General features: G+C 43.3%; 2 protein-coding genes across 3 annotated transcripts; one reads left to right on the top strand and one right to left on the bottom strand.

The window, feature by feature from the left end:
- Positions 1-8,111: 8,111 nt before the first annotated feature.
- Positions 8,112-21,262, bottom strand: LOC140212223 (dual specificity protein phosphatase 13A-like). Its single transcript, XM_072282947.1, has 3 exons — positions 21,063-21,262; positions 12,171-12,388; positions 8,112-8,681 (listed from the first exon to the last, which is right to left on the bottom strand). Exons 1-3 carry the CDS (start codon positions 21,206-21,208, stop codon positions 8,482-8,484), a joined length of 564 nt encoding a protein of 187 aa, XP_072139048.1. The 5' UTR covers positions 21,209-21,262; the 3' UTR covers positions 8,112-8,481.
- Positions 21,263-23,845: 2,583 nt separating this feature from the next.
- samd8 (sterile alpha motif domain containing 8) lies at positions 23,846-102,164 on the top strand. 2 transcript variants are annotated; one of them, XM_072282940.1, is made up of 6 exons: positions 23,846-23,960; positions 56,477-57,058; positions 82,517-82,612; positions 90,508-90,625; positions 92,199-92,349; positions 96,984-102,164. In XM_072282940.1, the coding sequence occupies exons 2-6, from the start codon at positions 56,484-56,486 to the stop codon at positions 97,286-97,288; spliced, it is 1,245 nt and encodes a 414-aa protein (XP_072139041.1). In that variant the 5' UTR covers positions 23,846-23,960; positions 56,477-56,483; the 3' UTR covers positions 97,289-102,164. The 2 variants fall into 2 exon arrangements, with proteins under 2 accessions (XP_072139041.1, XP_072139042.1); XM_072282941.1 differs by lacking the exons at positions 23,846-23,960; positions 56,477-57,058; positions 82,517-82,612 and adding an exon at positions 83,199-85,455.
- Positions 102,165-106,596: the final 4,432 nt, after the last annotated feature.

Below are 106,596 nucleotides of genomic sequence, written 5' to 3'. Positions count from 1 at the left end.
TACATAATCTAGCAGAGAAAAAAAACAATAATAATAATAAACAAGTAAATCAATTACGTATATTGAATAGATTTTTAAAATGTGCAAAAACAGAAATACTGTATATTAGAAAAAAGTGAGGTAGTGTCCAAAGATTCAATGTCCATTTAGGAATCAGATGGCAGAGGGGAAGAAGCTGTTCCTGAATCGCTGAGTGTGTGCCTTCAAGCTTCTGTACCTCCTACCTGATGGTAACAGTGAGAAAAGGGCATGCCCTGGGTGCTGGAGGTCCTTAATAATAGATGCTGCCTTTCTGAGACACCGCTCCCTAAAGATGTCCTGGGTACTTTGTAGGCTAGTACCCAAGATGGAGCCGACTAAACTCTGCAGCTTCTTTCGGTCCTGTGCAGTAGCCCCCCATCCCCCATACCGGACAGTGATGCAGCCTGTCAGAATGGTCTCCATGGTGCAACTATAGAAGTTTCTGAGCGTATTTGTTGACATACCAAATGTCTTCAAACTCTTAATGAAGTATAGACACTGTCTTGCCTTCTTTATAACGACATGGATATGTTGGGACCGGGTTAGATCCTCAGAGATCTTGACACCCAGGAACTTGAAGCTGCTCACTCTCTCCACTTCTGATCCCTCTGTGAGGATTGGTATGTGTTCCTTTGTCTTACCCTCCCTGAAGTTCACAATCAGCTCTTTCGTTTCACTGGTGATTAGTTCCAGGTTGTTACTGCTGCACCACTCCACTAGTGGGCATATCTCACTCCTGTATGCCCTTTCGTCACCACCTGAGATTCTACCAACAATGGTGGTATCGTCAGCAAATTTATAGATGGTATTTGAGCTGTGCCAAGCCACACAGTCATGTGTATATAGAAAGTAGAGCAGTGGGCTAAACACACAACCCTGAGGGGCACCAGTGTTGATCGTCTGTGAGGAGGATATATTATCACCAATCCACACAGATTGTGGTCTTCCAGTTAGGAAGTTGAGGATCCAATTGCAGAGGCCCAGGTTCTGCAACTTCTCAATCAGATTGTTGGAATGATGTTATTAAATGCTGAGCTAAAGTCAATGACATAGATGTTTCTGTTGTCCAGGTGGCCTAAGCCATGTGGAGAGCCATTGAGATTGTGTCTGCCATTGAGTACTGTGACGACAGGCAAGTTGCAATGGGTCTAGGTCCTTGCTGAGGCAGGAGGTCAGTCTAGTCATGACCAACCTCTCAATTCAACCCGGCCGTATTTACCTTGGCTGAACTCAGCCCAAGGGTATTCACCGTAGGTGTATTAATACTGGGTCTATTCACCTCAGGCGGAATCACCCCTATTGTATTTACCCCGGGTGTATTCACACTGAGCATATTCACCTTGGCTGGACTCACCCTGGGTGTATTCACCTTGGCTGGACTCACCCTGGGTGTATTCACCCCAGATATATCATTCCAGGTGTACTCACTCCTGTTGTGTTCACTCCCGGTATACTCACTCCAGGAGAACTCACCCCAGTTGTATTCACTGCTGGTATATTCACTCCTGGTGTATTCACTCTTGGTGTGTTCACTCTTGGTGAATTCCCCCTGGTATATTCATCTCTGGTATATTCACTCCTGGTATATTCACCCCTGGTATATTCACCCTGGTGTAGTCACTCCTGGTATATTCACTCTTGGTATATTCACCCTGGTATATTCACTCCTGGTGTATTCACCCCTGGTATATTCACTCCTGGTATATTCACCCCTGGTATATTCACCCTGGTATATTTACTCCTGGTGTATTCAGTCCTGGTATATTCACCCCTGGTATATTCACCCCTGGTATATTCACCCTGGTGTATTCACTCCTGGTATATTCACCCTGGTATATTCACCCTGGTGTATTCACTCCTGGTATATTCACTCCTGGTGTATTCACTCCTGGTGTGTTCACTCCTGGTGAATTCACTCCTGGTGTGTTCACTCCTGGTGAATTCACTCCTGGTGTGTTCACACCTGGTGAATTCCCCCTGGTATATTCATCTCTGGTATATTCACTCCTGGTATATTCACCCCTGGTATATTCACTCCTGGTATATTCATCCTGGTGTATTCACTCCTGGTGTATTCAGCCCTGGTATATTCACTCCTGGTATATTCACCCCTGGTATATTCACACCTGGTATATTCACCCCTGGTATATTCACTCCTGGTGTATTCACCCCTGGTATATTCACCCCTGGTATATTCACCCTGGTATATTCACACCTGGTGTATTCACCCTGGTATATTCACTCTTGGTATATTCACCCTGGTATATTCACCCTGGTGTATTCACTCCTGGTATATTCACTCCTGGTGTATTCACTCCTGGTGTGTTCACTCCTGGTGAATTCACTCCTGGTGTGTTCACTCCTGGTGAATTCCCCCTGGTATATTCATCTCTGGTATATTCACTCCTGGTATATTCACCCCTGGTATATTCACCCTGGTATATTCACCCCTGGTGTATTCACTCCTGGTATATTCACCCTGGTATATTCACCCTGGTATATTCACCCTGGTGTATTCACTCCTGGTATACTCACTCCTGGTGTATTCACTCCTGGTGTGTTCACTCCTGGTGAATTCACTCCTGGTGTGTTCACTCCTGGTGTATTCACCCCTGGTACATTCACACCTGGTATATTCACTCCTGGTATATTCACCCCTGGTATGTTCATGCTGGTATATTCATCCTGGTGTATTCACTCCTGGTATATTCACCCCTGGTATATTGACCCTGGTATATTCACACCTGGTATATTCACTCCTGGTGTATTCAGCCCTGGTATATTCACTCCTGGTGTATTCAGCCCTGGTATATTCACTCCTGGTATATTCACCCCTGGTATATTCATCCTGGTATATTCACCCTGGTATATTCACTCCTGGTGTATACACCCCTGGTATATTCATCCTGGAATATTCACCCTGGTATATTCACCCTGGTGTATTCACTCCTGGTATACTCACTCCTGGTGTATTCACTCCTGGTGTGTTCACTCCTGGTGAATTCACTCCTGGTATATTCACTCCTGGTGTATTCACCCCTGGTATATTCACCCCTGGTATATTCACACCTGGTATATTCACCCCTGGTATATTCACTCCTGGTATATTCACCCTGGTGTATTCACTCCTGGTATATTCACTCCTGGTATATTCACCCCTGGTATATTCACTCCTGGTGTATTCACCCCTGGTATATTCACCCTGGTATATTCACACCTGGTATATTCACTCCTGGTGTATTCAGCCCTGGTGTATTCACCCCTGGTATATTCACTACTGGTGTATTCACTCCTGGTGTATTCACTCCTGGTATATTCACACCTGGTATATTCACCCCTGGTATATTCACTCCTGGTATATTCACCCTGGTGTATTCACCCTGGTATATTCACTCCTGGTATATTCACACCTAGTATATTCACTCCTGGTGTACTCACTCCTGGTATATTCACTCCTGGTATATTCACCCTTTGGTATATTCACCCTGGTACATTCACACCTGGTATATTCACTCCCGGTGTATTCACTCCCGGTATATTCACACCTGGTATATTCACTCCTGGTGTATTCACTCCTGGTATATTCACCCCTGGTATATTCACTCCTGGTATATACACCCTGGTGTATTCACTCCTGGTATATTCATCCTGGTATATTCACTCTGGTGTATTCACTCCTGGTGTATTCACCCCTGGTATATTCACCCTGGTATATTCACCCTGGTATATTCACACCTGCTATATTCACTCCTGGTATATTCACCCCTGGTATATTCATCCTGGTATATTGACCCTGGTGTATTCACTCCTGGTATATTCACTCCTGGTGTATTCACTCCTGGTGTGTTCACTCCTGGTGAATTCCCCCTGGTATATTCATCTCCGGTATATTCACCTCTGGTATATTCACCCCTGGTATATTCACCCCTGGTATATTCACTCCTGGTATATTCACCCCGGTATATTCACCCCTGGTATATTCACCCTGGTATATTCACACCTGGTATATTCACTCCTGGTGTATTCACTCCTGGTATATTCACTCCTGGTATATTCACCCCTGGTATATTCACCCCTGGTATATTCACACCTGGTATATTCACCCCTGGTATATTCACTCCTGGTGTATTCACCCCTGGTATACTCACACCTGGTATATTCACCCCTGGTATATTCACTCCTGGTATATTCACCCTGGTGTATTCACCCTGGTATATTCACACCTGGTATAGTCACACCTGGTTTATTCACCCCTGGTATATTCACTCCTTGTATATTCACCCTGGTGTATTCACCCCTGGTATATTCACTCCTGGTGTATTCACTCCTGGTGTATTCACTCCTGGTATATTCACACCTGGTATATTCACACCTGGTATATTCACCCCTGGTATATTCACTCCTGGTATATTCACCCTGGTGTATTCACCCTGGTATATTCACACCTGGTATATTCACTCCTGGTGTATTCAGCCCTGGTGTATTCACACCTAGTATATTCACTCCTGGTGTATTCACTCCTGGTATATTCACCCTGGTGTATTCACCCCTGGTATATTCACTCCTGGTGTATTCACTCCTGGTGTATTCACTCCTGGTATATTCACACCTGGTATATTCACACCTGGTATATTCACCCCTGGTATATTCACTCCTGGTATATTCACCCTGGTGTATTCACCCTGGTATATTCACACCTGGTATATTCACTCCTGGTGTATTCAGCCCTGGTGTATTCACACCTAGTATATTCACTCCTGGTGTATTCACTCCTGGTATATTCACTCCTGGTATATTCACTCCTGGTATATTCACCCTGGTGTATTCACCCTGGTATATTCACACCTGGTATATTCACTCCTGGTGTATTCAACCCTGGTGTATTCACACCTAGTATATTCACTCCTGGTGTATTCACTCCTGGTATATTCACCCCTGGTATATTCACTCCTGGTATATTCACCCTGGTATATTCACACCTGGTATATTCACCCCTGGTATATTCACTCCTGGTATATTCACCCTGGTGTATTCACCCCTGGTATATTCACTCCTGGTGTATTCATTCCTGGTGTATTCACACCTGGTATATTCACCCCTGGTATATTCACTCCTGGTATATTCACCCTGGTGTATTCACCCTGGTATATTCACACCTGGTATATTCACACCTGGTATATTCACTCCTGGTGTATTCAGCCCTGGTATATTCACTCCTGGTATATTCACTCCTGGTATATTCACACCTAGTATATTCACTCCTGGTGTATTTATTCCTGGTATATTCACTCCTGGTATATTCACCCCTGGTATATTCACTCCTGGTATATTCACTCCTGGTATATTCACCCTTTGTTATATTCACCATGGTATATTCACCCAAGTATATTCACACCTGGTATATTCACTCCCGGTGTATTCACTCCCGGTATATTCACTCCCGGTATATTCACACCTGGTATATTCACTACTGGTGTATTCACTCCTGGTATATTCACCCCTGGTATATTCATCCTGGTATATTCACCCTGGTGTATTCACCCCTGGTATATTCACTCCTGGTATATTCACCCTGGTGTATTCACTCCTGGTATATTCACCCCTGATATATTCACCTCTGGTATATTCACACCTGGTGTATTCACTCCTGGTATATTCACTCCCGGTGTTTTTACTCCTCGTATACTCACTCCTGTATATTAATCCGTGATATATTCACTGCTGGTGTATTCACCCACAGAGCCATAGAACCATAGAACATTACTGCACAGAAACAGGCCTTTTGGCCCTTCTTGGCTGTGCCGAACCATTTTTCTGCCTCGTGCCATTTACCTTCTCCTGGACCATATCCCTCCATATACCTCTCATCCATGTACCTGTCCAGTGTACACCCATCTACTCCCCAAATTCTATACTCTGGGTGTAACCACCTGCTCAAAAGTCATATCAATCAATTGCTCTGCCTCCCAGATGATTCTAAGTTCATCCCACTCCAGTTCCCGGTCGTTAATGTGGTCTTTCATGGCTGGAGTTGGCTGCACTTCCCGCAGATGTAGTCATCAGGGAGACTATCAGGTTCCATGAATTCCCACATCCTACAGATGCCATCCTGCTGGCACTGTACAATGGGCAACCAAGACCAAATTTTCTAACCTGTATCTTTGGCCTCAGCCTCTTCTTGTCGAAGCCCCTTCAGTCAAAGCCTGATGTTTCTACTCTCACCACTGGCCTTCTCCCAATAATGGCCACCCCGCTTGCACCTTCTGTACTTTCATTTAGTTCAAAGTGTTGTGGTCCTGACACTGTTTGGGCCTCCGGAATGTCCCAACACCTGCAAAGCTCTTCTTTTCTACAAGCTTTGCTGACCTGCGTGTAACCTCTTTGAAGTGTCTGCACCCGACGCTGCTTGGGCCAAGAATCAATCTTATCAACTTCATGTACTGCATCCTGTACTGTGCTGTTTTTGTTCAGTGTTTGGAGTGCAATAAATGAGTTGTTATGGTTTTTCCTTAAATGCCTCACATCATTTGATTTGTGAAAACCTACAAAAACACCGAGGGATATTGTAATCTATTACCTTTCGAAAGGCTTTCCATTTTACACCACATGGAAGATTACTGCACAAAGTGTCATTGTGTGGAAGGAGATGTAGAGAACTACTTCACCAGAGGGTGCACATTAATGGACAATTGTAGATCAGAAAAGTGTAATGAGCAAACGTCATCACAGCTAGGTTCTAGGACTTTGACCATTTAGAGTGATGGTGCAGACATCGACAAAGGAACCTGGGTTGTCCATCAAAGTTTGCTGAGAATATGAAGATGGAGTTTAGAAGAACGAGGGGAGACCTCATAGAAACATTTCGAATGTTGAAAGGCATGGACAGAGTGGATGTGGCAAAGTTGTTTCCCATGATGGGGGAGTCTAGTACGAGAGGGCATGACTTAAGGATTGAAGGGCACCCTCTCAGAACAGAGATGCGAAGAAATTTTTTTAGTCAGAGGGTGGTGAATCTATGGAGTTTGTTGCCACGGGCAGCAGTGGAGGCCAAGTCATTGGGTGTATTTAAGGCAGAGATTGATAGGTATCTGAGTAGCCAGGGCATCAAAGGTTATGGTGAGAAGGCAGGGGAGTGGGACTAAATAGGAGAAAATGGATCAGTTCATGATAAAATGGCAGAGCAGACTCGATGGGCCGAATGACCTACTTCTGCTCCTTTGTCTTATGGTCTTATGGAATAGTACTAAGTTCAGAGCTGATCAAAACGAGTCTACAAAGGGATCTTGAGAGGTTGTGTGAGTGTGTAAAAAAGCGGCAGATGATTGTAACATGGAAAAATTTGAGGTAATCAATTTGGTAGAAAAGATTGAAAAGCAGATTAGTACCTTCCAATTTTGTGAGCTTAGTGAACATTGGGTGTCCTTGTGAAAAGCACATGAGTATAACAAGTAATTAGGAAGGAGAATGGAATAATGGTCCTTGTTCTGGGAGAGATGGAACAAAAGGGGTTCAACCCAAGAGACTGTAGATATTAGAAATGGAGCAATGCACAAGATGCTCAGGGAATCCAGCAGCTCAGGTGAGGGGTCTCCACCTGAAATGCCAACTGTCCATTTTCCTTCAGAGATGCTGCCAGACCTTCTAAGTTCCTCCAGCATCTTGTGTGATAGCACATCTGGAACTCTGTTGGTTTAGTCTCACTTTGCTTGGGATGCAGTATATGAAGTTGATGAGATTGATTCTTGGAGTGAATCAGCAGAATGAACCCATGGAGATTAAACAACTAACACAGCCCGGGTTTCTGAGAGGACCAGAAGGAGCAGATGTTTTCCCATTGGGTCTTGGTCTCAGAGTAAGAGTTTGAAAAAGGGGACATTTTAAATTGTTGGAATTTCGTAACTCCAGAGAAGTGTGTAAACTGTCAAATCTGTTTGCAGTCAGGAGCTTATTCAGATTGAATAGATTGTTCACCAGGTCAGAGCAAAGTTCCACATGAGTCTTAAATATAATCTTTTATTAGAAACAACTTTCTCCAGATAATTATAATTCTGTACAAATAGAGAAGCATTTCAACAAACAACTGACTCCTTAACCTGTGGATGGTATTCTTCTGGATGGAACATTGCAGTTTGTGTGAGATCTTGAATATTTATTCAAAATGAAACTGCAACTGAAACTGAATCAGACACGGTGCCAGGTCTGTCTGGTCACTGAGCGCAGAGAATCTTCAATGTCTGATCAATGTTCTTGGACTGGTGTCAGTGTAGCTACAACGGTGAAATACTGGCAGATGTATTTACCAATGGGATTTACTAAAATAATCATGGAAATGAACTCCATCTTTGCTAACAGGCTCCTCAGTTATTTTACCACAAGGATCACGTAGTGAACATTGATGCTTCTGCAGACAGAATTATTGAGTATTCACTAGTAAAGGTCGGTCATCTGGAGATGAACAAGTCAGACCTCTGTTCCAAGTTGTAATTTCAAGTCCAGGGCGCGTAACTGTTTTAAAAACCCTCGATTGGGGAAGATTCGCCTGTGTTGAGCCACTGTGTTGACAGCGTCCAGCAGTGTAAGATGATGATGAATCATTAGGTAGGCCAAGACCAGGGTAGCTGACCTGCTGTATCCAAAGGCACAGTGAACCAACACCTTCCCTGTGGTAAGGCAGGACACAGTGGACTTCAAACCACCTTCTTTTCCATATAATTTGAAGCACAGACTGACAGTACATTTAATAGTAATTATACATCAGGTGGGTCTAAAGTAATCTCATGAATCAACCTGGAATGGAGAACTTTGAATGGGAAAGCTTTGGCCACCCAGTTTCCTTTCAAAAGGAAAGACGTGGTTAAACTGGAGAGAGTGCAGAGAACATTGGTGAGGATGTTACCAGGACGAGAAGACCGGGATTATAGAGAGAGGGTGCCCAAGCTGTGTCACCATCCCTGTCTCTGGCCCCTACACACCTCCCGGTCTCTGTCACCCCCTCCAGCCACTACACTCCTCCTTGTCCCTGTAACCCCCTCCTGCCTCTACACCCTTCCCTGTCTCCGTAACTCCCTCCTGCCCCTACACCCTTCACTGTCTCCGTAACTCCCTCCTGCCCCTACACCCTTCACTGTCTCCGTAACCCCCTCCTGCCCCTACACCCTTCACTGTCTCCGTAACCCCCTCCTGCCCCTACACCCTTCACTGTCTCCGTAACCCCCCTCGTGCCCCTACACCCTTCATTGTCTCCGTGACCCCCTCCTGCCCCTACACCCTTCACTGTCTCCGTAACCCCCCTCGTGCCCCTACACCCTTCACTGTCTCCGTAACCCCCTCCTGCCTCTACACTGTCTCCGTAACCCCCTCCTGCCCCTACACTGTCTCCGTAACCCCCTCCTGCCTCTACACCCTTCCCTGTCTCCGTAACTCCCTCCTGCCCCTACACCCTTCACTGTCTCCGTAACACCCTCCTGCCCCTACACCCTTCACTGTCTCCATAACCCCCTCCTGCACCTACACCCTTCCCTGTCTCCGTAACGCCCTCCTGCCCTGACACCCTTCCCTGTCTCCGTAACCTCCTCCTGCCCTGACACCCTTCTCTGTCTCCGTAACACCCTCCTGCCCCTACACACTTCCCTGTCTCCGTACCCGCTCCGGCCCCCACACCCTTCCCTGTCTCCGTAACCCCTTCCTGCCCCTACACCCTTCACTGCCTCTGTAACCCCCCTCCTGCCCCTACACTCTACGTCCCTGTAACGCCCTCCCGCCCCTACACCCTTCACTGTCTCCATAACACCCTCCTGCCCCTACACCCTTCACTGTCTCTGTAACCCCCTCCTGCCCCTACACCCTTCAATGTCTCCATACCCCCTCCTGCCCTGACACTCTCCCCTGTCCCTATAATCCCCTCCTGCCCTGACACCCTTCACTGTCTCTGTAACCCCCTCCTGCCCCTACACTCTCCCCAGTCCCTGTAACCCCCTCCTGTCCTGACACCCTTCACTGTCTCCGTAACCCCCTCCGGCCCCTACACCCTTCACTGTCTCCATAACCCCCTCCTGCCCCTACACCCTTCCCGGTCTCCGTAACCCCCTCCAGCCCCTACACCCCTCCCTGTCTCTGTAACCCCCTCCTGCCCCTACACCCTTCTGTCTCCGTAACCCCCTCCTGCCCCTACACCCTTCCCTGTCTCAGTAACCCCCTTCTGCCCTTACACCCTTCACTGTCTCCGTAACCCCCTCCGGCCCCTACACCCTTCACTGTCTCCATAACCCCCTCCTGCCCCTACACCCTTCCCGGTCTCCGTAACCCCCTCCAGCCCCTACACCCCTCCCTGTCTCTGTAACCCCCTCCTGCCCCTACACCCTTCTGTCTCCGTAACCCCCTCCTGCCCCTACACCCTTCCCTGTCTCAGTAACCCCCTTCTGCCCTTACACCCTTCACTGTCTCCGTAACCCCCTCCTGCCCCTACACCCTTCACTGTCTCCGTAACCCCCTCCTGCCCCTACACCCTTCATTGTCTCCGTAACACCCTCCTGCCCTTACACTCTTCACTGTCTCAGTAACCCCCTTCTGCCCCTACACCCTTCCCTGTCTCCAGAACCCCCTCCAGCCCCTACACCCCTCCCTGTCTCTGTAACCCCCTCCAGCCCCTACACCCCTCCCTGTCTCTGTAACCCCCTCCTGCCCCTACACCCTTCTGTCTCCGTAACCCCCTCCTGCCCCTACACCCTTCCCTGTCTCAGTAACCCCCTTCTGCCCTTACACCCTTCACTGTCTCCGTAACCCCCTCCTGCCCCTACACCCTTCACTGTCTCCGTAACCCCCTCCTGCCCCTACACCCTTCATTGTCTCCGTAACACCCTCCTGCCCTTACACTCTTCACTGTCTCAGTAACCCCCTTCTGCCCCTACACCCTTCCCTGTCTCCAGAACCCCCTACTGCCCCTACACCCTTCCCTGTCTCTGTAACCCCCTACTGCCCCTACACCCTTCCCTGTCTCCGTAATCCCCTCCTGCCCCTATACCCTCCCCTGTCCCTGTAACCCCCTCCTGCCCCTACACCCTCCCCTGTCCCTGTAACCCCCTCCTGCCCCTACACCCTTCACTGTATCCGTAACCCCCTCCTGCCCCTACACCCTTCCCTGTCTCTGTAACCCCCTCCTGCCCCTACACCCTTCCCTGTCTCCGTAACCCCCTCCTGCCCCTACACCCTTCCCTGTCTCCGTAACCCCCTCCTGCCCCTACACCCTTTACTGTCCCTGTAACCCCCTCGTGCCCCTACACCCTTCACTGTCTCGGCAACCCGCTCCTGCCCCTACACCCTTCACTGTCTCTGTAATCCCCTCCTGCCCCTACACCCTTCACTGTCTCCGCAACACCCTCCTGCTCCTACACCCTTTGTAACCCCCTCCGGCCCCTACACCACTTCCTGTCTCTGTAACGCCCTCTGGCCCCTACACCACTCCCTGTCTCTGTAATCCCCTCCGGCCCCTACACCCTTCCCTGTCTCTGTAATCCCCTCCGGCCCCTACACCCTTCCTTGTCTCCATAACCCCCTCCTGCCCCTACACCCTTCCTTGTCTCCATAACCCCCTCCGGCCCCAACACCACTCCCTGTCTCTGTAACCTCCTCTGGCTCCTTCACCCTTCCCTGTCTTTTTTGCTCATTAATGCCGCGACATCCTTCCCCATCTTTGCAACTCCCAGTCTCGGTAGCTTCTCCAGATCTACATGCCTCCCAGTCTCTGTGATTCCCTCCGGCCCCTACACCCCTCCCTGTCTCTAGTCTCTCTGACCCATATACCCCTCCTTGTCTCTGTAGCCCCTCCTGCCCCTAAACCCCTCCTTGTCTCTGTAATCTCTCTAGCCCCTGCACCTGTCCCTATATCCATAATTCCATCCAGTCCCTACACACAAGAGATTCTGCAGATGTTGGAAATCCAAAGGAACACACACAAAATGCTGGAGGAACTCAATAGGTCAGGCAGCTTCTATAGAGAGGAAAAAGGAGTCAGCATTTAGGGCCAAGATCCTTGATCAAGACCAGAAAGGAAGTGGGTAGAAGATGGAGGGAGGTGGGAAATGATAGGTGAGACCAGTTGATGGGGAAGGTGGGTGGGTGGAGGAGGGGAGGATGTAGGAATGGATTCTTACCTCCCAGTATATCGAGGGATTGATGTATATAGTCACTTGCAGAGTGGAAATAGGCAGAAATGTCAAAGCTTGGTAGGTCAGAGGCTGTGATGCCGTAATAATCCATAGCAGTGCCGTAGAGATCCTGGCAGCCGCTGGACGCCAGCTGCTTATGTGCAGCGTTTAACACGTGAGTAATCCCCAACTTCCACAGCTGAAATCTATCATGGGCCACTGTCCTAAAAGCCATGAGATTAGAAAATGTTACTGTTAGCCAACCAAATTTACCATGCTGTGAGTAGGTGACCTGAGAAAACCTGCTTGTTTTACCCAAACTATACCCTTCTATTAGAAGACCATAAGACGGTAAGACACAGGAGCAGAGTTAGGCCATTCAGCCCATCGAGTTCACTCCACCATTCCATCATGGCTGATCCTGGATCCCTTTCAACCCTCTACACCTGCCCTCTCACCATAATCAGGAATCTATCAACTTCTGTTTTAAATATACCTATGAACTTGGCCTCCACCACACCACAGCCTGTGCAGAGCATTCCACAGATTCACCGCTCTTTGGCTAAAAAAAAATCTTCCTTACCTCTGTTCTAAAAGGTCACCCCTCAATTTTGAGGCTGTGTCCTCTAGTTCTGGATACCCCCACCAGAGGAAACATACTCCCCACACCCACCTTATCTAGTCCTTTCAACATTCGATAGATTTCAATGAGATCCCCCCCACACACTCTTCTAGATTCCAGTGAGTACAGGCCCAAAGCTGCCAAACACTTCTCATATGTTAACCCCTTCATTCCCAAAATCATCCTCGTGGACGTCCTCTGGACTCTCTCCAATGACAACATATCCTTTCTGAGATAAGGGGCCCAAAGCTGTTGACAATACTCCAAGTGCAGCCTGATTAGTGTCTCAGTATTATCTCCTTGCTTTTATATTCTAATCCCCTTGAAATAAATGCTAACATTGCATTTGCCTTCTTTACCACAGACTCAACCTGTAAATTAACCTTCTGGGAGTCTTGCACAAGGACTCCTAAGTCCCTCTGCGCCTCTGATGTTTGAACCTTCTCCCCATTTAGATAATAGTCCGCACTATTGTTCATTTCTGTTCCATCTGTCACTTTAAGTCCTGCTGCAATCACATTGCTTCCTCAGCACTACCTCCCCCTCCACCTACCTTCCACAAATTTTTCCACAAAGCCATCAATTCCACTATTTAAATCATTGACAAACAATGTGGAAAGAAGTGGTCCCAATACTGAACCCTGAGGAACACCACTAGTCACAGGCAGCAAACCAGAAGCCCCCTTTATTCCCACTCACTGCCTCCTGCCTGTCAGCCATTCCTCTATCCATGCCAGTAGCCTTCCTGTAACACCATAGGATTTTATCTTGTTAAGCAGCCTCATGTGTCTCATTAGTCTCTAAGTACCCTGAAAATTCATCCTTAATGAGGCCAGTGATGTTGTGGGGATGGAACTGGACTCTCTCATGGTGGTGTCTGAAAAGAGGATGCTGTCCAAGTTGCATGCCTTCTTGGTCAATGTCTCCCATCCACTACATAATGTACTGGGTGGGCACAGGAGTACATTCAGCCAGAGACTCATTCCTCCAAGATGCAGCACAGAGCGTCATAGGAAGTCATTCCTGCCTGTGGCCATCAAACTTTACAACTCCTCCCTTGGAGGGTCAGACACCCTGAGCCAATAGGCTGGTCCTGGGCGTATTTCCTGGCATAATTTACATATTACTATTTAATTATTTATGGTTTTATATTGATATATTTATACTTCATTCTTGGTTGTGGCAACTGTAACGAAAATCAATTTCCCTCGGGATCAATAAAATATGACTACGACTATGACTATGACTAATAATGGACTTCAACACCTTCCCAACCACTGAGGTAGGCTAACTGACCTATAATTTCCTCTCCATTTGTCTTCAAATCTATCAAATTTCCCCTCACTTTCCTAGCTCTATGGAATTAATATTGTGTAACTTCAAGAAACTAAGTGTAGGGTAATGACGTTCATTGGGAACTTAACTATAGTGGAATGTGACCAGCTTCAATCATGACAACGTTTTGAGGGAGCAGAGATGGTGGTAACAGGATGATTGAACTAATGGGAGAGTATCAAATGAAGGGACAGGGTTACAGAATAAGAGGCAATTATTGAAAACTAAGGTGTGTTGAACTTCAAGCGCAATGCCTGTAACTCTCAGCCTCAGAATGTTGTGGAGGCTGGATTGTTGGAGATACTTGAGGAGGAAGTAGAGAGATCTTTGAAAGGTCCATAGGGATCTGGCATAGCAGAGGCTAAGAGGCTGGGCAGGAGCATATTAAATGATGAGATGGGCTTTAGGGCTGAGTGTTTATTTGGGCCTGAATATTTTGGTCATTCAAAGTGCTATCGCTCTACGCACGGAGTATAAGAAATAAGGCGAATAACCATGACTGACAAGGAAAGTCAAAGCTAGTGAAAAAGCAAAAAAGAGGACATACAACAAAGCAAGAATTAGTGGGAAGACTGAGGATTGGGAAGCTTTTAAAACCCTACAGAGAGCAACTAAAAGAATCATTAGGAGGAACAAGATGAAATATGAAAGCAAGCTTCATAAATGCGAGGGTATTCACTTTGGAGGGAAAAATGAAAGAGCAGATTATTATTTAAATGGTAAAAAACTGTACCATGCTACTGTGCAGAGGGACTTGGGGGTGCTTGTGCATGAATCACAAAAGGTTGGTTTGCAGGAGCAGCAGGCTATCAAGAAGGCAAATGGGATGTTGGCCTTCGTTGCTAGAGAGATTGAATTTAAGAGCACGGAGGTTATGCTGCAACTGTGCAGGGTTGTGGTGAGGCCGCACCTGGAGTACTGCGTGTAGTCTGGTCTCCTTACTTGAGGAAGGATAAACTGGCTTTGGAGCAGAGGACGTTCACCAAGTTGATTCCAGAGATGAGGGGGTTAGACTAGGAGGAGAGACTAAGTCGCCGGTGACTGCACTCGCTGGAATTCAGAAGAATGAGAGGAGGTCTTATAAAAACATAAAATTATGAAAGGGATAGATAAGATAGAGGCAGGAAAATTGTTTCCACTGTTGGGTGAGACTAGAACTAGGGGACATAGCCTCAAGATTCATGGGAGTAGATTTAGGATGGAGATGTGGAAGAACTGCTTTTCCCAGAGAATGGTGAATCTGTGGAATTCTCTACCAATGAAGCAGTGAAGGCTACCTCAGTAAAAATATTTAAGACAAGGTTAGATAGATTTTTGCATAGTAGGGGAATTATGGGTTGGGGAAAAGGCAGGGAGGTAGAGATGAGTCCCTGGTCAGATCAGCCATGATCTTATTGAAGGGCAGAGCAGGCTCGACAGGCCAGATGGCCGACTCCTGCTCCTATTTCTAATGTCAGCTAGCAAATAATATCAAAGTGGAAAGTAAAAGCTTTTTCAAGTATGTAAAAAATAAAAGAGATATGAGGGTGGATTTAGGACTGCTAGAAAATGAAGGCAGAGAAATAATAACAGGGGCCAATGAGATGGCTGACAAACTAAATGAGTATTTTGTATTAGTCTTCACTGTAGAAGACACTAGCAGTATACCAGATGCTGAAGGGTGTGAGAGAAGAGAAGCGAGTGCAGTTACTATTACAAAGTGCTCAAAAAGCTGAAAGATCTAAGGGTACATAAGTCACCTGGACCAGATGAACTGCACCCTTGGGTTCTGAAAAAGGTTGTGGTAGAGATTGTGGAGACATTAGTAATGATCTTTCAAAAATCATTGGACTCTGGCATGGTGCCTGAGGACTGGAATATTGCAAATGTCACTCCACTCTTTAAAAAGGAGGAAGGCAGCAAAAAGGAAATTATAGACCAGTTAGCTTGACCTCAGTGGTTGGGAAGATATTGGAGTTAATTGTTAAGGATGAGATTATGGAGTACTTGGAGACACAGGGCAAGGTAAGACAAAGTAAGCATGGTTTTCTTCAGGGAAAATTTTGCCTGATGAACCTGTTGGAATTCTTTGAGGAGATTACATGTAGGATAGATAAAGGGGATGCAGTGGATGTTGTATATTTGGACCTTCAGAAGGCCTTTGACAAGGTGCCATGCATGAGGCTGCTTACCAAGTTAAGAGTCCATGGTATTACAGGAAAGTTACTGGTGTGGTTAGAGCATTAGCTGATTGGTAGGAGGCAGCGAGTGGGAATAAAAAGATCCTTTTCTGATTGGCTGCCAGTGACTAGCAGTGGTACGCAGGGCTCGGTGTTGGGACCACGTTTTTTTATGCTGTACATCAATGATGTAGATGATGGAATAGATGGCCTTGTTGCCAAGTTTGCAGATGATATGAAGATTGGTGGAGGGACAGGTAGTGTTGAGGAAACAGGTAGGCTGCAGAAGGACTTAGATTAGGTGAATAAGCAAGAGAGTGGCAAATGAAATACAATGTTGGAAAACGCATCGACATGCGCTTTGGTAGCAGAAATAAATGTGCAGACTATTTTTTAAACGGGGAGAAAATCCAAAAATCTGAGATGCAAAGGGCGTTGGGAACCCTTGTGTTGAACACCATTAAGGTTAACTTTTAGGTCGAGTCAGTAGTATTCATTTCAAGAGGTCTAAAATACAAAAGCAGGGATGTGATGCTGAGGCTTTATATGGTACCGGTGAGGACTCACCTTGAGTATTGTGAACAGTTTTGTTCTCCTCATCTAAGAAAAGATGAGCTGGCATTGGAGAGGGTTCAGAGGAGGTTCACAAGGATGTTCTGGGAATGAAAGGGTTATCATATGAGGAACGTTTGATAGCTCTGGGTCTGTACTCGCTGGAATTCAGAAGGCTGAGGGAGGATCTCATTGAAACCTTTTGAATGTTAAAAGGCTTAGACAGAGTAGATGTGGAAAAGGTGCTTCCCATGGTGGGGGAGCCTAGGACAAGAGGGCACAGCCTCAGGATAGAGGGATGTTCATTTAAAACAGAGATGCTGAGGAATTTCTTTAGCCAGAGGTGGTGAATTTGCGAAACTTGTTACCACAGACAGCTGTGGAGGCCAGGTCATTGGGTGTATTTAAGGCAGCGATCGATATAGTCCGTGAGCCAGGACCTCAAATTTAGGCCACCGGTACCATCTTGGGGGGAATAATTCTTATAGTGATTTTTGGCAAGGTATACACCCCTAGTGCTAGAAAATATGTGATAGCATTGCAGCGGTGGTAGCTTGCATGGTAACTCCATGCTATAATAACTATGACCCCATGGTGCTTTGCCTATGATAAGATGAATTATGCCAGGTACCTGTCCCCTTACTTTGCTCAGATGATGAACCTCCCAGAGGAGAATCCTTCTGTCTTTGAGGCCTTCACGACAGGCCAATTCTCAGTGCAGCTGTCAAGTAACAACCCCTTTGGGCAGATCCCTGTGGACCAGGCTATTGAAGCCACAGTGAACAAAGACACACAGACTCCTGGAGGCACATCACGGTTCAGCCTGAATGCTGGAGCTATCAAGCGTTACTACATAACAGCTGAGCACCGCAGTGCATTCCTGGGACAGTTAAGGGAGATGGTGCAAGGCAACAAATCAGAGCTTTGTCATGCGGAGCTGCAGCGGCCAAGAATCCAGAAAGATGAGAAAGCAGTTTCAGCAGAGGTTAGCCTCATACATGAATTGGTCAACCCATTTGCAGAGAAGCGGGACCTCATTAGCATCTCTATGGCAAAGGCAGCCCCCAAGGACATTGCCTCCGACCTGATGAAGGCATATGAGATTGGTGAGCAATGCTATGCAACCTTCAAGGATGAGAGACTAGAGGAAGACCCACCAGCAAAGAAATTCCATGACCCAATGAAAACCAACAAGCTGAAAACATTCAATGATATGTGTAAGAAGAGAGAAGCGAAATCAAATGGGAGGGCGATCATCTTGAAAGCAGACAGTTCTTTGTTTGGACACATCATAGCGCATTCTACGTATGGAGCATATCCTTTCTCATTCCCTTGGACCATTTCCCTGGGCCCTGTCCACACCAGAAGGATTGCTGAGAAAGACAAACAAAGCTACTTTAGCCACAACCTTGCAGAAAAATGTAGCAGTAGAAGAGCAACTCCCAGGAAACTCTGCTACAGCGGTTGATGGAATGAACTTGGTCCAAAGAGTGAAAGGTGATAAAGTTACTTTCAGAGATGTTGCCACAACAATTCTGGCTCTGAGGGAAGGCAGTCAGAGTAGCAGAATAGATGTTGTGTTCAACACATACAAGGAGAACTCTATCAAAAACAGTGAAAGATCTCTATGGGGTGAAGAGACTGGTCATGAGTTGCAAGGTATCACAGGCACACAGGCAGTGGAGGAGCTTCCTGACCAAAGTCAGAAACAAAAATAGTCTCATTAGATTCATAGTCCATGAATGGAGGAAGGCGGAGTACAGAGCAAAGCTACAGGAGAAGATTCTGTATGCAACTGTGAATGACAAATGTTACAGAATCACATCTCAAGACAGTGAGGAGGTGTCAGCTCTTCAGTGTCAACAAGAAGAAGCAGATGGCCACCTACTTCTCCATGCTGCCCATCCCACAAGAGAGGGATACCAATCTGCTCAGAAGACACAGATGTCTTTATCATGCCTTTAGCATTTTGTTACAAGATTGAGGCCCCATTGTTCCAGAAGTGTGGCACTAGAACCCGTAAAGGCTTGTAGGCATCAGGAAGGTTGCTGCCACTGTTGGCATAGAGGTTTGTAGGGCTCTCATCGGGCTGCACGCAAATACAGGGTGTGACATTGTAAGCGTTTTTGCAGGCAAAGGGAAGACAAGTGCCCTAAAACTTCTGACCAGCAACAGGGAAACTCAGGACACATTCTTAGAGTTGGATCAGGAAAGGGACCTCTCTCCAGAACTGATGGACAAACTGGAGGCATTTACATGTCTCCTGTATGCCCCAAAAGCATCGACCACCAAGGTCAATGAGCTCAGGTATCGCCTTTTCTGTGCCAAAAATGGTGAAATCAAAAGTCATCAACTCCCACCATGCAAGGACTGCTTAACAAAACATGCACAGCGAGCCAACTACCAGGCTGGTATATGGAGAAGATGTTTGGAGAAGGACCCACAAGTGCCAAGCCCTGTTGGCAGAGGATGGAAGATGGAGAGAGAAGAGGAAGCTGAACAGTTGGTGGTGCACTAGATAGAAGGCCAGCCAGCACCCAATGCTGTCCTGGATCTACTGGCCTGTAACTGTCCAAAAAAATGTTCACTCCCAAGATGTATGTGTGTTGCAAATGGCCTCAGGTGTACTGACATGTGTAGACTGGCAGGCTGTGAGAACCAGGCATCCACCTCAGAGAGTGTGGAAAGTTCAGATGAAGATTTGGAAGATGTGGAAGACTTGGAAAATTATTATGATTATTAATAGGTTATGAAAGTATGCAAAACTAAGTATGGAAAGCAGTCTTTGATATATTCATTTTTCAACCAAATAGGACCTAGGTTATGGCCGGGTGGAATCCCAGATTTGAATTATTGTACTGTAATTCTATATGCTATGACAAAAGTTTAAGATTGTTTTGATTTGATACAACAATATGGAAAATATCATGACATTGATAAAACTCCAGAAATCTCTCCAACTGAGGTTTCTTTTTACCTTTTTGGGGGGTGGAGTAACATTTTCATTAACATCTGCTGTACTGATGTTAATGTGGAATATATGTGTTGGCGCGTGGCCAAGTGGTTAAGGCGTTCGTCTAGTGATTCAAAGGTCGCTAGTTCGAGCCTTGGCAGAGGCAGCGTGTGTGTCCTTGAGCAAGGCACTTAATCACACAGTGCTCTGCGACGACACTGGTGTCAAGCTGTATGAGTCCTAATGCCCTTCCCTTGGACAACATCGGTGGCGTGGAGAGGGGAGACTTGCAGCATGGGCAACTGCTGGTCTTCCATACAACCTTGCCCAGGCCTGTGCCCTGGAAACCTTCCAAGGCGCAAATCCATGGTCTCTTGATACTAATGAATGCCTATTATACAAAAAGTGATTATTTATTTGAATTCCTGAATAAATTCTCTACAAATCCATGTGATTATATGTGTCCTAGGGTTTTTATTGACTTTTCCAAAATAAACAACAGACCAATATTTTTCTAAAAATGAAATGATTCACTCTACTGAAATCGAGCACTGTACTGCTAGTGCCACCAATGACATAGTTTTCAATGTAGAATTTTATAACAACATTTGATGAAAAGTGCTTGAACTCAGCTATCACTGTGACAAATATCAATGTTGAGGGATCACTGATAACAAAATACCACTAGTTTGAATATATATGTTGTACTTTATATTGGCTACTTTTCAGAAACACTTATTTTAGGGTAGTGTTATAAAATGAATGATAGCACACATGAAGCTACCACTGGTGCAATGCTATCACATATTTTCTGACTCTAGAGATGTATACCTTGCCAAAAATCACTGAGCATTATTCCCCCCAGATGGTACCAACCAACCCTACTGGCTCAGGGACTAACAGGTTTTTGATTGGACATGGTCAGTGGTTACGGGGAGAGTGATGGGGAGCGTAGCTAAGGGATCAGCCAGGATTGAATGGGGGAGCAGACTCGATGGTCCAAATGCCCTAATTGCTCCTCTGTCTAATCGAGATAATGCGACGGTGTGAAAATGAGTTCTTTCAGCCCGATGAATGTAAATAAGTCCTGAATCATGACACAGACTCAGCTCGGGCAGGCTACTCAATGACAGGGCCGTGAAGTTCAGAAAGAGCTCCAACAATCTACACTGGGGTTTCCGTAACTTCCGTCAATCCACTACCCGTTCCAGACTCTGGGTTCCTTACTTGCCCACAAATTTCAGAACGTACCCACTGCCAGCCAGCCTCATACTTACATGTCTCCAATGTACAGGTTTGGCCAGACCTGATCAATCCGACTGAGTGGAACTCTGTTACTGCGCAAGATGCCCTCCAGCTCTATCACCGTGGGGGTGCGGGTTTCTCGCCTGGGGCCACTGGATCGCATTACTTCCCCTGACATGACGATGATCTGGGTTCCTTTCGCTATGCCGGCGGCCGGCCGCTCGACCTGCCCTTCACCCCTCCTCACCCGATGGGTCCGCACAGATGCACCTGTGCATCCTGCGTCAACAAGTTTACCAGCCAGCACGCTGCTCTGGCAGCCAACTTTAAAAACTAATTCTAACACAAATCTGATGTTGTAGTTCAAAATCTACAGGAAACTCTATCGTGGAAAAAAGGAGTCTGCTTTCTGCGGGGACTGATTGCTGGAACGCCCCAGGACAAAATGAATTATCTCCAACAGCAAACGGGTTACAGCTTTTTGATAAGTGCCACAATACTAATTAAATGTGTATCTCCAAATAAATAGATAGATACGTAGATAAATAAGATTGACTAATGATAAAACAGTATTACATTTACAGGAACGTTCATTAATTTAACACATAAAATCATCACCCTGACACGGTGGTGTCAAGAAAACAACCAGTCCCTCAACGTCGCAAAAACAAGGGAGCTGGTTGTAGATGACAGGAGGAATGGAGATGGGCTAACCCCTATAGATATCAATGGATCCGGGGTTGAGAGGGTGAACAGCTTTAAGTTCCTTGGTACACACATCACCGAGGATCTCACGTGGTCTGTAGGTACCAGCTGTGTAGTTCAAAAGCACAACAGCGCTTCTTTCACCTCAGACGGTTGAAGAAGTTTGACATGAGTCCCCAAATCCTAAGGACTTTCTACAGGGGCACAATTGAGAGCATCCTGACTGGCTGCATCACTACCTGGTATGGGAACTGTACCTCCCTCAATCACAGGACTGAGAGTGGTGTGGACAGCCCAGCACATCTGTAGATGTGAACTTCCCACTGTTCAGGACACTTACAAGGACAGGTATGTAAAAAGGGCCCGAAGGATCATTGGGGACCCAAGTCACCCCAACCACAAACTGTTTCAGCTGCTACCATCCAGGAAATGATATCGCAGCATAAAAGCGAGGACCAACAGGCTCTGGGACAGCTTCTTCTGCCGGGCCATCAGGCTGATTAATTCATGCTGACACAACTGTATTTCTATGTTATATTGACAGTCCTGTTTAACATACTATTTATTATAAATGACTATAAATTGCAGATTGCACACTTACAGACATAATGTAAAGATTTTTACTCCTTACGTATGTGAAAGATGGAAGTTAATAAAGTCAATTCAATTCAATTCTTTTCCAGGGTATTTATAGTCTCATGCCCAAACAAACAACTGGCTGGCAGCTGGCTGAGGCGCCACAGTGTTTGAAATCTCCACCCTAGTACCTTTCCACCTTCAAGAAGCTGAGGAAAAGGGAACCAGTTGACCCCTAGTCGAGGAAGCTGACTGGCCACTTAAACAACCCAGAGAGGCCAAGATTCTCATGCTTATCCCGGTGTTAGTGTTTCCTGGTGATGAGGTGAATCGCTTTGAAATGCTTGCTTTGACAGGGAGAATAAAACTAGTTATGAGGATCCCTGCAGCACCCGCTGACCTTGTGATCTCTGTCTCAAAGGCTGACATCAGGCTGTCTTTCAAGAGGGTGAATCCTCACAAGGCTCCGATGGAGTACCTAGTAAGGCCCTGAAAACCTTGCCAACCAACTGCTAGGAGTATATAAAGACATTTTCAATCTCTCACTTCTACAGTCAGAAGTTTCCACCTGCTTCAAAAGGGCAACAATTGTCCCAGTGCCCAAGAAGAGCCTTAACAACTACCATCCAGGAGCACTCACATCTACAGTGATGAAATGTTTTGAGAAGTTGGTCTTGGCTAGAATCAACTACTGCCTCAGCAAGGATCTGGACCCACTGCAATTTACCTATTGCCACAATAGGTTTATGACGGGCACGATGTCATTGACTCTCCATGCGGTCTTGGAACACCTGGACAATACAAATACTGTACCTGTGTCAGGATACTGTTCATTGACTATAGCTCAGCGTTTAATACAATCATTCCTACAGTTCTGATTGAAAAGATCCAGAACCTGGGCCTCTGTACCTCCCTCTGCAACTAATCCTCTTCTTCCTAACTGGAAGCCCATAATCTGTGTGAATTGGAAATAGCATCTCCATATCCTCACAGTCAACATGGTGCACCTCAGATGCCACAAAGTTAACAAATATCATGACATATGCCTGTGATATTAAACCTGATTCTGATTCTGAATACTGGTCTGTAGAATGGGGCAAAACTTGTGGAGCAGATTGTCCCAAAGGCTTCACACCTTTAGCCGGTTTTCATAAAGGTAATTAATTCACTGACAAAACCACCTCAGGTCAACCACTCTGATAGCTCTGGAAAAGTGGGCCTGCCTACCGACCGACCTAATCTCAAAATAATGTGGGAATGTTTACACCCTTCTCTTAATTTCTCCTCTGACTCCGTCGGGCACTGTGCCTTGTGGTCGGGCTGACACTGTACCTCCGGGGATCATAGGCGCTGCGGCCGGAGGTCGGGCGAGCGCGCCGGTTAGGATACTGTACCTCCAGGGCTGTAGAGGCGCTGTGCCCTCAGGTCGGTCTGACGCACTGGTAAGGACACTGTGCCTCCAGAGCTGTAGGGGCGCTGTAGCCGGAGGTCGGTCTGACGCGCCGGACGCTCGTGCTGGTAGAGAGAAGGATGAGGCGGAGGCGGAGGCGGGGTCGGGATTGGGATTGGGATCCAGATCCAGGCGGTCCGGGCGTGAGGAGCGTCAGATCCGGTACTGGGTTCCCGGCTCCCTCGCATCTCGCTGTGGGGTAAGTGACAGGCTCTCGGGCTGGCGTGGCGTCCATCTGAGGGATGGGGTTGGCCAGGGCGAGAGGGGCGAAGTGCTAGGGTGGGCAGGACGGTGAGGGAGTGGGACAGGTTGATGGGCTGGAATTGAGGGGAGGGAGACGGGGACGGGGATGAAGGGTGGGAGTGATGGACTGGAGAAGAGGGAGGGGACTGGGGGGGATGGCATTTCCCTCGCTGGACGCTGTGCCTGGTATTTATTACTTGATACCGGCCAGACGGGGTACCTGGCTGTATATTCAAGACCTGTGCTGATCAACTGTCTGAAGTGTTCACCGTGTCTTCAACCTCTCGCTTCGGCAGTCTGAGACCCACTTGTTTCAAGCAGCCTTCAATTTACAGGTGCTTAGAACGCGGTAACCAGCCTTAATGCTTATCGTCCCGTAGCAGCAGTGATGAAGTGTTTTGAAAGGTTGGTGATGAAACATGTCAACTCCTGCTTGAAAGTGACTTGGATCCGCCCCAATTTGCCTACCAGCACAACAGGTCAACAGCAGATGCCATCTCATTGGCTTTTTACTCAATCCTGGAACATCTGGATAACAAAGATACATACATCAGGATGCTCTTTATCGACTACGTCCCCTCAAAACTAATCAATAAGCTTCAAGACCATGGCCTCAGTACCTCCTTGTGTACTTGGATCCGTGATTTCCTCACAGACCCCAGTCAGTTCGGATTGGCAACAACATCTCCTCCATAATCTTCATCAGCATAGGGCACCACAGGGCTGTGTGCTTAGTCCCCTGCTCTACTCGCTTTACGCTAATAAATGTGTGGCTAAACACAGCTCCAACTCCATATTTAAGTTTGCTGACAACACCATTGTCATAGGCCAGATCAAGGTGCTGATAAAGCAGGTGGGAGAGTGAAAATCTGGCTGAGTGGTGCCTCAACAACAACTCCTTACTCACTGTCAGCAAGATCAAGGAGCTGACTATTGACTTCTGGAGAAGGAAACTGCAGGCCCATGAGCCAGTCCTCAATGGGGGATCAGAGGTGGAGGGGCTCAGCAGCTTCAAATCTCTCAGTGCTATTGTTTCAGAGGACCTGTCCTGGGCCCAGCACGAAGTGCAATTACGAAAAAAGCACGTCAGTACCTCAGCTTCCTTAGGAGTTTGCAAAGATTCAGCAGGAAACATAGAAAACTACACCACATTACAGGGCCCTTCAGTCCACAATGTTGTGCCAACCATGTAACGTACTCTAGAAACTGCTTAGAATTTCCCTACCACATAGCCCTCTATTTTTCAAAGAAATGGCATATAAAACTTTGACGGACTTCTGTAGATATGTGGTGAAGTGTATATTGACTGGCTGTATGACAGCCTGGCATGGAAACACCAATGCACTTGAATGGAAAATCCAGCAGAAAGTACTGGGTACAGCTCAGTCCATCACGGGTAAAGCCCTCCCCATCGTTGAGCAAATCTGTGCGCAATGTATTTATTGCATAGTTATTTATTCATTTATTATAATTATTATTTTTTAAACTACTTTTGCATTTGCACAGTGTTGTCTTTTGCACACTCTGTACTTTTGGTGCGGTCTTTTATTGATTCTATTATGGGTGTTGGATTTATTGAATATGCTGACAAAAAAATGACTCCCGGCTGTACAGTAAGAAAATGGTGACATATATATACTTTAATAATAAATTTACTTTGAACTTGTGTATCACAGATCTGATTTGTCAAGACATTCACAGTCCTTTGCCAAACTAAATTATTCAGAAAGCTCCCTGTTTCATGGGAGGTGGATCGGCTGCAAAATTGCCCTGATTTAAATCATGGTATTAGCTGACAAATACTATATTGAAAGACAAACAAATTTGGGGAGCTGTTGCAGAAACTTAAGATATTGGAAAAAAAGGCTCAGCCTGTCAGGCAACATTTGTGGAATGATAAACAGTCAACTTCTCAGGCCATTGTCAGAACGTGCAACCATTTACTGATGTAATAAATGTACATTATAAATACTCCAACAATGCTGTGTTGTTAGAGCTTTCCGAAAAGAAAATACTGCAGGTACTGGAAATGTTAATACAAATCAAAAAACCCTGGCGTCTCTTGGTAGGGTAAAGAGCAAGTATTAATGTTCCAGTGCAGTGATACTTCGTATAAGCATGTAAAATTGGTTTATTTTTTTACTGGCAGTAAAATGTATTTGTTAATTTGAAAATTGTTTAAGCACTGAGCTTAGTAATCAGAATTTTATAAAATCAGATGCAGGTCAGCATCTAGCCAGATTGGGTAGAGGTCTGCCTTGGGCCGGTTTAATAATCAGACATTTGTAAAATTAGATGCTCTGATTGACATAGGTCAGCAGCTAGCCATCTTGGATTGGACTAGACAGAGGGTGAACTATCTGAATTAAGTTTCAAAACATAATCTTGTGAATTATTTTCTGGTGTGGTAGATGTTGATTTCATTTGAGAAGCCTGTCTATCAAAATCATGTATGCCTCATTAAGGAATCGGTAGTAAGAGGTGCTGCTTACTGGACTGAAACATTTGGAGCTCCTGTAAAGATTTAAAATGAAAATTCATGATTCCTTTGTAGCCTTAATGGATAAAATAACATAAAAATGGTAAACCTTTGACATTTCTGTAAGCAGGTACTAAACCCTGGGTTTTAATCTCGAGAATAGTTCTGTGTTTTTTTTTGTATGCATACGTTGCTCTTGAGAAAACATTGTGAGTTGCAAGCTTGGATGTATTTGTTGCAGTATTCCCACAGCTCTGTTGGGGTTTTCAGTGTTGGGTAGGAAATAACAATATATTTCCAAGTCAGGATTGAGTTGAACTTCATTGTTATAGGTGCACACAGGGTATAAATGTCACACAGGACACACATACACTGTTTATACGAGTAGCATAGTACGTTAAACATGACAAATAAAGTTAACATAAATAATATGGCACTTCCGTGGCATGCCACTCTCAGTAGCCACTTGCATTCCTGTGCATTGGAGTTCCCATAATGCAGTCAGAATGCTTTCAACTATATGTCTGTGGAAGTTTGTTAGAATCTTCGATGACATGCCAAATTTCCAAGAGAGTAGACCTATTAATGTGCCTTCTTCATGGTTGCATCAATGTGTTGGGTCCAGTTTAGGTCCTTTGAGATTTTGACAGGCAGAAACTTGAAGTTGCTTACCCTTACCACCTCTGTCATCTCAATGTGTTTTCCCAACTTTCCCTTCCTGAAGTCCACGTTCCTTGGTGTTGCTGACATTGAGTGTAAGGTTGGTTTCACAACATCACTCTATCAGATGACCTATCTCACCATCTGTTATTCTGCCAACAGTGCTGAATTTGTAAATGGAATTGAGCGACACTTATCTACCCATTCATAGGTATAGAGAGAGTAGAACAGAGGCTGAGATGTTCATTTGTTTATGGTCAGTGGGAAGGAGATTAATTTTTTGATCTGATCGTGAACTCTAATTGAGGAAGTTGAGGATCCACTTGAAGAGAGAAGTGTAGAGCCTTGGGCCTTGGAGCCTGACGATATGTTTTGAGGGAATGACAGTGTGAAATCCAAGCTGAAATTAATTAACAACAGTCTGATGTGCATTCTCGTCATCCTGGTTCTCCACAGCAGAATGGAGGGCCAGTGCGATAGTGTCTGCTGTAGACCTATGGTGGTGACTGGTGAAATGAAATGGGTCCAGGTCCTTACTGAGGCAGGAGTTGCTTCAATCCATAACTAACTCTCAAAGTCTTCGTTGTGATAGATGTAATTGCTGCTAGATGGTAATAATTGAGTTGGGCCACCCTGATCTTCTTGGGCACTGGTACAATTGATGCCATCTTGAAGCAGGTTGAAGATGTCCCTGAACACTCCAGCCAGTTGGTCAGCACAGGTTTCTAGCACTTGACCAGGGGCCTGTCGGGGCCTGATGCCTTGCTAAGGGTTCACCCTCCTTAAGGGTGATCTGACTTCAGCCTGCAAGACTGAGATCACAGGGTTGTCGGGTGTTGTGGGGAGGAACAGTCTTGTCATGACAGATGAGTAATGGTTCCTGTTTATATCAGCTGACTCAGTGTTGGGAGCTCATCATTCTCAAGTTGTGAAATAGGCTGTGGATTAGGCAGGAGAGGAACCTGCCAGGATTGTTGTATGTGGCCGTGCTCTTTGCTGTATCAGGTAGTTGTAAGTTATTGAGAGGGGAATAGGTACATTGAGTAAACCTGCATAAGTAACTGCATTGCGTCCTCGATTCATAATACAGAAATGGTGTGCAGGTGATTGTCAAGTACAGTGGATTCCAGTTAATTGGGACACACTGGGAGCTGTACATTTGGGCCCAGTTAAGCTGTTATAGAAGTTTCATGGAAATAGTTAAAAAGGCATAAAAAAAAGACACACTACTGTTTAACTGAGTAACAAATTATATATTATATAACAAATACAGAACAAATTGGAGCAGTATCAATATTACTACAGTACCATAAAACTATGTACTGGTTATCAATGGAGTGTACATGCCATGTTATAAATGAACAAAATCAGTGCAGACACCCATGGACTGCCTTCATACAATGCTTTCAATTATTCTATCCTCCACATCTTCATTTTCATTGTAACATTCAAGATTATCTCATGGAGCTTAGAAAAATAGAGGGCTATGGGTAACCCTAGGTAATTTCTAAAGTGAGTACATGTTCGGCACAGCAATGTGGGCTGAAGGGCCTGTATTGTGCTGAAGATTTTCTATGTTTCTATTATTGTTGATATCTTAATTTTTTGTGGTTTCTAACTTGTTGAAGTAATGAAATTGTTTCCTGTTCACTCCTGGCTGTTTCTTGCATCTCCAAAGCCTGAATACTTGAAATCGCAGTGAGCAGAACTGTTCTGAATTGTCATACTGTTTATTTCTCACCAACTGACAGTGACAAAAATCACTGCTTTTTGTACACAAAGCGCAAACACATGCGACTGATACCTCTCAAAAACTATTCACTCTCAGTGCAGTTTTGTGTCTAATGGCCACAGAAGTGCACATGACTGATGCTAAAGAGAAACTCTCTCCTGCCCTAATTAAGAGGCATAGTGTCCCAAATAAGTGAAAGGGATCCCAGCTATTTTTTCAGTTTTTTTGTTCTTTTAAGAGTTGTGGCAAATAAGTGGTTGCCCCGTTTAACTGATGAACCAATTAACCAAAATTCACTGTTTTGTCTTGGATGTGTTGAGCTGGTATGTTATGGTCCTTTTACTTATGCAGGCAATTCATCCAATAGTGAACCATTGCCTTGTAGATAAAGGAATCATTTGGGAGAGTTGCTACCTCCACAACACTCCCCAACTTACAGACACACTGGTCAACTTTCATCTTTTATTGCTGCTGTTTCACATATTTATATGACTGCTTGTTTTATTATAATAGTGACAGTAACATTATATTGCCATGCACCTCACACTTTATGTCAACCTGTCACTCTTTAGGCCATGTCTCTCAGGGGCTAGTGCTAATACTATTTTGTGATTGTATGTCCTGGTTTGTAACTATAATGGGTGCTTGTGAGAGTATAGATAGATAGATATACTTTATTGATCCTGAGGGAAATTGGGTTTTGTTACAGCTGCCCAACCAAGAATAGAGCATAAATATAGCAATACAAAAACCACAAACAATCAAACAACAAAATGCAAACTATGCCAGATGGAAATAAGTCCAGGACCAGCCTATTGGCTCAGGGTGTCTGACCCTCCACGGGAGGAGCTGCAAAGTTCGATGGCCACAGGCAGGAACAACCTCCCATGACGCCCAGTGTTGTATCTTGGTGGAATACGGCCGGAGTCCAACAGCAAAAAGTTCAATATCCGGTCTACAAACACGTTCCTCGATCGTAATATGACCTGGATTGCACCATCCGTTGTTAACCAGAACAGCAAGCCCCCAACTCCTTTATGTTTACCACTTTCAGTGCACTTCCAGTCAGCCCGAACAGTCTGGAAGCCGTATGTACTATGTTTTGCACCTTGGCCCCAGAGGATCAATATTTCATTTAGCAATATACAATGAATGATAATTAAACTTCAACATGATATCGCACTTTTAACTTGCTCAGTTAGGCACAGTAGGTACCTTATTAAACCACCTAGATAGTGCTGCATCTTTCTCCCTCCCCCCTCCTCTCCTTACCACCCTCCTCTCCCTACCCCGCCCCCAAGCCACTGTGCTGTTGATAATGTCAATGAATATTATGCGTACGTGTTTGAACTCTCACTGTGTATGTGGCTCGGATTTGACCTGTATTTTATCAGTACCTAGCTGATCCAGGGAACTGCATGATATTGAACTTTGCAACAGTGATCATGGCTATGTGAGTTTGTCTTGGAGGGAATAGCTTATAAGACCATAAGACATAGGAGCGGAATTAGGCCATCTGGTCCATCGAGTCTGCTCCGTCATTTAGTGTCAAGGCTGATCCTATTTTTACGGCCTTCTCCCTGTAACCTTTGATGCCATGTCCAATCAAGAACCTATCAATCTCTGCCTTAAATACACCCAACGACCTGGCCTCCACAGCTGCATGTGGCAATAAATTCCACATATTCAGTACTCTTTGGCTAAAGAAATTTCTCCACATCTCTGTTTTGAAAGGGCATCCCAATATCCTGAGGCTGTGTCCTCTTGTCCTCGACTCTCCCACCGTGGGAAACATCCTTTCCACATCTACTCTGTCTAGGCCTTTCAACATTCGAAAGTTTCAATGAGATTCCCTGTTGTCCTTCTGAATCCCAGTGAATACAGACCCAGAACCATCAAACATTCCTCTTATGATAACCCTTTCATTCCTGGAATCATCCTTGTGAACCTCCCCTCCTCAGTAGGAGGGGGGTTGTTACTTATGCTGTGTCGTCCATGGGCAGGAAGTCCTGTGGCAGCAACTTCGAAGTGACTCTTTTTCTTTATCCTCCATAGGGTTATCGGCTGTGGTGAATTTTCTCTGTATTCCATTCAAATTACAGGTAATTTTCTGTTCAGTGCTGAGAGTAATAATCAGTGCAAATTAGTTTGCAGAAGTGGGAGTGTAACCTTGAATGAGAGCTAAGTTATAATTTGCCACAAAGAGCAATTATCATTGATATTTTTTAAAAGGTACAGCTTTAATAAACCAGTTCCCTGGCTTATAACTTTCTGATATAAATTGCTGGTTTTAGCTTTATGCTGAAATGTGCTTTGCAATGTTTCCAATGAATGATTATGTATCCTATCCCATAAAATTACTTGTGTTTATAATTTGGGATTCGGACATCAGACGCAAGGCCAACATTTATTGCAGGTCTGTTAATTATGCTTAAGCAGACGGGAGGAGGCCGTGAGCATTCCTGGTGAGGCTGCCCTCACATTGCTGAGATCTGGAGAGTCCTGAAATATAGATCCAGTGATTATCAAAGAACAGTGATGTACTTTGAAGTCAGGATGGGGAAATAAGCTGTGAGTACCCTGCTCTTGAAGTCTTGATGTTATTGGTAGAGATCACTGTGTGTAGGTGGAGGTAGCCGCGTGGGCAGAAGTGTTGTCAGAATAGCCGAGGTGAGCAAGGACACTAGCTGGTAGTGGAGGATGAGAAACCACTACTACTACTACTGCGTCGACTCAGGCCTAGGGGGCCGGCGTCGGGCACGATGACGGACTCTCCACTTCTCCCTCTCCTTCATCAGTGTGTTCAGTTCATCTACATTAGCCACGCCATAGTCTTGAGAGGATGCCCAGGGTTTATCCTCCCATGCTTGGGCTCCCATATGATGACTAGGCTGGCAGGTAGCTCGGGGTGGCGTAGACAGTGCCCCGCGAGTTGCAGTCTTCTCGCCTGATTTACTGTCAGGTCAGGGCCTTGCCTTGCTACTGGTATCATGTAGCCCAGTACTACCTGTCTCGGGTCGAGTTGTTGGCGACTCAGCCGGCACACCGCCGGTGCACTTCGGTTAACCAGGGAGGGTGTGTAGGCACCCAGCAGGACTAAAAACAAAACCTGTCAAAGGGTGGATGAACTCTTCGTGAGTCAACGGCCACCCACTGTCTGTGTGAGGAGTGGTGCGCCACACAGTCTTTCGTTTCGCGGCTTGTTAGGCATTATGATGAGAAACCAGTCAAGGAAATTGCTTTGTCCTGCATAATATCAAACTTCTTGAGAGTTGTTGGAGTTGCAGTTAGGCCATGTATACAGTGAAACGACTGAGTTTCAGGAGGTAAGTCACTCACTGTAGAATATTGAACCTCTGGCTTGTTCCTGTTGTCTTTGTTGTCTTTTGCATTGCCCAGTTGGTGCAGTGTTTCATTAGGATTATTATTCTATTATAGATTTATTGAGTATGTCCATAAGAAAATTAATCTCAGGGTGTATATGGTGACATATGTACTTTGATAATAGATTTACTTTGAACTTTCAAGAGATTATTTATGTGGCATGTCAAATTAAGTTTTTGATTAAAAGTGAACCCCACCTCATGCCATTGTTGATGGGGGAACTCTATGATGGTATTGCCAGGGCTGTTAAAGATAAGTGGTTACACATGCTTGTTGGAGATGGCCATAAGACATAGGAGCAGAATTAGGCCATTCAGCCCATCGAGTCTGCTCCGCCATTCCGTTATGGCTGAACGCTGAACCCTGATCCCACTCAACCCCATAGACCTGCCTTCTCGCCAGAACTTTTGATGCCCTGACCAATCAGGAAACTCTCAGTTTTCGCTTTAAATATACCCATGGTCTTGGTCTCCACAGCTGTCTGTGGCAGAGCATTCGATAGATTCATTACTCTCTGGCTGAAAAAATCTTCCTTACCTCTGTTCTAAGGGGTCGCCTCTCAATTTTGAGGCTGTCCCTCCAGTTCTGGACGCTCCTACCATGGGAAACATCCTCTCCACATTGACCCTATCTAGTCCTTTACACATTTGGTAGGTTTCAGTTAGATCCACCCCCCATGCCCCACCCCCGGGCATTCTTCTAAATTCCAGTGAGTCCAGTAAGTACAGACCCATAGCTGCCAAACGTTCCTCATATGTTAACCCCTTCATTTCTGGAATTATCCTCATGAATCTCCTCTGGACTCCCTCCAATGACAACACATCTTTTCTGAGATATGGGACCCAAAATTTTTGACAATACTCCAAGTGAGGCCTGATTAGTGTCTTATACAGCCTCAGCATTATCTCCTTGATTTAATACACTATTCCCCTTGAACTGAATGCCAACATTGCATTTGCCTTCTTTACCACAGACTCAGCACAACATAAGAAATAGGAGCAGGAGTAGGCCATCTGGCCCGATGAGCCTGCTCCAACAATCAATAAGCTCACAGCTGATCTGGCCATGGACTCATCTCCACCTACCAGCATTTTCCCCATAACCCTTACTTCCCCTACTGTGCAAAAATCTATCTAACCTTCTCTTAAATATATTTACTGAGGTAGTCTCCACTGCTTCATTGAGCAGAGAATTCCACAGATTCACCACTCTCTGGGAAAAGCAGTTCTTCCACATCTCCATCCTAAATCTATTCCCATGAATCTTGAGGCTATGTCCCCTAGTTCTAGTCTCACCCAACAGTGGAAACAACTTTCCTGCCTCTATCTTATCTATCCCTTTCATAATTTTAAATGTTTCTATAAGATCTCCTTTCATTCTTCTGAATTCCAGCGCGTGCAGTCATGGGCGACTCAGTCTCTCCTCCTAGTCTAACCCCCTCATCTCTAGAATCAACTTGGTGAACGTCCTCTGCTCCAAAGCCAGTTTATCCTTCCTCAAGTAAGGAGACCAGACTACACGCAGTACTCCAGGTGCGGCCTCACCACAACCCTGCACAGTTGCAGCATAACCTCCGTGCTCTTAAATTCAATCTCTCTAGCAACGAAGGCCAATATCCCATTTGCCTTCTTGATAGCCTGCTGCTCCTGCAAACCAACCTTTTGTGATTCATGCACAAGCACCCCCAAGTCCCTCTGCACAGTAGCATGGTACAGTTTTTTACCTCCCAAATTGGATGACCTCTTATTTACCAACATTGTACTCCACCTGCCAGACCTTTGCCCACTCACTTAGCCTATCTATACCTCTCTGCAGGCTTTCCGTATTTTCTGCACAATTTGCTTTTGAACTCAATTTGGTATCGTCAGCAAACTTAGATACACTACACTCGGTCCCCTCTTCCGGATTGTTATTGTATATTGTGAACAGTTGCGGGCCCAGCACTGACCCCTGTGGCACACCGCTCCCCACTGATTGCCAACCAGATATACACCCGTGTATCCCAACTCTCTGCTTTCTACTAGTTAACCAATCCTCTATCCATGCTAATATATCAGCCCCAACTCTTGCATCCTTATCTTATGGATAAGTCTTTAACGTAGCACCTTATTGAACACCTTCTGGAAATCCAAGTAAGTAACATCCATCTGTTCCCCTCTATCCACTGCACTGGTTATATCCGCAAAGAGCTCCAGTAAGTTTGTCAAACAGGACCTGTCTTTGCTGAATCCATGCTGGGTCTGCCTGATGGATCCATTTCTTTCCAGATGCCTTGCTATTTCTTCTTTAATGATAGCTTTAAGCATTTTCCCGGCAACAGATGTTAAACTAACTGGCCTATAGTTACCTGCCTTTTGCCAACATCCTTTTTTGAATAGTGGCGTGACATTCGCCCATCTTCCAATCTGCTGGAACCTGCCCAGAATCCAGAGAATTTTGATAAATCATCACCAAAGCCTCTACTATGACTTGTGCCATTTCTTTCAGTACCCTGGGATGCATTCCATCAGGACCAGGGCATTTATACATCTTCAGGCCACAAGTTTGCTCAACAATACCTCTTTAGTGTTAGCTTTTGTGTCAAGGTCCTCGCCTGCCATCGCATCTATGACATTTTTCTTTAGCATGTTAGATGTGTCCTCCACCTTGAAGACCAACACAAAGTACTCATTCAAGCCTCAGCCACTTACTAATTGCCCAATATCAATTTCCCCTTCTCATCCTCCAAAGGACCTACATTCACTTCAGCCATTCTTTTCCACTTTATATAATTATAAAAACTTTTACTATCTGTTTTTATATTCTTGCTAGTTTATTTCAGTGGTACTTCGTTGATTTTTAAAGTTTTCTCAATCTTCTAGTTTCCCACTACTCTTGGCGACTCTGTATGCATGAGCTTTTAATCTGATGCTTCCCCTTATTTCCTTAGTTATTTAAAGCTGGCTCTCCCCACCCTTGCATCCTTGCTTTTAACTGGAATATACTTTTGTTAAGCACAGTGAAAAATCTCTTTGAAAGTGTTCCACTTCCTCAACTGTTCCACCGTATAACCTGCTTCCCAGTCTACACTAGCCAAATCCTCCCTCATCCCATTGTAGTCTCCATTGTTTAGGCATAATACATTGGTTTTAGATTGAACTATTGCACCCTCCAGTTGTGTGAGAAATTCAATCATACTGTGATCACTCTTCCCAAGAGGATCCCTAACTACAAGATCCCTCACTAATTTTACCTGTCCCATTGCACAGGACCAGATCTAAGATAGCACATTCCTTTGTAGGTTTAGTAACATGCTGTTCAAGAAAGCCATCATGGATGCATTCTATGAAGTCCTCTTCAAGACTGCCTTGACCGACTTGATTCACCCAGTCTATGTACAAGTTAAAGTCCTCCATGATAGCTGCTGTTCAGATGTCTCAGATATTTCTCTGTTTATTGTCTGTGCCACTGTAATGACATTATCCGGTGGCTGATAGACAAGTCCCACCAGTGATTTTTTTCCCGTTACTATTCCTACCCAGATGGATTCAACATCCTGCTCCTTAGATCTTATATCGTCTCTCACTATCGCCCTGCTCTCATCCTTAATTAAGAGTGCTAACCTGTAAATTAACCTTCTGGAAGTCCTGCATGAGGACTCCTAAGACCCCTTGCACCTCTGATATTTGAGTTTTCTCCCCATTTAGAAAATAGTCTGCATTTTTATTCCTTTTACTAAAATGCATTGTCATACATTTCCCAAAACTGTATTCCATCTCAAACAAGAGAAACTCTGCAGATGCAGGAAACCTGAGCAACACACGCAAAATGCTGGAGGAACTCAGCAGGCCAGGCAGCATCTAAGAAAAGAGTACAGTTGACGTTTCCGCAGGAAGTGTGTTGCACTGTATTCCATCTACCACTTTTTTGGCCATTTTTCCAATTTGTCTAAGTCCTTCTGTAATCACTTTACTTCCTCAGCACTACCTACCCCTCCACCTATCTTCGTATCATCTGCAAACTTTGCCACAAAGCCATCAATTCCATTATCTAAGTCATTGACATTGTTTTCTGAATGTTTTACCAATGTACCTGCTGTGTAAATGTTTATGCAATCAGATACTACACTCGTCTCTTTTCTAGAAACCCTTATCAGATATTGACATTTGTTGTTTGTTTCACATAGTTTATTTATAAGACCATAAGATATAGGAGCAGATGTAGGCTATTCAGCCCATCGAGTCACTGCCATTCAATTATGGGCTGATCCAATTCTTCCAGCCATCCCCGCTCCCTTGCTTTCTCCCTATACCATTTGATGCCCTGGCTAATCAAGAGCCTATCTGTATCTGCCTTAAATGCACCCAATGACATAGCCTCCACAGCCACTCTTGGCAACAGATTTCACAGATTTACCACCCTCTGACCAAAGTAATTTCTCGGCATCTCTGTTTTAAATGGACGTTCTTCAATCCTGAAGTCGTGCCCTCTTGTCTTAGAATCCCCTACCATGAGAAATAACTTTGCCATACCTAATCTGTTCAGAGCTTTTAACATTTGGAATGTTTCTATGAGATCCCTGGTCATTCTCCTGAACTCCAGGGAATACAGCCCAAGAGCTGCCGGACACTCCCTTTCATTCCTGGAATCATCCTCGTGAATCTTCTCTGAACTCTCTCCAATATCAGTATATCCTTTCTAAAATAAGGAGCACTAAACAGCACACGATACTCCCAGGTGTGGTCTCACAAGTGCCTTATGGAGCCTCAACATCACATCCCTGCTCTTATATTCTACACCTCTAGAAATGAATGCCAACATTGCATTCGCCTTCTGCACCACCGACTCAACCTGGAGGTTAACCTTTAGGGTATCCTGCACAAGGACTCCCTAGACCCTTTGCATCTCTGCATTTTGAATTCTCTCCCCATCTAGATAATAGTCAGCCCGTTTATTTCTTCCGCCAAAGTGCATGACCATACAAAAAGCTGAAAGACCTAAGGATGCATAGGTCACCCAGACCAGATGAACTGTACCCTAGCGGTAGAGATTGTGGAGGCATTAGTAATGATCTTTCAAAAATAATTGGACTCTGGCATGGTGCCAGAGGACTGGAAAATTGCAGATGTCACTTCACTCTTTAAGAAAGGAGGCAGGCAGCAGAAAGGAAATTATCGACCCATTAGCTTGACCTCAGTGGTTGGGAAGATGTTGGAGTCAATTGTTGAGGAGGTTATGCAGTAGTTGGAGACACAGGACAAGATTGGACAAAGTCAGCATGGTTTCCTTCAGGGAAAATCTTGCCTGATGAACCTGTTGGAATTCTTTGAGGAGATTACACGTAGGATAGGTAAAGGGGGTCCAATGGATGTTGGATATTTGGCGTTTCAGAAGGCCTTTGACAAGGCAGTGCTGCTTACCAAGTTAAGAGCTCATGGTATTACAGGAAAGTTACTGGCATGGTTAGAGCATTGGCTGATTGGTAGGAGGCAGTGAGTGGGAATAAAAGGATCTTTTTCTAGTTGGCTGGCAGTGATTATTGGTGTTTTGCAGGGGTTGGTGTTGGGACCGTTTCTTTTCATGCTGTATTATCAATGATTTAGATAATGGAATAGATGGATTTGTTGCCAGGTTTGCAGATGATACGGAGATTGGTGGAGGAGCAGTTAGTGTTGAGGAAACAGGTAGTCTGCAGAGGATTTAGACAGATTAGGGGATTGGACAAATGAAATACAATGTTAGAATATGCATGATCATGCACTTTGGTAGTAGAAATACGTTTGTAAGTGAGCAGACTATTTTCTAAGTGGGGAGCAAACCCAAAAATCTAAGATGCAAAGGGACTTGGGAGTCCTTGTGCAGAACAACCTAAAGTTTAACTTGCAGGTAGAGTTGGTGGTGAGGAAGGAAAATGCAATGTTAGCATTTATTTAAAGAATCTAGAATACAAGAGCAGGGATGTGATGCTGAGGCTTTTAAGTCACTGGTGAGGCCTCACCTTGAGTATTGTGAACAGTTTTGGGCTCCTCATCTAAGAAATATTGTGCTGGCATTGGGGACGGTTCAGAGGAGGCTCACAAGGATGATTTCGGGAATGAAAGGATTATCGTATGAGGAACATCTGATGACTCTGGGTCTGTACTCGCTGGAATTTAGGAGGATGAGGGGGGATCTCATTGAAACCTTTTGATTGTTGAAAGGGCTAGACAGAGTAAATTTGGAAAGGATGTTTCCCATGGTGGGGGAGTCTAGGACACGAGGGCACAGCCTCAGGATAGAGGGGCGTCCATTTAAAACAGAAATGCAGAGAAATTTCTTTAGCCAAATGGTGAATCTGTGAAGTTCTTTACCACAGGCAGATGTAGAGGCCAGGTTGTTGAATTGAAATGAATTGGCTTTATTACTTCCATCCTTCACTTACGTGAGTAAAAATCTAAATGTGCAGTGTGCAATTTATAGTAATTTAAGGTGTATTTAAGGCAGAGCTTGAGTGGTTCTTGATTGGACACAGCATCAAAGGTGACATGGAGAGGGGAAAAGGGATCAGCCACGATTGAATGGCGGAGCAGACTCGACAGGCTAAGTGGACTAATTCTGCTCCTATGTCTAATGGTGTTAAGGTCCAACCTGAGTGTGGCCTCATCACAACGGTAGAGGACGCCATGGACTGACATGTCGGAATAGGAATGGGGAGTGGAATTACAATGGGTGGCTACTGGGAGATCCAGGTTTTTTTGACAGACGGAGAGTTGGTGCTTGGCAAAGTGGTATCACTGATAAACTGGAAGTCACACCGGGAGCATTGGATACAACCCCAACAGACTCACGGGTGAAGTGTCGCCTCACCTGGAAGGACTGTTTGGGGCCCTTAATGGTAGTCAGGGAGGAGGTGTAGGGGCAGGTGTAGCACTTCTTTTGCCTGCAAGGATAAGTACCAGGAGGGAGATCATGGGGAGAGATGAATAGACAAGGGAATTGCTTAGGGAGTGATCATTATGGATAGCAAAAAGTGACAGGAAGGAAAGATGTGGTTGATGGTGGTGGGATCCCAAAGGAGATGCCGGGTGTTCTGGAGAATTATGTGCCAGACGCAGAGGCTGGTGGGGTGGTAGGTGAGGACAAGAGGAACCCTGTTGCTGGTGAGGTGGTGGGAGGGCAGATGTGCATGAAATTGAAGAGATGTGGTTGAGGGCAGTGTTGATGGTGGAGGAAGGGAAGCCCCTTTCTTTGAAGAATGAGGACATTTCCTTAGTTCTGGAATTAAAAAGTCTCATCCTGAGAGCAAAGACGGAGGAACTAAAGGGGACGGCATTTTTACAAGTAACAGGGTGGGAAAGGTATAGTCCAGGTAGCTGTGAGATTCAGTGGGTTCATAATAGACATCAGTAGATAAGCTGTCTCCAGAGATAGAAATAGAGATATCGAGAAAAGAATGGCCTGGTGCTTCTTGGTGGGGTCCCGTTTGAAGGGTAAGTAAGAGGAAGTGACTGATAGTTGTTGCTGAGCCTCTGCAAGGTAGAGGTTAGTCCACTAAGCTACTCCAGCACTCCCCTTATCTCCGCAAACACGAGGAAATCTACAGATGCTGGAAATTCAAGCAACACACACAAAATGCTGGTGTAACACAGCAGGCCAGACAGCATCCATAGGAAGAATCACAGTTGACGTTTCGGGCCAAGACCCTTCATCAGGACTAACTGAAAGGAGAGATAGTAAGAGATTTGAAAGTGGGAGAGGGAGATACGAAATGATAGGAGAAGACAGGAGGGGGAGGGATGAAGCTAAGAGCTGGACAGGTGATTGGCAAAAGGGATACAAGGCTGGAGAAGGGAGAGGATCATGGAACAGGAGGCCTAGGGAGAAAGAAAGGGGGAGGGGAGCGCCAGAGGAAGATGAGAGCAGGCAAGGAGTTGTTGTGAGAGGGACAGAGAGAGAAAAAGGAGAGAGAGAGAGAAAAAAGGAAAAAAAAATAAGGGATAGGGTAAGAACGGGAGAAGGGGCATTAATGGAAGTTAGAGAAGTCAACGTTCATGCCGTCAGGTTGGAGGCTACCCAGACGGAATATAAGGTGTTGTTCCTCCAACCTGAGTGTGGCTTCATTTTGACAGTAGAGGAGGCCATGGATAGACATATCAGAATGGGAATGGGACGTGGAATTAAAATGTGTGGCCACTGGGAGATCCTGCCAAAACGTCGACTGTGCTTCTTCCAATGGATGCTGTCTGCCCTGCTGTGTTCCACCAGCATTTTGTGTGTGTTACTCCCCTTATCTGCGGGTTTGATGGTGAGGTTAGGATTAGTGTGGAGAAAGTAGAGAACAGTGCATTCGGAAGGAGTTCTCAATCATTGCAGATCCAGGAACAACATCTGCATCTTCGAACTGTTGAAATCCCTCAGAGAAAACAGAGACCTTTTCTCGCTGAGAAAACTGGCACATCTGATATCAGGGGCGGCCTACTAGTGTGGAGCTGGCAGATTTGATGTCGGGGGTAGCCTACTGGTGTGAAGCTGGTGAACTGAAAATATGGAGAAATTAGAAGATCCTCCTTGGTTTGTCTGACTGTGTCCATTTGGGTACAATAGGGGTCGGTGCTCGGTCTCCAGCTACAGACTATCCCTGGGTTACAAATACCAAACCTATGAACACTCCGAAATATGATTGACCCTATAATATAATGGACGATATCAATGAATGACGTCGATTACAACGTGGCACATTGTGTACAGGGTGGAAGAATAAGGCAATTTGTTCCAAAGTCCCAAGGTTCCTTCATGAGCAGAATAGCTGAAGTTGCTGATAAGTGTTTTGTGCTATTAAAAGTGTATCTTTTGTCCTTTGCTCAGTTAGATTGTTGAAGGGAGAAGTCATTGTTGCACAGATGAGAACAGTGTGTGTCCAGGGAACTTTGGAACAAGTTGCTGATACTGTGCTACATTAGTGTGTGCTTTAATAATCTAATTAGGGATGGAGTGGTACTGACCTCTATTTTTGATCCTAGTTGAGTGGAACTTCCACCACTTGAAAGCTGATCGCAGCTTCATGAGACGTTTGTTTGGGGAGCAGGTGAGAGATGTGACCTAGGGCGGGAGGGTGATATTTGTGGGTGTTCATTTCACGTTTGTCGGTGGTAGGGTCTGATATTTTAGTAAGGGAGTGAGTGGGGTGTTTCCTGGGAATTCGATTCAAGTTTTCTTGACGATTAGGATGGTCTACCCACCAGAACCAGACTTGTGTGTTTTATTTAGCCAGGTTTGGCTCAGTGATAAGTTCGATGGTTGGTGTAAGAGAATGCTAGTGAGAGTTTGACCAGAGTTTTGTTTCTGTGGACACCTGTTTCAAGTTTGCCTCAGTGCCATATTCCGATGGTGATATAAACCACATTGAGACCCTGGAATGTTGACTGTCTATTCCTCTCCACGGATACTGCCTGACCTGCAGCGTTTTGTGTGTCCCCCCACCTGCAGCGTCTGTACAGTAAACATGAAAGCTTACTCAAAATTGGGCAATGTTTTCCCACGTTTGCCTCAGACAAACATGTGGAGTTATTTGCATATGGGATAGATGAGAACCTTAAACTTTTTGGACAAATTTTGGAATGTTAACACCAAGCCTAGAGTCCTGCATGTACCTTAGTTAGTACTCAGGCTTAGGTTGGATTTGTATTGGTCATGATTACATCAGGTTCCAGATCATCCAGACCCCTACTTTACCTGTAGTCACTGTTTAACATACTCTGTACAGATTGAATTTGCTGAAATGTTTGCTTTACCTTAAAAAAAACAAGCTGGAGGTTCAGTCCTGGTGGAGTTTGGATCTTGTGTATGTGAGTCTGAGGATAATGTAATGTGCTAAATATAAAATATAAAATCTGTACACCAGTGTCAGTTTGGTGCATGTGAATTGCATTTGACAATTCCCCATTGGCGAATATTCTGACTTTATTGAGTTGCCAAGGAGGAAATTGGAATGGTGGGAGCTGTGACTTTGAGGTACATTTTGATTCTGTGGCAGCAAGTTTAGTCGACCATCTGTTGTAAATAGTAAATATGTTTACCAAGTTAAGGATACAGGGAATGAGAAAAATATCTTGTTTGAATTGAGTCTAGGCAAGGAAAAGAGTTTGTAACAAGTTGAGACATATTTTACTGAAGCCATTATATCAAGTGAGACAGTGATGAATTTAAGATTCCATCACAGATTTCATGCTGGAGCCCATCTGACCTTGTGCTTCTCTTGTAGCTTGCAGTGTTTGAGTAAAGTGTGGCTGCAGCATGAGTGATGTTTGCCCTAAAACAACAATTTGTAATTGTATTTTGTCATTGGTCTAAAGTAAATTATTCCATCCTGTGTAAGACTCGCATTGTTAGCTGACAGCGAATGCGAACTGCAAATTATGCTGAATAAAGTGAATAAGAAAAGCCTTGAATACGGACTAAAAATCAACCCTAAGAAAACAAAATCGATGGTGGTAAGCAAAACAAACACTGAAGACTCATTCATGATGGTATCATAACAAGTGAATGTACAAGACATTGTAAACACAAAATCATACAAAATACTCTGCAGATGCTGGGGTCAAAGCAACACTCACAACACGCTGGAGGAACTCAGCAGGTCGGGCAGCATCCGTGGAAACTATGAGTCGACGTTTCGGGCCGGAACCCTTCGTCAGGACTGTAGAGGGAAGGGGCAGAGGCCCTATAAAGAAGGTGGGGGGGGGGTGGGAAGGAGAAGGCTGGTAGGTGCCAGGTAAAAAACCAGTAAGAGGAAAGATAAAGGGGTGGGGGAGGGGAAGCGGGGAGGTGATAGGCAGGAAAGGTGAAGGAATGGGGAAAACACAATGGGAAGTAGAAGGAGGCGGAACCATGAAGGAGGTGATAGGCAGCTGGGGGAGGGGGCAGAGTGACATAGGGATAGGGGAAGGGAGGGGGAGGGAATTACCGAAAGTTGGAGAATTCTATGTTCATACCAAGGGGCTGGAGACTACCTAGACGGTATATGAGGTGTATCTCCTCCAACCTGAGTTTAGCCTCATCATGGCAGTAGAGGAGGCCATGTATGGACATATCTGAATGGGAGTGGGAAGCAGAGTTGAAGTGGGTGGCTACTGGGAGATCCTGTCTGTTGTGGCGGATGGAGCAGAGGTGCTCGGCGAAGCGGTTCCCCAATCTGTGTCATTGAACAAGACATTGAACAGATGCGAAAGTTTGACTATCTTGGCAGTTGTCTGACAGATGATGGGAGATATGAGTTGAGATCAGAAGGAGAATAGGTATGGCTAAGACCCAGTTCATGAAGCTAAAAGATCTATGCAATCGGAAGGTAGACATCCAAAGTAGAATCCGCTTCCTTGAGTGTTACGTATAGTCAGTGCTGAGGTATGGATCAGAAACATTGACCCTGAAGAAGGATGACATGAAACTAATTAATGCTTTTGAAATGTGGTGCTATCAACGAATGTTGAAGATCAGCTGGGGCAAGAAAGTTTCAAATGAGAGGGTTTTGTCCGAAGTTGATAGACCACGGATACTGCTGGAGAAGATTATGAAGTTAAAAGTTGCTTATTGTGGACATGTTACGTGGAGATAACATTTTGTTGGACTTGCTATATGGAAAGATGGAGGGAAAGAAAGGAAGAGGGAGGCAAAGAACAACGCGGCTGGACAAGACTAGGGATGTTGTGGACAAGTGTCGGGACAGAGCGGAATGGAGGGAAATCGTACGCCAACTGGAAATTCCAGATGCGACCTAACGACGATGTGAGACACTTGGTGATGAGTGATCAAATTTGAGGATAACACACTTGTTGCAAGGTGCCACAATAGTGTAGCAGTTAGCAAGATGATATTACAGCTCGGAGCATCGGAGTTCAGAGTTCATTTATAAATTGTCCCATGATTGGGCTGGAGTTAAATTGGGTTGCTGGGCAATGTGCTTCAGTGGGCTGAAAGAGCCTATTCCGTGCTGTATCTCTAAATAAAATAAAATACTTAACAACGAGAACACAGATACTGAACTCCCCAATTCCAGGTGTATAGTCAATTGGTGCAGCTAATTTGAGATGAGGGATTAAGCCACTGACCAATACTTACATCCCTTGTACAATGTTTCCCATTGTCCTCTCATCAAGTATATAATTCTTTGGCCCTCTTGCACACTGTTCCTGAATCTACATGTTCCTCCCCCCCCCCATCTTTTCTTAAAAATCTCTTATCCTCATAAATAGAAACTGTGTGCTGCAGTGTTCCACTTTCTCATTGTGGGTCACGCACTCTCGCTTTCAATTTAACTGTCTCATATTTAGTGCTAGGTTAGCCCATTATGTTAAATCCTACATTTTGATGCAGTTTTGTTACTGATATTTATGTTCTTCTCTTTATGACCTAATCTGGGTTAGGATCACCAGGTGAGGGGGGGGGGGAGAGGTAAGTAGATTTCTAGGGAGAGTGGTTAAGTAATGTCACACTTTGTGAATTATATTCTGCTTGAGAAAGATAGGAGTATATGAATATGTGTGGCCACTTGTCCTGTGTAACGTGCCTTTTTGCCAAGCAGTTTGTGTGATGACCTTCACTTCTCATGTCTAGTTACAGTATGACGTTGTATACAAGAGGTGCAATTGGAAATACTAAACCAGCAAGTTAATCTGTTATCTCAATTAAGCTACTTGAATTTCAAGACCTCCAATCTATTTATTTTCCTTGGACATGAGTCCCAATGATAATGCTCACATATCAATTCTCTCATTGTCAATCTGCTACAGACATTGATATGGTTAAAGTTTGTACCCGTAGCTTCTATAGTGGCAAGAAAAAGTTTGTGAATCCTTTGCCAGGTTTACTGCATTAATTACTTATAAAATATGGTCTGATCTTCATCTAAGTCACAAAAATAGACAAAAACAATATGCCTAAAATAATAACACACAAGTATTTGTATGTTTCATGTCTTTATTGAACACATTGTTTAATCGTTCACAGTCCAGGCTGGAAAAAGTATGTGAGCAGATTGGGAGGCAGATTTTGGAAAGCTGCAAAAATAACAGGGTTGTTATCATGGGTGACTTTAACTTCCCTAATATTGATTGGCATGTGATTCGTTCCAATGGTTTAGTCAGGGCAGAGTTTGTTAAGTGTGTCCAGGACGGATTCCTGTCACAGTATGTTGACAGGCCAACTAGGGGGAATGCCATACTAGATCTAGTATTAGGAAAGGAACCGGGTCAGGTCACAGATCTCTCAGTGGGTGAGCATCTGGGGGACAGTGACTACCGCTCCCTGGCCTTTAACACTATCATGGAAAAGGATAGAATCAGAGAGCACAGGAAAATTTTTAATTGGGGAAAGGCAAATTATGAGGCTATAAGGCTAGAACTTGCTGGTGTGAATTGGGATGATGTTTTTGCAGGGAAATGTACTATGGACATGTGGTCGATGTTTAGAGATCTCTTGCGGGATGTTAGTGATAAATTTGTCCCGGTGAGGAAGATAAAGAATGGTAGGGTGAAGGAACCATGGGTGACAAGTGAGGTGGAGAATCTAGTCAGGTGGAAGAAGGCAGCATACATGAGGTTTAGGAAGCAAGGATCAGATGGGTCTATTGAGGAATATAGGGTAGCAAGAAAGGAGCTTAAGAAGGGGCTGAGGAGAGCAAGAAGGGGGTATGAGAAGGCCTTGGTGAGTAGGGTAAAGGAAAACCCCAAGGCATTCTTCAATTATGTAAAGAACAAAAGGATGACAGGATTGAAGATAGGACCAATTAGAGATAAAGGTGGGAAGATGTGCCTGGATGCGGTGGAAGTGAGCGAGGTCCTCAGTGAATACTTCTCTTCAGTATTCACCAATGAGAGGGAGCTTGATGATGGTGAGGACAATATGAGTGAGGTTGATGTTCTGGAGCATGTTGATATTAAGGGAGAGGATGTGTTGGGGTTGTTAAAATACATTAGGATGGATAAGTCCCCAGGGCCTGACGGAATATTCCCCAGGCTGCTCCACGAGGCGAGGGAAGAGATTGCTGAGCCTCTGGCTAGGATCTTTATGTCCTCGTTGTCTATGGGAATGGAACCGGAGGACTGGAGGGAGGCGAATGTTGTCCCCTTGTTCGAAAAAGGTAGTAGGGATAGTCTGGGTAATTATAGACCAGTGAGCCTTACGTCTGTGGTGGGAAAGCTGCTGGAAAAGATTCTTAGAGATGGGATCTGTGGGCATTTGGAGAATCATGGTCTGATCAGAGACAGTCAGCAAGGCTTTGTGAAGGGCAGATCGTGTCTGACAAGCCTGATAGAGTTCTTTGAGGAGGTGACCAGGCATATAGATGAGGGTAGTGCAGTGGATGTGATCTATATGGATTTTAGTAAGGCATTTGACAAGGTTCCACACAGTAGGCTTATTCAGAAAGTTAGAAGGCATGGGATCCAGGGAAGTTTGGCCAGGTGGATTCAGAATTGGCTTGCCTGCAGAAGGCAGAGGGTCATGGTGGAGGGAGTACATTCCGATTGGAGGGTTGTAACTAGTGGTGTCCCACAAGGATCTGTTCTGGGACCTCTACTTTTCGTGATTTTTATTAACGACCTGGATGTGGGGGTAGAAGGGTGGGTAGGCAAGTTTGCAGATGACACAAAAGTTGGTGGTGTTGTGGATAGTTTAGAGGATTGTTGCAGATTGCAGAGAGACATTGATAAGTTGCAGAAGTGGGCTGAGAAGTGGCAGATGGAGTTCAACCTGGAGAAGTGTGAGTTGGTACACTTGGGAAGGACAAACTCCAAGGCAGAGTACAAAGTGAATGGCAGGATACTTGGAAGTGTGGAGGAACAGAGGGATCTGGGGGTACATATCCACAGATCCCTAAAAGTTGCCTCAGGTAGACAGGGTAGTTAAGAAAGCTTATGGGGTGTTGGATTTCATAAGTCGAGGGATAGAGTTTAAGAGTCGTGGGGTAATGATGCAGCTCTATAAAACTCTGGTTAGGCCACACTTGGAGTACTGTGTCCAGTTCTGGTGGCCTCACTATAGGAAGGATGTGGAAGCATTGGAAAGGGTACAGAAGAGTTTTAGCAGGATGCTGCCTGGTTTAGAGAGTATGCATTACAATCAGAGATTAATGGAGCTAGGGCTTTACTCTCTGGAGAGAAGGAGGATAAGAGGAGATATGATAGAGGTATACAAGGATAGAATCAGAGAGGACAGGAAAATTTTTAATTGGGGAAAGGCAAAACATGAGGCAATAAGGCTAGAACTTGCGGGTGTGAATTGGGATGACGTTTTTGCAGGGAAATGTACTATGGACATGTGGTCGATGTTTAGAGATCTCTTGTGGGATGTTAGGGATAAATTTGTCTTGGTGAGGAAGATAAAGAATGGTAGGGTGAAAGAACCATGGGTGACAAGTGAGGTGGAAAATCTAGTCAGGTGGAAGAAGGCAGCATACATGAGGTTTAGGAAGCAAGGATCAGATGGGTCTATTGAGGAATATAGGGAAGCAAGAAAGGAGCTTAGGAAGGGGCTGAGAAGAGCAAGAAGGGGGCATGAGAAGGCCTTGGTGAGTAGGGTAAAGGAAAACCCCAAGGCATTCTTCAATTATGTGAAGGAAAAAAGGATGACAGGAGTGAAGGTAGGACCGATTAGAGATAAAGGTGGGAAGATGTGCCTGGAGGCTGTGGAAGTGAGCGAGGTCCTCAATGAATACTTCTCTTTGGTATTCACCAATGAGAGGGAACTTGATGATGGTGAGGACAATATGAGTGAGGTTGATGTTCTGGAGCATGTTGATATTAAGGGAGAGGAGGTGTTGGAGTTGTTATAATACATTAGGACAGATAAGTCCCTAGGGCCTGATGGAATATTCCCCAGGCTGCTCCACGAAGCGAGAGAAGAGATTGCTGAGCCTCTGGCTAGGATCTTTATGTCCTCGTTGTCCACGGGAATGGTACCGGAGGATTGGAGGGAGGCGAATGTTGTCCCCTTGTTCAAAAATGGTAGTAGGGATAGTCCGGGTAATTATAGACCAGTGAGCCTTACATCTGTGGTGGGAAAGCTGTTGGAAAAGATTCTTGGAGATAGGATCTATAGGCATTTAGAGAATCATGGTCTGATCAGGGACAGTCAGCATGGCATTGTGAAGGGAAGATCGTGTCTAACAAGCCTGATAGAGTTCTTTGAGGAGGTGACCAGGCATATAGGTGCGGGTAGTGCAGTGGATGTGATCTATATGGATTTTAGTAAGGCATTTGACACGGTTCCACACAGTAGGCTTATTCAGAAAGTTAGAAGGCATGGGATCCAGGGAAGTTTGGCCAGGTGGATTCAGAATTGGCTTGCCTGCAGGAGTACATTCAGATTAGAGGATTGTGACTAGTGGTGTCCCACAAGGATCAGTTCTGGGACCTCTACTTTTCGTGATTTTTATTAACGACCTGGATGTGGGGGTAGAAGGGTGGGTTGGCAAGTTTGCAGACGACACAAAGATTGGTGGTGTTGTAGATAGTGTAGAGGATTGTCAAAGATTGCAGAGAGACATTGATAGGATGCAGAAGTGGGCTGAGAAGTGGCAGATGGAGTTCAACCCGGAGAAGTGTGAGGTGGTACACTTTGGAAGGACAAACTCCAAGGCAGAGTACAAAGTAAATGGCAGTATACTTGGTAGTGTGGAGGAGCAGAGGGATCTGGGGGTACATGTCCACAGATCCCTGAAAGTTGCCTCACAGGTGGATAGGGTTGTTAAGAAAGCTTATGGGGTGTTAGCTTTCATAATTCGAGGGATAGAGTTTAAGAGTCGCGATGTAATGATGCAGCTCTATAAAACTCTGGTTAGGCCACACTTGGAGTACTGTGTCCAGTTCTGGTGGCCTCACTATAGGAAGGATGTAGAAGCATTGGAAAGAGTACAGAGGAGATTTACCAGGATGCTGCCTGGTTTAGAAAGTATGCATTATGATCAGAGATTAAGGGAGCTAGGGCTTTACTCTTTGGAGAGAAGGAGAACGAGAGGAGACATGATAGAGGTGTACAAGATAATAAGAGGAATGGATAGAGTGGATAGCCAGCGCCTCTTCCCCAGGGCACCACTGTTCAATACAAGAGGACATGGCTTTAAGGTAAGGGGTGGGAATTTCAAGGGGGATATTAGAGGAAGGTTTTTTACTCAGAGAGTGGTTGGTGCCTGGAATGCACTGCCTGAGTCAGTGGTGGAGGCAGATACACTAGTGAAGTTTAAGAGACTACTAGACAGGTACATGGAGGAATTTAAGGTGGGGGCTTATATGGGAGGCAGGGTTTGAGGGTCGGCACAACATTGTGGGCCGAAGGGCCTGTACTGTGCTATACTATTCTATGTTCTATGTTCTGTATTAAGAGGAATATATATAGTGGAGAGCCAGTGCCTCTTCCCCCGGGCACCACTGCTCAATACAAGAGGACATGGCTTTAAGGTAAGGGGTGGAAAGTTCAAGGGGGATATTAGAGGAAGTTTTTTTACTCAGAGAGTGGTTGGTGCGTGGAATACACTGCCTGAGTCAGTGGTGGAGGCAGATACACTAGTGAAATTTAAGAGACTACTGAACAGGTTTATGGAGGAATTTAAGGTGGGGGGTTATATGGGAGGCAGGGTTTAAGGGTCGGCACAACATAGTGGGCCGAAGGGCTTGTACTGTGTTGTACTGTTCTATGTTCTTGTATGTTGAAACTGGTGTGATCTTTGCAGGAAGCCCATTTCTAGGGAGAGTAGGAACAGTACTGAATTTCCTCCACTTTTAGACAGTTTCTCTTACTGTGGACTGATGAACACTTGGGCCTTTAGAAATGCTTTTTTAGCCTTTTCCAGCATCGTGCATTTTGACAATTCTTCCAGAATACTCTGAAAGTTATTTTAATTGAGGCAGGGTGCACATAAACTGATCTTTCTTGAGAAGAGCAGGCTCTGTCAGTCACCTGACTTTTTGTGTCTTTTCTTGTAGGGCAAGGCACCTCTATAACCCACACCTCCAATCTTATCTCATTGATTGGAACACCTAACTCCAAATAGCTTTTGTAGAAGGTATGATCTCAGAGGTTCACATACTTTTTTGAAGCTGGACTGTGATTGTTTAAATGGAGTACTCAGTATTGACGAGAAGTACAATTGTTTGTGCGTTATAGTTTAGGCAGATTGTGTTTGCCTATTATTGTGACTTAGATGAAGATCAGATCACATATTATGAGTAATTAATTTAGAAAACCAGAGGGTCACAAACTTTTTCTTGCAACTGTAAATGATACATCAGTTTCTCGACAAGATAATGCTGTAAATCTAGAAAAGATTTAACTGGCATCTGAAATATTCCTCTGTTGTATGATATTTGGGTAAATCAAAAGTGAACTGTGGAATCTGAAAGATTGAGGTCAGAGTTGACAGACTTTGGTTAGCTGTATCAGTCAGGTTTATGTGGAGATGAAGCTCAAAACTCGAAGAATTAAAACTAGCTGAAAGTGCTTCTGCGACAGCTTTCATATTTGAAGTTACAGCGAATGGCAAGCGTTGTGGTCAGATGGGCTGTTGTCAGATTTGCTATCCATGTTTCCCCTCTCTGACTGCACCACGGCAGACGGGAAGGCTTTATACCAGGAGATCAAAACTGCACAGTGCATGACTGATATCAGGCAACCCGACATCAAGGACAAGTATACAGAAAAGGTGCTAGAAAAGGGACAGTAACATCATGAAGGATCCCACCAACCTTGCTCATAAACTGTTTGTCCCACTGAGAGAAGAGGCTACACAACATTCATGCCAAGACCATCAGACTCAAAAACGGCTATTTTCCCAACCGGTGAGACTGATCAAAAATTCCACCCACTAACGCACCCCTCCATAGCTCCAACCATCACTACTTTATCATTTTCTGTCAGAATCACCATATATACAGACACTCCTTGTATCACTTTATGGACATATAATCAATCTATGCATTTCAGCTATCTTACGTAGTTATATTTAGTGTTTTTTTAATTATTGTATACTTTATGTATTTTTTGTGTTGCATTGGAACCAGAGTAACAATTATTTCATTCTCCTTTACACTTGTGTACTGGAAATGACATTAAACTATCTTGAATCTTATATTTTGACACTGCCTGTCCCCTGTGGCTCCACGTACAGATGATGACCACACTGATCCTTAAGAGCACCTATTCACGCTCTAGTTACACTTCAGCTCTTAATACATTTATAAATCCCTCATTTTGCATTAGAGCTAATAATCTCCCAGCACTGAAACAGGCCCTGTTGGTTCTTTTTTATTTAGACTCTTAGCAGTCATATGGATCCTACATGCAATCTGGTTCTATTCCTTTCACATTTCCATCACCTCCCCCTGACTGCACCACCCATTAGTACTGCTTAGCCCACCAGTGTGCAGCTCTTTGGAACTTGAGAAACCAGAACACCTGGAAGAAACCTACATGATCACAGGGGCGACTGACCAAGTCCACACACAGCACAGGAGGAAACTAGAGCACCGGGAGGAAACCCACATGATCACAGGGTCAATTGAACAGGTCTACACAGCACAGGAGGAAACCAGAGCATTCGGAGGAAATCCACATCATCAAAGGGGCGACTGACCAGGTCCACACACAGAACAGCACTGGAGGAAACCCACATGATCAGAGGGAAGACTGTCCAGCTCCACACACAGCACAAGAGGAAACTCACATGATCACAGGGCAACTGACCATAGGACATAGGAGCAGAATTGGGCCATTTGACCCATCAAGTCTGTTCTGCCATTCAATCATGGCTGATCCTATTTTTTTCCCCTCATTAACCCCACTCCCCGGCCTTCTCCCTGTAATCTTTGGTGCCGTGACTAATCCTATCTATTTCCACCTTAAATACTCCCAACGACCTGGCCTCCACAGTGTCAACAGATGTTGCAGCTTGGATCTATTTTACTGCTGGTTCACAAAATGCTATTACTTAGTTTCAGTAAAAACTTTCCAGAAACATTGTCAACAATAAACAATGTATAAAGCAGACAATGACAAAAGCTCATAATCCCTCTGGATCCGGATTACACTTCGAGGTGTGTGCTTCTATTGCCCAAGCACCCATGAATTAAAAGTTGGAGATTATGGAAATCTGGAGTGGCACACACAAAATGCTAGGGGGATTCAGCAAATAGGGTCTCAGCCGGAAACATCAACTGTTCATTATCCTCCACAGATGGCCACTGTGTGTCTGCAAAAGGAAAGGTAGGTTTGTGGGGTGTAATGGCAGGCCCAGTGTACGTAATCACGTACTTGATGTATGTAATGACAGGTTCAAACTCAATGCAGATAACTGGAAGATCATAGGACTGGAAAAGGTCAAATGCGTAAATGGAAAACTTGAATGGAATTAAGCATGAACAGGATTTAAGGTTGATTCCCAATCCCCAACTGAAGACAATGAGTTGTGGCAGTGAGTTTTGGATGAACTGAAAATTGGAAGTATTGAATGTAGGATCCTGGTGAAGAAAGAGTTGTGGAATTGGGTAGATGTGAGGTCAAGAGGGAATGATTATAAATAGGAGTCAGAGTTTATGTAGAGGGAGAATTTTAGGAAGGAATATTTCAGAGGATAGAATGCAAAGGTAACTGATCAAGATTCATGGTTCTGCCTATCCATCCATCACTGAATTACTGTCAGTGGTTCTGTCCCTTTCCCTGGTATGGGCCATCTTTTCAATACCCCATCACACATTTAATGGTCTAAATTGTGACCAGGGTTCCTATAAAATTTTTGTTGGCTGCTGGGTAATTCAGAATTTGTAATGATAAATAGATTTCATTAAAATTGATATTTGATGAAGATTTATGTTAGCTAAATTTAATGATATCTGTGACGGAGAGTGGCATCTCATTGAAGAGTGAGTCATAAATGATATAAAAGCCAGTACAAGAGATAACACCCCAGTTATTTTTTTCTTCGTTCAATGATTGAATTAGGTTCACCATGAAGTAGAACTGGCTTTGTAGTAAATTAGAATATTTGATACAAATATTAGCATTCTAAACTTGGTGGTGTTTATGGAAAATTCCAAAGATGGCATCCAGTAAATACTAACTCATTGACAAATGCTGATGACACCACTGTGGTGATAATATAGGAGGGAGATTGAAAATCTGGTTGAGTGGTGCCACAACAACCCCTCACACAATGTCAGCAAAACCAAAGAAATGATTATCAGCTACAGGAAAAAGAAGCCAGAAGTCCATAAGCCAGTCCTTATTAGAGAAATGGAGAGGGTCAGTAGCTTTAAATTCCTTGGTATCAATATATCAGAGGATGTGTCCTGGGACCAGCCCAATATAAAGAAGGCATGAAAACCCCTCCACTTTCTTAGAAGTTTTCATAGATTCAACATGTTACCAAAAGCATTGGCAGATTTCTATAGGTGCACAGTGGAAAGTATCCTAACTGGTTGCATCATGACCTGGTATGGAAACAGCAATGCCCAGGAACAGAAAAGGCTACAGAAAGTGGTGGATACAGCCCAGTCCATCATGGGCAAAGCCATCCCCACCATTGAGTACATCTACATAGACTATTGCCAGAAAGCAGCATCCGTTGTCAAAGACTGCCCACCATCTAGGCTATGCTGTCTTCTCACCACTATCATCAGAATACTGAAGATACTGATGCCCTAGATTCCACACCGCTAGGTTCAGGAACAGTTATTAGACCATAAGACATGGGAGCAGAATTAGGCCATCTGGTCAATGGAGTCTGCTCTGCGATTCAATCACAGCTGATCCTTTTTTTTAATCTTCTCCTCAACCCTAGACCAGCCTTCTCCCCATAACCCTTGATGCCATGACCAATCAAGAACCTATCAATCTCTGCCTTGAATATACCCAATGACCTGGCCTCCACAGCTGAATGTGGCAACAAATTCCACAGATTCACTACCCTTTGCCTAAAGAAATTTCTCCACATCTCTGTTTTGAAAGGGCGCCCCTCTATCCTGAGGCTGTGCCCTTTTGTCCTAGACTCCCCCACCATGGGAAACATCCTTTCCACATCTACTCTGTCTAAGCCTTTCGACATTTGAAAGGTTTCAGTGAGATCTCCCCTCATCCTTCTGAATTCCAGCGAGTACAGACCCAGAGCCATCAAACATTCCTCGTATGATAGCCCTTTCATTCCTGGAATCATCCTTGTGAACTTCCTCTTGACCCTCTCCAATGCCAGCACATCTTTTGTAAGATGAGGGGCCCAGAACTGTTCACAATACTGAAGATGGGGCCTCATAAAGCCTCAGCATCAAATCCTTGCTCTTGTATTCTAGACCTCTTGAAATGAATGCTACCATGGCATTTGCCTTCCTCACCACAGACTCAACCTACTAGTTAACCTTCAGGGTGTTCTGCATGAGGTCTCCCAAGTCCCTCTGTATCTCAGATTCCTGTATGTATTTTCTCCCAATTTAGAAAATAATCCATACATTTATTTCTACTACCAAAGTGCATGACCATGCATCTTCCAACATTGTATTTGATTTGCCACTTTCTTGTCTATTCTCCTAATCTGTCTGTCCTTCTGCATCCTACCTGTTTCCTCAACACTACCTGCCCCTCCTCCAATCTTCCTATCATCTGAAAACTTGGCGACAAAGCCATCTATTCCATCATCTAAATCGTTTATGTACAGCATAAAAAGAAGTGGTCCCAACACCGACCCCTGCGGAGCACCACAAGTCACTGGCAGCCAACCAGAAAAGGATCCTTTTATTCCCACTTGCTGACTCCTACTAATCAGACAATGCTCTAATCACGTTAGTAACTTTCCTATAATACCATGGGCTGTTAACTTGGTAAGAACCCTCATGTGTGGCACCTTGTCAAAGGCCACTGTTATCACTGTTCCCTCTAAGCTGCATGGTTGCACAGTAAGTGAAGATTCTCTCGCGCACATTGCCTTTATTGCCACGTAGCTAGAAAAAGTTTAAGAAACGTAAAAGATTTTCTTTGTACTGTATTTCATTATACCCTTCAATTAACAAATAAAATCAGAAGTATATGATTTTTCAATTTTCATTCTAAATATTCAAATATGCATATTACAAAAAAGGCATTTAAAGTACTTTGCAGTTTTCAGGCCATGTTAAAAAAAACCTGCTCAGAGGTTGGTCTGTGCAGCTGTAAAAAAAAAATTAGAGGGAATTTTGGTTATTGCCCTACAAACATTAGGCTTCTGAACTTCACTCACTTCAACTCTGAACTGACTCTATGACTGACAGGCTCACTTTCAGGGACTCTTTACAACTCTCATGTTCTTAGTATTTGTGCAGTTTGTCATGTTGCGCACATTGGTTGTTAGTCAGTTTTTGTTTGTGTATAGTTTCTAGTAAAATTCTATTGTATTTATATTTTCCCCTGTAAATGCCTGTAAGGAAATGAATCTCAGAGTATATGGTAACGTGTGTACTGAACCTTGATAATCAATTTACTTTGGATTTCAAAAGTCAAAGTTGTTTAAAACTTTGAAACGCAACAGTATCCTGTTAAATACACATTTCAAGTTGATTTATCTTTTACAGTGGGAATGGCTGGGAAAATGTTTCTATAATGTGAATTTGGTTTTATGTGCTTTGGGTTTACTAAGCATGTCTGTATTGATGAAGACCACGATGAATCAGGATCAGAATTCCCCTTCATCAAGGAAATGTGTTGACCATTTTCATTCAGCTGTTTTTTTTAAAAATAAATTTAAAACTGTGATATCTAGAGCTAATTCACTTTCTAGTTGGGAACATTCTATCCTTGAATGACTTGGACCATGCCTTAGCTTGAATTAAATGAGGATCCTTCATCTTGTAATATCTAATTATGTTTTTCATTTCAATAGAAATTCTGTCAAGTCCAATATATGTCTCCACACAGTTAAGACCTTTTTATGCAACACACACAAAATGCTTGAGGAACTCAGAAGGCCAGTCAGCATCTATGGAATAAAAGTACAGTCGACATTTCAGGCTGAGTCCTTTCAGCAGGACTGAAGGAAAAAAGATGAATACGTCTCTCCTCATCTATGCTTCATCTACTCCACATCTTTTTTTCCTCCAGTCCTGCTGAAGGATCTCAGCCCAAAACATTGACTGTACTTTTTTCCATGGATGCTGCTTGGCCTACTGAATTCCTCTAGCATTTTATGTGTGTTGCTTGGAATTCTAGCATCTGCAGAGTTTCTCTTGTTTAAGAATTTTTTGTTTCTTTTCAGTTGAAACATGACGGGAAGCCAGTTTAATATCAGACGCTGGAGCAGCAAACATGTAGCCAAGTGGCTAAAGGAGGAAGGCTTCAGCGAATACATCGATCTTCTGTGTAATAAGCACAGATTGGATGGTGTCGCCCTGCTAACTTTGACGGAGTACGATTTACGCTGCCCACCTTTAGAACTGAAAGTGCTGGGTGATATTAAAAGATTAATGGTATCTATTCGGAAACTTCAGAAACAGCACAAAGATGTGTTGGCAGAGATGGGCTACACCAGTGATGAATGCTTTCCTAGTGCTGTTGCCTGTGCCACTAACTGTGCACAGAGCAAGGACTGTCAGTGTAATGGTGTGGAACATCTTGGGGACAGTGGCTCTGCTGGAGACCTGAATACTGAACAATATCAGAATGGTAAATACTACAAGCATCAAACACGGCGGCTCGACCCAGAGTTCTGGAAGACTGTTTTGAGTTCTATTTATGTATTCATAGTCTTTGGGTTTACATCGATTGTCATGGTAATAGTTCATGAGCGTGTCCCTGACATGCAAACTTATCCACCCCTCCCAGACATATTCTTGGACAGGTAAGTATTAAGTTAATGTAAATTTAAATGATATTTGTTAAGTGAATTTGCTCCCAGTGAGTGGAAAGCATGCTGGTTACCTCACCAAACAGCAGCATGTGTGTGTTGGTTCGTGCTTCTGAAGCATCCAGGCCAGTTTATGTTCATTTATCATTTGCAGCACACTTCAGTTTTGTATTTTTGTCATAATTTTATCTGTAATCTCCTTTTTCTGTTATCATTAAATCATTATATAAATGAGATCAATGTTAAGTGCATTTCTCCAGCAGCTTTGACTCAAATTCTAAAACATATTCAGACAGAAAACAGAATGCTAATGAGTAATCTCTGATTGTGAACATTTTGGGTCTAGATGATGTCGACTGATGGGGAAGACTACTCCTGCTGTTCTGGATAATCCTGATCACTCTTTTCTGTTTGGTGACAAGTTTGCTCTCTGCCAGTGTTTCAGCTTAAAGGAGGTCAAATTGCATTTCTCATCTAATTTTTTAAGTTGTTGATCCTTAACTGGAGAAATTGAAACTTAGGATTCTTTTGCTTTGAATCCACATTTGCTGGAACCTTTAAATATTGAATTATGCACAGAGACCAGGAAAAGGGCACACATGGAATCATCATTAACCAGTTATTTCAGTGACTACTTACCGGGCGAATGAATTGTGACACCTCCAAGGAACATGCTGAATTGTGGCTGTTGTCATTGTGCAAATGGTCTTCATTCTTTTCAAAATAACGATTTATGGTTAATTAGGCCATCAGTTAATTTGGGGCAGCTGCTTATTTGGGATAACTTGTTTGGGATTCCCTTTATTTGGGACACTATACCACTAAGTGGAACAGGAGACCAAGCCAGCATCAGACGCATGCACTCACATGGGCATTAGGCACTACACTATACTTACAGTGAACAGTTTTAAATAGACAATAGACAATAGATGCAGGAGTAGGCCATTCGGCCCTTCGAGCCAGCACCGCCATTCACTATGATCATGGCTGATCATCCACAGTCAGTATTCAGTTCCTGCCTTATCCCCATAACCTTTGATTCCACTATCTTTAAGAGCTCTATCCATCTCTTTCTTGAAAGCATCCAGAGACTTGGCCTCCACAGCCTTCTGGGGCACAGCATTCCACATATCCACCACTCTCTGGGTCATAAAGTTTTTCCTCAACTCCGTTCTAAATGGCCTACCCCTTATTCTTAAACTGTGGCCTCTGGTTCTGGACTCACTCATCAGTGGGAACATGCTTCCTGCCTCCAGCGTGTCCAATCCCTTAATAATCTTATATGTTTCAATAAGATCCCCTCTCAGCCTTCTAAATTCCAGAGTATACAAGCCCAGTCGCTCCAATCTTTTGACATATGACAGTCCTGCCATCCCGGGAATTAACCTTGTGAACCTACGCTGCACTCTTTCAATAGCAAGAATGTCCTTCCTCAAATTTGGAGACCAAAACTGCACACAGTACTCCAGGTGTGGTCTCACCAGGGCCCTGTACAGCTGCAGAAGGACCTCTTTGCTCTTATACTCAATTCCCCTTGTTATGAAGGCCAGCATGCCATCAGCTTTCTTCACAGCCTGCTGTACTTGCAGGCTTGCTTTCAGTGACTGATGTACAAGAACACCTAGATCTCGTTGTACTTCCCCTTTTCCTAACTTGACTCCATTTAGATAATAATCTGCCTTCCTGTTCTTACCACCCAAGTGGATAACCTCACATTTATCCACATTAAGCTGCATCTGCTATGCATCTGTCCACTCACCCAGCCTGTCCAAGTCACCCTGTATTCTCATAACATCCTCCTCACATTTCACACTGCCACCCAGCTTTGTGTCATCGGCAAATTTGCTAATGTTACTTTTAATTCCCTCATCTAAATCATTAATATATATTGTAAACAGCTGCGGTCCCAGCACTGAACCCTGTGGTACCCCACTGGTCACCACCTGCCATTCGGAAAGGGACCCATTAATCGCTACTTTTTGTTTTCTGTCAGCCAGCCAATTTTCAATCCATGTCAGTACTCTGCCCCCAATACCATGCGCCCTAATTTTGCCCACTAATCTCCTATGTGGGACTTTATCAAAGGCTTTCTGAAAGTCCAGGTACACTACATCCACTGGCTCTCCCTTGTCCATTTTCATAGTTACATCCTCAAAAAATTCCAGAAGATTAGTCAAGCACAATTTCCCCTTCGTAAATCCATGCTGACTCGGACCGATCCTGTTACTGCTATCCAGATGTGTTATAATTTCATCTTTTATAATTGACTCCAGCATCTTTCCCACCACCGACGTCAGGCTAACTGGTCTATAATTCCCTGTTTTCTCTCTTCGTCCCTTCTTGAAGAGAGGAACAACATTAGCCACCCTCCAATCCACAGGAACTGATCCTGAATCTATAGAACATTGGGAAATGATTACCAATGCGTCCACGATTTCTAAAGCCACCTCCTTAAGTACCCTGGGATGCAGACCGTCAGGTCCCAGGGACTTATCAGCCTTCAGACCCAACAGTCTATCCAACACCATTTCCTGCCTAATATAAATTTCCTTCAGTTCATCCATTACCCTAGGTCCTTTGACCACTATTATACCTGGGAGATTGTTTGTGTCTTCCCTAGTGAAGACAGATCCAAAGTACCTGTTCAACTCCATTTCCTTGTTCCCCATAATAAATTCACCTGCTTCTGTCTTCAAGGGCCCAATTTTGGTCTTAACTATTTTTTCCTTTTCACATACCTAAAGATGCTTTTACTATCCTCCCTCATATTATTGGCTAGCTTACCTTCATACCTCATTTTTTCTCTGCGTATTGCCTTTTTAGTTACCTTCTGTTACTCTTTAAAAGTTTCCCAATCCTCCGGCTTCCCACTCGTCTTTGCTATGTTATACTTCGCTTTTATTTTTATACTGTCCATTACTTCCCATGTCAGCCACGGCCTCCCCTTACTCCCCTTAGGATCTTTCTTCCTCTTTGGAACGAACTGATCCTGCACCTTCCGCATTATTCCAGAAACACGTGCCATTGCTGTTCCACTGTCATCCCTGCTAGGGTATTGTTTCATTGAACTTTGGCCAGCTCCTCCCTCATAGCATCATAGTTCCCTTTGTTCAACTGTAACACTGACACTTCCGAGTTTCCTTTCTCCCTCTCAAATTGTAGATTAAAACTTATCATATTATGGTCACTACCTCCTAATGGCCCCTTTACCTCAAAGTCCCTGATCAAACCCGGTTCATTGCACAACACTAAATCTAGAATTGCGTTCTCTCTGGTAGGCTCCAGTACAAGCTGTTCTAAGAATCCATCTCGGAGGGACTCCACAAACTCCCTTTCTTGGGGTCCAGTACCAACCTGATTCCTCCAGTCTACCTGCATGTTGAAGTCCCCCATAACAACTGTAGCATTACCTTTGCGACATGCCAATCTTAACTCTTGATTCAACTTACACCCTACATCCAGACTACTGTTTGGGGGCCTGTAGATAACTCCCATTAGGGTCTTTCTACCCTTAGAATTTCTCAATTCTATCCATACTCACTCTTCGTCTCCTGATTCTATGTCCCCCCTCGCAAGGGACTGAATATCATTCCTCACCAACAGAGCCACCCCACCCCCTCTGCCCATCAGTCTGTCCTTTTGATAGGACGTATACCCTTGAATATTCATTTCCCAGGCCCTGTCCACTTGAAGCCATGTCTCTGTTATTCCCACAACATCATACTTACCAATTTCCATCTGAGCCTCAAGCTCATCCACTTTATTTCTTATACTTTGTGCATGCATATATAATACTTTTAATTCATTACTCCCCTCACCTCCCATATCAGTTCCTATTTCACTTGGCCATACTGTACGATCCCTTCTTGAGCTTTCTGCTCTGTTGATTCTGCTGTCTTTCTTAACTTTTCTTATTCTCACTTTCCCATTATCTCCATCCTTGTATTTCCAGTTTGTCCCCTCCGCCCCACTACTTAGTTTAAACACACCCGTGTTGCAGAGGCAAACCTGCCTGCCAGAATGCTGGTGCCCCGCTTATTAAGGTGCAACCCGTCCCTTTTGTACAATTTATCCTTACCCCGAAACATACCCCAGTGGTCCAAGAATGTAAATCCTTGCTTCCTGCACCAATTACTCAGCCACACATTCAGATCCATTATCTCCCTGTTCTTGATCACTCCAGCACGAGGAACTGGAAGCAAACCGGAGATAACCACCCTGGAAGTCCTGCTTTTCAGCCGCCTTCCGAGATATCTGAGGTCACGCTGTAGAATGTCTTTCCTCTTTTTCCCCACGTCATTTGTGCCGACATGCACCGCTACTTCCGGATGTTCACTTTCACTCTTGAGGATTCCCTGCAATCGGTCCTTGACATCCTGGATCCCGGCACCAGGGAGGCAACCCACCATCCTTAAATCTCGCCTGTTGCCACAGAAACCCCTTTCTGTACCTCTCACTACGGATTCCCCTACTACCACGTCTCTGCCTGACATCTGTCTCCTCGGCTTTGCTTCAGCGCCAATTGTTGACTCACAGACCTGACCGCCTCTCAGGCTGGCATCATCTTCTGTCCCGACAGCTTCCAAGAGGGTGAACCTGTTTACGAGAGGCACATCTCCCGGGGTCTCCTGTACTTCAAGCATCCTTTCCTTGCTCATTGTCGCCCCCCCCCTTCTCTCTTCTGGTATCCTCGGTGTAACGACCTCACTGTAGGTCCTGTCCAGAAAACTCTCATTTTCCCGGATGAACCTAAGGTCATCCAGTTGCCTCACCAGTGCTGCAACACGGTCCTTCGGAAGCTGAACCTGGACACATTTTCCACAGGTGTAGGAGCCAGAGGCACTATCAGTGTCCCTGACCTCCCACATCGTGCACGCAGCATACTGAATCAGCCTAGCGGTCATCTCTTCACCACTTCTCACCCTCTCCAACTGTGGCATCAAAATAGCATCAGTTGTAAGTGTTTGTGTTCAAAAAGCAGTGATTTTTGTCACTGATAGTTGACGAGATATAAGGCAGTAAGACAACTCGGGACTGTTTTACTTACTGTGGTTTCAGCACTCAGGCTGGAGGTGTCAGAAACAGCTGGGAGTGAACCATAAAGAATTTGAAGATATCAATAATCATCTTGAAGATGAAGATTTAGAGGATTCAATCATCAAAAGCATTGTATGAAGGCAATTCATTATCTGCACTATGTGTCTCTGCTGATTTTATTCATTTACAGTCAATCAAAAGAACACGGCAACATACACTGAATCAAATCCTCTTTGGATAGCTATTAGGAACTAATGCAGTTTTATGGTACTGTAGAGATATTGGTAGTGTTCTAATTTGTTCTGCATTTTTCATTTAAATACATAAATTGTTACTGAGTTAAGCAGTAGTTCACTATTTGCTATTATTGAACCTGAAAACCAATCATTTTCTGTTTACATAGGACTGTTGCTAAAGTTGAACTGAAGAATGTTGATAGGTTCTCCCAGTGTCTGGCCAATATTTATTTCTCAATCAGCACTAGCAGCCAGCATTTAACTCAAACATTTTGATTTTTGTCTGTGGATATGAACTATCTACTGTGTTTCCATTTAATTTTTTTGTTTAAAATAATTCATTAACTGCTCAGTGCTTGGTTTGTGCTGTCCCAAGAATCTGAAAGGTGCTGTATGACATAGTATGAACATACAATGGGGATGAGAGACCTGATCCATGAGATCTGTCACATGTTAAAACTGACACATGAAACATCATCTCTGCCTCACCACCAAACTGTCTTCCAGTAATGCATTTTACCTGGAGAATAGTTTTAAGAAATTCCCCTCTGATCATGGAAGGGAGTCCGAGATTCAGGGCACCTGAAGCATTAATCCAGAGGTTTCTATCTAAGCTTTAAGATGCATTCCATTTATAAGAACTTGCTCAGTGTGGTTTTTAAATCCTGCAGAAAATTTAAACTCATTGTATACACAGATCAGCAATCTGCATGAACAAAATTCCTTTTAGATCAGGTGTTGTGTAATAACCCAGATCTTATTAGGGACCTTAATGTAAAGAAATCCTTAGGAGGCAGTGATCATAATATGAATGAATTTGTATTGCAATTTGAGAGGGAGAAGCATGTCAGATGTATCAGTATCGCAATAAAATAAAGGGAATTACAGAGGCATGAGAGAAGAGCTTGCCAAGGAGGATACTGGCAGGGATGATGGCAGAGCAGAGATGGCTGAAGTTTCTATGAATAGTTCACAAGGCACAGGACAGATCTCTTTCAAGTTGCAGTATGAATTCGATTCATTTAGGATCATTGCCTCTTAAGGGTTCCTTTGCGTTGAGCTGACTAATAAAATTGGGGTTATGACACAACACTCAATCTAAGATGGCCTTTCCCCAAGTAGACTCAAGCACAAGCTGCTCTAAAAAAAGCCATTTCAACAAATTCCATCTCTTGCAAGCCGTCACCAAAATGGTTTTCCCAATCTCCTTGCATATTGAAGTCCCCCATTAGAAGTGTGACATTACGCTTATTACATGCCCTTTCCAGCTCCCTTTGCAATCTCAATCTCATATCTTGGCTACTATTTGGAGGCCTAAATATGATTCCCATAATGGTTTCTTAACACCACCCACAAAAATTTGACATTCTCTTACCCTATGTCACCTCTTTCTCAAGATGTAATTCCGTCTCTTATCAACAAAGCCACACCACTGCCTATGCCTTCTAGCCTATTCTTTCGATAGAACGTATATCCTTTGATGTTAATCTCCCAGCTATGGCCTCCTTTCAGCCACGACTCAGTGATGCCCACAAAGTCATACCGACCAATCTCTAATTGCACCACGGGTTCGTCCACCTTATTCCGAATGCTACGTGAATTTAAGTACAGCATCTTCAGTCCTGCATTCCTTACCCTTATAAATTTTGCCTCTTTGGTACAACTGAACTCTTTGCTCTGTCTCTAGGAAGAGGTACATTTGACGTTTCAGGCCGAGACCCTTCGTCAGGACTAACTGAAGGAAGAGTTAGTAAGAGATTTGAAATTGGGAGGGGGAGGGGGAGATCCAAAATGATAGGAGAAGACAGGAGGTGGAGGGATGGAGCCAAGAGCTGGACAAGTGATTGGCAAAGGGGATATGAGAGGATCATGGGACAGGAGGTCTGGGGAGAAAGACAAGCGGGGGGAGGGGGAACCAGAGGATGGGCAAGGGGTATCGTCAGAGGGGCAGAGGGAGAAAAAGGAGAGCGAGAGAAAGAATGTGTGTATAAAAATAAATAACGGATGGGGTACAAGGGGGAGGTGGGGCATTAGTGGAAGTTAGAGAAGTCGATGTTCATGCCATCAGGTTGGAGGCTACCCAGACGGAATATAAGGTGTTGTTCCTCCAACCTGAATGTGGCTTCATCTTTACAGTAGAGGAGGCCGTGGATAGACATGTCAGAATGGGAATGCGATGTGGAATTAAAATGCGTGGCCACTGGGAGATCCTGCTTTCTCTGGCGGACAGAGCGTAAGTGTTCAGCAAAGCGGTCTCCCAGTCTGCGTCGGGTCTCGCCAATATATAGAAGGCCACATCGGGAGCACCGGACGCAGTGTATCACCCCAGCCGACTCACAGGTGAAGTGTCGCCTCACCTGGAAGGACTGTCTGGGGCCCTGAATGGTGGTAAGGGAGGAAGTGTAAGGGCATGTGTAGCACTTGTTCCGCTTACAAGGATAAGTGCCAGGAGGGAGATCAGTGGGGAGGGATGGGGGGGACGAATGGACAAGGGAGTCGCGTAGGGAGCGATCCCTGCAGAAAACGGCGGGGGGGTGGAGGGAAAGATGTGCTTAGTGGTGGGATCCCGTTGGAGGTGGCGGAAGTTATGGAGAATAATATGTTGGACCTGGAAGCTGGTGGGGTGGTAGGTGAGGACCAGGGGAACCCTATTCCTAGTGGGGTGGCGGGAGGATGGAGTGAGAGCAGATGTGTGTGAAATGGGGGAGATGCGTTTGAGAGCAGGGTTGATAGTGGAGGAAGGCGACACTTCACCTGTGAGTAGGCTGGGGTGATATGCTGCATCCGGTGCTCCTGATGTGGCCTTCTATATATTGGTGAGACCCAACGCAGACTGGGAGACCGCTTTGCTGAACACCTACGCTCTGTCCGCCAGAGAAAGCAGGATCTCCCAGTGGCCACACATTACATTTTAATTCCGCATCCCATTCCCATTCTGACATGCCTATCCACGGCCTCCTCTGCTGTAAAGATGAAACCAGACTCAGATTGGAGGAACAACACCTTATATTCCATCTGGGTAGCCTCCAACCTGATGGCATGAACATCGACTTCTCTAACTTCCACTACTGCCCCACCTCCCCCTCGTACCCCATCCGTTATTTATTTTTATACACACATTCTTTCTCTCACTCTCCTTTTTCTCCCTCTGACTATACCCTTTGCCCATCCTCTGGTTCCCCCCCCACCATTGTCTTTCTCCCCGGACCTCCTGTCCCATGATCCTCTCATATCCCTTTTGCCAATCACCTGTCCAGCTCTTGGCTCCATCCCTCCCCCTCCTGTCTTCTCCTATCATTTTGGATCTCCCCCTCTCCCTCCCACTTTCAAATCTCTTACTAACTCTTCCTTCAGTTAGTCCTGACGAAGGGTCTCGGCCTGAAACGTCGACTGTACCTCTTCCTAGAGATGCTGCCTGGCCTGCTGCATTCACCAGCAACTTTGATGTGTGTTGCTTGAATTTCCAGCATCTGCAGAATTCCTGTTCTTTGCTCTGTCTGCAGTGGTACCCAAACATTGGCTTGTCCTTCCTTACATTCATATTACATCATCTACTTGTAAACCTGCTGGCTCATCCTCAGCCCTACCATACTGATTCTCATCCTCCTGCCATATTAGTTTAAACCTCTCCCAATAGCTCTAAAAACACTGCCCACAAGGATATCGGTCTCCCTCAGATTCAAGTGCAACCTGTCCCTTTTGTACAGGTCACACCTGCCCCAGAAGAGGTCCCAATGATCCAGAAATCTGAATCCCTGCCCCTGCTCCAATTCTTCAGTCATGTGTTTATCTGCCACCTCATTCTATTCCTATCCTTACTGTCGCATGACATAGGCAACAATCCTGAGATCCCGTGAGGTCCTCCTTTCAGCTTCCTTCATAAATTCCTGTATTCTGTTTTCAAGATCTCCTGTCTTTTTCTATATATGTTGTTGGTACCAATATGTACCACGACTTCTGGCTGCTCACTCTCCCTTTTCAGGATATCGTGGACTTGTTCAGAAACATCGTGGATCCTGGCCCTTGGGAGGCAAACTACCATCCGTGTTTCCTTTTCACGTTCACAGAATCGCCTCTCTTTCTCCCTAACTCTGGAGTCCCTTATTACTGCTGCCATCTACTTCAGTTTCCTGCCTTTGTGAGCCACAGGGCCAGACTCAGTGCCAGAGACATAGCTGCTGTTGCTTCCCCAAAATAGGTTGTCTCCCCTGAAAAGTACTCAAAAATGAAGTACTGTATTTATTGTTGAGGGGGACAGCCACTGACGTGCTTTCCACTATCTAATGTTCTCCTTTCCCTCACCTGACAATCACCCATTTACCCTTGAGATGACTACCTCCCTGTAGCTCCTATCACTGCTTCAGTTTCCCTAACAAGCCAAAGGTCATCGAACTGCAGCTCCAGTTCCCTAATTGCCTTCTCCCCATAACTTTTGATGCCCTGACTAACCAAGAATCTATCAACTTCTGCTTTAAATATACTCAATGATGGCCCCCAAGCTACCTGTGGCAATTAATTCCACAGATTCACCACCCTCTGGCTAAAGAAATCCCTTAGCACTGTTCTAAATGTAAATCCCTCTATTCTGAAGTTGTACCCTCTGGTTCAAGGTTCACCCACAATAGGAAACACTCTCTCCATTTCCACTGTCTACACTTTGAATATTCAATAGGTTTCAATGAGATTCCCCTTCATTCTTCTAAACTCTCGTGAGTACAGGCTCAGAGCCATCAAACACTCCTTGTATATGTTAACCTTTTCATTCCCAGAATAATTCTTGTGAACTTCCTGTGGATACTCTCCAATGCCAACTTTAGATAAGGGTCCCAAAACTGCTTGCAATATTTCAAGTGTGGTCTGACTGATGCCTTATAAAACCTCAGCATTACATCCTTGCTTTTGTATTCTAGTCCTCTTGAAACTCTCAAAATGAATGCTATCATTTGAATTCCTTACCACCAACTCGGCCTTAAAGTTAATCTTTAGGGAATCCTGCACAAGGACTCCCAAGCCCCTTTGCACATCTGATTTTAGAATTTTCTCCCCACTTAGAAAATAAGATATGGCTTTATTCCTTCTATCAAAGTGCATGACCATACACTTCCTTACACTATATTCCATCTGTCTCTTCTTCGCTCATTCTCCCAATCTGTCCAAGTCCTTCTGCAGACTCCCTGCTTCTTCAGCACTACCTGTCCCCCCCACCTATCTTTGTATTGTCTGCAAACCCGGCCACAAAGCCATCAATTCCATCATCCAAATTGTTGACATAGAATGTGAAAAGAAGCAGTCCCAATGGTGACCTCTGTGGAATACAGGCAGCCAACCAGAATAGGTCACCTGGGTAAAAATAATTTACTTTTCAGATCAACTGTAAACCTCATGCTCCTTACTTTTGGTCTTAGGTACCTTTGTAATGGGAAAAGTTTCTTGTTTTCCACCCTATCTGTGCCTCTCATAATTTGTTACACCTCCATCAGGTCTCCTTTCAGACTTATCTGCTCCTAGGAAATAAGTCTATCCGGTCTCTCATCATAATTGAAACATTTTCTTTACCAAGCAACATCCTGGTGAATTTTGTCTGTGCCCTTTCCAGTACAACTATGTCTTTTCCCTGCAGCAACAGATAAACTGCTGAGTCAAGCAAGCTCTGTAGAGGCAAAGAGGTCGTAAATGTTTCAGATCAAGACTCTGCATGTGATTATCTGCTGTAGACTAACCAAAGTTTTATAATGTTGTACAAGACCTCCCTACTGTTGCCTTCAACAAGTTTCCTTATAAAGCAAGCATCATCACTCTCTGCTGACTTGTGGCTGTGTTCCTCAGTACTACTCAGATAATACTATCTCTCATGGTATATGCCCTATCTTTATTTGGCACCCCAAAATACACACAACAGAATTAAAGAAATGCACACAAAATGCTGGAGGAACTCAGCAGGCCAGGCAGCATCTATGAGAAAGAGTAAATAGTTGACATTTTGGGCTGAGACCCTTCACCAGGAATTAACTCTTCATCTGCCTTTGTCTTGCCCAGCTTACTATCAGAGCAATATTTTTCTCCAATCCAGGAGTACCCTTCTCACTACCAACGGTAACCATTTCTGTGCCACCACAAACTTGCTAATGGTACCTCTTAAACTGAGATCCAGTCATTAATGCATATACCAAACATCAAGGGTCCCACAACAATCCCAATCATAAAAGCAATCTTGTACCATCACCCTCATGTCTCCTATTATCAAGCCAGTTTTAGATGCAGTTTGCCAACCTGTCTTGGGTTCCATAGGCTCTAATCTTTGAACCTGCCTTCCATGTTGAACCTTATCTATATTAACCAGTTATCAATATATTTAATTAGCTCTGGGGTAAAAAAAATCCAACGTAATTTAACACTCTCAATAGATTCCTGTATAATCAGCAGGAATAGTTTGATTCTCAAAGTTTCAGCAGCTTTCCAAAGAAAGGCAAGTAGAATTAAATTCAATCTGATAAATTTTAGCTGTGAGTGCTTTATTGCAACAGATTTTAAACAGATACTAGAAGGAAGTGGTTCAGTTCCAACTCTTATATTTAACTAGGCTGATCTTGTGGTTGTAAATACAATGGCTATGACCATCTTCAAAAGATTAATTGCAAAATTAGGTGGAAAGTTCAAAATTCCAAGTAAGTTTATTATCAAAGTACATATATGTCTCTATATACAACTCTGAGTGAGATTCATTTTCTTGCGAGCATTCATAGTAGATACAAAGAAACACCATAGAATCAGTGTAAAACCACATCCAACAAGACAGAGAAATAAACCATGTGCAAAAAACTACAACACAAGGAAATCTGCAGATGCTCGAAATTCAAGCAACACACATAAAATGCTGGTAGATCACAGCAGGCCAGACAGCATCTATAGGAGGAGGTACAGTCGACATTTTTAGGTTGTGTGAACAGTTCAGTGTTGGGGTGAGTGAAGTTTTCCCGTCTGGTTTAAGAGCCTGATGGTTATGGGGTAACAGCTGCTCCTGAACCTGATGCTGTTGATCCTGAGGCTCCTGTGCCTCCTTCCTGATGTAGCAGTGAGAAGAGAGCATGGCTTGGACGGTGCTGACCCTTGATAATGGATGCTGCTTTCCTGTGGCAGTGTTCCGTGTAGATGTGCCCAATGGTGGGAAGGGCTTTACCAATGATGGACTGGGTTGTATCCAGTCTTTTTATAGGCTTTTCTGTTCAAGGGCATTGGTATTTCCAAACCAGGCCATGATGCAACCAGTCAGTGTACTCTCCACCGCATATCTATAGAAGTTTATCAAAGTTCTATATGATATGCCAAATCTTCACAAGTGTCCAAGAAAATGGAGGTGCTGCCATGCTTTCTTCATAATTACATTTACGTACTGGGACCAGGACAGATCCTCAGAAATGATAACAACAAGGAGTTTAAAGTTGCTGACTCTCTCTGTCTCTGATCCTTCAATGAGGACTGTCTCACGGACCTTTGGTTTCCTCCTCCTGTAGTCAGTAATGAGCTCCTTGGTCTTGCTGGTATTGAATGAGAGGTTATTTTGTGGCACCACTCAGCCAGATCTTCAATCTCTCTCCTATATATTGATTCATCATCACCACCTTTGATTTAGCCAGTGGTATCAGCAAACTTAAATATGGCATTGGAACTGTGCTTAGCCACACAGTCATGAGTATAAAGCGAGTAGAGCTAAGCACACAGGATCCAATTGCACATGGAGGTATTGAGGCCAAGATCTTGAAGCTTATTGATTAGATTTGAAGGGATGATAGTAGTGAATGCCGAGCTGTAGTCAATGAACTACTGTGATGTATGCACCTTCACTGTCCAGAGGTTCCAAGATTGAATGAAGAGCTAATGAAATGGCATCTGCTACTGACCTGTTGTGACGGTAAACAAACTGGAGTGGATCCAAGTACCTCTCAGGCAGGAGTTGATATGTTTCATCACCAGCCTCTCAAAACACTTCATTATAGTGGATGTAATTGCTACTATATGGCAGTCACTGAGGCAGGTCACCATGTTCTTCTTAGAGCCTTTTTGCAGTAAGTGGGTACCTCAGACTGTTGAAGTGAGAGGTTAAAGATATCAGTGAATACTCCAGTCAGTTGATTAGCATATATCTTTAGTACTTTGCCATGTACTCTGTATGGGCCAGATAACTTTCCATGGGTTCACCTTACTGGAGGATGCTTTTACATCAGCCTCAGAGACGGAACTCACAGTGTCATCAGGAGCTGTGAGAGTTTGTGAAGTTGCCTTAATGTTTTGTTGGTCAAAGTGAGCACAGAAGGTATTGAGAGTGAAACCTGTGTCGCTTGGTTTTACTTTGTAGGAGGTGGTAGCACTCAAGCCTGCCACAGCTGTTGGCCATCTTTCTGTGATTGAAGTTTGGTTTGGAATTGCCACTTTGCATGTGAAGTGGCTTTCCAGAGGTCATACCTGGACCTCTTGTATTTTACATGGTCACCAGACGAACACCACTGATCTGGCCCTCAGCAGATTGCAGATCTCTTGGTACATCCTGGGCTTCTGGTTAGGGAAGATTCTAAATGATTTTGTTGGGGCACAGTTGTTCATGACTAACCTTATACAACTAGATAGATAGACAGACATCTTTATTGATCCCGAGCGAAATTGGGTTTCGTTGCAGTTGCACCAACCAAGAATAGAGTATAACTATAGCAATATAAAACCATAAATAATTAAATAATAAAATGTAAATTATGCCAGATGGAAATAAGTCCAGGACCAGCCTATTGGCTCAGGGTGTCTGACCCTCCAAGGGAGGAGTTGTAAAGTTTGATAGCCACAGGCAGGAATGACTTCCTATGACGCTCAGTATTGCATCTTGGTGGAATGAGTCTCTAGCTGAATGTATTCAGCTACTAGTACATTATGTAGTGGATGGGAGACATTGTCCAAGATGGCATGCAACTTGGACAGCATCCTCTTTTCAGCCACCACCGTCAGAGAGTCCAGTTCCATCCCCACAACATCACTGGCCTTATGAATGAGTTTGTTGATTCTGTTGGTATCTGCTACCCTCAGCCTGCTGCCCCAGCACACAACAGCAAACATGATAGCACTGGCCACCACAGACTCGTAGAACATCCTCAGCATCTTCCGGCAGATGTTAAAGGACCGCAGTCTCCTCAGGAAGTAGACGGCTCTGACCCTTCTTGTAGACAGCCTCAGTGTTCTTTGACCAGTCCAGTTTATTGTCAGTTTGTATCCCCAGGTATTTGTAATCCTCTACCATGTCCACACTGACCCCCTGGATGGAAACGGGTCACTGGTGCCTAAACCCTCCTCAGGTCCACCATCGCCTGCACAGCAGGGGTCCCAAAACTGTGGCATATTTGTTCAGATGCTTTGATGAGTCATTGAATATGGCCTAGTCTGACTCAAAGCAGTCCCATAGCCATTCCTTAGCCTCCCGCGACCACCTCTTCATTATCCTTACCTCTGGAGTCTTGCTCTTTAGCCTCTGTTTGTATGCAGGTAGGAAGAGGACAGCCAGTTGGTCAGATTTCCCAAAATGCGGTCTAGGTACTGAACAGTAGGCATTGCTTTTGGTAGTATAGCAGCAGTTGAGTGTTTTGGGGCCACGTGTTAATTATAACTGGGCAAAGATTTCTTCAAGGAAGACTGATTAAAGTCCCCAGCAATGATACAAAAGGTGTTGGGGTAAACTGTTTATTGTTTGCGGTGTAAAGTGAGTCCAAGGACGGAAGATTGATTTGTATGATGTGCTGTGCCGTGTTCACGATCTTCTGCAGCTTCTTTCGGTCTTGGACAGGACAACCTCCATACCAGGTTGTGATGCACCCTGGAAGAATGCTTTCGACGGTGCATCTATAAAAATTAGTGAGGGTTTTAGGGGACAGGCCAAATTTCTTTAGTTTTCTCAGGAAGTAAAGGGGCTGGTGGACCTTCTTGGCAGTGGACTCTGCTTGGTTGGACCAAGTCAGGTCATTTGTGATATTGACCCCGAGGAACTTAAAGCTTTTGACCTGTTCCACTTGCGCACCACCGATGTAAGTTGGGTTGTGCGGTCCGCTACTCCTTCTGAAGTCAACAACCAATTCCTTTGTCTTGCTGACGTTGAGGGATGGGGTATTGTCTTCGCACCATGCCACCAGGTTCTTAATTTCCTCTCTGTACTCAAACTCATCATTACCTGAGATACGGCCTACAATTGTTGTGTCATCAGCAAACCTATAGATTGAGTTTTATGGAAACTTGGCTACACAATCATGGGTGTATAGTGAGTACAGCAGGGGGCTGAGTACACAGCCTTGTGGGGCACCGGTGCTCAGAGTAATTGTAGAGGAGAGCTTGTCCCCTATTTTTACAGCCTGGGTCCTGTCTATGAGGAAGCTGAAGATCTGAGTGCTAAGGCTCAGGTTCCGGAGTTTAGGAATCAGATTATTTGGAATGATGGTATTAAAGGCAGAGCTGTAGTAAATGAAAAGGAGCCTTATGTCACCTTTTCTCTGGTCTAACTCCACACTCCAGTGCGTAATATTAAGAAATTCTTTTTGGCAGCATATTTCAGTGCATAGAAAGCAATTTTTTTTAAATGATAGAGTATCTGAATGTACTTATTTTGATGGTAGCCATTAAAATTCACATTCAAAGTATCGAAATTTCACGTGTCTTGCTCATTGTCACTCTATAAAGTAGCACCTATGAAAAGACTGCCTATTTAGTGCTTCTCCTCTTTTTGCAACAGCTCTCACCTTTTTGCATTGGTATTATGATGGCTAAAGTTAGGGCATATTTGCATGTTGAAAGCAATGTACATGGATACATATATTCAAATATACAATGTGCTCTTTTGAAATTCCCCCGAAGCTTTTATTTTGTTGCATTAAAATATAAAGATCAGAATTTCCTGATGACTCCACTATAATGCATGAATTTTTTAAGAAATTGAATATTCCAAAATTATCATCTAATGAACGTTCAAAACTAGATGTACCTATTACAGTAGAGGAAATAAAGAATGCTATTTTTTCAATGAACTCAGGTAAAGCACCTGGTCCAGATGGATTTACAGTAGAATCTTAAAAATTTTTCTCAACTACACTAACTCCTTGGCTATGTAGTGTTTTTAGGGATGCAGTTTCAACAGGTAAATTACCACAATCTTTCTATTGAGCTTCTATTTCCCTAATTCTTAAAAAAGATAAGGATCCTACTGAATGTGCATCTTATAGACCTATATCTCTGCTGAATGTCGATTCTAAGATTTTCTCTAAAATATTGGCAACGAGATTGGAGAATGTATTACCCCAAATTATTTCTGCTGATCAAACTGGATTTATTAAAAACTGTTACTCTTTTTTTAATATTAGGAGATTAATGAATATCGTTTATATGCCTTCACCCAAAATTCCAGAATGTGTCATTTCATTGGATGCTGAAAAAGCTTTTGATAGAGTTGAATGGATATGTTTATTCAATACCCTTGAGAAATTTAATTTTAGTCCGATATTCATTTCCCGGATTAAACTGATATATTTTACTCCTCTGGCCTTGGTATTTACTAACAACCAAAGATCCCTTTTTTTTCATTTATTCCGTGGTACTAGGCAGAGTTGCCCTCTTAGTCCATTACTATTTGATATTGCCTTGGAACTGCTAGCTATTGCCATTCGTGACTCCACTAATATATTTGGTATTACCCATGGAAATGAGACTCGTAAATTATCACTATATGCAGATGATCTACTATTATATATTTCTAACCCAGGAAAATCTATTCCAGCAGTACTAACTTTGCTTGCTCAGTTTAGTAGCTTTTCTGGTTATAAACTGAACCTAAGTAAAAGTGAACTCTTTCCATTAAATATGCAGGTTTCTGTTTATAGAAATTCTCCATTTAGACTGATTACTGATTATTTTACTTATTTGGGAGTTAAAATTACTAAGAGACATAAGGATCTATTCAATTTCAACCTTTTACCATTAATTAATCAGGTTAAACAACTGATTACTAAATGGTCCCCTTTGTCTCTATCATTGATTGGCCGTATTAATACTTTTAAAATGATTATTTTACTCAAATTTTTATATTTATTTCAAGTGATACCGATTTTTATTCCTAAATCTTTTTTTGATACTATTGACTCTAAAATTTCCTCTTAAATATGGCAAAATGGAAATCCCAGATTAAGTAAAAAAAAACTTACAGAAATCTAAGAAAGAGGGTGGTTTGACATTGCCTGTCCTAAGATTTTACTACTGGGCAATTAATATCTGATATTTAATATTTTGGACGCAAGATTGGAATATAACTCCAAACCCATATTGGGTAAACCTTGAAGGCCATTCTGTACAAGGGTTTTCTTTAGCCTCCATTTTAGGAACTACACCGCCTTTTGCATTATCTAAATCGAATAAACAAATTTTCAACCCTATAGTTAAACATACATTGTGAATATGGTTTCAATTTCGTAAATTTTTTGGCCTGAATGAATTTATGTTATCAAGTCCTATTATATTTAATTTCTTTTTCCAACCCTCGGTAATGGACCAAGTCTTTTTGACATGGAAAACAAAAGGCATAATATGTTTTCATGATCTATTTTTGGATGACTGCTTTATGTCTTTTGAGCAGTTACCTGAGAAATTTGATTTGCCTAGATCCCATTTTTTTAGATACTTACAAATAAGAAATTTTTTAGCTACTACGTTGCTTACCTTTCCAACTTCAAATCCTTCTGGCGTTCTTGATAAAATTTTAGGTTTTAATCCTTTGCAGAAGGGATTAATAGCAATAATTTATGATATAATTATGAAATTACAGCCAGATATATCTGATAAAATTAAAAATGAATGGGAAAGGGAACTTAACTTTCCCTACCTACAGAGAAATGGGATAAAATTTTTCAATTAGTTAGTACTTCTTCTATATGTGCTAAACATACTTTAATACAATTTAAAGTAGTACACAGAGCTCATATGTCCAAAGATAAATTAGCTCGCTTTTATTCCCATATAAACCCTACTTGTGATAGATGTCACTCTGAAGTGGCTTCTTTAACTCATATGTTTTGGTCTTGTCCTCTTTTGGAAAAATATTGGAAAGACATTTTTGATATTATTTCAACAGTTCTATGCTTCGATTTAAAACCCCATCCTATTACAGCAATCTTTGGATTGCCAATGGTAGAACATAGATCTTTGTCTTCTTCAGCCTCTCGAATGATAGCTTTTGTTACTTTAATGGTGAGAAGATCTATTTTGTTGAACTGGAAGGAAATTAATCCTCCAACTACATTCCAATGGTTTTCTCAAACCATATTAAGTTTAAATTTAGAAAAAATTAGAAGTGATATTTTTGACCCTTCAGTTAAATTTGAAGATATCTGGAAACCTTTTACGCAACATTTTCGTATGATGTAATCTGACCTTTCCAAATCTTTTTTCTAAAATTATATGATGAGAGGAGCGGAGTTAGCGACATTATGGATCTTGTCTGATACAAGTTGTTGGTCTAGCCCTGTTTTACCTTTTTTTTGTTTTTTTTTTCTTTTTTTCTTTTTATTTCTTTGTTAATGTTTAAAACTCATTTTGAGTTTGGAAGTCTTTTATTTCTATGTTACTTAAAATTCATTTTATATATGCTGATGAACATTTTTCCAATCTCTTTGTACCAACTTTGTTATTGAGTTTATAATTTTGAAAAATTAATAAAAAGATTTAAAAAGAAAAGTAAAATATAAAGACTAGGGGATGCGACAAAATCTTTAAATGTTGAGCGTTAGAATGTCAAGGACCACGTGAGCTGTTCTTTGGTATTATTCATGGGCATAACTTTCAGAAGCTTCAATGGAGCTGTTGCATTGCTTAAAACTATTGGAAACAAACTATTGTCAAACAAATTTTTACAAATGGACCTCAATAATATTCTGGATTTACCTCTGTTAGGAGGCATGTATGAATACTCACCTGAGATTCTGCAGATGCTGGAAATCCAGAATAACACACTAAATGCTGGAGGAGCTCAGCAAGTCTGGCAGCGTCTACAGAGAGGACTAAAGAGTCGATGTTTCAGGCCTAGTGCTGACAGAAAAGAGACACGTGAACAGACAGATGGACCACATAGTGTTTGCCCACTCTGTCCACCATGGGTAAAGCCCTCCCACCATTGAGCACATCTACACGGAACGTTGTCACGGGAAAGCGGTATCTGTCATCAGGGACATCAATCACCCAGGTCATGCTCTGTTCTAGCAGCAACCATCAGGAAGAAGGTACGGGAGCCTCAGGACCCACACTACTAGGTTCAGGAACAGTTATTGCCCCTCAGCCATCAGGCTCTTGAACCAAAGGGGATAACTTCACTCATCTTGACTTGTCCCATCACTGAACTGTTCCCTTAACTTATGGACTCACGTTCTTGAAATTTATTGCTATTTATTTCTTTTTGTATTTGCTCAGTATGTTGTCTTTTGCACACTGGTTAAACAAAAGACAAATGGTCTTTCATTGATTCTATTATGGTTCTTATTCTATTATGGATTCATTGAGTATGCCTGCAAGGAAATGAATCTCAGAGTTGTATATGGTGAGATATATGTACTTTGATAATAAACTTTGAACTTTGAATAAGTTGCTGTTTCACGAGAAAGAGCCTGGATGATTGAAAGGGGAGATGTTTCACCCCTTGCACTCATTGGAGTTTGAAGTGTGAGTCAGGTCTTTTTGTATTGTTGCAGGTCGCATTTTGGTGGGAATGGGGTGGTTGAAGATATGTTGTTGGTATTTTTGCCAGAAGTTTTACAAATATGTAGCACAGATAACTGCTGACGGTGGAGGGAAGTTGCAGATAAGAAAATGGAGTGTGGAATGAAGGAAAAGGATTGGGAGAACTGCAGGAAATGGAATAGGTTCGTTGATGAGCAAGGAAGGTGTCATCACCAGACTGTCTGTGGCAGAGACTGAGCTGGAGAATGGAATGCAGTCCTTACAGGAAGTATAAACCAAGTAGTTGTAATGGTTGTTAGGCTTGTAATGGATACTAGACCCACTGTGAGGAAGGAGAAGTTGAGAAAGGAAAGGGAAGAGCTTGTGAAAGACTGAAAGTGAGTAAGTAGTAAAAATTGACAAGAAAGTTGATGTAATGTTTGTGTTGGCTTTGAGAGTTGGAAAACACAAGAAAGCACTCATCATTATCCTGTAAAGTGAGTAATTTGGTTCCACAGAAACAAAACGTGTCCCATGTCCTTCACAATAAGGCAAGTGCACATTTGGGTTGCCATAGCAACACCTTTTATTTAAAGGAATGAATTAAGTCTGAGTAGAAATTGTTCACTGTGAGAATGTTTACAGTTCTGTTCAATTCCATATGTTTAAATCTCCGTAAAACAGCCCAACAACTTCTTACTGAGCAGCCACACAAAGAGAAAAGGCTGGCTCACACAAACACAAGGAAGATCTTCAAGAGGATCCATGTGCCTCATGATTTGTATTTGTGTAAAGGACTTTTTATGTTTGCCTGATCATTACTGGGAATTTTCTATCTTTATTTTCCTGGTTAATGCAATTTAAATTTCCCAGCAACTATGGCCATGTATAGTTCACTGGACACTTCAGACTTGAGCTGATTCTATCTCCTATTTTTGTCTTTATTCCTTTCCCTTCTGTCTTTACCTCTTGTGAACCTTCAGTCACTTTGTCTCCTTTTGGTTCTCCCATACTGGGTTCTGTCTCCTGTGTTCCTATGCAACCTTCATTCCTCAGAACTTTACTGCTGCTGCTATCCACTTGTTGGCGCGTGGCCAAGTGGTTAAGGCGTTCGTCTAGTGATCTGAAGGTCGCTACTTCGAGCCTTGGCTGAGGCAGCGTGTTGTGTCCTTGAGCAAGACACTTAACCACACATTGGTTAAGTGTGCGATGACACCAGTGCCAAGCTGTATGGGTCCTAATGCCCTTCCCTTGGACAACATCAGTGGCATGGAAAGGGGAGACTTGTAGTTTGGGCAATTGCCGGTCTCCCATACAACCTTGCCCAGGCCTGAGCCCTGGAAACCTTCCAGGGCGCAAATCCATGGTCTCACGAGACTAACGGATGCCTATAGAAATATATAGAATATCCACTTAGATAACTTAACAAGTTTCTTGAAGCTCTTATTCACATCTTTTGAAGAGTTATTTGAGATTCTTGTTATGGCTTACTTTGCAGCAACAGCTCCAACTTTCCTGACAAGTCTCCGGACCTTCCCATCTACAACATGTGCTGGCACTATTTCGCCAGCCTTCCCTCGTTCAGTCATGCACCACCGTGACTGAACACCGACTTGGCTGAGCTGGAGTTATTTTTCCTTAATAAAAGTTTCTTTGTCTGCATGAAGTTTTTGATTCAGTCATGTGGATCAGAGATTCTTGACATGGCCAATGCTCATTGCCCATCTCTGAATGTCTATGAAACATTGGAGGCAAACCGCCACTTTGTGCAGTGATGGTGCTCCACTGCTCTTCTGGGTAGTGAATTTCAGGATGCCGTGACTTGGAGAAGATGCGTCTTGGTGTGAATTTCCTGCCCTTCCCTGTTGGTGGCAATAGCCAGTGGTTTTGTATGGTTTAACGTAGTGTACTTAGTGGTGCTACATTCCATGTTGGGAAGAAATTAATATTTACGGTAGTAGGTAGATAAGTTCAACATGGCGAGCTGTATGTTGGTATATTGTCAGAGCTGTATTCATCTGGGTGAGAGGTGGTATTCTGTTCTTTTAGGTGTTAAAATACCCTTTGAAGAGCAAGCATGGAGAGTACACTGCAGAAGATCCAGCCTCTGATCTTCCGTAGACACCAGAATTTATTTTCTGGCTCATTAATTTTCTGATCGGGATATATCCCATCACCAATTTGATGCTAATGCCATTGAGTAGTGGGAATCTTGCCTAATTATTTTTGACTCTATTATGTGAGGAGCTGAGAAAGGGACAACACTCCAGCACTCGTTTGCTCTCCCAAGGAGGAAGTGAGATGTTCGATTTCATTTCCTTCTCAGGAGATCAAAGGTTGTTGGTGAAGCAGCTGTTTTGACTTTTGACACCTTTGACCATGCTAACTTTCTCTGGCATGGTCTCTCAATGGGACTGCATCCCTTGAACCAGCCATAGACAATTACTTGCATCTGTGTCTGCTCTGTGATGTTTGGCATCTCTAACAAAATGAACATGGAGTTACAGTAAGTGCATTGTTTGCTTGGATTGCAATCTGCATGCCTTGTAACATTTCTTCATTCAAAATGACTTTATATGAATTTACTCCATTTGTCTTCAAGTCTTATTTAGCTGGGGCAATTTACTTGTAGCCGCAGAGTTCAGCACTGGATGCAAGATATTTGGTTAGTGATCCTTAAGCATTGTGTTGTAAAGGAATAGGTGAAAACTGTCACAGAAAGGGGAATGAGGATGTCTATGGCTGTGTACTTCGAAGAATCAATGAAACCAAGATGTGGTAGGAGAAATGGAAATAACAACATTTACACTCCACTTTCAAGCTGGAATCCAGTCTGAGTATTTATGAGCAATACAAACCCATTTTTAAAATAAGGCAACCAGAGGATAAGGGGGAACAATGTCCTTGAAATCTGTTGCGTTATGTTGGTCTCAATATTGTCGTTCTGAAATTAAATATTTCAGTTACAGAAATGTGTTACTGTATAATTATTCAACATTAATGCAACAATCTCCTTAACAGAGGATTTTTTTCTTTTATAATTTTGTTGGAAGTACAAATATTGAATAGTAAATCCTTCTGCAAGAATCAGTATGAAAGAAACTATCAAGTTATAGAGAAACTGTACCTTTGTTGCTTGGTTTGTGTAGATGGGCCTCTGCTAGTGGGCTAGAGAGTCCTGGCAGGACCCTAGGTAGGTCCCTGAAAGAGTCATCCGGAAGAAGGAACTAATGGGCTCCTTGTCAAGTTACGGCAGCAAGTCATTAGTTAAATAAATCTGGGCTAGATAATACTGTCCACGGCGCTTCTCTGTTGACCATGCAAGCGATTTGCTTAGACCTATGAAAATGGCATATGTTCAAATTTTGTTCAATACACATTTCCTGAACCTGATAAACAGTGAACACCACGTTGATAGTGCTGCAACTGAGCAAAAACCGCACTATGTCACAGGGAGGTTCCCATCTGATATGCTGGTGATTAGGTGGTTGGGAATTATACAGACCAGAACCTTCCCAGCAATGATCAAGAGGGAGATGCCTCAGTTGTTTTTGAAGAGCAGGATGATCCTGGCGTCATTGGAGTCTTTAAGCATGCCTTGTGGTGCCTTGATGGCCCACACAGAGTCTGATCTCCAACTCATTGTCAACAGTATTGCAAAAGTAGCTCGTCCCTTTGGCCTCACTATCAGCCTGGTAAAGACAGAAATGCTATTTCACTGTGCTCCTGGATCTACTATTGCCCCTCCTTCCATTACCATCAAAATTGAATGAAATAGATGAGTTCAGGTACCTTGGCAGCATCGTCTCTATTGATGGCTCCCTAGACAAGGAAAGAAATGCCAGAACCTTGGCCACTTGTGTTCATGCACGTTGAACCAGCACAACACTCAATTATCCACAAAGCTCAAGGTGTTCATATCCTTTTAATGGCTTGATCTATCTCTTAACATTATCTAACCCAATAATCCCCTTCAGAGACTCTCCCTTTGACCACCATTGGTTGCTGTTCTTTCTGTCCATCCCAGTGATTTTCACCGGTCACACTTTTTAACCAACGGTTCTCCTACACATTTGCATTTTAGCAGTTAATGGGTAGATCAGAGACTGTGACCCTTTATTTTAAATATTGCATGACCCACTTGAGAATCATACCCCCGCTTTGACATTCATTTCTGCCCCAATTTTGGCATTCCCTTGTGTACCCTGCTTAAAGATTAATGACCAGTTATCCCACCCAGTGTAATTTTTTTTTTGTTTTGATTTTTGTCTGATGTCATTTCCTGGCACTAACACAGAATACATCATTTCTGATTTGGTCATGCTGTATAAATAAAGGTTTTTGATGTAGTCAACTGCAAACTTGACGATTGGCAGTAACACAATCATTGTTTTCTCTATAAATAAAGAGCTGAGTGTTGTCTTCTATATATAATGATGCACCATCTTTTCAAACATTGCATCAAATTCAAATTTTAAGTTACACTTGCTGAATAACAGCAGAAATGTATTAATATGTGTACAAGATAATAAGAGGAATAGATAGAGTGGATAGCCAGCGCCTCTTCCCCAGGGTACCACTGCTCAGTACAAGAGGACATGGCTTTAAGGTAAGGGGTGGGAAGTTCAAGGGGGATATTAGAGGAAGGTTTTTTACTCAGAGAGTGGTTGGTGCGTGGAATGCACTGCCTGAGTCAGTGGTGGAGGCAGATACACTAGTGAAGCTTAAGAGACTACTGGACAGGTGTATGGAGGAACTTAAGGTGGTGGCTTATATGGGAGGCAGGGTTTGAGGGTCGGCACAACATTGTGGGCCGAAGGGCCTGTACTGTGCTGTACTATTCTATGTTCTATATTACAGATCAATTTCATCTTGTTATACACATCAGTCTGGCATCTGTGTCATTCACATTTAACAATATCTTGGGGCATCTCAGCCAAGCGCCCAAATAGTTTTTCAAATAGCCCCCGAAATATGACTTTGCCTAATCCATTCAATGGGATATTGGCTTAACTTCAAATATCTTGTGTTTAATCTAACACTAGTACGACACAGGGAAACTTTTCGCTGGGATTGTTGATTATCTTTTCAGTGGCTTTCTCTTGGATCATTTCTAAAACTCTGTGGGTAAAGCACCTGCCTATACTTCTGTGACAAGCATTCGTGTGGATAGGGTTCTGCTCTGAGCATCAACTACCCTCCCCCCACCCAGTGTTTCACTTTTGATTGCTGCTTAGAACATATGGAAAAGTTGTATTTAGCCAATCTTTCAGGGTGAATGTATGGAGAGGTTGTATTAGGACAACCTTTCAGGGTGAACAGGGTTTATAGTGTAAAGTGCATTTTTCTTTGTGCATGTAAATCACTGATAAACATCAAATTAAGGCAAAATTATGTTTCTCCAAATAAATGTGTGTGCAAATACTTACATGTTTTGATACTGTGCCATTTCTGTTAACAGTGTCCCAAGGATTCCGTGGGCTTTCGCAATGGCTGAAGTCTGTGGACTTGTTCTGTGCACTATCTGGCTGTTATTGTTGCTGCTTCATAAGCACAGGTGGGTTTTAGCATTAACTGCATTGCTTTTCTTGATGTCATAATTCTCAGGAGGATGTTTTTCTGGAGATTTGATGCTGGAAAATGAACTACCTGTTGAAACCGTATCAGCTCCTGTCTGAGTGCCAACTTGAATCCGCTCTAATTTACACAATCTTGGAAGATTCTTTACACAACCCTGGAACATCTGGATAGCAAAGATGCATACATCAGGATGCTCTTTATCGATTACAGTTTAGCATTTAATGGTATCATCCCCTCGAAACTAATCAGTAACCTCCAAGACCTGAGCCTCAATACTCCCTTGTGCAATTGGATCCCGGATTTCCTCATTTGCAGACCCCAGTCAATTAGGATTGGCAAAAACATCTCTTCCACAATCTCCATCAGCACAGGTGCAACACAGCTCTGCGCTTAGCTCCCTGTTCTACTCGCCTTACACCTATGACTATGTGGCTAAGTACAGTTCCAACACCATATTCAAGTTTGCTGATGACACCACTGTTATGGGCCATATCAAAGGTGGCAATGAATCAGCATACAGGGGGAAGATTCAAAATTGTCATAACGCACCTTCTTACTCAACGTCAGGAAGACCAAGGAACTAATTATAGATTTCAGGAGAGGGAAACCTGAGGTCCATGAGCCAGTCCTGATCAGAGGAGGGGAGGGTCAGTAATTTTAAATTCCTGGGTGTCTCTATCTCAGAAGACCTGTCCTGGGCCCATCATATAAATGTAATTGCAAAGAAAGCTTGACAGTGCCTCTACTTCCTTGGGTGAGTGGGCAGATGCAATTTAATGTGGATAAATGTGAGGTTATCCACTTTGGTGGCAAGAACATGAAGGCAGATTACTATCTGAATGGTGTCAAGTTAGGAAAAGGGGAAGTACAACGAGATCTAGGTGACCTTGTTCATCAGTCACTGGAAGTAAGCATGCAGGTACAGCAGGCAGTGAAGAAAGCTAATGGCATGTTGGCCTTCATAACAAGGGGAGTTGAGTATAGGAGCAAAGAGGTCCTTCTGCAGTTTTACAGGGCCCTGGTGAGACCACACCTGGAGTATTGTGTACAGTTTTGGTCTCCAAATTTGAGGAAGGACGTTCCAGCTATTGAGGGAGTGCAGCATAGGTTCATGAAGTTAATTCCCGGGATGGCAGGACTGTCATATGTTGAAAGATTGGAGCGACTGGGCTTGTATACACTGGAATTTAGAAGGATGAGAGGGGATCTGATTGAAACATATAAGATTATTAAGGGATTGGACATGCTAGAGGCAGGAAACATGTTCCCGATGTTGGGAGAGTCCAGAACCAGAGGCCACAGTTTAAGAATAAGGGGTAGACAATTTAGAACAGAGTTGAGGAAAAACTTTCACCCAGAGAGTTGTCGTTCTGTGGAATGCTCTGCCTCAGAAGGCAGTGGAGGCCAATTCTCTGGATGCTTTCAAGAATGAGTTAGATAGAGCTCTTAAAGATAGCGGAGTGAAGGGATATGGAGAGAAGGCAGGTAAAGAGTACTGATTGTGGATGATCAGCCATGATCACAGTGAATGATGGTGCTGGCTCGAAGGGCTGAATGGCCTACTCCTGCACCTATTGTCTATTGTCTATTGAAACTGCGAAGATTTATCATGACTTCAAAAACCTTGACAAACTTCTATAGATGCATAGCAGAAAAGTGTAGTGGCTGTGTTATGGCCTGGCAGAGGAACACCAATATCTTTGAACAGAAAATCCTACAAAAGGTAGTGGATTTAGCCCAGTACATCACCAGTAAGGCCCTCTCAACCATTGAGCACAGGTACATGAAATGCTATTGTAGGAAAGCAGTATTAATCATTGGAGATCGCCACCGCCCAGGCCATGCTCTTTTCTCGCTGCTGCCTTCAGATAAAAGGTACAAGTGCCTCAGGACTTGTATCTCCAGGTTCAAGAACAGTTACTTGGCCCTCAAACATCAGGCTCATGAACAACAGGATAATGTTATGTAACCGGCCACAATGAATATCAACCGAGTCAGGTTATATAAAAACAACCAAACATTTATTAAACATGGATAAACAATAAAAAAAAACAAACGAAAACCTTAGCCGGAAGTTAACCGCTATGTGGCCATTCAACAAATCGCCACTCGGTACTGGTTCTTAAAGCGATAAATGCGAAAACAGTTCTTAAAGCGGTACAGTCAAATACAGTTCTTAAATGGTAAATTCGAAAGTCCAACAGATTTATACATTCAATTGGGAGAGACTTCTTTGGAGAAGGATTTCTTCATAGACGCGACTTTCCTGCAGTTTCTGTCCAAAGGATTCACGATGAAGGAAATAAACAGCTTAAGACAACTGACCTTTATTTCTAGAGAGCAAATCTTGCATGAACTTCCTTGCTGTTATGGCAGGAGTTATCCTCGATGCAGGTCGCTACTTCTTCAACGAAGACTCAATAAGGTCGATCCTTTGTGAAACTGCCGAACGATACCAACTCCTTTTAATCCTTCAGGTCCTGTACTTCGATAAAGTCTTCACCCTCCAATACTACTGAAAAGGTACATCAACAAATCTGACAGAAATGGGTAAACTGCCAGTCCAGCACTATTGTACCTTACAATAGAACATAAAACTCCGTTTTAAAACTGAAACTGTGTCATAAAAAAACACGCAACGGAGCGGAGCCTCAGGCTAACGTTCTAGCTGGAAAAACTAACTGCGTCACCAGGGGTCTTCCCTTTTATACCCATGGTGAACATGTCATCACGTGACCTAATCGGCAGGAAAATTACATCAGGTGACCTCCAAAAGACCATTACATCATTCTCACAAGAAAGTCACAAGATCTCCTTGAGGTATGTAACAATAATTACACTCATTTATTGAGATGTTCCCACAACAATCATCTCACTTTCAGGACTGTTATCTTGTTATTTCATGGTCTCATTATTTGTTGCTATTTATCTATATTTGCATTTGCATAGTCTGTGGTCTTCTGTGCTCTTGCTCTTTCACTAATCCTGTTTACAGTCGCTATTCTACAGATTTGCTGAGTATGCCTGCAGGAAAAAGAATATCATTGTTGTATGTGGAGACATGCACTGTGATAATACATCTTATTTTGAACTTTAATAGAAAGTGAGAAAGTTCCCAGTTTGGGACCCATTCAAAAAGCCAGAGCAAAGTGTGTGTTGGATAGAGGCAAACTGTAAAAATCTGTTTCCTTCATTGTTTTAGAATGGAGATGAAGAGGAATCTCTTTAGCCCGTGTGTGGTGAATCTGTGGAATTTGTTGCCACAGGCAGCTGTGGAGGCCAAGTCTGTATGTATATTTAAGGCAGAAATTGATAGATTCTTGATTGGTCAGGGCATGAAGGGATACGGGGAGAAGACAGGAGACTGGGGCTGAGAGGAAAATTGGATCAGCAATGATGAAATGGCAGAGCAGACTCATTGGGCCAAATGGCCTAATTCTGCTCCTGTGTCTTATGGTTTTACAACACTAGTCTATGAATCTCTCACGTCTATCGTTCCTCGATCCAAATGCAGCGATAATATCATCTAGTTGTCCAACTTTAGTATTCATATCCCCTATCACCATAACAATATCTTATGTTTCGCTGTGGTTCTTTGCTTCATGCAATGTATCATAAAAACTTTCTATATTTTCTTCACTACTATCAGCTGTTGGAGCATAAACTACTACTATTGAAATGTTCATAGGTTGCCTCAGAGTTTCACCAGAAGATAATGCCCATTATCCCATAAAGCTTTTGCTTCTTTCAGCATCGAGTGTTATTCCCACATCTCGTTTCTGTTTAGCACTATGTGAATAGATCATTTTGTATTCATCAGAATGGAAGCATCCAGTCCATTTCCACCTTGTCTCACACAGTTCTATGATGTTGACTTTCAAATGTTCATTTACTAGTCTCTAGCTTTCCAGCTTGATAAAGAGTTCTCACATTCCATGTTGCTATTTTGGTGGTATCTTTGTTGAGGACAGTAGCCTGATTATGGTGGAGTTTCACCTGTCGTACATGAGTGTCTGTACCGAGTGAGGGATCATTGCCTGTGGGGAAGACCCCCTCCATGCTGTTGTACTTTTCTCTATCCATGACCATGATAGTTCTTGGCAAATTCTTCTACTGAAGTGGTTTGCCATTGTGTTCTTCTGGGCAATGTCTTTACAAGATGGGTGACCCAAGCCATTGTCAATACTCTTCAGAGATTGTTTGGCATCAGTGGTCAGATAACCAGGACTTGTGATATGCACCAGCTGCTCATGTAACCGTTCACCACCTGCTCCCATCGCTTCACTTGACTCTGATCAGGGGGCTAAGCAGGTGCTAAACCTTGCCCAAGGGTGACCTGCAGGCTAGTGGAGGGAAGAAGGTCCTTGCACTTCTCATAGAGATGTATCTCCACCCTGCATCCACCAGTAAAATGTAGTCACAAAAAAATACTGTCCAAATCCGATTCCATGAATGTTGCAGCATTTCTCCCTGGGGCCCAGCACCAACTTCAGCTTGAATGCCATGCCACACTGCCTCCCGGATTGAAGCAACTCCACCTCTGGCTCTTCTGGGCAGCTGTACCGTGGCTTGAAGCCTGGTCCTCACTCCGACCAAGGCCACACAGCTCCTCCACTGTGTGCCAATAAACCTGTGAACCGGACTTGTAGCTTTCCAGATTAACAGTGTCCAACAGGGTCTTGAGATCACAAGAATAGCGACTTAAGATGATCATTTGTAGTTAGACTTTGCACACCGACTCCTCTGCCTGTCTGACACAGGCAGCAGCATGATCTGTACCAAGTCCAGTTCCTTCAGTTTCTCCACCATCGAGCAACTTGCTGATGGGGTAGACCTACTTTAGGTTATTGATATCCAGTAGGGTCTTGTGTTCATAACAAAATACTTTTAAGAAAGACAATAATAATAATTATTGGCTGATCCTGTAGAAGCTGCTGTGTCCAAGCACACTGCCATCTTACATTAAGTCTTGGAAGAACTTGGCTCCAATTTACTGAATGCTTTTGATTCCCTCTGATGGTTTTTATGATGATCTTAGTCTTGTGGTTATCATTTAATTTAATTGCATTAATTTCTCATTTGCTGTGATGAGATTGAACTCCATTCTCTAGATTAGTAGTCCAGGTTGTCCCAGTTATCTGTGCAAGTAAATTCTCTTCTGATTGTTTGTTGCCTTTTGAAAATCTGCAAAGGTACTTTTGTAAATTCTGGGGCGAAACAATTGAGTGGTTGAGGATGTTAGTTGCTGTACATTCCAAATGATTTAAAATATTGGAATATTGAAGGAGTGCAAAGAATCCTACAAGAGGAAGCTGGTGTACAAGCTCCAGCAGAATAGCATAAGGGACGTGTGGTCGGGCATGAAGCAGATCACTGGCTTCAAGGTTAAGGAAAGGAAGATCGAGGACCGCCTGGATAGGGCCAATGAATTGATCTTGTTTTTCAACAGTTTCAGCATGGGACCTCCTGCTGTCCCCTCTCCCACTTGCCCAAACCACTTTCCCTGCCCCCTGAAGCCTGCTTCCTCCCCTCTGGTGAGTCCTTGTGTTCCAAACCCTCAACTTTGGAGTATCCTGCCTCTGTAGGGGTGTCCACCCTCCCCCACCTGACTCTGATTGCAGGTCAAGTTAAAAGACTATCTGAAATCTTTTTTGTATATGTTTATTAGTAATAAGATTATTCCAATCTCTTTGTATCAACTTTGTTATTTTGTTTATAATTTTGAAAATTAATAAAAAGAAAGAAAGTTAAAAGACAGCTGGAGAGACTACAACATGGCAGGGCTGCTGGACCGGACGGTATCAGCCCCAGGCTACTGAAGGCCTGTGTGAGCCAGCTGTCTGGTATTTTGCAGCACCTTTACAATCCGAGTCTGAGTCAGGAAAAGATACTGGTGCTGTGGAAGAATTCCTGCTCGGTTCTTGTACTGGAGAAGGCAACTCCATGTGAACTTAATGCCTACAGACCAACTACCCTCACATTTCAGGTGATGAAGGTGCTGGAGAGGCTGGTCCTGACTTACCTTAGACTGCAGATGAGATCTTCATTGGACACTCTACAGTTTGCCTACCAACCTCATGTAGGAGTGGAGAGTCCTGTATACATTCTGGGAGAAGAAGTTGCGGTGGTAGAGGAGTACAAATGCTTGGGTGTTCACCTCTACAACAGACTTGACTGGAAAATCAATGCGGAGGCTGTTTACAGGAAGGGGATGAGTAAGCTCTATTTTCTAAGGAAGCTGAGATCCTTCAATATGTGCAGCAAGATGTTGGTGATCTTTTGCTGGTCCACAGTAGCAAGTACAATCTTCTTTGTGGCTGTATGTTGGGGGAGCAGCACTGGTGCTGGTGATGCAAAAAGACTAAATAAACTCATCAAAAAGGCTGGATCTGTCCTTGGCTACAACTCAGACTCTTTTGAGTAACTGGTGGAGAGGAGGTCGCTAAACAAACTGTTATCCATTATGGCAATCCGGCACATCCACTCCATAACCTACTGAATAAGCAGCGGAGCACCCTTTCGAGCAGACTCATTCAGCACTGTCACAAGGATCATTATAGAAAATCTTTCCTACCAAATGCAATAAGCATATACAGCAGTTCATCTCTGTACAACAGGACAGCACGCATCATAGTACAATAGTCACTTTTCTTATTTTGTACATTTATTATTGTACAGTATTGCACATTGGTAAATTATTCTGTACTTTATTGATTAATATCATTATATTAATTTTAATATTTATTATAGCCAAGTGTGTTTTAAAATGTTGCTGCTGTAATGAAATAATTTCCCACTTAGGATCAATAAAGTACTTATTATTATTATCATTATTATTATTATTTAAACCATTCACTGAGTCACAATAGGAGTGACAACTTTTGCCACGAGTGAGCTTAGCAGCTGATGCAGCCCAGTATTCATATTGAGGAAGGCCCAGCACAATATGGCAAGCTCTCTGCTCAGTTCCCAGCAGCAGAGTGCACCTTGGACCACAGTGAATGGCTCCTGGCCAGCAGAGATTTGGTGAGTTTTTATAAATAACTCTTTGCTGTCCCAATTGCATGGTTATTGTGAGCTTGCCCTGTGCTGTCAGTAAGGAATTCAGCACGGGCTTGTTCACGGATACAACGTGGCCTGGTGACAGGGAGCCAGGCATTAGGAGGGCTTTGTGGTTGGTTTGGGAAAAGATGTTAGAGCAGCAGCGAAAAGCTTTTTAGGAAATTGGTGCATTTTTGAAAAATTGTTTTACATTTTGTATTTTGGATAAAATTGTGAAATGTTGTAATTGCATCAAGAAAAACTTCCTTTATCTTGCAGAACCATGCAGAGACAGAATCTAGGAGCACTGTTGTAGTGTCAGGTGATGACCTTACTGTTTAGCTTGAGCGAGCTCATTATCTTGCCTGTCACAAGCTCAGTTGATTAAACTTGAGTATTTTTACCAGTGCAATTCTCATAGAGCAGGTAGTATGCGGCATGCTGATTTACTGTTGGTTGGAGAATGATGAATGGACCAGAGAGGTCATTTTAGTAGGGAGGAAAAGGATTAAATTAAAAATCTATTGGTCATCATCACAGAACTTTCTGATAGTAATATACACAAGTAACCCAAGGCATAGTGCTCAAAAGACATTTACGCTATTCTTCAAGTTGTAGTGTGAGCTTGTGATAAACACTTAATCAGTGACAAATGCATTGTGCAGAAATCTATTTTAATTCACTGTTTTGTTGGTAAATCAGGAGGAAAATTTAAGTCTTTTATGGTGATTGGATGCTTAGAGCGTAATGGGGAAATGAAATTTGATCTTGTGTTTGTGGAATGAATTGCAGTCTTCACTGTATTTTTGGCTGTTTATTGTTGTCCTCCAGGTCTATCCTGCTTCGTCGCATGTGTAGCCTGATGGGAACAGTGTTCTTATTACGCTGCGTTACTATGTTTGTTACCTCGCTCTCTGTGCCTGGCCACCACCTACAGTGTTCTGGAAAAGTAAGTATTTCCAAATGATGCAAACTAGTCCTCAAGCTGGCTCATTGACTGAATGGTATTTTGTTTTAATGTTGTGAGATTTAATTTGCTGTGGCTTTCAACATTGCAATGAATTTCATACACAAATGAAATAAAACATGCTTCTACAAAATTTGAAAAGCTGATTGTGAAGAATAAGATTTTGAACATTTGAAAATGACAAATAATAGCTAAAATGTTCACTTGCGATTTGCCTGCTAAATATTTAAAATCCCCCAACCCTCACTCTGCATGTCATTGTGATGAGTTTATCACCTCACTCACATAGTTCTGAATAAATACCAGATACATTAAAGAAAATCTGGAACTGCTTAGAATAGCATGTAAACAGCCCTTCAGTCAACTTGTCCATGCCAACCAAGATTCCCACCTGAGCTAGTCTCATTTGACTCGTATCCCTCTAAACCTTTCCTATCATGTACCTGTCTGAATGTCAGTGTGTTTTTCCAACTCTGTCAATTGTATCTATCCATGTATGTCACTATTTGTGTTTTTTCAACTGTCAAGTATCCTGACCCTAGTGACACAGTCATGACAGATTTACATGAGTGGTAGTGGATCAAGGTGGGATGGGGAGATGTGTTGGCAGTGTGCCATCAGGGAGTAGATATTCTCTTCAGGTGCCCAGTCCCCCAAGACCTTGCAAATATGTGGAAACCTGTTTTAAGATTAAGAATTAAGAATCTGGTTTTAGATACTTTAGTATCCTTTCTCCACTCAACTTTGTTTAAAACTTGTTTTTGGGTAAAGATCTCCTGCAGACACAATTATTTTGGACTTGACTCTCTCAGCTCCAGTGGGGCATAAAACACAGGATGACTGGTCTGATTTTGCGGGGTCCTCCCCCTTTAGGTCCCAGCTGACGTGTTAATGTACTGCCATGCTGGTAATTACACCTACACATGAAGAGCCCAGATGTGTCAATCCAACCTGAGCCCAAGGTCTGGTGACATTGTTCAAACTGCCCTGAATCCATATGTTGGATATGCTGTGTGTTGTGTTTTAGCCATTTCTTTTGTCTTTTTCGCTCCAGCTGTTAGAGTGCCCCAGCATGAGGTTGGTTTAGGCATGTGTACAGCTTTGCACGCGTGTCTCCTTAATTTGGGACTCATGGGGAATTTTGTTTTTTAGGTGAAAACTTAATTGTAATAATGTACCTTAATCCCATGCTTTTATGTGCATTAATTTCAATTTTTGGTATTATTTTCTATATTCTTGTATGGGATATGAGCATTAGTGCTCAGGGTTTTGTAACTTGTGATAACTCAGTGTATGATTATATAATTTAGTGCAGGGCAGGTGGCTTAAGGATGGACCATCTCCTCACTGAGAAAGGTAATGAGCAAATGGGTTTATCAGTGTCATGAGCTATATTTAAAATCCGTAGTTGCAGCTGACTTAACAGTGCAGATCTCTGGATTACTAACTCAGTAACATAAGCATAATGCCGTCAGAGGCTTGTGAATAGTTCTGCTATAATAGTGGTAGAAAGTTCAGTGATCTTTGGTCAACACTATGTTTTTTCTTCTTTCAGTTGTATGGAGACATGTGGGCCAAATTTCAAAGGGCACTCGCAATTTGGAGTGGTTTTGGAATGACACTAACAGGCGTGCATACTTGTGGAGACTACATGTTCAGTGGCCATACGGTTGTCCTCACCATGCTCAACTTCTTTGTCACAGAGTGTAAGCACGAGATTGTTCTTCATCATTGGCTTACTTGAGTGGGCAAAGACTGTTACTAGGAGAAGGAAGTGATTACTATCAGCAGTAATAATGTGATGATTCAGATAGTGTGTAAAACCAACCAGTTTTAAGTAGGAAGATTGGATAATGGATTTATTTATGAAATGAATCATCAAATATTGCATCTTGGGTTTTAGGAGGACAGTATAGTCACTGAAGTACACTCTTGAGAAATACAGACTTGCAGTAGCATTGCAGACACATCGCATTATATAAGCAACATGCACACGAAAAACATAAATTAAGCAGAAAATATACATAAATTATGTATAAAAGTACAAGAAGAAGCACATTTAGCAAAAAAAGGTGAATTCAGTCCAAAGTGGTCTAAGTGATCATAGTGTTGCTATACTGAGGCACTGATTAGGATTGTGCTGATTGTTTCAAGAACCGAATGGTTGAAGAGAAGTAGCTGCTCTACATCTCCTCCGTTCTAGTGAGAATAAATCCAGTCTATACAAACCACAGCCCTCCAGTCCTGGCAACATTCTATTGAAGACACAAGACACTGCTTGAATCTGGAGCAACACCAAAGAGGGCTGGAAGAACTTTGTGGGTCAGGCAGTATCTATGGAGGGAAATTGGAGTCATCTTCAGTCTATGCATCTAATGTATTCTTAACAACTTCCTCCGCCAACACCAGGCACATCTCCCCTTCCCTCTCCACATTCCTCAGGATCACTCTCTCCATGACTCTCGCATCTGCTCATGCATCCTCGCCAATCCTCCTCCATTGCCAGGCACTTCACCCTGTAACAACTCCTGTGCCTATATCTCTTCACTCACCACCATTCAGGGCCCTCAACGGCCCTTCCAGATGAGGCATTCTTTCACATGTGATTCCATTCTTGTAAACCTTCTCTGCACTCTTTCAACCTTATTTATATCCTTCCTGTAATTTGGTGACCAAAACTGAACACAATACTCCAGATTCGGCCTCACCAATGCCTTATACAACCTCATCATAACATTCCAGCTCTTATACTCAATACTTTGATTAATAAAGGCCAATGTACCAAAAGCTCTCTTTACGACCCTATCTACCTGTGACAACACTTTTAGGGAATTTTGTATCTGTATTTCCAGATCCCTCTGTTCCACTGCACTCCTCAGTGCCTTACCATTAACCCCGTATGTTCTATGTTGGTTTGTCCTTCCAACGTGCAATACTTGTCAGTATTAAACTCCATCTGCCATTTTTCAGCCCATTTTTCCAGCTGGTCCAAGTCCCTCTGCAGGCTCTGAAAACCTTCCTCACTGTCTAGTACACCTCCAATCTTTGTATCATCAGCAAACTTGCTGATCCAATTTACCACATTATCATCCAGATCATTGATATAGATGACAAATAACAATGGACCCAGCACTGATCCCTGTGGCACACCACTAGTCACAGGCCTCCACTCAGAGAAGCAATTCTCTACCACCACTCTCTGGCTTCTTCCATCGAGCCAATGTCTAATCCAATTTACCACCTCTCCATGTATACCTAGCGACTGAATTTTCCTAACTAACCTCCCATGCGGGACCTTGTCAAAGGCCTTACTGAAGTCCATGTAGACAATATCCACTGCCTTCCCTTCATCCACTTTCCTGGTAACCTCCTCGAAAAACTCCAACAGATTGGTCAAACATGACCTACCATGCACAAAGCCATGTTGACTCTCCCTAATAAGTCCCTGTCTATCCAAATGCTTGTAGATTCTGTCTCTTAGTACTCCCTCCAATAACTTACCTACTACTGACGTTAAACTCACCGGCCTATAATTTCCCGGATTACTTTTCGATCCTTTTTTAAACAACGGAACAACATGAGCCACTCTCCAATCCTCCGGCACTTCACCCGTAGGCAGCGACATTTTAAATATTTCTGCCAGGGCCCCCGCAATTTCAACACTAGTCTCCTTCAAGGTCCGAGGGAACACTCTGTCAGCTCCCGGGGATTTATCCACTTTAATTTTCCTCAAGACAGCAAGCACCTCCTCCTTTTCAATCTGTACAGTTTCCATGGTCTCACTACTTGATTCCCTCATTTCCATAGATTTCATGCCAGCTTCCTTAGTAAATACAGATGCAAAAAACCTATTTAAGATCTCCCCCATTTCCTTTGGTTCTGCACATAGCCGACCACTCTGATCTTCAAGAGGACCAATTTTATCCTTACAATCCTTTTGCTCTTAATATACTTGTAAAAGCTCTTTGGATTATCCTTCACTTTGACTGCCAAGGCAACCTCATGTCTTCTTTTTGCCCTCCTGATTTCTTTCTTAAGTATTTTCTTGCACTTCTTATACTCCTCAAGCACCTGATTTACCCCCTGTTTCCTATACAATTTCCTATCCACCTTCTAATGTCAGAGAAATGTTTACAATTTTCATCCTGAAATACCTTTTCTTCGCAACCATCCACGAAAACAGAGGAATGCCCCAAAGAATGAATGACAGTTAAATGTTAAAACCCCAAAGCCCCCCCAGTTGCCCCTCCCTTGCATAAGCAGCAGCAAAGCAACAATCCCCCCTCCCCCACCAGCAGAAAAAAAAGCTTCGGCACCCATCACCAAGCACTCAGTGTGCAGCAAAGATACAGACTTATAGTACCCCAAAGACCTCTTGTTCAGCCAGTATTTGACATACCACAGGTTCTCTCTCTCCCTAATAAGGGAGGAAGGGGTGTCTGCATTTCAAAGCAGAGTGTGAAACAAGTGTTATGTAAACTTGTAACATAACAAATTTACAAAACTTTTATATTCCATGTCCTGGCGTATGTAGAAAATGTACCATATGGCTCCTTCACCCCATTGTCTACCCGTGTTGCAACTTTTGGGAACCATAGACTCAAATGCCATTGTCCATCTGTTCATCAACATTCCCATGTACCCTGCAATCTTCTGTATATATCTCCCCCAAAATGTATCACCTTGCATTCGTTGGGATTACTTTCTATCTGCCAAAATCTCCAACCAACTTTCCATCTGATCCGTGGCCTGCTGTAGCCTGAGAAAACTTTCTTCACTATACTCAACACCATCATTGCTCATGTCATCTGCAAACTTACTAATCCTAGCACCTACATGTACGCTCAAGTTTAGTATATTGTGACAAGCACTGATTCCTGCAGTACACTACTGGTCACAATTTAAATCCACCTCTGCCTTCAATCACCAAGCCAATTTTGGATCTGATTAGCTAGTTTTCCATTTATCACCATAATACATAGGAGCAGAATCAGGCCACCTGGCCCATCGAGTCTGCTCCGCCATTCAATCATGGTTGATCCGTTTTTTCTATCTCCTCCTCAACCCCAGTTGCTGGCCTTCTCCCCGTGACCTTTGATGCCATGTCCAATCAAGGAGCTATCAACCTCTGCCTTAAATACACCCAGCAACCTGGCCTCCACAGCTGCATGTGGCAATAAATTTCACAAATTCACCACCCTTTGGCTAAAGAAATTTCTCCACATCTCTGTTTTGAAAGGGTGCCCCTCTATCCTGAGGCTGTGCCCTCTTGTCCTCGACTCTCCCACCATGGGAAACATCCTTTCCACATCTACTCTGTCTAGACCTTTCAACAAGGTTTCAATGAGATTCCCCCCTGCCATCCTTCTGAATTCCAGTGAGTACACACCTAGAGCCATTAAATTTTTCTCATATGATAACCATTTCATTCCTGGAATCATCCTTGTGAACCTCCTCTGGACCCTCTCCAATGCCAGCACATCTTTTCTAAGATGAGGGGCCCAAAACTGTTCACAATACTCAAGGTGAGGCCTCACCAGTGTCTTATAAAGCCTCAGCATCACATCCCCGCTCTTGTATTCAAGCCCTCTTGAAATGAATGCTAACATGGCATTTGCCTTCCTCACCACCGATTCAACCTGCAAGTAAACATTCAGGGTGTTCTGCACAAGGACTCCCAAGTCCCTCTGCATCTCAGATTCCTGGATTTTCTCCCCGTTTAGAAAATAGTCTGCACATTTATTTCTACTACCAAAGTGCATGACCATACATTTTCCATCATTGTATTTCATTTGCCACTTACTTACCCATTCTCCTAATCTGTCTAAGTCCTTCTGCATCCTACCTGTTTCCTCAACACTACCTGCCCCTCCACCAATCTTGGTATCATCTGCAAACTTGGCAACAAAACCATCTATTGCATCATCTAAATCATTGATATACAGCATAAAAAGAAGTGGTCCCAACACATTTGTAAATTAAATGGTAAAGGAAAGAGAAGAGATAAGAGGAGAAACTCTTTCACAGAAATAGGAAGGAAGGTTCCAGTCGGAAGTTGGAAGTGTATTCAAGGAAACATGCAACAGAAAATTGGACAAGCATGTGAGAGCTCTGAGGTAAAGTTTGAGGCCAGGATTAATTGGTGAGTTCTTTAATGAGCCATGAAAGGTACAGTGCATTGTTGTGTATTTAATGTGAGGCTTAGTGTGTTGTTAATTCTAGCCAATTAGTAGGGTAATCTTTATTCTGTTTGTTTTCATTTTATTAGTACTGGTCTTGTAGCTCAGCTGAAACTGAGAACTAAACCTAACGTATAATATTTCCTTTCACCCTCAATTAGATACACCAAGAAGCTGGAACTTTTTGCATACCTTGTCCTGGGTAATGAACCTATTTGGAATCTTCTTCATCCTGGCTGCACATGAACATTACTCAATCGATGTCTTCATCGCATTTTATATTACCACAAGACTGTTTTTGTATTACCACACATTAGCCAACACTCGAGCATATCAACACAGCCGAAGAGCACGGATTTGGTTTCCGATGTTTTCATTCTTTGAATGTAATGTCAATGGTCCTGTACCAAATGAATATAGTTGGCCTCTTTCTAAACCAAGATTATTGAAAAGATTAATTGGATAAATGGTAATCTGCCCCACAAGTTACTTTGTTGGACAAACCAAAAATTAAGGAAGAGTTAACTGGTTTTGTATAAAAGATTCACATAATCAGTATAAGGCAAGTACAAATGTGAAGAGGGTGAGGCTTTTATATAGTTGGTGGTTGGTTTGGCTCATGTTAGGTCTACCAAGTTGAAATATTACTTTTCCTTTACCACAAATGTGTCAACTCCATCAGCTGGGAATCTTTCCTGCCATTGGTGGCCTTGTGTGGTTTGAAAGAGATGCAGCCACCTGCTAATGTAAGCTCTGCTGACGTAAGCTATCTGACCACCTTGGTGGTGATATAAATACAGCAGTATGCCCACGAGAACTAATGCTGCTTTTCCTTTCTACCCTGAGGAGAATGTTTTCAAATGAAGCCAGTGACTTCTTGTCATGTTCAAAGGCTGCCATTCAAATTGTTCAGCTGGTTTTCTGACAAGTCTTTCTCTATTTGAGGATATTTGTTCAAAGATTCCCTTTGTCATTGGGTTTGGTTTCAGGGAAATCTCATTTTGCACTTGTTTAAGGAAACACTAAAGGATTGTGGGAAACCTGGAAGAACCTTTTACAAAGTGTCTTCATTCTACATTTCCTATTTCCATCCTCATTCTACTATATAACCACGGATGGTATGCAATCTGTTCCTAAAGCAATAAAAGGGTTTTGTCCAATACTGGTTCCTTTGGGGTAGCCATCATTTTTACCTATACCTGTTCATTGTAGTAGCAACAACTTCAGCCCTTCCCTCTGTAGACCTTGACATCAGTATTAATTGTGTCAATTATCTCTCAGAAATCTGATTTAATGCACTCAAAAAAACACTCAGACCACTTGTAATATTTACAATCTTGTGTAGTTGATTAGAATACACTATTTGCAATTTAAAATGTTCGATTTATCTAAACCATAATTAGGCATTATTTATAAAATAATTCAGTTGTTTTTATCAATTTAATTGCTGTTGGATAGTTTATGCAATCCACTGTTAGAAAGGAGAATCCTTCATTTCACTTGGGAGAAGTTGTGACTGTACTTCACCTCTGGTGACTTATCAGAAACACTTCTTACAAGTTGACTTGTAGATTAGGACATATTTTGCTTGTGGACTTGCAAGATGCCAGGCACATATTCCAGTTTGAAAAATTAAAAATGATGAATGAATGTGTTTTTGTTTTAACAGTTGTAAGAAATTGACAAGCCAGGTAACATTTTCTTTAGTGAGTTGTTATCAGATTAATTTGATAAAGTGATAGTATTAGCATCAGAGGTAAACTCTCTCATTCAGTCAGATCATTGCTACTTTCCTGATCTATCCTGATATCCCCTGATTTCCTTGGTATCCTGCAATCTACCAATCTCTATCTTGAATCTCCTTGGTGATTTCCATAACCCTCTTGGCTGGAGAATTCTCGAGATTCACAACCAAATAAACTCATTTCAATCCCAGATTGCTGACCCCCCCCGCCTTATTTTGAGATTGTGATTGTGGGTCCTGGAAACCCAGCATCATTCCAGTATCCACCATATCAAGTGCCATCAGAATTCTGTATGTTTCATTGAGATCATCTCTTAAGTCTAAACTCTTGGGTATACCAGCCCTTTCAGTTTAATGCCTGCACTAGGACAATCCCCTCCAATGCCTAGAGAGAATCTGACAAATCTCTACTGTTCTCCCTCTGCCACTGGCATATCCTTGGTAAGGACAAGATCTGGATGTGGTACTGTAGATGGCTGTCTCATCACAGCTCTGTGCATTAGCCGATCCTCCCACTTGGATCAAGAAGCAAAGCAACCCAGTTTGATATTTCTGCTTCATGCCTTGACGCAGAGGTTAATGGCAAGCTCCTGGCACTGTGTGGAACAATGCATTGCAGATACAACAGCTGCTCCTTAAATGTCACAGAAGTGGAACTGTTGCCTGGTACTGTTCAAAAATGTGCTGCTGTTATACAAAATAATCATAGCATATTGGAATTTACCCAATGTACTATTCAGTTACCTGGGTAGTAAGTTGAAGAGCAAAGAGTAGATGAGATGGTAGAAGTATTTTATCGGTAGAGCCATATATGGGATTTCATTTGAATGAATGAATATTGATTGGCTCAGTGCACGTTTACATTCCCATTTCTGTTAAATGGCATCTTTTAAATGATTCAAAGTTCACATTCTGTACAGTCTTAATGTTCATTCCCCAAACTGGATGCAATACAAACCTTTAGAGGACAGTGTCTGCTTGTAGAACTTAGCTGTAGAAGGCTGGCATGACCGCTGCCAATGACAGAGTGTTTTGCATGCACTGAGAACTTAGCTACTTAAGTTTCTTTAACATTACAGATGTTAGGTAGGTTGCCAATAACTGGTTGTGCTGTCATGTGGCTGTCCTACAGAAAGTTGTTTGTATTTGTCCATAAATATGCCTGACTGTTTTTGATATTGAATATGACTTGTGCTGATCTTCCTTTGTTAGTTAACACAGGTTCCTGTTTTAATTCATAAACAGAGCTCTGCAGTGTCACAAGGGAGTAACCTTATCTGCCCATTTGTGGAGAAGCATTTTTCTTCCTTGGCCGTGCTTTGAGCATCAGCAGCTTTGATCTGATGAACTATCCACATGGGGTCTCACACTGTTATCAGCATTGTAATTTTATTTCTTTTGAGATACTGTGTGACTGCACTGTCTCCTTGTTCTGCCACTAGGTTCCTGTACCTGATTCAGTGTGACATTCCCCGGTTGGCTTTCCTCTTCTTTTGTGATATCGTGAATTGAGGGACAGTAATGTTACTAGCTAACAAGCACCCCCTGGCTATTCAGTTTGGTGCTGAAGGACCTCACACAACTCTGAGCTTCTAATGATCACTGAGATGTACTTACTGATTGTGGGTTTGTGGGGAACCCTGGTATTCTTGCAGCGCTGTAGCATGCACCTTCTTTTGTTCCTCCTCACTGGCGCGTCATTGGCCATGTAAATCTGATAAAATCCCATTTCCAATGTTTTCAGCTAATCGTTAGAAGAGCTTTTGGTGGAGGCATTTGTGGATGATTCTGCTCAGGAGAACATTTTGGGAAGGGGTGGAACTTGAACCTGAGGCAGTTCTCAAAGAGAGGCTTTCTTAGTCCTCTACTATAAAGATGAAGCCACACTCAGGTTGGAGGAACAACACCTTATATTCCGTCTGGGTAGCCTCCAATCTGATGGCATGAGCATTGACTTCTCTAACTTCCGTTAATGCCTCTCTCCCATTCTTACCCCATCCTTTATTTATTTATTTATTTATTTATTTATGTATGTATGTATGTATGTATGTATTTATTTATTATTTTTCCCTTTTTTCTCTCTCTGTCCCTCTCACAATATCTCCTTGCCTACTCTCCACCTTCCTCTGGTGCTCCCCTCCCCCTTTCTTTCTCCCTAGACCTCCCAACCCATGATCCTCTCCCTTCTCCAGCCTTGTATCCCTTTTGCCAATCACCTGTCCAGCTCTTAGCTCCATCTCTCCCCCTCCTGTCTTCTCCTATCATTTCTGATCTCCCCCTCCCGCTCCCACTTTCAAATCTCTTACTAGCTCTTCTTTCAGTTAGTCCTGACGAAGGGTCTCGGCCCAAAATGTCGACTGTGCTTCTTCCTATGGATGCTGTCTGGCCTGTTGTGTTCCACCAGCATTTTGTGTGTGTTCCTTCCTAATCAAACAGCATTCTCAGGGAGCATAATGAGGAATCACTTCAGTCAAAAATGTTCAGATCAAACTGTTTTTGTGACACACAATGTATTATGAAATGAATTTATTCTGTGTCTATCGACTGCACCATGATCCTTAACTATCAATACTTTGACTCCAAATGTACAAATTATTCTGGTCCTGCTGTGTAAAGCCGGGTAAAGGAAACTGCCAAGGAATAAGGTAAAAATGTTAGTGACTTTTAAATTTAAATGGGCAAATGTATTCCAGATCTTACACTTAAGCTCCAAAGTTTGAGGGATTGCAAGTGTTTTTTAATCTCCTGGGTCTGTCTTGTCATGACCCTGTGCCTCTGACTCCCTACATCAGAAAGAGCATCTTGCCGCAATGATTTCTTGTATTCCCTATTTAGAAAAAAAACACCTCCTTCACTGATTAAGCTGAAAGTAACAGAGAAGCCAGCAAAGTGAGCTGGTTAGGAAAAGTACTAACCATTTATATAGCGTAAATCTCATGGGCAGCTCACTGTCTGTTGAGGCCAGTTAGAGATGCTGATCCTGCCAGTATGCCCATGTCCCAAAAATGAACTCATGTTAGTTGTCCTGTCCAAGTGGATGGATGAGGTGAAATAGCCTGGTGTTGAATAAGGTTGTAAGCTTCAAGAAAACATTCAATATCAAAAAATCCAATTTGCTTCAGGTGTGTGTGTGTGTGTGTGTGTGTGTGTGAGAGAGAGAGAGAGAGAGACACACACACACATACATAGTTGGTGAGTGTTTGAGGCAAACCAACATAATTAGATAACCAACAATATCAGAATGTTTTTTCTTACAAACACCAATTAATTACCTTTTTATAAATTAAATAGATATGAAACAACCCTGTGTTTAAAAAAAAACTCTTAATAGACTGTTTACTTTTAGGTTTGAAGTACTATTCAGTATTACTAATATTTATTAAGTTCAAATCAGAGGTATTAAATGTTTACATTGGTATTTTGTTCAATAAAGGAGCCTGAGTTGGAGCAGCAGTGTTCTGCAGTTCTGTGCATCAGCTCTGTCTGATTCCATCTTTATAATGTTGCCTTTTATTGGCTTTTGCTGACATCTAGGTAAAAATCCCAGAATGTTTTTGTGTACAAGTTCTAAATAAATTTGTTTTATCTTTAATGGTTACCAATGCCTTCTCCTTCCTTCAGTGTAACTAGTTTAATACAGGCATGATATTACAGGTCCCCAAGTTATTTTTCCTGGAACTTGCATTAAGAGATCTAGCTTCTAGTTGCAACAGTTCACGATCAATACATAATATACATTATGTGGTAATCTCTGAGCTGCAGAAGGTTCTGGGAATCTGCTGCATGATTTACAGATGGCTGGTTTGCAACTAGTGCAGACTCAGGCCAGTCCTGGGTTACCAACACCCACCATACTAACACCGCCAGATATGACCAATCTTACGCAATATTATTACATTCCAAAGTTCAATGTCCACACTTATGTTTCTTCTTATGGATAGCAGAACTAGTTCCTCTCTCTACTTTTAGTGATAGTTCTGTCTTATCAGTCTTGTGAGCTTTCGATGACATTCATTATGACACTGCCTTATTTTATGACTTAAGGACAAAATAAAATTTTGGATGTCTGTAAAATCAGAACCCATCCGTTATGTAGAGGTGGCCTTTAGTTAGAACATTGAGCAATATTTTTGTTATTGTTTGGGGATTGAATACCCAGGAAGGGGTTTGTACTATAGGGCACTGTTGAGATCACACTTGCAGTTCTGTGTACATTACAGGTCTGCAATTTGAAGGAAAGAATGTGAATACATTGGGAGCAGTTCAGACATTTACTAAACCCACAACTATTCTATCAGTTATAGGTCTGTTGATTGAGGAGAATTAGGCAGGCTTGCCTGTATCAGTTGGAGTTTAGAAGAGTAGTTTGTTTGAAATTAATAAGATTCTCAGGGACCTGATATGGTGAATGTGGACAGGATGATTTGTGGGAGAATCTAGAATCACAATTCAAAAATAAAGGGTCTGCACATACGACAGGAGAGGTAATTTTTTTCCCCTCCCTGAAGCTTTTGATAGTTTGGAGCTCTGTTTCAACTACCCCTTGAGGAAGAAAATCTTTGGCAGAGTTACATTTTAAACAAATAGAGTGGAGGAACATGTGAAGTTGAGATTACAATCCAATCAGCCATCATCTTGTTCACTGGTGGAGTGGATTGCCTGATTTATCCTCTTAATCCACCTCAATGTCATTCGATTTGTTACCTTTACATTTATATAGTTACATGGTATTTGTGAAGTTTCAAAAACCTGGTCCTTGTGCACTTGAATGGGTTTGGGAAATGTTTTGTGCTTCCTGTTAAACTTGTCTGTTTCTGTAAAGGGAGCCAAGCATTACATGTGTCATGTGATTTGCGGATGACACCAAGATTGGGAGTGTAGTGGACAGTGAGGAAGGCTTTCATGGCTTACACAGGGATCCGCGCCAGCTGGAAAAACGGGCTGAGAAATGGCAGATGCAATTTAATGCAAACAAATGCAAGGGTTTGTACTTCACGAGATTGGTAGAACCAAATAGGGTAGGTCTTACATGGTGAACAGTAGGGCAATGAGGGGTGTGGTGGAACAAAGGGATCTGGGAATATAGGTACATACAGTAATTCATTGAAAGTGGCATCACAGATGGATAGGGTTGTAAAGAAAGCTTTTCGTATGTTGGCCTTCTTAAATCAATGTACTGAGTACAGGGAAGGTATGTTAACTCTAGTGCATTGGTAAGGCCTCAATTGTACTATTTTGGTCACCTACGTACAGGAAGGATATAAACAACGTTGACAGTGCAGAGAAAATTTGCAAGGATATCGGTGGGTCTGGAGGACCTTAGTTATACGGAAAGATTAAATAGGTTAGGACTATATTCTTTAGAAGGTAGAAGATTGAGAGGAGACTTAATAGTGGTATGCAAAATTATGAGTGGTATAGATAGGGTAAATGTAAGTAGGCTTTTCTCACTGAAGTAGGGTGGGATTACAACTAGAGATCATGATTTAAGGGGGAAAGGTGAAAAGTTTAAGGGGAACATGAGGGCAAACTTGTTGACTCAGAGGGTGTGGAATGGGCTGCCAGCACAAGTGGTGCTTGTGAGCTCAATTTCAACCTTTGAGAGAAATTTGGATAGGTACATGGATAGTAGGGATATGGAGGGTTATGGCCCAGGTGTAGGTTGTTGGAAGCAGGCAGTTTGAATAGTTTCAGCATGGACTAGATGGGCAAAGGGCCCGTTCCTGTACTGAATTTCTCCATGACTCTGTATTCTGAAATCTCATCTTACCCACTCTGCCTTTTGCTGTTTCACTTATTAGGTTTACCGAATGCCTCACAATTTAAAATTCAATTGATTATCTTTTATCCTCTTTAAATAATTTCCTTGTGCAAAGCCATTTGTGTGCTCAGTGCAGCATTTGTCTTTCAGCTAATGCTACCCTGCTCACTTACCAACATTCTCCATGATATTTTGCTCCTTGTTTGGGGTATTAGTCCAATTCCACTCATCCTGGTGAAGGTGGTAGTGAAACATACCCTTGGACCATTGTGTACCTTCCAGTGACACTCCTCTCAGGGTGTCGTGGGATAGGAAATTCCAGTTTGCTAGATTATGTAAAATGGCTGCCACATATGTCCAGGGAATTTTAACTGGTCAGTGTGTAGGGGTTTGCATTCAGAGTAACCCCAGTTCAAAGGTTTAAATTGGAGCCTCTGCACTTTTCTGGAGAATTAACCCCAGCATTACCTACTTAGTTCATTGTTAATAATGCAGGGTGTTATGTAAGGGCACAGTTATAACCGGTGACACAGGAATAGCTGTGATGATGAGTGATACAGTAGTCAAATGTTGAACAATCATAACAAGTTAAAATATTATTTACTTAAATGATAATATGACGCAAGATTCTCCATACACAAGCTACACAATAAATTTCACAATATACAGTACGTAAGTGATAATGAACCAGATTCTGATTCTGCAGTAAGTCATTGCATAATTATATGAACAGTTGCATGACACTCAGTCCAAGGACAGGATTTTGACATCATCTCTCAGCTCAGGAGGCTGATTGAGACTAGTGCCACCTCCTGGGATTGTGAATCATAATTTTGAGTTAACCTTTTGCTGAGTTATTGATCGGCACACTGTTACTCACTGTTGTCCTCTCCACCTCGAAACTGATCCATATTCCTCACCTTGCCCTCACCTACATGTTCACTCCACCTTGCGGACTCGGGGAGTCACTTCTCTGCTGACATTTGCCCCAGTTTTTACCTCCTACCCAACATCCACAGACTCATTGTTTCAGCTTGTTCCTGCCCCACTGACTCGTATCTGCATACCTCAACCGTTTTATCCCCCCTAGTTTAGTCCCTTCCTACCTACATCCATGACACTTCACACGCTCTGGATCTTTTCAATGATTTCAAGTTCCCTGGCCCCCATCACCTTACTTTTCACTATGGATGTCCAGTCCCTATACACCTCCATCCCCCACCAGGAAGCCTCAAAGCTCTCAGTTTCTTTCTGGACACCAGACCCAACTGGTTCTGCTCCAACACCACTCTCCTCTGTCCAATGGAACTTGTCCTCATTCTTAATAATTTCTCCTTTGGCTCCTCTCACTTCCTTCAATGGTATAGCCATTGACACTGACATGGGTCCCAGGTATGCCTGTCTTTTTGTCGGCTACGTGGAACAATCTATGTTCCAAGCCTACACTGATGTCTGCCCCCACTTTTCCTACGCTACATTGATGACAGCATTGGTGCCACATCGATGACTGCATTGGTCCTGCTTCCTACACCCCTGTGGAGCTCGTCGACTTCATCCACTTTGCCTCCAACTTCCACCCTGCCCTCAAATTTACCTGGTCCACTTCTGACACCTCCCTCCCCTTTCTCGATCTCTGAAGACAGCTTATCCACTGATGTCTATTATAAACCCACAGACTCTCACAGCTATCTGGACCACTCTGTTACTTGTAAACATTCTATCCATTTCTCTCAGTTCTTCTGTCTCCACTGCATCTGTTCTCAGGATGAGGTTATTCATTCCAGAACGAAGGAGATGTCCTCCTTTTTCAAAAAAGGGGCTTCCCTTCCTCCACCATCAATGCTGCTCTCAACCACATCTCTTCCATTTTGCACACATCTGCTCTTACCTCATCCTTCCGCCTCCCTACCAGGGATAGGGTTCCTCTTGTCCTCAGCTATCACCCCACCAGCCTCTGCATCCAGCACATAATTCTCTGGAACTTCTGCCATCTCCAAAGGGATCCCACCACCAATCACATCTACCCCTCCACCCACTCCACTTTCTGCTTTCTGCAGGGATCGCTCCCTACGTGACTCCCTTGTCCATTCGTCCCTCCCCACTGATCTCCCTCCTGCCACATCCTTGCAAACGAACAAGTGCTACACTTGACCCTACACCTCCTCCCTGACTAGCATTCAGGGTGCCAAACAGTCCTTCCACATGAGGTGACACTTCACTTGTGAGTCTGTTGGGGTTGTATATTGCGTCCGGTGCTCCCGGTGTGGCC

Source organism: Mobula birostris, chromosome 18, assembly GCF_030028105.1.
Source record: "Mobula birostris isolate sMobBir1 chromosome 18, sMobBir1.hap1, whole genome shotgun sequence".
Taxonomy (NCBI): Eukaryota; Metazoa; Chordata; class Chondrichthyes; order Myliobatiformes; family Myliobatidae; genus Mobula; species Mobula birostris.
This window is presented reverse-complemented; position numbering and strand designations above follow the sequence as displayed.

What these genes read in the sequence shown, in the direction of transcription:
- LOC140212223 (XM_072282947.1), bottom strand. Translation starts at nt 21,208, where the DNA reads ATGTCAGGGGAAGTAATGCGATCCAGTGGCCCCAGGCGAGAAACCCGC. An exon ending in AACCTGTACATTGGAGACAT is followed by an intron (nt 12,389 to 21,062) that starts GTAAGTATGAGG and finishes CATGGCTTTTAG; the next exon opens with GACAGTGGCCCATGATAGAT. An exon ending in ATCCCTCGATATACTGGGAG is followed by an intron (nt 8,682 to 12,170) that starts GTAAGAATCCAT and finishes GCCTTACCACAG; the next exon opens with GGAAGGTGTTGGTTCACTGT.
- samd8 (XM_072282940.1), top strand. Translation starts at nt 56,484, where the DNA reads ATGACGGGAAGCCAGTTTAATATCAGACGCTGGAGCAGCAAACATGTA. An exon ending in TTGCTGCTTCATAAGCACAG is followed by an intron (nt 82,613 to 90,507) that starts GTGGGTTTTAGC and finishes GTTGTCCTCCAG; the next exon opens with GTCTATCCTGCTTCGTCGCA. An exon ending in ACCTACAGTGTTCTGGAAAA is followed by an intron (nt 90,626 to 92,198) that starts GTAAGTATTTCC and finishes TTCTTCTTTCAG; the next exon opens with TTGTATGGAGACATGTGGGC.